The sequence below is a fragment of the Bos indicus genome, chromosome 5 (genome assembly GCF_029378745.1).
Source record: "Bos indicus isolate NIAB-ARS_2022 breed Sahiwal x Tharparkar chromosome 5, NIAB-ARS_B.indTharparkar_mat_pri_1.0, whole genome shotgun sequence".
In the NCBI taxonomy this organism is placed as follows: domain Eukaryota; kingdom Metazoa; phylum Chordata; class Mammalia; order Artiodactyla; family Bovidae; genus Bos; species Bos indicus.
The window spans coordinates 59,465,761-59,609,939 of NC_091764.1; the positions used below are offsets into that span (position 1 = coordinate 59,465,761).

The window sequence follows — 144,179 nt, forward strand, 5'->3', positions numbered from 1 at the left end:
TTAAAGGACAGAAGTTTTATGTTCAGAAAACCATAGGCTAGTGACCTCACTCAGAAACCTTCTCCTAAAGCAGGAGTGTCATTCTAAGCAAACTAGACCACTGTGCCTGCTTGTTTCACAAGATGAACACAGGTTTTACCTAGAAAGAAAGTTGTACCATGATAGTGGAGGCCTCCACAGCTCTCTCCACTTGAACTGACTCTATTTAGAAAAACATGTGTAGGCAATTCAAGCTTAAGGGAACTCCAAAACTTAAAAATATTTGGTATAAGCAATTAACAGGAGACTAGTGGTCCCATGAGAGTGAAAAGCTACCTGTAGACGAACCACAAGGCTATCTGGTGCACAGGGCCTTGCTCAGTAAGTTCAATTCAGTTTAGTTGCACTGTGCGATTCTTTGCAACCCCATGATCTGCAGCACACCAGGCCTCTCTGTCCATCACCAAACTCCCGGAGTCCACCCAAAACCATGTCCATTGAGTCAGTGACACCATTCAACCATCTCATCCTCTGTCATTCCCTTCTCCTCCTGCCTTCAATCCTTCCCAGAGTCAGGGTCTTTTCAAATGAGTCAGCTCTTTGCATCAGGGGGCCAAAGTATTGGAGTTTCAGCTTCAACATCAGTCCTTCCAATGAACACCCAAGACTGATCTCCTTTAGGATGGACTGGTGGATCTCCTTGCAGTCCAAGGGACTCTCAGAGTCTTCTCCAACACCACAGTTCAAAAGCATCAATTCTTTGGTGCTCAGCTTTCTTCATAGTCCAAATCTCACATCCATACATGACCACGGGAAAAACCATAGCTTTGACTAGAAGGACCTTTGGTGACAAAGTAATGTCTCTGCTTTTTAATATGCTGTCTAGGTTGGTCATAACTTTGCTTCCAAGGAGTAAGCCTCTTTTAATTTCATAGCTGCAATCACCATCTGCAGTGATTTTGGAGCCCAGATAAATAAACTCAGCCACTGTTTCCCAATCTATTTCTCATGAAGTGACAGGACCGGATGTCATAATCTTAGTTTTCTAAATGTTGAGCTTTTGGCCAATTTTTTCACTCTCCTCTTTCACTTTCATCATGAGGCTCTTTAGTTCTTCACTTTCTACCAGAAGGGTGGTGTCATGTGCATATCTGAGGTTATTGATATTTCTCCTGGCAAACCTGATTCCAGCTTGTGCTTCCTCCAGCCCAGCATTTGTCATGACGTATTCTGCATCAGTACAGTCAGTTCAGTTGCTCAGTCGTGTCCGACTCTTTGCAACCTCATGAATCGCAGCACGATAGGGCTCCCTGTTCATCTCCAACTCCCGGAGTTCACACAAACACATGTCCATCCAGTCAGTGATGCCATCCAGCCATCTCATCCTCTGTCCTCCCCTTCTTCTCCTGCCCCGAATCCCTCCCAGCACCAGAGTCTTTCCAGTGAGTCAGCTCTTTGCATGAGGTGGCCAAAGTACTGGAGTTTCAGCCTTAGCATCGTTCTTTCCAAAGAAATCCCAGGGCTGATCTCCTTCAGAAAGGACTGGCTGGATCTCCTTGCAGTCCAAGAGACTCTAAAGAGTCTTCTCTAACACCACAGTTGAAGTACTCTGCATATAAATAAATAAATAAATAAACCAGGTGACAACATACAGCCCTGTTGTACTCTTTTTCCTATTTGGAACCAGTCTGTTGTTCCATGTCCAGTTCTAACTGTTGCTTCCTGACCGGCATACAGATTTCTCAAGAGGCAGGTCAGGTGGTCTGGTATTCCCACCTCTTTCAGAATTTTCCACAGTTTATTGTGATCCACACAATCAAAGGCTTTGGCATAGTCAATAAAGCAGAAATAGATGTTTTTCTGGAACTCTCTTGATCTAACTATGTGCTGATGTTTGCAGTTGCACTCCCAACCTGCTTGTTTTCTGCCCTGAGGTGATTCAGCCCTCAGGTCTACAGGCTCTATGGTCAGACTGATGGCAAACTCTAAGAGGGTTTACACCAAAGGGGACCTTTCCAGACATCTGCTGATAGTCCTACCATCCATGTGGTGAGTCACTGCTGACTGATGCCTCCTCAGGACACCCTCCAACAAAAGCAGGTAGTTCGGTCAGTTTCTTGTGGAGTCACTGCTCCTTTCTTCTGAGTCTTGGTGCACAAGGTTTTGTTTGTTCCTTTAAACTGAAGTCTCTGTTTGCCCTACTCTTGTGGAAGTCTTGTAATCAAATCTTGCAGGCCTTCAAGGTCAGATTCCCTGGGGATTCCTAGTTCCTTTGTCAGGTCCCCAGGTTGGGAAGCCTGATGTGGGGTTCTGAACCTACACAACAGAAGGAGAACTTCTTTGGTATTATTGTTCTCTAGTTTGTGGGTCACTGACCAGTGGGTTTGGGGTTTGATTTTTTCATGATTGTGCCCCTCCTACTCTCTCACTGTGGCTTCTTCTTTGTCTTTGGATGTGGAGTATCTTTTTTTAGTAGGTTCCGGCATCCTCCTGGCAATGGTTGTTCAGCAACTTGTTGTGATTTTAGTGTTCTCACAGGAGGAAATGAATGCACATCCTTCTACTCTGCCATCATGAACGGGAAGCTGCCTATATCTTTTTGAATTATGGTTTTCTGTGGGGTGACTTTGAAGTAACATAGGTATTAGCAAGATCAGACTGTCATAGCTGCATCTGTGATTGCAAGGCATGAGAAGAGGTGGTATTAAAGTATCACAGAAGCCTGGCAATCTCTTCAAGACTGAGAACCATGATGAGGTTTGCCCACTAGGTGCTAGAACCAAAATAAGAAACAATCCAAGAAGCATACTGAAAGAGAAAGAAATACCTTCTCTTCTTACATCCTCACTTCTGCCTTTATACTGTAAAAGCAGCCATGGACAAAAGGTAAATGAATGAGGGCAAGATTTGCTCTAGAGGCTATAGTTGTATGATCACTACTCTAGAATATACAAAGATTCCACAACAAGTATTTTGGGAAATAAGAAACCATTTCTTCTAGGGCAAATTTGCATAATGCATTCTGTTACTTTCCTTATCTAATGAGTTTTTTATTTTGCCTTCATGATCTGAAACAGAACATGTTTTTCCTGGATGTACTGTTTTCATTTGGTCTTCCATTGTCCTCTTTTAGCACTTTAAGGATAGTATTCTATTGTCTTCAGTTTTGAATTTTTCTGACCAAAATCTATGCTTTACATTTTGCTTGATAATATATATATTTTTTTCCTTTTTGTTGCTTTTATAGTATTTTTCATCCATTTTCAGAAAATTTTTCCTCCTGTCCCATCATTCCATTTTCTTTCTGTTCCTTTTACTTGGGTTTTTGTGAATTTTCTTGTATCTCTGTGTTTAGAGTTGCTATCCACTTTCAAATAAAATTTGAGCATTATAGTTTCTACTATTTTTCTAATCAGCTCCTTTCTAATTACATTTGCAATATTTTCTCAGTTATCATTGAATGTATGTTAGGTGTTTTTATTTTGTTTTTGTTTTTCATTTTTAACTCTATGATTGTGTTTCATTTGTTCCAATTGCTTTGTATTCATGTTTCAATTTTTCTTGAATTGTTTCCTTTTTCTCAGGAATTATAGTCATTTGCTGCTTGTTGTACAGTATCTACATATGGTTGGTTCATTTAATTTCTACAAAGTTTAGATTTTGTCATAGAAGACAGATCTTATAGTAATTACTTGCTCACGAGTAGATGTAGAAGCATCTTAAGTTCTGTATTTTTCTATGTTATCTGAATTTTATATTTGTAGTATAAGCACACATTTCAGTGAGAATGTATTCTTCTTTGTATATTGAGGTGCATTAGTTGTTAATATTGTGGTTATGTCTTTTGAAGCTAAATTATTGATGGGGGTTGTGGCAAAGATGACAGAATACGACCTTACCTTGAGCCTACCTCCTCCCACAGATACACCAAAATTGCAACCACTTACAAAGCAGCTGTCTATATAAATAACCTAAGGACTGTCAGAAAAAATTTTCAAATCTAAAGACCTGAAGCAGGAGCAACAGTGAGGTGGATAGGAGAGACAGAGATACATTATAGTCAGGACTGACACCCCTGGGTGAGCAACTCACAAGTGGAAGGAGTATCATATGTAGACGTCCTTGCCAATGAACACACAGCTGTTCCACATCCCCACATTAGGCTTCTGAGTAAAGGAGGGCCTGCATAGGGAAGATAAGCCCTCAGAAAATCTAGCTTTGACAGCCTGCAAGCTTTCTATTCAGAAAAGCTGGAAGGCTGTAGGAAACAGAAACTTCACCCTTTAACTGTGCATACAAAATGTCACACACTCTAAGTCCCAGTACACAAGCAGTAATTTGAAAGAGGCATGGGTCAGACCCACCTGATCATCTTGGAGAGCCTCCTGGATAGGCTGAAGGCAACTGAGACTCCCTCTTGGAAAGGGAACACTGGAAGTAGCAATTTTGAGGAGCTCTTTCTACTGTGATGACATCAGCCTACCAAGTGTCATTTTGGAAACTTAAACCTATCAGTACTGGAGGACATACCCACCCACACTCAGTTCCCACAGGTCAGTTTCAGCCCAAACTCCATTGAGCTGTGCAGACAGCAAATCAGGGACCCATCGCCACCCCCAGGAGGCCAACACCAGCCTGACTGTCCCTTGGCTAAGCAGACAGCTGCATGAGGACCTGGCCCTACTCTCCAGTGGGCCAGTAGCAGCACTACCCACCACCCCTGGCTACTCAACCAATCATGAGGATGGGATCCCTTACCCTCCAGTGGGTTCAAAGCAAATGTACAACGCATAGCCACATAGCCAACTCGGCTGGAGTCCAACTCCACCTGCCAGCATGCCTAATATACTAACTCCTACCATTACAGAGGGGTACATGCATCCCATATGAGGGCAACACTGGGGCCTATGCCTCTGATGACCAAATGAGAGAATGCTCTTGGACCTCATTGGATGTTTCCTGCACAAAGTCACTTCTCCAAGAATGAAAACTATAACTGATGTACATAGGAAAATACATAGAGAACTGGGAAAAATAAGGAGACTTAAAAATCCATTCCAGATGATGAAATGAGACAAAACCTCAGAAAAAGAACGAAATGAAGAGGAGATAATCAGTCTACTTGATAGAGAGTTGAAGGTAATGATCTAAAAGTGCTCATGGAACTCAGAGAATGAATGAACACAATAAGGATTTCAGCAAAGTTAGAAACCATAAATAAAAATCAGACAGAGCTGAAGAATACAATGACTGAAATAAAATCCACACCAGAAAGAATTATCAGTAGATTAGATCAGAGGAATGGATCAGTGCTCTGAAAGACAGGTCATTGGTAATTACACATGATGACCATAAAAAAGAAAATTTTTTTAATTAAAATAATCTAAGAGACTTTGGGGATGACATCAAGTATGCCAACATTCACACTATAGAGATCACAGAAGGAAAAGAGATAAATGAACAGAAATGTTATATGAAGAAATAGTGGCTAAAAACGTCCCTACCTCAGGAAGGAAACAGACCCCTAGGTCCAGGAAGTATAGCAATTCAAGTTAGATTAACTCATAGATCCACATCAAGACACATTAACATTAAATTATCAACTATTTTTTTTTGTTTTTTTTTTCCAACTACAATTTTATTTTATTTTTAAACTTTACAAAATTGTATTAGTTTTGCCAAATATCAAAATGAATCCGCCACAGGTATACAGAATCTTAAAAGCAGCAAGACAACAACAAATAGTTACATTCAAAGAAACTTGCAGAAGACTATCAGATGACTTTTTTAGTAAAAATATGCAGGCCAGAAATGAGTAGCATGGGCATGATGCATTCAAAGTGATGAAAGGAAAAACCTGCAACTAAGAATACTCTGCCCAGCAACGTATTTATTCAGATTTGAAGAAGAGATAAAGATTTTTACAGACAAATAAAAGCTAAAATGGATAAGATTCATTATACTGACTTTATAAGCAATGGTAAAGGAACTTTAAGCAGAGAAAAAAAAAGACCACAACAAAAATGGGAAAATTATGAATGAGAAATATCATAGGTAAAAAAAAAAAATATATATATATATATATATATATATATATATATATGTAGTGGATCAACTATTTATAAAGTTATAAAAAGGTTAAAAGACAAAAGCAGTAAAAATATTTTATACTCACAATATGTGATAAGGTTACCCAAAGCAAAAAGATATAAAATATCGTGTCAAAACCATTAAAGGTAGGACATGGATTTAAAATGTAAGGCTGCTAGAATGCAAAACAATCCACCTGCCAATGAAGAACATACTGGAGATATAGTTTCAATCCCTGAGCTGGGAAGATCCCCTGGTGTGGGAAAAAGCAACATACTCCAGAATTCTTGTCTGGAAAATTCCATGGACAGAGGAACCTTGTGAGCTACAGCCCTTGGGTGGCAAAGACTTGAACACAACTGAGCGCTGAGTGCACATACATACACATTCAAACTTAAGAGATCATCCACTTAAACATATGTATAGAAAGAAAGAATGATAGATAGATAATGCTGAGTTGCTAAATTTTGTCTGACTCTTTGTAACCTCATGGACCTTAGCCTACCAAGCTCCTCTGTCCACGGGATTTTCCAGGCAGGAATACTGGAGTGAGTTTCCATTTCCTCCTCCAGGGGATCTTCCTGGCTCAAAGATTGAACTGATGTCCCCTGTGTCTCCTGTATTAGCAGGCAGATTCTTTACCCTCAGCCACCTGGGAAGTCAGAGAGATAGATGTTATATATATATATATATATATATATGTCATCTTCCTATATATTGTAACCTATATGCCATCTTCAAGTAGTCTTTATCCCCAGCATGCAAGGACATATACATATCAACAATTCAGTCAGTGTGGTCACCTCTTAACTAATTGAAAATAAATGTTATCTGATCATCTCAATAGATGCACAAAATCTTTTGCAAGATTAAACACCTATTAACAATAAAAATGCTGAACAATGAGAGCCTAGAGGGACTATATCTCAACATATTAAATATAACATATGCAGAAATTTCATCCAAAAACTGCAGAATATACGCTCTTTTCAAGTGGACACAGAAAATTCTTCAGGATAAATCACATGCTAGGCCACAAAGCAAGTGTCAGTAAATTTAGGAAGACTGAAATCATAACAAACATCTTTTCTGACCACAGAGATGAGACACTAGAAATCAAGTATAATAAAATAGCTGCAGAAAAGCTTCAGAGACAAAAACATGTGGAGATGAAATAATTTGCTATAAAATAAATGGTAGGTCATTGCAGAAATCAATGAAGAAATCAAAATAACCGGAGACAATTGAAAGTGAAAAACAATGATCCAAATTGTAGGAAGCAGCAAAAGAAGTTCTAAGACAGAAGATTATACTGGTATAATTCTACCTCTAGAAAGAAGAAAAATCTCAAAAAGCAATCTTATATATAAAACAACGTGAGAAAAGAATAAATTAAAACAATCAGACTACAAAGTGGGTACTAAGAAACAACAATGATCACAGAAGAAATAAATAAAATAGAGACTAAAAAAAAAGGAAAAACTAATGAAGCAAATATCTGATATTCAGAAAGATAACAAAATTGATAAGCTTTTAGCTAGAATCATCAGAAAAAAAGAGAGAGAGCCCAAATATATAAAATCATAAATAAAATGAAGTTACAACTAACACAACAGAAACACAAATTATAAAACATTACTAAGAAAAACTGTATGCCAATAAAATGGACAATTTAAAAGAAAAGGACAGATTCGTAGAAATGCATAATCTCCTAAGACTGAATAAAGAAATAGAAAATGTGAACAGACTGATTGTCAGTAAATAAGTTTAATCAGTAATAGTAGCATCCTAACAAACAGAATTCCAACGAACAAACAGCTTCACAGGTGAATACTACCAAACATTTCAAGGAGAGTTAACACCTATCCTTCTCAAACTATTCCAAAAATTTACAGTGTGGATATTTCTTTAAAAACTGGAAAACAGAACTGCCATATGACCCAGCAATCCCACTGCTGGGCATACACACCGAGGAAACCAGAATTGAAAGAGACACGTGTACCCTAATGTTCATCACAGCACTGTTTATAATAGTCAGGACATGGAAGCATCCTAGATGTCCATCAGCAGATGAATGGATAAGAAAGCTGTGCTACATAAATGGAGTATTACTCCCCCATTAAAAAGAATACATTTGAATCAGTTCTAAGGAGGTGGATGAAACTGGAGCCTATTATACAGAGTGAAGTAAGCCAGAAAGAAAAACACCAATACAGTATACTAATGCATATATATGGAATTTAGAAAGATGGTAATGATAACCCTGTATGCGAGACAGCAAAAGAGACACAGATGTATAGAACAGTCTTTTAGACTCTGTGGGAGAGGGAGGGGGTGGAATGATTTGGGAGAATGGCATTGAAACATGTATATTAATCATATATGAAATGAATCGCCAGTCCAGGTTCGATGCATGAGGCAGGGTGCTCGGGGCTGGTGCACTGGGATGACCCAAAGGGATGGGATGGGGAAGGATGCTGGAGGGGTGTTCAGGATGAGGAACACATGTACACCTGTGGTGGATTCATGTCAATATATGGCAAAAACCACTTCAATATTGTAAAGTAATTAGCCTCCAAAAAAAAAAGTAAATTTATATTCAAAAAAACAAACAAAAATTGAAGAGGAAGGAACAGCTTTCAAACTCATTCTATGAGGCCAACATCACCCTGATGACAAAACCAGACAGGACACCACAACCAAACAAAAGGCCAGCATCATGTTTAACATAAATGCAAAGTCCTCAACAAGATATTAACAAAAAATGTTTGAATGATATATTAAAAGTATCATACACCATCGTCAAGTGGGATGTATCTCCAGCATGCAAGTATGTGTCAGTACCAACAATTCAGTCAATGTCATCACCTCCTAGCTAATTAAAAATAAAAGCTATATGATCATCTCAGTAGATGCACAAAAGCTTTTAACAAGATTTAACATCCACTATGATGAAAATGATCAACAATAAGGGTCTAGAAGGACTATATCTCAACATAATAAAGGTTATATATTCCAAGCCCGCAACCAACCTCATACCTAACATTGAAAAGTTGAAAATGCTTCCTCTAAAATTAGAAATTAGACAAGGATGATAAAACAAAAGAAAAGAAAAAGAATCTGTAATAGAAAGAAAGAAAGAAAACTGTCAATATTTATAAAAAATATACTATATAGAGAAAATCATAAAGATGCCATCAAAAATCTGTTAGAAATAATATATGAATCAATAAAGTCGCAGGATAAAAAAAAATATATGCAGAAATCTGTATAGCATAGTGTTTCTATATACTAACAGTTTGTATATAGTACCAGAAAGAGAAAGTAATAAAAATTAAATTTACAATTGCATCAGAAAATAAAGTACCTACACTTAATACTCATTAAAGAGGTAAAAGATCTGAACTTGGAAAACTAGATGCTGATCAAAGAAATTGAAGACATTGCAAACAAATGGAAAGATATACCATGCTCATGGATTGGAAGAATTAATATTATTAAAATGACAATACTATGCAAGGCAATCTACAGATTCAATCCAATCTCTATTAAAATGCCAAAGGCATATTTGGACAGATCTGCAACAAATAATTCTAAAATTTGTATGGAAACACAAAAGATCCCAAATAGTCAAAACATTCTTATGAAAGATGGGCAAAACTGAAAGTATTGTGATCCTTTATTTCAAATTATACTACAATGCTAAGTAATCAAAACAGTATGGTACTGGCACAAAAATATACACATAGATCAGTGGAACAGAATAGAGAGTCCAGAAATAAGTCCAGAATTATACATCAATTAGTCTACAATAAAGGAGGAAGAATACACAATGGGGAAAGAGGCTCTTTAATATATGGTATTGAGAAACCTAGATAGATACATGCAAAAGAATCAAACTGGTGTACTTTCTCATACCATGTACAAAAGTAAACTCAAAATGGATAAAAACGTAAATGTAAGCTCTGAAACCACAAAACTCGTAGAGGAAAACACAGGCAGTAACCTCTTTGACATCAGTCTCAGCAATGTATATATTTTGAGGAGGAAGGATCTGTCCCTTCTGTCAAGGGAAACAGAAGCAAAAATAAACAAATGGGACTACATCAACCGAAAACCTTTGCAGATGAAGGAATCTTTGAACAAAATGAAAAGGCAAGCCAACTGCATAGAAGAAAATATTTGCAAACAATACATTTTATGAGGTTTATATTCAAAATATGCCAAAAAAAAACACATACAACTCAACTTCAAAAAAAAAAGTAAACAAACAAAAAAGAAGCAAAAAGCAATCTGATTAAAAGCAAGCAGAGGATCTGAATATCCATTTTTCACAAAGACATATGATTGTCAACAGGCCTTAATTAACCTTAATTAGTATTCTCCTTTTTAAAATATCTAAACTGCTTTATCTTCCTCTACTAGTTAAACTTTTACTAATACTGTATTATAATAAAAAAAAGACCTGGTGCCACTTCATTTTGCTGTTTATACACTTATAAAACCCAGATAAAATATAAAAATGCTTTTTTTTTTAATTAGACAGTTATTTTCTTAAAAATAAAATTAAATTACAAACATATTTAGGAAAAATGACATTCTTAGAAAATTAGGCTTGTTAAGTAGCATACTATGACTGTGACTTTAATGTAGTCTTTCAGTCACAATGTAGTTTTGAAAGAATTTTCAAATATAGAATCTGATCTTTAACTATTTTTACAAAGGATTTTTTTAAATGTATTGAATACTATCATACCTTCCATTATATTATCTAACTGTTTTGTATTTAAATATAGAAATATATAGAATTATCAACCATTATCTCACTTTGAATTTGTGATAGGGCATTTGCCATATCATAAAATATACCTACATTAAGAAGCATCAGTTCAGTTCAGTTCAGTCACTCAGTCGTATCCCACTCTGCAACCCCATGAATCGCAGCACAGCAGGCCTCCCTGTCCATCACCAACTCCCGGAGTTCACTCAGACTCACCTCCATTGAGTCAGTGATGCCATCCAGCCATCTCATCCTCTGTCATCCCCTTCTCCTCCTGCCCCCAATCCCTCCCAGCATCAGAGTCTTTTCCAATGAGTCAACTCTTTGCATGAGGTGGCCAAAGTATTGGAGTTTTAGCTTTAGCATCATTCGTTCAAAAGAAATCCCAGGGTTGAGGTTGATCTCCTTCAGAACGGACTGGTTGGATCTCCGTGCAGTCCAAGGGATTCTCAAGAGTCTTCTCCAACACCACAGTTCAAAAGTATCAATTCTTCGGCGCTCAGCCTTTTTCATAGTCCAACTCTTACATCCATACATGACCACAGGAAAACCATAGCCTTGACTAGACGGACTTTTGTTGGCAAAGTAATGTCTATGCTTTTCAATATGCTATCTAGGTTGGTCATAACTTACCTTTCAAGGAATAAGCTTCTTTTAATATAATGGCTGCACTCACCATCTGCAGTGATTTTGGAGCCCTAAAAATAAAGTCTGACACTGTTTCCACTGTTTCCCCATCTATTTCCCATGAAGTGATGAGACCAGATGCCATTATCTTCGTTTTCTGAATGTTGAGCTTTAAGCAAACTTTTTCACTCTCCACTTTCACCTTCATCAAGAGGCTTTTCAGTTCCTCTTCACTTTCTGCCATTAGGGTGGTGTCATCTGCATATCTGAGGTTACTGATATTTCTCCTGGCAATCTTGATTCCAGTTTGTGTTTCTTCCAGTCCAGCGTTTCTCATGATGTACTCTGAATATAAGTTAAATAAGCAGGGTGACAATATACAGCCTTGACGTACTCCTTTTCCTATTTGGAACCAGTCTGTTGTTCCATGTCCAGTTCTAACTGTTGCTTCCTGACCTGCATACAGATTTCTCAAGAGGCAAGTCAGGTGGTCTGGTATTCCCATCTCTTTCAGAATTTTCCACAGTTTATTGTGATCCCCACAGTCAAAGGCATTGGCATAGTCAATAAAGCAGAAATTGATGTTTTTCTGGAACTCTCTTGCTTTTTCCATGATCCAGCGGCTGCTGGCAATTTGATGTCTGGTTGGTCTGCCTTTGCTAAAATCAGCTTTGTTGGGAAGTGCAGTGCAAAATATCCTTGAAGGAGAAGGTCCTTGGGAAAATGGCAGAGGGCCAGAAGTACCCAGGCTTTGCAATAGCTGAAAAACATCTCCTGCTTTTAGCTATGCTTGGCGCCAAGATTTAATAATATTAAAGATGTTGCTTGAGAAAATGGGTCATGGGATAAACACCTGGGTCATTTAGAATGTGCTGTCCTTGAAATATCTTTTACTGATTATGTCTTAACCTCATACACGCTCTGCTAGCCATATACTCTAAGCTCTTTGTTCCTGCTTCTATAAAAAGGCTCGGCTGCAGAAATAAATTTGTCAGTCCTTGCAAGAGAGTGTCCAAGTGTTGTTCTTTCAGGTCTGTCATTTCCAAGTCGGGGAGAAAATCCCCACTAGTGGCGCCATGAACAGGGACATGAAAGGAAGCCTGAACAAAGCGACGAGCCCTGTAGAAAGAGGTAAGCAGGATGAGACAACATAGCAATAAGATTCCTTTCATTTCTATTATGCCTCATTTTCTGAAACAAAATAGTATTAATATTTCAAGAGATCAATTTAACGACTGCTATCATATTTTACTGGAACAATTCATGGTTCCCAGAAGAGGGGACACTCAATCTAGACATATAGAAAAAGGTTAAAAGTAATGATTTGTGAGCATATCGGCAAGGGTTACATGATCACTCATACGGGCTATCATAGAACAAATTGAAGGGCATAACGTTGATTTGGAAGTAAAGACTATGCAGTCCCTACATGAATATGAGCTTAAGGAACAAGATATGCAAGGTGCTTTGAAATATAAGAATGTTATGCTCAATCAGACACAATCCTTAGAAAAACAACTTATATATATATATATATACAGGATGTGTCAAAACTGAAGCCACTTAGAACGGAAGTTATTTCATTCAATGGACAGCCCAAATATGAGGTTTTTCCTTCTGCTCCACCTGTAACAGCAGTTGCTAACTTTGCTCATACTAATCATTTCACTCCTCCTCGGGAGATGCCTGCTTGTGCTTTTGCTTTCCCAATACAGTTTAATCAACCTGCCCAAGGCCAAAATACTTTGGCTAATCTAGATTTTGGCATGTTGTCTAGCTTTAAGAAAGCATGCATTCTGTATGGACCTACTTCTCCTTACTGTGTAGAATTCCTCAGAGGATGGGCTGATCATTGGATGCCGTATGATTTTTTTCAAATGGCAAAGATGGTTCAAAATCTTCAACAATTACTTTAATGGCAAATATGGATTAATGATGAGGCCCAACAAATGATGATTGACCAGCAATGTCGCGGTAACCCTTCCAATTTAACCTATGATATACTCACTGGAACAAGAGCCATGGCCTATATGATTGCACAATTAGCTAATATTACGCCTCAGATGTTACATTTCATTAAAAAAACTGCCTACAAGGCATGGCCAAGGTTGATAGCATGAACTCTGATGGTTCATTTGTTAAGATTATTCAAGGACATGAGGAGGAATATTCTCAATTTATAGGGAAATTAAAGGATGCAATCGAAAAATCTATTAAGGATGTGACTTTACAAAATGTTATTTTAAAACAACTTGCTTTTGAAAACTCTAATGAGGAATGTCAATCCGTGCTTAGACCAATTCGAGAGACTGGCCCTCTTATGGAATATTTGAAAGCTTATAAGGATATCGGATCTATGTCCCATAGAGCACAATTGGCGGCATTAGAAACCTTTAATGTACAGAAAGCTGCTAATGCCAAATGTTTTAACTGCGGGAAGGCCAACCATATGAAAAAACAATGCCACCTGCCAACACGGGGCCAAAAAAAATACTACTACTTCTAATAAGAAGATACCCCCAGGAGTATGTCCAAGATGTAAAAAGGGGTTCCATTGGCTGAATGAATGTCATTCTAAATTTGATAAGGATGGAAACACATTGACCCCCGATGCACAACAAAAACAACAGGGAAACTAATAAAGGGGTCATCCTCTAGCCCCGTTACAAAAGGGGGACCCAACATACGACGCTACAAGCAGCTACATCTAAGAGTGCTTGCATTGATATACCTAGTCCTTATGACATGAATTAATGAAATTATATAACCCCCACAAAATTCCCACTGGATATTATGGCCCAATTCCATCCGGGACGGTGGGACTAATTTTGGGACATAATAGCTGCACAATGAAAGGTTTAATGGTATTAACTGATGTTATGGATGAAGATTATAAAGGGGAAATACATGTTAATGTAAATGTTGTGAAAATGGGGAATATATATTTACAAAAAGGGGAATATTTTGCACAATTATTACTTTTACCATATGTCAAACCAATGAAAGCATCTGATAAAATTTGGCAGGGAGGCTTTGGTAATACCAACCTTACTGCTGCACTATCCACCTTGTTAAAGGAACATCAGAAACCCATGCTCACTTTACAAATACGGGGAAAAAATTTCACAGGCATGCTAGATACCAGAGCTAACATTTTAATCATTAGAGCGGAAAAATAACCCCTTGATTGAGGTAAAATTGTGGCTCCTTCTAGACTACTAGGAGTGGATAAAACTGATGTAATAAAAAAGAAATCAAGAAAATGGCAAATGTTGATAGATCTAAGAAATATTAGTACTACTATAATTCTTATGGGGCCATTACAACCTAAATTACCCTCCCCTTCCATGGTACCAAAAGGCTAATCTATAATTACTATTTTACAAGATTGCTTTTTTACTTAACTTTGCATTCTAAAGATAGAAAGCATTTTGCTTTTTCAGTTCCTTCTATAAATCACATGGCTCCTGTTAAAAGATTTCAATGGAAGGTTCTACCTCAGGGAATGATGAACTCTCCTACCATTTGCCAATATCTCATATCTGTTTTATTACAACCCATTAGAGATAAATATCCTACTGCTTTCATAATTCATTACATGGATGATATACTTCTCTCCATGGAATCTGAACTCTGTTTACAACAGTTATATAACGAAGTTACTATTACTCTTCAAAATCATGGCCTGCTTGTTGTGCCAGATAAAATTCAATTGAAAGCACCCTTTAATTATTTAAGACATGCTATGGAAGAATCTAAAATCAAACCTCAAAAATCTCAAATTTCTGTGCAGTCTCTGTGCACGCTGAATGATTTTCAAAAGTTGCTAGAAGATATTAATTGGCTACAGCCATCTGTTGGCATCCCCACCTATGCCTTACAAAATCTATTTAAAAATTTAAAGGGATCCCTTAACCCTAATAGCCCTAGGCAGCAAACAAAAGAGGCCAGAGAAGAGCTAGCTTTAATGGAGGAACACATTCAACAATCTTTCTCAACTTGGCTAGATCATGATCAACCAGATTCTTTACATATATTCCCCACTGAACATTCGCCCACTGCAATTATAGCTCAACACAGCCCAATAGAATGGGTATATTTATACACTAAACAGTCTAAAAAAATCATATCGTATATTGAGAAAATAGGGCAATTAATTGTGTCAGGGAGAAGCCACGTACAAACTTTGTCTGGATTTGGTCCATATGCAATACACGTCCCCTTGACAAAAAAAGGAATTGCAAATTGCCTTACAGTATAACCTGACCATGCAAATAGCATTAAATGATTTGCAAAATGTTATCTCATTTCATTTGACAAAAGGAAAATTATGGGACTTTCTACAATGTACAATTATAACTAATATCATTGCATCCCAGCCTATTTCCAATGCACCCACCTATTTCACTGATGGCAACAAGAAAGGCATAACAGGGATTGTCAGCCCTAATATCAAAGAGAAATTACCCACTACCTATTCTTCAGTACAGAGAATTGAATTGTATGCTTTATATGCTCTTTTGTCTCTTCAACCATTATCCTTCAACGTATATACTGATTCCAAATACCTTGCTTCCCTTTTTCCCGACTTTGTTACCGCCATTTTATACAATCTAGATGAAGAATTATATACTCTTTTTTCACAAACTCAAGCCTTAATTCACTCACATACAGAACCTTTCTTCATTGAACATATACGTGCTCATTCAGGTTTACCTGGCCCTCTGGTTGCAAGAAATGATGCCATTGACAGGCTCATAGCTCCCGTCTTTACATCTGCCAGTGACAAACATGCTAATCTTCATACCAATGCTAACAGATTGCACTCTAAATACCATATTCCTCTCACTGAAGCAAGGCATGTTATTAAAACCTGTGATGTCTGCACCCCTCTGCACTTACAAACTACGATTTCAGGAGTTAACCCCCAAGGCCAACAGCCTAATTCCCTTTGGCAGTCTGACTTCACTCAGTGCTCCCTAGGAAAGTTTTCTTTGCTTTTTGTCTCAATAGATACATTTTTCCAGCTTTACCTGGGCAATACCTGTCTCTTCAGAATCCAGCAAACACGCCATTTCCACACTCTTACTCACCTTCCCCCTTATGGGGATTCCCTCAGTCCTGAAAACAGACAATGGACCTGCATTTACCTCACACTCGTTTCATTCATTTTTATCTGAATGGAACATCACACACATTACAGGAAAAGCCTATAATCCCCAAAGTCAAGCCATTATTGAAAGAGCCCACCACACCCTAAAAACTCATTTATTAAAACAGAAAGGAGGAATTTAGAATAGGAGGTACACTTCTTATCCTATGAACCCTCAATTATTATTATCTTTAATTCTTTATTCCATAAATTTTTTAAACTTAACAAAAAATAATTCTGACACTCGTGTAGATAGACATTTTGCAGAAGACAGAAACAGCAAATTAGAAATCAATACACCAATATGGTATAAGCAATTCAATCAATGGTTGCCAGTAATCTTACGACTCCTAGGCAAGGGTTATGGTCTTGTCGTTGCAGATGGAGAAGAAATCTGGGTTTCGCTTCACCATGTCCGTTACCGAGAAGGACCCCAAGACCGGACTCCCTTGGCAAGTGATGAAGCTGATGCGAAGGGTCTCGTCAATGACCTTGAAGGAGCCAATGAAGAAACGCCATTGTCTGAATCCTTACCTGATGTGGGCTCAAGTGAAAAACATGACTCGTCAGGCTGAGCAAACACTGAAGAACACTGGAACTCCTATGACTCCAGATAAGCTGTTTTTTGCAATGTTAACTGTTCTTTCCTGTTCCTCTGGGGTAAGTGTGGAATATATTTATTGGACATATATACCTAATTCACCTTTGTTACCCATAGTGGATTGGGTTGACAAAGCCCCTATGGTATTCACCAACGATAGTCTGCAGTTCCCTGCCCCATGGTCAATGCAGGGGTCAATTCATGAAGAAGATGAAGGAAAAGAGATAAATGTTTCAGTTGGATTCAAGGCACTACCTATATGCTTCGGAGTTCACTCTTTGTGCATGACTATTTTCCCACAATGGTGGGCTTACTCTGTACACAATGTTTCTGCCTGCAGTATAGGAATGTTTGCAACAGCATCCTTCCTCTTAAATGGTTCTGAAAGACATTATCCTGGACAAATAGCTAACTATACAGACTCACTTTTCCAGCCTGCATAACTAATATGTGATGCTGTATCTTGGAGAAAGAAACGATCAATTCAACCACTATATTGGTCTAACTGCCGGGAACAGTTCAGGAAGGTTTCTATCAAACAACAAAATCAGTCCATATTCAAATTCACGGATTGGGGGCCCCATGGGTTATTTGTGAACTGCTCTGAGGAGCAAGAAAAAAAATCATAGCTGTTCCTGGTATCATAGAGTCAACACATGGGGATTCCATAAGACCAGTATTAGCTTTTGGACTGATAAGGATGTATTGTTAAACTGGTATAATGGAGGGTTATCTCCACCTCGGCCCAGAATTATAGTCCCTCTTATAGGACTTGAACAATGGCATATTTGGAAGATTCCTGCTGCACTGGAATGCTTTGCCAATGTACATGGGACTGTGAAGGCTTTAAAACTCCAAAACTATACCTTTATGTATAATAGTACAGGTTATATCCAATCCTGTGTGCACCTCCCGTACATGTTTATTGTAGGTAACTTTGATATACATCTTTCTGCTAAAATTGTTAACTGTACAGCTTGTGCTTTATATACATGTTTAAACCATACTATTTCTTACATAACGCCAACATCACTATAGTCAAGCAGAGGTCTAAACCATGGCTTCCTGTCAGTTTAACAGAGCCATGGACCGACTCTGTATTCCTTTCAGTTCTGCTCAGAAATGGTCTGAAAAGGTCAAAGCACATAATAGGGTGGATTATTGCTGGCATTCTTAGTCTAATATCCATTGTTACAGTAGGAACCCTGTCTGGTATGGCATTACACAATTCTATACAAAATCATGATTTTATCACTGCATGGCACAAAGACTCTCATGATCTTTGGACTCGACAAGCCCAAATAGATCAGCAATTACAAACACGAATTAATGAGTTACAAGCTGTGATAATCCACTTAGGAGATCAAATGCAGCAACTGACTTTCCAAACACATATACGTTGTCACTGGAATTTTACGTCTTTTTGTCTGACCAGCATGCCTTATAATAGCACTGAATATCCTTGGGATAAAGTTAAAGCACATTTTCAGGATCTCACAAACAACTCAAGTTTAGACATCAATCTGTTGAAACAACAAATTGCTAATTTTCAAGTTGAGGTACCTAAGGAGTTGTACAGCACTCAGTTTTATGATACTTTAACGAAAACCCTATCATCCCTAGACCCTAGAACTTGGTTTTCAGGAAGCAACATTTTTATATATGTATTAATCACCCTACTTTTTCTGTCATTGATTATAGGATACAGATGTCTCTACTCAAGACTCCATGCCTCTCACAATGGAGTCCAACTAGCAGCTGCCGTGCTTAAGCTAAAAACAAAAGGAGGATATGTTGGGAAGCACAGCACAAAATAGCCTTGACTGAGAAGGTCCTTGGGAAAATGGCGGAGGGCCAGAAGTACCCAGGCTTTGCCATAGCTGAAAAACATCTCCTGCTTTTAGCCATGCTCGGCACCAAGATTTAATAATACTAAAGATGTTGATTGAGAAAATGGGTCATGGGATAAACACCTGGGTCATTTAGAACATGCTGTCCTTGAAATATCTTCTACTGATTATGTCTTAACCCTGTACACGCTCTGCTGGCCATATACTCTAAGCTCTTTGTTCCTGCTTCTATAAAAAGGCTTGACTGCAGAAATAAATTTGTCAGTCCTGGCAAGAGACTGTCCAAGTTTTGTCCTTTCAGATTCATCATTTCCAAGTCCCGGGGAGAAAATCCCTACAAACTTGAACATCAGGAAATTCAGGGTTCATGTATTGCTGAAGCCTGGCTTGGAGAATTTTGAGCATTACTTTACTAGCAGGTGAGATGAGTGCAATTGTGCGGTAGTTTGAGCATTCTTTGGCATTGCCTTTCTTTGGAAATGGAATCAAAACTGACCTTTTCCAAAATTACAAATTGAAGTGGGATTTTTTTTTAAATCATAAGTATAATTTACTACATAACGTAAAACATTTACTTATCTAAACCTTTCCTCATATGCAAACTTTTAAATCTCTTTTCTATGCTTACCAATATGTATGTTGAGATTATACCATAAAGTTTTTCTTTGTCAGTAAAGAAAATAAAGTCCAGAAATATCCCAAAGGATAAACACAACTATAGAAGGAAAAGTTCCTTGTATTTGGACTATTACTACAGTGTACCTGAGGTTATTTCAGTCCTTATGGACAACAGCACTGGAGTCTACACTTATGTCTCCATAATTGACTTCACGATTACTCCTCTCCCAGTGGAATCCCTCATAGAGGATGAGTAAAAGCTCAATGCTAAAATACTCTTGAAAAAGGTATCAGAGATTTAAAAACAACTGAGGTAGTTAAAAACACCACTTTTGATTCACTAGCTCATGATCACAGATTATAGACAAAAGGTTGCTATGATCTTTAAATATCCATAGTTACCCAGTTATCCTTACTTTAAGACATATCAGGTACACTAGAATTCAGGAAACGGATTTTCTTTATGTATATCACTGAAGTTTACTTTCTCTGTCTAAAGGGTGAGATCTCTTGAATTGATGCAGCCTTGGTAGAAAGTTGTTCATTGCGGTATAAGGATTGGAATATTCACCAGCTTCTCTCTTTGCTTTTAAAGAGAGGGCCAAATAATTATGACATGTTTTAAAATTTAATGACTATTAATGCAAGTTAAACATTTGTAATGAAGCAATTAAAATTCATGTATTTGAGAGAATGACTTTGATATGAGAAAAGGAACATATGTTTAGAAGTAGAGTTAGAGAACTTTATCTACTCTTAGTGATTTTTGATTTTACTTAACATACCAGTATTGTCTAATCACATTTTTTCAAAGATGGCTCCAGTAACAATGGAAACTAAATATATTGAGGTAAAATAAAGTAAAAATATTTCAAATATTTTTAATACTGTCATGTAATGACACAAATACTGACTTAGCTATCATAATGGCTATAAACACTACCATAGAGATTCCATGCAATATGCTTATTTTACATAAGATGTAATACTCCTAATTTGGATAAGATAATTTTTAACAATAAGTATAGCAAGAATAGAAATTCCAAATGTGAATAATCTTAGACAATAAAATACACTAATTTCTTGCAGAAATCCTTGCCAATGTATGATTTAAATAAAATAACCATATAACTTCTTTCATTGTTTAATGGAATAACAATTCCTGAAGTTTAGTAATATCTAAATCCAAATTCATGCATCTTATTGATGTTAAAATTGTTTTGTATAACTTTTCTCATTAAGAAGTAAATAATGTATAGCTACATTTAAGAGCATATTGATGAATTGATGACTCAAAGTCACAATTTCATTTCTTTTGCCTTTTGCCTCTCAGCAGTTGTCTGCCATGGGTGACAGGGGAACAAGCAACTACTCAGAAGTGACTGACTTCATTCTTGTCGGCTTCAGGGTCTGCTCAGAACTTCACATTCTCCTCTTCCTGTTATTTCTGCTTATCTACACCATGATGCTTCTAGGAAATATTGGCATGATGGTCATTATTATGACTGACCCCCAGCTGAACACACCAATGTATTTTTCCCTAGGCAACCTCTCCTTCATTGATCTCTTCTATTCTTCTGTTATTGCACCCAAGGCTATGAGCAACTTCTGGTCTGAGAGCAAGTCCATCTCATTTACAGGCTGTATTAGCCAGTTCTTTCTCTTTGCTCTCTTCATTGTGACTAAAGGATTTATCCTGGCAATCATGGCTTATGACCGCTTCATTGCCATCTGCAACCCACTCCTCTACTCTGTCCAGATGTCAGCACATCTCTGTGTTCAGTTGGTGGCTGGTTCCTTTTTTTTTTGGCTGTATCAGCTCAGTTCTTCAAACCAGCATGACATTTACTTTATCCTTTTGTGCATCTCGAACCATTGACCATTTTTACTGTGATGACCGTCCACTTCAGAAGATTTCTTGTTCTGATCTCAATATTCATAAGTTGCTTTTTTTTTCTTGTGCAGCATTATCATTTTGCCTACCATAATTGTCACTATTGTGTCATACATATATATATACATATATATATACATATATATATATATGTATATATATATATTGTATCCACAGTTCTAAAAATACGCTCCACTGAGGGGTCAAAGAAAGACTTCTCCACTTGTAGCTCTCACCTAGGAGTTGTGAGTGTACTCTATGGTGTTGTATTTTTTATGTATCTCACTCCTGATACATTTCCTGAGCTCAGTAAAGTGGCTTCCTTATGTTTCCCCCTAGTCACTGCCATGTTGAATCCTTTGATTTACTTTTTGAGGAACAAAGATGTCAAGGAAGCTCTGAGAAAGAGCCTAGAGAAAAGTTACTTTAATTCTATTTTTACAGTGATGTAAATGAAAGTCCTGGGAATTATAACAACTTGGGGAAGCAACTGATTAAAAAGTTGTACCCATTGATCTTAGAAATATTTAATCATAAAGTTTTAATTTCTTAGAATTCCATGTATTTACAGCTGAAAAGTACATTTGGAATATGATTTGCTTGTTTGATTCAGAATGGAATGACTTTCTCTGTGCTTCATCTTCATTTTGCTTGCATTATGTATAACATGTGTTATGTGGATATAAATGTACTTGGTAGAGGTAGCAGAAGCTAATGTAATAAGCAAATGAAATATCATATTTACTGAAGAAATCTTTGTGAACTCTTAGTGAGAGAATCACTCTGCAGTGCACAGTCTGAAGGGTGACATGTAAGTAACTCTTAATTGCCCAGAGGCTAAATGAATTTATTTCATGGTTTCTCTGACATGAATAATTTTATCTCCCTATCATTTGAATATTAATTAATCTGATAAATTTTTTTGTATATCCTTTCTTTTTACAAGAAAACTGTAATAAAATAAACAAGCAAATTTTTTATTTTGTTGATGCTTACTCCTTGGAGGGAAAGTTATGACCAACCTAGATAGCATATTGAAAAGCAGAGACATTACTTTGCCAATAAAGGTCCGTCTAGTCAAGGCTATGGTTTTTCCTGTGGTCATGTATGGATGTGAGAGTTTGACTGTGAAGAAGGCTGAGCGCCGAAGAATTGGTGTTGGAGAAGACTCTTGAGAGTCCCTTGGACTGCAAAGAGATCCAATCAGTCCATTCTGAAGGAGATCAGCCCTGGGATTTCTTTGGAAGGAATGATGGGAAAGCTGAAAGTCCAGTACTCTGGCCACCTCATGCGAAGAGTTGACTCATTGGAAAAGACTCTGATGCTGGGAGGGATGGGGGGCAGGAGGAGAAGAGCATGACAGAGGGTGAAATGGCTGGAGGGCATCACTGACTCAGTGGACGTGAGTCTGAGTGAACTCCAGGAGTTAGTGATGGACAGGGAGGCCTGACGTGCTGCGATTCATGGGGTCCCAAAGAGTCGGACACGACTGAGCGACTGATCTGATCTGATGTGCCTTAGTGAGAATTATTTTATCAATCCAATATTTATTGAATTTTGACGTACTCTTTACCCTATAAAAATTCCTAGGCATAAGTAATGTCTCTACTTGAGGTCACAGTAATTGAGGGGAAAATATCTGACTAGAGAGTTAACATGCCATATGTTAAACCAAGTGAATACAAGCAAATATAGAAATACGTATAGAACGCAGTCTTTAGAGATGAGTGATCTAAATGATCAAGGAAAGATTAAAAACTTCCTGAAATTCAGTTTTTTATTTTAATGCACAAGAAAGGGAGCAAGAGAAACTTAGAAGGAAATTCATGGAACTCATACAGACCTATATAACAAGACAAGGAAGATTTCTTTAATTCTGCAGGCAGCAGGGAAGCACTGTGGATTGATAAAAGGATATATTGTGTTCAAATTTGTATTTTAGAAAAATTGCATTTTAACTTTGGGTAGCTAAATATTCATAGAAGAAAATAATCACAGAAAGCCTCTGATTATCCAAATGAGAGGTTATGATTGTTTTAATGACAGCAGTCTTACATGAGACAGTGAAGAGAGGGAATATCTTTAAAACCATGGATAAACTAAGCTGAATATTGGGGTGGTTAATAAAATGAGGTCTGGTGGAAGATAATAATTATTTCATGTTTAAAAATCTCTCACTGGGAAAATGTTGCCTCATAAAATAAGGAAGAAAATATGATTAACAATATTTAACCATTAAGAGTTAAGAAAATATTCTCAGAACTCAGACTGAGCTTTCAAATTCTGCTTTTGCCTATGTGTTCCAAGGTCAACTGTCTTGACTTTGCAGAAACTCTGGTTTCTCAGTTTAATATACCTAACTATCCTTATTTAATATTTTCCTGTTTAAAATATCCAATACTTTCTCTTCCTAAACTGATTAAGCTTTTACTAATACTGAATTATAATAAAAGAGAAGCTCTGGTCCCACATCATTTTTGCTATCTATACACTTTAAAAACTCAGATAAATTCTAAACATAATTTTTAAATTAAAAACTGGTTTTTAAAAATAATATTAAAATTAACTGATAAAAATATTTTAGAAAAATGACACTCTTATCAAGTTGGGCTTACTAAATAGAGTAGTATGTCTCTGATGTTGATGTAGTCTTTTAGTCACACTGCAGTTTTAAAGGAATTTTTAAATAGAGATCCTAATCTCATAAGTGTTTTTGCTAAAGATATAAAGTTAATTGTATGAATGCTATCTTTCCTTCAGTATATTTTTTAACTGTTTGGTTTTTAAATATAGGAAAACAGCATTAGCAACCATAATCTATCTTTGAATTTGTGATTTAGAGAGCATTTGTCATATCCTGAGGCATAGGTATATCAAGATATACAGGTAATCATTTGAAGTGAATTTTTATCTTTTTCCCTTGTTTTTGACTATTATTAGACTATTTGTTTGTACCTAAGGTTACTTCAGTCCTCATGGACAACAGCCCAAGAATCTTCACTTATGGCACCATAATTGACTTTACGATTACTCCTCTCCCAGTGGAATCCATCACGGAGGATGAGCAAAAATTCAATGGTGAAATATCCTGAGGAAGGTTTCACAGGCTTTAAATAACTAACATCATCTTAAACACGACTACCCATACTCGAGTTCATGATCATGGACTCTGGACGATGCAAGTTGCTATGGTCTTTAAATATCCATGTTTACCCAAGTATATTTATCTTAAAACACCTAAGGTGTAACAGAATTCAGGAAAGGGATTTCCCTTTATGTATATCAGTGAAGTTTACTTGCATTATCTAAACAGTGAGATCTCTTGAATCGATGGAGCCTTGGTGGAAAGTCATTCACTGCAGTGTAAGGATTGGAATATTCACTACCTTCTTTCTCTGCCTCAAAAAGAAGTTTAAATGACTGTGATATTTGTTAAATGAGTGTTAATGGAAATGAAATATTTATAATGAGGCAATAAAAATGTATATATTGGGAGAATGGCTTTGACCTGAGAAAAGGAAAATATTTGAAAATTCCATTAGAGAACTTTATCTTCACTTAGTGATTTTTGGATGTTATTAACTATGCCAATGTTGTCTATTTTATTGTATTTTCAAAGATGGCCTACATGAATAAAGAAAATGAAATATATTGAGCTAAAATAAGGTAAAAATATTTTCAATTTATTTACTACTGTCATGTAATGAATCAAACACTAACTTCGCTCTCATGAGGGCTATAAACACTATCATATACATTACATGAGATATATTCATTTTAGATAATGTGCATTCTACAATTTTAGATGAAGAAAGTCTCTAGCTATACATAGTTTAAGAATAGAAATTTAGAATGTGAGTGATTTTAGGCAATAAAATAGGCTAATTTCTTGCAGAAATCCCTGCCAGTTATGATTTAAATAAAATAACCAAAGAACATCTTTTCACTGCTTAATAGAATTACAGTATAAGAAGCCTACTGACTTCTACTTTAAATTCTTGCATCTTCCTGACATTAAAATTGTTTTGTATGCAATATCTTATTAAGCAGTAAATAATTTAATTCTACATTTAAGAAAGTATTAATAGCACTAGAATCAAAGCCACAGTTTCATTTATTTTGCCTTGTGCTTCTCAGCAGATTTCTGCCATGGGTGACAGGGTTGGCTTCAGGGTCCGCCCAGAGTTTCACATCCTCCTCTTCCTGCTTTTTCTACTTGTCTATGCCATGATCCTTCTAGGAAATATTGGCATGATGGTCATTATTATGACTGATCCCCGGCTGAACACACCAATGTATTTCTTCCTAGGCAACCTGTCTTTCGTTGATCTCTTCTATTCATCTGTTATTGCACCTAAGGCTATGATCAACATCTGGTCTGAGAGCAAGTCCATCTCCTATGCAGGCTGTGTGACACAGCTGTTTCTCTTTATCCTCTTCATTGTGACCGAGGGGTTTCTCCTGGCAGTCATGGCTTATGACCGCTTCATTGCCATCTGCAACCCACTCCTCTACTCTGTGCAGATGTCAGCACATCTCTGTGTTCAATTTGTGGCTGGTTCCTATTTTTTTGGCTGTATCAGCTCAGTTCTTCAGACCATCATGACATTTACTTTATCCTTTTGTGCTTCTCGGAACATTGACCATTTTTACTGTGATGAGCGTCCACTTCTGAGGATTTCTTGTTCTGATCTCTACATTCCTAATATGGTATCCTTTTTCCTATGCACCATTATCATTTTGCCTACCATAATTGTCATTACTGTGTCTTATATATATATTGTATCCACAGTTCTAAAAATACGCTCCACTGAGGGGCGAAAGAAAGTCTTCTCCACTTGCAGCTCTCACCTGGGAGTCGTGAGTGTACTGTATGGTGCCATCATCTTTATGTATGTCATCCCTGACAGATTTCCTGAGCTGAGTAAAGTGGCCTCCTTGTGTTACACCCTGGTCACTCCCATGTTGAATCCTTTGATTTACTCTCTGAGAAACAAAGATGTCAAAGAAGCTCTGAGGAAGATCCTGGGGAAAAAACTATTTTTATTTAATTCTATATTAACTGAAAATAGAGTTAAGTAAACGTAATATTCTGAAAGTGCTAAGCTTTATAATAACTTAGAGAATCACTGATTCAAATCTATTTTTAATATTTGTTTATTTTAATTGGAGGTTAATTACTTTACAATATTGTATTGGTTTTGCCATACATCAACATGAATCCGCGACAGGTATAAACGTATTCCCCATGCTGAACCCTCTCCGACCTCCCTCCTTGAACCATTCCGCTGCGTCCTCCCAGTGAACCAGCCCCAAGCATCCAGTATCATGCATCGAACCTGGACTGGTGATTCGTTTTATATATGATATTACACATGTTTCAGTGCCATTCTCCCAAATCATCCCACCATCTCCCTCTCCTACAGAGTCCAAAAGACTGTTCTCTACATCTGCGTCTCTTTTGCTGTCTCGCTTACAGGGTTATCATTACCATCTTTCTAAATTCTGTATACGATTCAAAACTTAAGAGACTTTATTTGTTTGAATCGCATATATGAAGAATATATACTTTGAAAGATGTATTTGGAACTAATCAGAATACATACATCAGGAAGATGGACTCTATTTTGTCTGGCTGTTGATTTTGGAATGGACTGACTTTCTCTGTACTTTCTTTTGAATAATGATAATGGTTTCCATGTAATTTGTTTTTAGGACATATATATACCAACTTCTGACACTTTGAGGCTATTGTTTGGGATGCATTGTTTATCTTCTGTCAGTATCATATGTTTTATATATATATATATATGTTTATATATATATGTTTATATATATATATGTTTATATATATATACACTTGGTGTATATATATATATATATATATACACTTGGTAAAGGTAACACAGTCTGATGTATTAAGAAAGACAGAACAAAATACCAGATTTACTAAAGAAATCTTTGTGAATGTCTAGTGAGAGAATCAGATACTCTGCAGTACACAGTCTCAAGTGTGAAACGTAAGTAACTCTTAATTTTCCAGAGGTTAACCAAGTGACACATTTATCTCATGTGTTCTCTGGCTTGAGTCATTATTATTTCTCCCCTTCATTTGAATATATACTAAGCTGATAAATTGTTTTTTAAAATTGTACCTGTTCACAAGGAAATTGTAATAAAAGTAAACAAGAGTAAAGATAATTCATATTTTGTTATATATGCCTTAGTGAGAATTCATTAGTCAAATTAATACTTACTTAATTTTTATATACTCTGTGCCCTATAAAAATTCCCAATTTTAAATGATTTCTGTACTTGAGCTCACATTAATTGATGGAAAAAACAGCTAAATGGATAGCTATTAATAAAATGTCATATGATAAACCCAGTGAATAAAGTGAGTGAAAGTTGCTCAATTATATCTGAATTTGCAACTCTATGGACAGTCCATGGAATTCTCTAGTCCAGGATACTGGAGTGGGTATCTCCTCCCTTCTCCAGGGGATCTTCCCAAACAAGGGATTGAACCCAGGTCTTCCACATTGCAGGCAGATTCATTACCAGCTAAGCCACAAGGGTAGAAATTATGAAGACAGAGCAGCTTCTATAGATGAGTGATATAAATGACCAGGGAAAAATTCATAAGTAAATTTGTAAACATAAATAAACCTCAGCAAAGATAAATAGAAAACTTTCTGTGCAAAGGCAATTAAATAATGATATGTTAAACTTCCAAAAATTTAATTCCTGATATTAATGTAAAAGAGAGGGAGTGAAATTTAAGACTTAAAAGGAAATTCATGGAAATTGTGTACATCTATATAAGAAGACAAGGAGGTTGACTTATTTTCTGCAGATCACAGGGAAGCAATAGGGATTTTTCTTTAAAGAATATATTGTGTTCAAACCGACATTTTAGAAAAATCATGTTGGTAACTTGTGGAAGATAAATATTCATAGAAGAAGATAATCACTGTCTTATGACAGTGGAGAGAGGGAATACCTTTAAAATTACAGATAAACTAAACTGAATATTAATTAATGGTTGATAAAGCTAAAACAAGGTAGAAGTGAGTAATGACTTCTAATGTTTGAGCATCTCTAACTGGGGAAATACCACCTAACAAAATGAGAAGAAAAGTATGAATAATAATAGTTAATCATTAAGAGTTAACAAAATAAAGTCAGATCAGACTGAGCTTTCTCATCCTGGTTTGCCTGTGTGCTTGATAGTCAACTGTCTTGACTTTACAGAAACTCTTATTTCTCAGTTTAATAAAAGAATACTAAGGTCCAGTGAGCAAAGAACCTGTGCCTGGGATTTAGGTGAGGTGAAACTGAAAAGAATTACGAATTTCTTGAAGGCTTGTTCCATTATAGGACTCAGCTCGTTGCATGAAAGATTCTGTATTTTACAAGCAAAAGGGTGCTAGTAAAACATGCCTAAATAAACTGAAGACCACATTTATCTAAAACACTATTACTACTTTAATCTCATCTTGTGGCATCCCATTACATTTATAATTATAGCTAATTGTAGAGTCATAACTAGCTAATTTTACTAAATGGGAGTGTTCATGGTATTTAATCCTCACTCAGCTGCTGCTACACTAACAACAATTATATTTAAAAATTTAGCCTCCTTTTAATGTTCCATTTTTAATATAGGAAATATCTAAATAAATTGTTAGTTAAAAATAACAAATATATCATTATTATGAATAAGCAAAACTAAATTTTCTATTTTATTGTGCAGCTTCCTATTCTTCCAGTGAAGATGAAATCTTTAAAAAAAAAAAATGTTTCTGAATTATTGCTCAAACATATAAATTCTTGGATCTGAAGAAGACCTGCACATTATTTTTTTAAACACTTTATTGAGGAATAATTGGTTTGAAATAAACAGTATGTATTTAAATTGAAGAACTCTGTGAGTTTTGTGGCCAATGAAATCACCACCACATCAAGATACAGAATATTTCCTTCATTTCCAAATGGTTGATTAGGCCTCTTTTCAAGCCATTCTTCCCTCCAAACCCATCTCCAGATAACCAGTGATCTGGATGGTATGTAATAGAATCATAGAGCATGTCATCTTTTCTCTCAGGCTTCTTCGCTGTGTAAAATGATTTTCAGATTTCTTCATTTTGTCATGTATAAGTAACCCATTCTTTTTATTGCTGAGTAATTTTCCACTTTCCATTGTACATATATACCAAATTTTGTTTATGCACTCTTAAATAAATGGGCAATTGATGTTTGATCAGCTTTTAGATATTGCGAATACAGCTGATATGTGTTCATATGTGTTTGCCTAGTTTGTTTTCCTTATCTTTGCTGATTTTTGAAGTTTGAGATTCTGAGATCTCATAATATATATGTTTGATTTGAAGAGACTACCAGGGAAATATCTGAAAATAAAGAACAAACAAAGAAATTATTTGCTGAACAAAATCTACTAAATCTCAGGAAGACTGAGAATCTATGACATTTGAGCCAGAACCCACTCCTTCCCTGCCATCTCTCGTCCCAACAGAGCTGAAAGTGCACTCAGGCAAGTACAGGCAGGGACATAGAGATGCCACTGCCCCTGGGTCACAGTCAAAGGCTACGATGTCCCCTTGATTGTTGTTGCTGCAAACATTACTTGTCCCCTCCAGCTCCACATTGAACAAGGTCTATTCAATGCAAGAGTAGCTAAAACATATGATGATCTCTACCCAGCCCCCATTCAAAAGCTCTACCCTAAGAATGCCAGGCCAAGAGTACTGGGCCCCAATTCCAGCTGCTCCCATTCTCTTAAAGGACAGAAGTTTTGTGTTCAGAACACCATAGGCTAGTGATCGCACTCAGAAAACTTCTTGTAAAGCAGGAGTGTCATTCTAAGCAAACTGGACCATTGTGCCTGCTTGTTGGTTTTACCTAGAAAGCAACTTGTACCATGATAGTGGAGGCCTCCACAGCTCTCTCCACTTGAACTGACTCTATTTAGAAAAACATGTGTAGGCAATTCAAGCTTATGGGAACTCCAAAACTTAATAAATATTTGGTATAAGCAATTAAGAGGAGACTAGTGGTCGCATGAGAGTAATAAGCTAACTGTAGACCAACCACAAGGCTATCTGGTGCACAGGGCCTTGCTAAGTAAGTTTGGTTCATTTAGTCACTCAGTCATATCTGACTCTTTGCAACCCCATGACCTGCAACACACCAGGCTTCTCTGTCCATCACCAACTCCCAGAGTCCACCCAAACCCATGTCCATTGAGTCGGTGGCACCATTCAACCATCTCATCCTCTGTCATCCCCTTCTCCTCCTGCCCCCACTCTTTCCCAGCATCAGGGTCTTTTCAAATAAGTCAGCTTTTCACATCAGGTAGCCAAAGTATTAGAGTTTCATCTTTATCATCAGTCCTTCCAATGAACACCCAGGACTGATCTCCTTTTGGATGGACTGGTTGGATCTCCTTGCAGTCCACGAGATTCTCAAGAGTCTTTTCCAACACCACAGTTCAAAAGCATCAATTCTTCACCACTCAGCTTTCTTTATAGTCCAAATCTCACATTCATACATGACGACTGGAAAAACCATAACTTTGACTACACAGACCATTCTTGACAAAGTAATGTCTCTGCTTTTTAATATGCTGTCTAGGTTGGTCATAACTTTCCTTCCAAGGACTAAGGGTCTTTTAATTTCATAGCTGCAATCACCATCTGCAGTGATTTTGGAGCCCAGAGAAATAGTCGGCCACTGTTTCCCCATCTATTTGTCATGAAGTGACGGGACCGGATGCCATAATCTTAGTTTTCTGAATGTTAAGCTTTTGGCCAACTTTTTCACTCTCCTCTTTCACTTTCATCAAGAGGCTCTTTAGTTCTTCACTTACTGCCAGAAGGGTGGTGTCATGTGCATATCTGAGGTTATTGATATTTCTCCCGGCAAACTTGATTTCAACTTGTGCTTCCTCCAGCCCAGCATTTCTCATGATATACTCTGCATCAGATCAGTTCAGTTCAGTTGCTCAGTCGTGTCCGATTCTTTGCGACCCCATGAACCGTGGCATTCCAGTCCTTCCTGTCCATCACCAACTCCCAGAGTTCACCCAAACCAACGTCCATCGAGTCAGTGATGCCATCCAGCCATCTCATCCTTTGTTATCCCCTTCTCCTCCTGCCCCCAATCCCACCCAGCATCAGAGTCTTTTCCAATGAGTCAACTCTTTGCATGAGGTGGCCAAAGTACTGGAGTTTCAGCCTTAGCATCATTCCTTCCAAAGAAATCCCAGGGCTGATCTCCTTCAGAATGGACTGGCTAGATCTCCATGCAGTCCAAGGGACTCTCAAGAGTCTTCTCCAACACCACAGTTCAAGTATTCTGCATATAAATAAATAAATTAATAAATCGGGTGACAACATACGGCTCTGATGTACTCCTTTTCCTATTTGGAACCAGTCTGTTGTTCCATGTCCAGTTCTAACTGTTGCTTCCTGACCTGCATACAGATTTCTCAAGAGGCGGGTGAGGTGGTCTGGTATTCCCATCTATTTCAGAATTTTCCACAGTTTATTGTGATCCACACAGTCAATGGCTTTGGCATAGTCAATAAAGCAGAAATAAATGTTTCTCTGGAACTCTCTTGAGCTAACTATGTGCTGATGGTTGCAGTTGCACTCCCAACCTGGTCATTTTCTGGCCTGAGGTGATCCAGCCCTCAGGTCTACAGGCTCTATGGTCAGATTGATGGCAAACTCTAAGAGGGTTTACACCAAAGGGGACCTTTCCAGACATCTGCTGACAGTCCCGCCGTCCCTGTGGTCAGTCCCTGCTGACTGACGCCTCCTCAGGACACCCTCCAACAAAAGCAGGTAGTTCGGTCAGTTTCCTGTGAAGTCACTGCTCCTTTCTTATAAGTCTTGGTGCACAAGGTTTTGTTTGTTCCTTTAAACAGAAGTCTCTGTTTGCCCTAGTCCTGTGTAATCTTGTAATCAACTCTTGCAGGCCTTCAAGGTCAGATTCCCTGGGGATTCCTAATCCCTTTGTCAGGTCCCCAGGTTGGAAGCCTGATGTGGGGTTTTGAACCTACACAACAGGAGAAGTTCTTTGGTATTATTGTTCTCCAGTTTGTGGGTCACTGACCAGTGAATTTGGGATTTGATTTTATAATGGTTGTGCCCCTCCTACTCTCTTACTGTGGCTTCTTTGTCTTTGGATGTGGAGTATCTGTTTTTAGTAGGTTCTGACATCCTCCTGGCAATGGTTGTTCAGCAACTTGTGATTTTAGTGTTCTCACAGGAGGAGATGAGTGCACATCCTTCTACTCTGCCATATTGAACTGGAAGCTGCCTATATCTTTTTGAATCATGGTTTTCTGTGGGGTGACTTTGAAGTAACGTAGGTATTAGCAAGATCAGACTGTCATAGCTGCATCTGTGATTGCAAGGCATGAGAAGAGGTGGTATTAAAGTATCACAGAAGCCTGGAAATCTCTTCAAGATTGAGAACCATGGTGAGGTTTGCCCACTAGATGCTAGAACCAAAATAAGAAACAATCCAAGAAGCATACTGAAAGAGAAAGAAATACCTTCTCTTCTTACATCCTGACTTCTACCTTTATACTGTTAAAGCAGCTATAGACAAAAGGTAAATGAATGAGTGTATGATTTGCTCTAGAGGCTATAGTTGTATGATCACTACTCTAGAATATACAAAGATTCCACAACAATTATCTTGGGAAATAAGAAACCATTTCTTCTAGTGCAAATTTGCATAATGCATTCTGTTAACTTCCTTTATCTAATGAGTTTTTATTTTGCCTTCATGTTCATTAAAACAGAACATGTTTTTCCTGGATATAGTGTTTTCATTTGGTCTTAAATTGTCCTATCTTTTACCACTTTAAAGATAGTATTCTATTGTCTTCTGTTTTAAATTTTTCTAACCAAAATCTATGCTTTAGTTTTTGCTTGATAATATATAATGTTTTTTTTTCTTTTTGTTGCTTTGACAGTATTTTTCATCCATTTTCAGAAATGTTTTCCTCCTGTGACTTCATTCCATTTTCTTTCTGTTCCTTTTACTTGGGTTTTTGTGAATTTTCTTGTATCTGCGTGTTTAGAGTTGCTATCCACTTTCAAAAGAAATTTTGACCATTATAGTTTCTAATATTTTCTAATCAGCTCCTTTCTAATTATATTTGTAATATTTTCTCAGTTATCACTGAAAGTCTGTTAGGTTTTTTTTTTTTTAATTTTTAACTCTATGATTGTGTTTGATTTGTTTCAATTGCTTTTTATTCATGTTTAAATTTTTCTTGAATTGTTTCCTTTTTCTCAGGAATTACAGTCATTTACTGCTTGTTGTACAGTATCTATGTATGGTTGGTTAATTTAATTTCTACAAAGTTTAGATTTTGTCATGGAAGCCAGATCTCATAGTAATTAATAGCTCATGAGTAGATGTGGAAGCATCTTAAGTTCTGTATTTTTTCAATGTTATCTGAATTTTATATTTGTAGTATAACACACATTTCAGTGAGAATGTATTCTTTGTATATTGAAGTGCATTCATTGTTAATATTGTGGTTATATCTTTTGAAGCTAAATTATTGATGGGGGTTGTGGCAAAGATGACAGAGTAGGAAGACCTTGAGCTTACCTCCTCCCACAGATACACCAAAATTGCAACCACTTACAAAGCAGCTATCTCTATATATATAACCTAAGTACTGTCAGAAATATTTCTCACATCTAAGGACCTGAAGTACGAAAAATAATGAGGTGGATAGGATAGGCAGAGAGACATTATAGTCAGGACTGACACCTCTGGGTGAGCAACTCACAAATGGAAGGAACATCATATGTAGACGTCCTTGCCAGTGAACACACAGCTGTTCAACATCCCCACATTAGGCTTCTGTGTCCAGGAGGGCTTGCACAGGGAAGATAAGCCCTCAGAAAATCTAGCTTTGATAGCCTGCAAGCTTTCTATTTGGAAAAGCTGGAAGGCTATAGGAAACAGAATCTTCACTCTTTAACCGTGCATACAAAATGTCACACACTCTAAGTCCCAGTACACAAGCACTAATTTGAAAGAGGCATGGGTCAGACCCACCTGATCATCTTGGAGAGCCTCCTGGATAGGCTGAAGGCAACTGAGACTCCCCGTTGGAAAGGGAATACTGGAAGTAGCCATTTAGAAGTACCAATTTTGAGGAGCTCTTTCTACTGTGATGACATCAGCCTACCAAGTGTCATTTTGGAAACTTAAACCTATCAGTATGGAGGACATACCCACCCATGCTCAGTTCGAGCAGGTCATTTCCAGCTCAAACTCCATTGAGCTGTGCAGACAGCAAATCAGGGACCCATCGCCACCCCCAGGAGGCCAACACCAGCCTGACTATCCCTTGGCTAAGCAGACAGCTGCATGAGGACCTGGCCCTACTCTCCCTTGGGCTACTAGCAGCACTACCTACCACCCCTGGCTACTCAACCAATCATGAGGATGGAATCCCTTACCCTCCAGGGGTTTCAAAGCAAATGTACAATGTATAGCCACATAGCCAACTCAGCTGGGGTCAAATCACACCTGCCAGCATGCCTAATATACTAACTCCTACCATTACAGAAGGGTACACATGTCCCATATGAGGGCTACACTATGGCCTATACCTCTGATGCCCAAATGAGAGAATGCTTCTTGACCTCATTGGATGTTTCCTACACAAAGTCACTTCTCCAAGATTGAAAACTGTAAGTGATGTACACAGGAAAATACATAGAGAACTGGGAAAAATAAGAAGACAGAGAAATACATTCCAGATGATGAAATAAGACAACACCTCCAAAAATGAACTAAACGGAGAGGAGATAATCAATCTACTCAATAGAGAGTTGAAGGTAATGATCTAAAAATGCTCATGGAACTCAGGAAGAGAATGAATGAACATAATAAGGATTTCAGCAAAGTTATAAACTATAAATAAAAATCAAACAGAGCTGAAGAATACAATAACTGAGATAAAATCCACACCAGAAGGAATTATCAGTAGATTAGATCAGAGGAATGGATCAGTGCTCTGAAAGACAGGTCATTGGTAATTACACATGATGACCATAAAAAAGAAAATAATTTTTTTAATTAAAATAATCTAAGACTTTGGGGATGACATCAAGTATGCCAACATTCACACTATAGAGATCGCAGAAGGAAAGAGAGAAATGAACAGAAAACTTATATGAAGAAATAATGGCTGAAAACATCCCTACCTCAGGAAGGAAACAGACCCCTAGGTCCAGGAAGTATAGCAATTCAAGTTAGATTAACACATAGATCCACATCAAGACACATTATCATTAAATTATCAACTATTAAAGATAATTAGAGAATCTTAAAAGCAGCAAGACAACAACAAATAGTTATATTCAAAGAAACTTGTATAAGACTATCAGATGACTTTTTAGTAGAAAATAGGCAGGCCAGAAATGAGTAGCATGGGCATGATGCATTCAAAGTGATGAAAGGAAAAACCTGCAACTAAGAATACTCTACCCAGCAATGTAATTATTCAGATTTGAAGAAGAGATAAAGATTTTTCTAGACAAATAAAAGCTAAAATGGTTAAGATTCATTATACTGACTTTATAAGCAATGGTAAAGGAACTTTAAGCAGGGGACAAATAGACCACAACAAAAATGGGAAAAATATGAATGAGAAATATCATTGGTAGAAAAAAATATATAAAGTAGTGGATCTACTATTTATAAAATTATAAGAAGCTTAAAAGACAAAAGTAGTAAAAATATTTTATAGTCAAAATATGTGATAAGGATAGCCAAAGCAAAAAGATATAAAATATTGTGTTAATATCATTTAAGGTAGGACATGGATTTAAAATGTTAGGCTGCTAGAATGCAAAAGAATCCACCTGCCAATGAAGAACATACTGGAGATATGGGTTCAGTCCCTGAGCTGGGAAGATCCTGTGGAGTGGGAAAAAGCAACATACTCCAGAATTCTTGTCTGGAAAATTCCATGGACAGAGGAACCTTGTGAGCTACAGCCCTTCGGTGGCAAAGACTTCAACACAACTGAGCGCTGAGCGCACATACATGCACATTCAAACCTAAGAGATCATCCACTTAATCATATGTATAGAAAGAAAGAATGATAGATAGATAGATAGATAATGCTCAGTTGCTAAATTTTGTCTGACTCTTTGTAACCCCATGGACTGTAGCCTACCAGGCTCCTCTCTCCACGAGATTTTCCAGGTAGAAATTCTGGAGTGAGTTGCCATTTCCTCCTCCAAGGGATCTTCCTGGCTCAAAGATTGAACCCATGTCCCCTGTGTCTCCTGCATTAGCAGGCAGATTCTTTACCTTGAGCCATCTGGGATGTCAGACAGATAGAATGTTGGGAGGCACAGTGCTAAATAGCCTTGAAGGAGAAAGTCCGTGGGAAAATGGCAAAGGGCCAGAAGTACCCAGGCATTTGTGTACTGATTGCTGAAGAACATTTCCTGCCTTTGGCTATGCTCGGTGCCTAGATTTAACAACAAACATTAAAGACGTTGCTTGAGAAAATGGGTCATGGATAAATACATGGGTCATTAAGAATGCACTGTTCGTTGAAGTATCTTTTACTGATTATATCCCAGCCTTGTACCTGTTCTGCTGGCTGTATGCTCTAAGCCCTTTGTTCCTTGGTCCTATAAAAAGGCTTGACTGCAGAAATAAACTTGTCAGTCCTTGCAGAGACTGTCCAAATGTTGTTCTTTCAGGTGCGCCGTTTCCAAGTCCCGGAGACATATCTCCAACAAGTGGCGCCGGAACAGGGACTTGACGGAAGACTGAACAAAGTGGCGAGCCCTGCAGAAAGAGGTAAGCAGGATGGGACAACATAGCAGTAAGATTCCTTTCATTTCTATAATGCATCACTTTCTGAAACAAAATGCTGTTAATGTTTCCAGAGATCAGTTGAATGACTGCTATCATATTTTACTGGAACATAATCCGTGGTTCCCTGAGGAGGGGACGCTCGATCTAGACATATGGAAAAGGGTTAAGAATAATGTTTTGTGAGCATATCGGCAAGGAGTCCGTATTCCCCCCCCAATGGTGGCTTACATGGTCACTCATATGGGCTGTCACAGAACAAATTGATGGACATAATGTTGATTCAGAAGTAGAAACTATTCGGTCTTTACATGAATATGAGCTTAAGGAACAAGATATGCAAGGTGCTTTGAAATATAAGAATGTTATGCTTAATCAGACACAATCCCTGGAAAAACAGCTTGGAGACATATGTATACAGAATGTGTCAAAACTGAAGCCACTTAGAACAGAGGTCATTTTATTCAATGGACAGCCCAAACCTAAGGTTTTTCCTTCTGCTCCATCTACAACAGCAGTTGCTAACTTTGCTCGTACTAATCATTTCACTCCTCCTCGGGAGATGCCTGCTTGTGGCTTTTGCTTTCCCAATACAGTTTGATCAGCCTGCCCAAGGCCAGAATGCTTGGGCTGGTCTAGATTTTGGTATGTTGTCCAGCTTTAAGAAAGCATGCACTCTGTAAGGACCTACTTCTCCTTACTGTGTAGAATTCCTCAGAGGATGGGCTGATCATTGGATGCCATAGGATTTTTTTCAAGTAGCAAAGATGGTTCTAAATCCTCAACAATTACTTCAGTGGCAAATGTGGAATGGTGATGAGGCCCAACAAATGATGATTGACCAGCAATGTCGTGGTAACCCTGCCAATTTAACCTATGATATACACACTGGAACTGGAGCCATGGCCGATATGACTGTGCAATTAGATAATATTACCCCTCAGATGTTGCATTTCTTTAGAGAAATTTCTTGCAGAGCATGGGCAAAGGTTGATAATGTTAACTCTGATGGTTCATTGTCAAGATTACCCAGGGACATGAGGAGGAATATGCCCAATTTATAGGAAAATTAAAGGATGCCATCGAAAAATCTATCAGAGATGAAACCTTACAAAATATTATTTTAAAACAACTTGCCTTTGAAAATGCTAATGAGGAATGTCGATCCGTACTTAGACCAATTTCAGAAACCAGTTCTCTTATGGAATATTTGAAAGCTTATAGAGATATCAGATCTATGTCCCATAGAGCAAAATTAGCGGCACTAGAAACTTTCAACGTGCAAAAGCCCGCCAGTGCTAAATGCTTTAACTGCGGGAAGGCCGGCCATATGAAAAAACAATGCCACATGCCAGTGCAAACACCAAAAAATAATCTTACTTGTAATAAAAAAAAAGGCTCCCGGGAGTTTGCCCAAAATGTAAAAGGGGATTCCATTGGTTGAATGAGTGTCGTTCCAAATTCAATAAGGATGGAAATGCATTCACACCAGAGGAACAACAAAAACAACAGGGAAAATAATAAAGGGGCTATCCTCTAGCCCCACTACGAAAGGAGGACCCAACATTATGACACTGCAAGCAGCTACCTCTAAGAGTGCTTGCATTGATATACCTAGTCCTTATGATATGGAATGGATAGAATTATACAATCCTCATAAAATCTCCACTGGATATTATGGTCTGATCCCACCCGGAACAGTTGGACTAATTTTGGGACGTAGCAGCTGTACAATGAAAGGTTTAGTAGTATTGACTGGAGTCATGGATGAAAATTATGAAGGAGAGATACATGTCATGGTGAATGTCGTAGAATTAAGAAATGTGTATCTACAAAAAGGGGAACGGTTTGCACAATTATTAGTTTTTCCATATGTCAAACCAATGAGGGCATCTGATAAAATTAGGCAGGGAGGTTTTGGTAGCACCAACCTTACTGCCACACTATCTACCTTATTAAAGGAACATCAAAAGCCTATGCTTACTCTAAAGATACGGGGGGCGGAGGGGGAATTTCACAGGTATGTTGGATACAGGGGCTGACATTTCCATTATTAGGACTGAAGAATGGCCCCTTGAATGGGGTAAGACTGTGGCTCCTTCCAGACTGTTAGGGGTAGGAGAGGCTGATGCTACATGAACTTTCATCAGTGCATCCTATTTACAAGCTTATGGTCCTGATCAAATTGTAGTTTACATCAAGCCATATATTACCAGTATCCCTATTAATTTGTGGGGAAGGGATTTTCTTGAACAAACGAAAGCCACAGTCTCTCTAAATGAGCCTTTTTGCTGGGGTCCATTGAATTAACACTGCTGCCTCTAGATTGGGAATCTGATGCCCCAGTATGGACACCTCAGTGGCCCCTGACTAAAGAAAAGTTGGCAGCTCTCACACAATTAGTAAATGAGCAATTACAGAAAAATCATACAGAGCCTTCATTTTCCCCATGGAATTCTCCTGTTTTTGTAATAAAAAAGAAATCAGGAAAATGGCAAACGCTGATAGATTTAAGAAATGTTAATAATACTATGATTCCTATGGGGCCTTTACAACCTGGATTGCCCTCCCCTTCCATGGTGCCAAAAGGATGGCCTGTAATTATTATTGATTTACAAAACTGCTTTTTTACTATACCTAAGCATCCTAAAGATAGAAAACGTTTTGCTTCTTCAGTTCCCTCGATAAATCGCATGGCTCCTGTTAAAAGATTTCAATGGAAGGTTTTACCTCAGGGGATGAGGAACTCTGCTACCATTTGCCAATATCTCATATCTGCTTTATTACAACCCAGTAGAGATAAATATCCTACTGCCTTCATAATTCATTATATGGATGACATACTACTTTCCATGGAATCTGAACTTTGTTTACAACAGTTATATGACAAAGTCACCTCCACTCTTCAAAATCATGGCCTACTTGTTGCGCCAGATAAAATTCAATTGAAAGCACCCTTTAATTACCTAGGACATGTTATGGAAGAGTCTAAGATAAAACCTCAAAAAACTCAAATCTCTGTGCATTCTCTACGCACATTAAACGATTTTCAAAAATTGATAGGAGATATTAATTGGCTTCAGTCATCTATTGGCATTCCCACCTATGCATTACAAAATTTATTTAAAATTTTAGAGGGACATCCTGACCTTAATAGTCCTAGACAGCTAACAAAAAAAGCGAAAGAAGAATTAAAATTTGTTGAAAGACACATTCAACAGTCTTTCTCAACTCGGCTGGACCATACCCAACCGATCTATTTATATATATTCCCCACCAAACATTCACCTACTGCAATCATAGCTCAAAACAGCCCGATAGAATGGGTATATCTACATACTAAGCAGTCAAAGAAAATCGTATCAAACATTGAGAAAATAGGACAGCTAATTGTATCAGGAAGGAACCATGTACAAACCTTAACTGGATTTGATCCATATGCAATACATGTCCTTTGACAAAAAAGGAATTACAAATTGCCTTACAGTATAACATGACCATGCAAATAGCATTAAGTGGGTTTCAGAACCTTATCTCATTCCATTTGCTGAAAGGAAAATTATGGGACTTCCTACAATTTACTAAATTTATAGTAACTAATATCATTGCCTCCCAGCCTATTTCAAATGCATTTACCTATTTCATTGACGGCAACAAGAAAGGCATAGCTGGGATTGTCAGCCCTGATATCAAAGAGAAATTACCCACTACCTATTCTTCAATACAAAGAGTTGAATTGTATGCTTTATATGCTCTTTTGTTTCTTCAACCATCATCCTCAATATTTATACTGATTCCAAATACCTTGCTTCCCTTTTCCCCGATTTTGTTACCGCCTTTTTATACAACCTAGATGAAGAATTATATATTCTCTTTTCAAAGACTCAAGCCTTAATTCGATCACGTACGGAACCTTTCTTCATTGCACATATACATGCTTATTCAGGTTTACCTGGGCCCCTGGCAGCAGGGAATGATGCTGTTGATAAGTTCATAGCTCCTGTCTTTACATCTGCTATGGACGAACACACTAATGTTCATACCAATGCTAAAAGTTTGCACTCTAAATACCATATTCCTCTCACTGAAGCAAGACATATCATTAAATCCTGTGATGTCTGCACTCCTCTGCACTTATGTACCACAGTTTCAGGAGTTAATCCTCCTGGGCAACAGCTGAACTCCCTTTGGCAATCTGACTTCACTCATTGCTCCTTCAGAAAGTTTTCTTTGCTTTTTGTCTCCGTGGATACATTTTCAGGTTTTATATGGGCAGTGCCTGTCTCTTCAGAATCCAGCAAACACACCATTTCCCCACTTTTACTAAGCTTCCCTGTTATGGGAATACCTTCAGTCTTAAAAACAGATAATGGGCCTGCATTTATCTCTCACTCATTTCGTTCATTTCTAATGGAATGGAATATAACACACATCACGGGGATACCCTACAATCCCCAGGGTCAAGCAATTATCGAAAGAACCCATTGTACTCTTAAAACTCATTTGTTAAAACAGAAAGGGGGAATATGGAAGAGGAGATACACTTCTTATCCTATGAACCCTCAATAGTTATTATCTTTAACTCTTTATTCCTTAAATTTTTTTAATTTACTAAAAGATAGTTCTGATACTCGTGAAGACAGACATTTTGCAGAGGAAAACACTAAGAAACTGTTAGAAGCCAACACACCAATATGGTATAAGCAGTTTAATCAATGGTTGCCAGGAATCTTATGACTCCTAGGCAGACGTTACAGTCTCGTCGTTGCAGATGGAGAAGAAATCTAGGTTCCACTTCGCCATGTCCATTACCAAGAAGGACCCCAAGACCAGACTCCCCAGACAGGTGACGCAGCTGACGTGAAGGGTCTCATCAATGACCATAGAGAAGCCGAAGAGAAAACGTCAATGTCTGAACCCCTACCATAGGACGTGAGCAATGGTATGTGTGGAAGATTCCTGCTGCATTGGAGTGCTTTGCCAATGTGTATGGGACTGGGAAAGCCTTAAAAACCTCAAAACTATACCTTTTTATACAATAGTACAGGTTATGTCCAATCTTGTGTGCACCTCCCGTACATGTTTATTGTAGGTAACTTCGATATAGATCTTTCTGCTAAGATTGTTAACTGTACAGCATGCACCTTGTATATGTGTTTAAACCATACTATTTCATATCATTAGGTCAACATTGCAATAGTCAAGCAAAGATCTGATTTGTGGCTTCCTGTTAACCTAACAGAACCATGGACCAACTCTGTATTTCTCTAAGTTTTGCTCAAATATGGCTTAAGGAGGCACATAAAAGGATGGATTATTGCTGGCATTCTTAGTCTACTATCTATTGTTACAGTAGGAACCCTATCTGGTATGTCACTACACAATTCTACACAGATGTCTCTACTCAAGACTCTGTGCCTCCTACGATGGAGTCCAACTAACAGCTGTCATGCTTAAACTAAAAACAAAAGGAGGATAAGTTGGGAGGCACAGTGCTAAATAGCCTTGAAGGAGAAAGTCCGTGGGAAAATGGCAAAGGGCCAGAAGTACCCAGGCATTTGTGTACTGATTGCTGAAGAACATTTCCTGCCTTTGGCTATGCTCAGCGCCTAGATTTAACAACAAACATTAAAGACGTTTCTTGAGACAATGGGTCATGGATAAATACATGGGTCGTTAAGAATGCGCTGTTCCTTGAAGTATCTTTTACTGATTATATCCTAGCCTTGTATGTGTTCTGCTGGCTGTATGCTCTAAGCTCTTTGTTCCTTGCTCCTATAAAAAGGCTTGACTGCAGAAATAAACTTGTCAGTCCTTGCAGAGACTATCCAAGTGTTGTTCTTTCAGGTTCACCATTTCCAAGTCTTAGAGACATATCTCCAACATACATGTTGAGATATATATATATATATATGTGTATATATATATATATATATATGTCATCTTCCTATATAGAGTAACCTATATATGCCATCTTCAAGTAGTCTTTATCCCCAGCATGTAAGGACATATAAATATCAACAATTCAGCCAATGTGGTCACCTCTTAACTAATTGAAAATAAATGTTATCAGATCATCTAAATAAATGCACAAAAAATTTGCAAGATTAAGTGAGTGAGTGAGTGAAGTTGCTCAGTCATGTCCGACTCTTTGCAACCCCATGGACTGTAGCCCCCCAGGCTCCTCCGTCCATGGGATTCTCCAGGCAAGAATACTGGAGTGGGTTGCCATTTCCTTCTCCAGGGGATCGTCCCAACCCAGGGATCAAACCCAGGTCTCCTGCATTGCAGGCAGACGCTTTACCATTTGCAAGATTAAACATCCATTAATAATAAAAATGCTGAACAATGAGAGTCTAGAGGGATTATATCTCAACATATTAAAGATAACATATGCAGAAGTTTCATCCAAAAACTGCAGAATATACACTCTTTTCAAGTGGACATAGAAAATTCTTCAGGATATATCACATGCTAGGCCACAATCAAGTCTCAGTAAATTTAGGAAGACTGAAATCATAATAAACATCTTTTCTGACCACAGAGATGAGCGACTAGAAATCAAGTATAATAAAATAGCTGCAGAAAACCTTCAGAGACAAAATCATGTGGGAATGAAATAATTTTCTATAAAACAAATGGTGGGTCATTGCAGAAATCAATGAAGAAATTGAAATAACTGGAAACAATTGAAAATGAAAGACAATGATCCAAATTGTGGGAAGGAGCAAAAGAAGTTCTAAGAGAGAAGGTTATACTCGTATAATTCTACCTCTAGAAAGAAGAAAAATCTCAAATAAGCAATCTTATATATAAAACAACTTGAGAAAAGAATAAATTAAAAGACAATCAAAAAAAAAAAAAGACAATCAGACTACAAAGTGGGTAGTAAGCAAAAGCATGATCATAGAAGAAATAAATAAAATAGAGACTAAAAAAAATGGAAAAGACTAATGAGGCAAATATCTGATATTTACAAAGATAACAAAATTGATAAGCTTTTAGCTAGACTCATCAGAAAAAAAGAGAGAGAACCCAAATCTATAAAATCATAAATAAAAGTGAAGTTACAACCAGCACAACAGAAACACAAATTATAAAACAATACTGAGAAAAACTGTATGCCAATAAAATGGACAATTTAAAAGAAAAGGACAGATTCCTAGAAATGCATAATCCCCTAAGACTGAATCAAGAAGAAACAGAAAGTGTGAACAGACTGATTGCCAGTAAATACATTTAATCAGTAATAGTAGCCTCCCAACAAACAGAATTCCAACAATCAGCTTCACAGGTGAATACTACCAAACATTTCAAGGAGAGTTAACACCTATCTTTATCAAACTATTCCTAAAATTCACAGAGTGTAGCTTTCTTGAAAAACTGGAAAATACAACTGCCACATGACCCAGAAATCCCACTACTGAGCATACACACTGAGGAAACCAGAATTGAAAGAGACACGTATACCCCAATGTTCATCACAGCACTGTTTATAATAGCCAGGACATGGAAGCAACCTAGATGTCCATCAGCAGATGAATAGATTAAAAAAGCTGTGGTACATATACACAAATGGAGTATTACTCAGCCATTAAAAAGAATACATTTGAATCAGTTCTAATGAGGTGGATGAAACTGAGCCTATTATAGAGTGAAGTAAGCCAGAAAGAAAAACACCAATACAGTATACTAACGCATATATATGGAATTTAGAAAGATGGTAATGATAACCCTGTATGCGAGACAGCAAAAGAGACACAGATGTATCGAACAGTCTTTAGGACTCTGTGGGAGAGGGCGAGGGTGGGATGATTTGGGAGAATGGCATTCAAACATGTATATTTATCATATATGAAATGAATCACCAGTCCAGGTTCGATGCATGAGGCACGGTGCTCGGGGCTGGCGCACTGGGATGACCCAGAGGGATGGGATGGGGAGGGAGGTGGGAGTGGGGTTCAGGATGGGGAACACATGTACACCAATGGTGGATTCATGTCAATGTATGGCAAAACCAGTACAATATTGTAAGGTAATTAGCCTCCAATTAAACTAAATAAAGTTATACTCAAAAAACCAAACAAAAATTGAAGAGGAAGGAACAGCTTTCAAACTCATTCTATGTGGCCAACATCACCCTGATGACAAAACCAGACAGGACACCACGACCAAACAAAAGGCCAGCATCATGTTTAATATAAATGCAAAGTCCTCAACAAGATATTAACAAAAAATTTTTGAACAATATATTAAAAGTATCATACACCATCTTCAAGTGGGGTATATCCCCAGCATGCAAGTATGTGTCAGTACCAACAATTCAGTCAATGTCATCACCTCCTAGCTAATTAAAAATAAAAGCTATATGATCATCTCAGTAGATGCACAAAAGCTTTTAACAAGATTTAACATTCATTATGACTAAAATGATCAACAACGAGGGTCTAAAAGGACTATATCTCAACATAATAAAGGTCATATATTCCAAGCCCCCAGCCAACCTCATACCTAACATTGAAAAGCTGAAAATGCTTCCTCTAAAATTAGAAATTAGACAAGGATGATAAAACAAAGGAAAAAGAATCTGAATTGGAAAGAAAGAAAGAAAACTGTCAATGTTTACAAAAAAATATACTATATAGAGAAACTGATATAGATGCCATCAAAAATCTATTAGAAATAATATATGAATCAATAAAGTTGCACGATAAAAAAATTATATGCAGAAATCTGTGTAGCATAGTGTTTCTATATACTAAGAGCGAACTACTAGAAAGAGAAAGTAATAAAAATTCAAATTAAATTGCATTCAGAAAATAAAGTACCTACACTTAAATCTCATTAAAGAGGTAAAAGATCTGAACTTGGAAGACTAGAAGATGCTGATCAAAGAAATTGAAGACATCGCAAACAAATGGAAAGATATGCCATGCTCATGGATTGGAAGAATTAATATTATTAAAATGACAATACTAGGCAAGGCAATCTACAGATTCAATCCAATCTCTATTAAAATGCCAATGGCATATTTGGACAGAACTGCAACAAGTAATGCTAAAATTTGTATGGAAACACAAAAGATCCCAAGTAGCTGAAACATTCTTGTGAAAGATGGGTAAAACTGAAAGTATTGTGATCCTTTATTTCAAATTATACTACAATGCTAAGTAATCAAAACACTATGGTACTGGCACAAAAATATACACATAGATCAGTGGAACAGAATAGAGAGTCCAGAAGTAAGTCCAGGATTATACATCAATTAATCTACAATAAAGGAGGAAGAATACACAATGAGGAAAGACAGGCTCTTCAATGTATGGTGTTGAGAAACCTAGATAGATACATACAAAAGAATCAAACTGGTGTACTTTCTCATACCATGTACAAAAGTAAACTCAAAATGGATAAAAATGTAAATGTAAACTCTGAAACCACAAAACTCTTAGATGAAAATATAGGCAGTAAACTCTTTGACATCAGTCTCGGCAATGTATATATTTTGAGGAGGAAGGATCTGTCTCTTCTGGCAAGGGAAACAGAAGCAAAAATAAACAAATGGGACTACATCAACCGAAAACCTTTGCAGATGAAGGAATCTTTGAACAAAAATGAAAAGGCAGCCGACTGAGTAGGGGAAAATATTTGCAAACAATATATCTTATAAAGGTTAATATTCAAAATATGCCAAAAAAATACCACATACAACTCAACTTCAAAAACAAAAGTAAACAAACAAAAAAGAAGCAAAAAGCAATCTGATTAAAAGCAAGCAGTGGATCTTAATATCCGTTTTTCACAAAGATGTATGATTGTCAACAGGCCTTAACTAACCTTAATTAGTATTCTCCTTTTTAAAATATCTAAACTACTTTCTGTTCCTCTACTGGTTAAACTTTTACTAATACTGTATTATAATAAAAAGAAGACCTGGTTCCACATCATTTTGCTGTCTATACACTTATAAAACCCAGATAAAATCTAAAAATGCTTTTTTTTTAACTTTAGACAGTTATTTTCTAAAAATAAAATTAAATTATAAACATATTTAGGAAAAATGGCATTCTTAGAAAATTAGGCTTGTTAAGAAGTATACTATGACTCTGACTTTAATGTAGTCTTTCAGTCACCATGTAGTTTTGAAAGAATTTTCAAATATAGATCCTGATCTTAAACTATTTTTACAAAGGATTTTTTAAATGTATTGAATACTATCATATCTTCCAATATATTCTCTAACTGTTTTGTATTTAAATATAGGAATACATAGAATTATCACCCAATATCTCACTTTGAATTTGTGATTTAGTGGGCATTTGTCATATCATGAAATATACCTACATTAAGAAGCATAGATAATTACAAATTGAAGTGTGATTTTTTTTTAATCATAACTATAATTTACTACATAACTTAAAATATTTACTTATATAAAACTTTCCTCATATGCAAACTTTTAAATCTCTTTTCTATACTTACTGATATGTACGTTGAGATAATACCGTAAAGTTTTTCTTTGTCAGTAAAGAAACTAAAGTCCAGAAATATTTCCCAAAGGATATACACAACTATAGAAGGAAAAGTTCCTTGTATGTGGACTATTACTACACTGTACCTGAGGTTATTTCAGTGCTTATGGACAACAGCACTGAAGTCTACACTTATGTCTCCATAATTGACTTCATGATTACCCCTCTCTCAGTGGAATCCCTCATAGAGGATGAGTAAAAGCTCAATGCTAAAATACTCTTGAAAAAGATATCAGAGATTTAAAAATAACTGAGGCCATTAAAAACACCACTTTTGATTCACTAGCTCATGATCACAGATCATAGACACAAGATTGCTATGATCTTTAAATATCCATAGTTACCCAGTTATCCTTACTTTAAGACATATCAGGTACACTAGAATTCAGGAAAGGGATTTTCTTTATGTATATCACTGAAATTTACTTTCTCAGTCTAAAGTGTGAGATCTCTTGAATTGATGCAGCCTTGGTAGAAATTTGTTCATTGCGGTATAAGGACTGGAATATTCACCAGCTTCTCTCTTTGCTTTTAAAGAGAGGGCCAAATAATTACGACATTTTTAAAAATTTAATGACTATTAATGCAAGTTCAACATTTGTAATGAGGCAATTAAAATTCATGTATTTGGGAGAATGACTTTGATATGAGAAAAGGAACGTATGTTTAGAAGCAGAGTTAGAAAACTTTATCTACTTAGTGTTTTTTGATTTTACTTAACATACCAGTATTGTCTAATCACATTTTTTCAAAGATGGCTCCAATTAACAATGGAAACTAAATATATTGAGGTAAAATAAAATAAACATATTTCAAATATTTTTAATACTGTCATGTAATGACACAAATACTGACTTAGCTATCATAATGGCTATAAACACTACCATAGAGATTCCATGCAATATGCTTATTTTAGATAAGATGTAATACTCCTAATTTGGATAAGATAATTTTTAACAATAAATATAGCAAGAATAGAAATTCAGAATGTGAATAATCTTAGACAATAAAATATGCTAATTTCTTGCAGAAATCCTTGCCAATGTATGATTTAAATAAAATAACCATATAACTTCTTTCATTGTCTAATAGAATAACAATTCCTGAAGTTTAGTAATATCTAAATCCAAATGCATGAATCTTATTGATGTTAAAGTAGTTTTGTATACCTTTTCTCATTAAGAAGTAAATAATGTATAGCTACATATAAGAGCATATTAACGAATTGATGACTCAGTCGCAATTTCATTTCTTTTGCCTTTTGCCTTTCACCTCTCAGCATTTGTCTGCCATGGGTGACAGGGGAACAAGCAACTACTCAGAAGCGACTGACTTCATTCTTGTCGGCTTCAGGGTCCGCTCAGAACTTCACATTCTCCTCTTCCTGCTATTTCTGCTTATCTACACCATGATCCTTCTAGGAAATGTTGGCATGATGGTCATTATTATGACTGACCCCCGGCTGAACACACCAATGTATTTTTTCCTTGGAAACCTCTCCCTCATTGATCTCTTCTATTCTTCTGTTATTGCACCCAAGGCTATGAGCAACTTCTGGTCTGAGAGCAAGTCCATCTCATTTGCAGGCTATATTAGCCAGTTCTTTCTCTTTGCTCTCTTCATTGTGACTGAAGGATTTCTCCTAGCAGTCATGGCTTATGACCACTTCATTGCCATCTGCAACCCACTCCTCTACACTGTCCAGATGTCAACACATCTCTGTGTTCAGTTGGTGGCTGGTTCCTATTTTTTTGGCTGCATCAGCTCAGTTCTTCAAACCAGCATGACATTTACTTAATCTTTTGTGCATCTCGAACCATTGACCATTTTTACTGTGATGACCATCCACTTCAGAAGATTTCTTGTTCTGATCTCTATACTCATAAGTTGGTTTCTTTTTTCTTGTACAGCATTATCATTTTGCCTACCATAATTGTCATTATTGTGTCATATATATATATATATATATATATATATATATATATTGTATCCACAGTTGTAAAATATGCTCCACTGAGGTGCAAAAGAAAGCCTTCTCCACTTGCAGCTCTCACCTAAGAGTCGTGAGTGTACTCTGTGGTGTTGTATTTTTTATGTATCTCACTCCTGATACATTTCCTGAGCTCAGTAAAGTGGTTTCCTTATGTTACACCCTAGTCACTCCTATGTTGAACCCTTTGATTTACTCTCTGAGGAACAAAGATGTCAAAGAAGCTCTGAGAAAGAGCCTAGAGAAAAGATACTTAATTCTACTTTTACAGTGATGTAAATGAAAGTCCTGGGAATTATAACAACTTGGGGAAGCAACTGACTAAAAAGTTGTACCCATTGATCTTAGAAATATTTAATCATAAAGTTTTCATTTATTAGAATTCCATGTACTTACAGCTAAAAAGTACATGGACTATGGTTTGCCTGTTTTGATTCAAGACTGGAATGACTTTCTCTATGCTTCATCTTCAATTTTCTTGCATTAGTAACATGTTTTATGTGGATATAAATGTACTTGGTAGAGGTAGCACAAGGTAATGTAATAAGCAAATGAAATATTATATTTACTGAAGAAATCTTTGTGAACTATTTGTGAGAGAATCTCTCTGCAGTGCACAGTCTGAGGGATGACATGTAAGTAACTCTTAATTGCCCAGAGGCTAATGAATTTATTTCATGGTTTCTCTGACATGTTATTATATCTCCACATCATTTGAATATTGATTAATCTGATAAATTAGTTTTTATATCCTTCCTTTTTACAAGAAAACAGTAATAAAATAAATGAGTAAATTTAATATTTTGCTATATGTGCCTTAGTGAGAATTCTTTTATCAATCCAATATTTATTGAATTTTGATGGACTCTTTGCCCTATAAAAATTCCTAGGCATAAGTAATTTCTCTACTTGAGGTCACAGTAATTGAGGGGAAAATATCTGACTAGAGAGCTAACATGCCATATGTTAAACCAAGTGAATACAAGCAAATATAGAAATATGTATAGAGTGCAGTCTTTAAAGATGAGTCATCTAAATGATCAAGGAAAATTTCAAAGTTTCCTGAAATTTAGGTCTTGATTTAAATGCACAAGAGAGGGAATAAGAGAAACCTAGAAGGCAATTCATGGAACTCATACAAACCTATATAACAAGACAAGGAAAATTTCTTTTATTCTGCAGGCAGCAGGAAGCACTGTGGATTTTTAAAAGGATATATTGTGTTCAAACTTGTATTTTAGAAAAATTGCATTTTAACTTTCTGTAGCTAAATATTCATGGAAGAAGAGAATCACAAAAAGCCTCTGATTATCCAAATGAGAGGTTATGATTGTTTTAATGACAGCAGTCTTACATGAGACAGTGAAGAGAGGGAATATCTTTAAAACCATGGATAAACTAAGTTGAATATTGGGGTGGTTAATAAAATGAGGTCTCGTGGAAGTGAAAATTATTTCAATGTTTAAGAATCTCTCACTGGGAAAATGCGGCCTCATAAAATAAAGAAGAAATTACGATTAATAATATTTAACCATTAAGAGTTTGGAGAAGGAAATGGCAATCCTCTCCAGTGCTATTGCCTGAATGAGCCCATGGACAGAGGAGCCTGGTGGGTTACAGTCCATGGGGTCGCAAAGAGTCAGACACGACTGAGCGACTTCACTTCACTTCACTTCAACCATTAAGAGTTAAGAAAATACTATCAGAAATCAGATTGAGCTTTCAAATTCTGCTTTTGCCTATGTGTTCCAAGGTCAACAGTCTTGACTTTGCAGAAACTCTTGTTTCTCAGTTTAATATAACTAACTAAACATATGAGGTACCATTTCACGCCAGTCAGAATGGCTATGATCCAAAAGTCTACAAGTAATAAATGCTGGAGAGGATGTGGAGAAAAGGGAACCCTCTTACACTGTTGGTGGGAATACAAACTAGTACAGCCACTATGGAGAAAAGCGTGGAGATTCCTCAAAAAAACTGGAAATAGAACTGCCTTATGATCCAGCAATCCCACTGCTGGGCATACACACTGAGGAAACCAGAATTGAAAGAGACACGTGTACCCCAATGTTCATCACAGCACTGTTTATAATAGCCAGGACATGGAAGCAACCTAGATGTCCATCAGCAGATGAATGGATAAGAAAGCTATGGTACATATACACAATGGAGTATTACTCAGCCATTAAAACGAATATATTTGAATCAGTTCTAATGAGGTGGATGAAACTGGAGCCTATTATACAAAGTAAGCCAGAAAGAAAAACACCAATACAGTATACTAACGCATATATATGGAATTTAGAAAGATGGTAATGATAAACCTGTATACAAGACAGCAAAAGAGACACTGATGTATAGAACAGTCTTTTGGACTCTGTGGGAGAGGGAGAGGGTGAGATTATTTGGGAGAATGGCATTGAAATATGTATAATGTTATATATGAAATGAGTCGCCAGTCCAGGTTTGATGCACAATACTGGATGCTTGGGGCTGGTGCACTGGGACGACCCAGCAGGATGGTATGGGGAGGGAGGAGGGAGGAGGGTTCAGGATGGGGAACACATGTATGCATGTGGCTGATTCATTTCGATATATGGCAGAACCAATACAATATTTTAAAGTTTAAAAATAAAATTAAAAAAAAAGAAAAAATAATAATAAAATATCCAATTGACCTTCTCTTCCTAAACTGATGAAGCTCTTACTAATACTGAATTACAAAAAAAGAGAAGCTCTGGCCCCACATCATTTTTGCTATCTATACACTTTAAAAACCCAGATAAATTCTAAACATAATTTTTAATTTAAAAACTGGTTTTTAAAAAATAATATTAAAATTAACTGATAAAAATATTTTAGAAAAATGACATTCTTATCAAGTTGGGCTTACTAAATAGAGTAGTATGTCTCTGATGTTAATGTAGTCTCAGTCACACTGCAGTTTTAAAGGAATTTTTAAATAGAGATCCTAATCTCATAAGCATTTTTGCTAAAGATATAAAGTTACTTGTATGAATGTTATCTTTCCCTTCAGTATATTTTTTAACTGTTTGGTATTTAAATATAGGAGAACAACATTAGCAACCATAATCTGTCTTTGAATTTGTGATTTAGACAGCATTTGTCATATCCTGAAACATAGCTATATCAAGATATATAGGTAATAATTTCAAGTGAATTTTTCTCTTTTCCCCTTGTTTTTGACTATTATTAGACTATTTGTTTGTACCTAAGGTTACTTCAGTCCTCGTGGACAACAGCCCAAGAGTCTTCACTTATGGCACCATAATTGACATTACGATTACTCCTCTCCCAATGGAATCCATCACAGAAGATGAGCAAAAATTCAATGCTGAAATATCCTGAGGAAGGTTTCACAGGCATTAAACAACTAACACCATCATAAACACCACTACCCATACTCAAGTTCATGATCATGGACTCTGGACGATGCAAGTTACTATGGTCTTTAAATATCCATGGTTACCCAAGTATATTTATCTTAAAACACCTAAGGTGTAACAGAATTCAGGAAAGGGATTTCCATTTATGTATATCAGTGAAGTTTACTTACATTATCTAAACCGTGAGATGTCTTGAATTGATGGAGCCTTGGTAGAAAGTCATTCACTGCAGTGTAAGGATTGGAATATTCACTACCTTCTTTCTCTGCCTCAAAAAGAAGTTTAAATGACTGTGATATTTTTTAAATGACTGTTAATGGAAATGAAATATTTTTAAAGAGGCAATAAAAATGTATATATTGGGAGAATGGCTTTGACCTGAGAAAAGGAAAATATTTGAAAATTCCATTAGAGAACTTTATCTTCACTTAGTGAATTTTGGATGTTTTCAATTATGCCAATAATGTCTATTTTATTCTATTTTCAAAGTTGGCCTACATAAATAAGGAAAATGAAACATATTGAGCTAAATAAGGTAAAAGTATTTTCAATTTATTTACTACTGTCATGTAATGAATCAAACACTAACTTCGTTCTCATGAGGGCTGTAAACACTATCATATAACTATCATATAGATTACATTGGAGAAGGAAATGGCAACCCACTCCAGTGTTCTTGCCTGAAGAATCCCATGGATGGGGGAGCCTGGTAGGAGGCCGTCTATGGGATCACACAGAGTCAGACATGACTGAAGTGACTTAGCAGCAGTAGCATAGATTACATGAGATACTTTTATTTTAGATAATGTGCAGACTACAATTTTAGATGAAGAAAGCATCTAGCTATAAACATTTTAAGGATAGAAATTTAGAATGTAAGTGATTTTAGGCAATAAAATAGGCTAATTTCTTGCAGAAACCCCTGCCAATTATGATTTAACTAAAATAACCAAAGAACATTTTTTCACTGCTTAATAGAATTACAGTTTAAGAAGCCTAATGACATCTACTTCAAATTCCAGCATATTCCTGACATTAAAATTGTTTTGTATGCAATATCTTATTAAGCAGTAAGTAATTTAATTCTACATTTAAGAAAGTATTAATAGCACTAGAGTCAAAGCCACAGTTTCATTTATTTTGCCTTGTGCCTCTCAGCAGATTTCTGCCATGGGTGACAGGGAAACAAGCAACCACTCAGAAGTGACTGACTTCATTCTTGTCGGCTTCAAGGTCCACCCAGAGTTCCACATCCTCCTCTTCCTGTTTTTTCTGCTTGTCTATGCCATGATCCTTCTAGGGAATGTTGGCATGATGGTCATTATTATAACTGATCCCCGGCTGAACACACCAATGTATTTCTTCCTAGGCAACCTGTCCTTCGTTGATCTCTTCTATTCATCTGTTATTGCACCCAAGGCTATGAGCAACTTCTGGTCTGAGAGCAAGTCCATCTCCTATGCAGGCTGTGTGACCCAGCTGTTTCTCTTTGACCTCTTCATTGTTTCCGAGGGATTTCTCCTGGCAGTCATGGCTTATGATCGCTTCATTGCCATCTGCAACCCACTCCTCTATTCTGTCCAAATGTCAACACATCTCTGTGTTCAATTTGTGGCTGGTTCCTATTTTTTTGGCTGTATCAGCTCAGTTCTTCAGACCATCATGACATTTACTTTATCCTTTTGTGCTTCTCGGAACATTGACCATTTTTACTGTGATGAGCGTCCACTTCTGAGGATTTCTTGTTCTGATCTCTACATTCCTAATATGGTATCCTTTTTCCTATGCACCATTATCATTTTGCCTACCATAATTGTCATTATTGTGTCTTATATATATATTGTATCCACAGTTCTAAAAATACGCTCCACTGAGGGGCGAAAGAAAGTCTTCTCCACTTGCAGCTCTCACCTGGGAGTCGTGAGTGTACTGTATGGTGCCATCATCTTTATGTATGTCATCCCTGACAGATTTCCTGAACTGAGTAAAGTGGCCTCCTTGTGTTACACCCTGGTCACTCCCATGTTGAATCCTTTGATTTACTCTCTGAGAAACAAAGATGTCAAAGAAGCTCTGAGGAAGATCCTGGGGAAAAACCTATTTTTATTTATTTCTATATTAACTGAAAATAGAATTAAGTAAATGTAATATTCTGAAAGTGCTGAGCTTTATAATAACTTAGAGAAGCACTGATTCAAATCTTGAGACTTCATTTGTTTGAATCCCATATATTAAGAATATATACTTTGGAAGATGTATTTGGACCTAATCAGAATACATACATCAGGAAGATGGACTCTATTTTGTCTGGCTGTTGATTTGGAATGGAATGACTTTCTCTGTACTTCCTTTTGGATAATGATAATGGTTTCCATGTAATTTGTTTTTAAGACATATATATTCCAACTTCTGACTCTTTGAGGCTGTTGTTTGGAATATATTTTTTATCTGGAATCAGTATCATATGTTATGTGTGTATATATATATATATATATATATATATATGTACACACACACTTGGTAGAGGTAACACAGTCTGATGTATTAAGAAAGATAGAACAAAATACCAGATTTACTAAAGAAATCTTTGTGAATATCTACTGAGAGAATCAGATACTCAGCAGTACACAGTCTCAAGTGTGAAATGTAAGTAACTCTTAATTGTCCAGAGGCTAACCAAGTGGCACATTTATCTCATGGTTTCTTGGCTGAATCATTATTATTTCTCCCCTTCATTTGAATAAACTGATAAACTGATAAATAAAACTGATAAATTGTTTTTTAAAATTATACCTTTTCACAAGGAAACTGTAATACAAATAAACAACAGTAAATATAATTCATATTTTGTTATATATGCCTTAGTGAGTATTCATTCATCAAATTAACACTTATTGAAGTTTTATATACACTGTGCCCTATAAAAATTCTCAATTTTAAATGATTTCTGTACTTGAGCTCAAACTAATTGATGGAAAAAATAGCTAAATAGAAAGCTATTAATAACATGTCATATGGTAAACCCAGTAAATAAAGTGAGTGAAAGTTGCTCAGTCATGTCCAAATCTTTGCAACTCTATGGGCAGTCCATGGAATTCTCTAGGCCAGGATACTGGAGTGGGTAGCCCTTTCCTTCTCCACGGGATCTTCCCAACCCAGGGATTGAAACCAGGTCTTCCACATTGTAGGCAGATTCTTTACCACCTGAGCCACAAGGCTAGAAATTACAAAGACAGAGCAGCTTCTACAGATGAGTAATATAAATTATCAGGGAAAACTTCATAAGTACATTTGTAAACATAAATGAACTTGAGCAAGGTGAAATAGAAAAGTTTCTGGGCAAAGGCAATTAAATAATGATATGTTAAACTTCCAAAAATTTAATTCCTGATATTAATGTAAAAGAGAGGGAGTGAGATTTAAGACTTAAAAGGAAATTCGTGGAAATTGTGCACATCTATATAAGAAGACAAGGAGGTTGGCTTATTTTCTGCAGACCACAGGGAAGCACTAGGGATTTTTCTTTAAAGAATATATTGTATTCAAATTGACATTTTAGAAAAATCACGTGGGTAACTTGTGGTAGATAAATATTCATAGAAGAAGATAATCACTGTCTGATGACAGTGGAGAGAGGGAATACCTTTAAAATTACAGATAAACTAAACTGAATATTAATTAATGGTGATAAAGTTAAAAAAAGCTAGAAGTGAGTAATAACTTCTAATGTTTGAGCATCTCTGGGGAAATACCGCCTAAAAAAATGAGAAGAAAAGTATGAGTAATAACAGTTAGTCATTAAGAATTAATAAAATAAAGTCAGGTCAGACTGAGCTTTCTCATCCTGGTTTGCCTATGTGCTTGATAGTCAACTGTCTTGACTTTACAGAAACTCTTATTTCTCAGTTGAATAAAAGAATACTAAGGTCCAGTGAGCAAAGAACCTGTGCCTGGGATTTAGGTGAGGTGAAACTAAAAAGAATTATGAATTTCCTGAAGGCTTGTTCCATTATAGGACTCAGCGTGTTGCATGAAAGATTCTGTATTTACAAGCAAAAGAGTGATAGTAAAACATGCCTAAATAAATTGAAGACCACATTTATCTAAAACATTATTACTACTTTAATCTCATCTTGTGGCATCCCAGTACATTTATAATTATAGCTGATTGTAGAGTCATAACTAGCTAATTTTACTAAATGGGAGTGTTCATGGTATTTACTCCTCTCTAAGCTGCTGCTACACTAACAACAATAATATTTAAAAATTTAGCCTCTTTTTAATATTCCATTTTGAATATAAGAAATATCTAAATAAATTGTTTGTTAAAATAATAAATATATAATTATTATGAATAAGCAAAACTAAACTTTCCATTTTATTGTGTGGCTTCCTATTTTTCAGGTAAAGATGAAATTTTTAAAAAAAAAAATATGTTTCTTTTTTTATTTTATTTTATTTTTAAACTTTACAATATTGTATTAGTTTTGCCAATCAATGCTCAAAAATATAAATTCTTGGATCTAAAGAAGACCTGCACATTATTTTTTTAAACACTTTATTGAGGAATAATTGGTTTGAAATATACAGTATGTATTTAAAGTGAACAACTCTGTGAGTTTTGTGGCCAATGAAATCACCACCACATCAAGATACAGAATATTTCCTTCATTTCCAAATGGTTGATTAGGCCTCTTTTCAGACCATTCTTCCCTCCAAACCCATCTCCAGATAACCAGTGATCTGGAAGGTATGTATAGAATCATACACCATGTCATCTTTTCTCTCAGGCTTCCTGACTGTGTAAAATGATTTTGAGATTTCTTCATTTTATTATGTATAAATAACCCATTCTTTTTATTGCTGAGTAATTTTCCATTGTACATATATTCCAAATTTTGTTTATGCACTCTTAAACAAATGGGCAATTAATGTTTGATCAGCTTTTAGATATTGCGAATACAGCTGATATGTGTTCATATGTGTTTGCCTAGTTTGTTTTCCTTATTTTGCTGATTTTTGAAGCTTGAGATTCTGAGATCTCATAATAAATACATTTGATTTTAAGAGACTACCATGGAATTATCTGAAAATAAAGAACAAACAAAAAAATATTTACTAAACAAAATCCACTAAATCTCAGTAAGACTGAGAATCTATGACATTTGAGCAAGAACCCACTTCTTCCCTGCCCTCTCTCGTCCCAGCAGAGCTGAAAGTGCACTCAGGCAAGTACAGGCAGGGACATAGAGATCCCTCTGACCCTGGGTCACAGCCAAAGGCTACCATGTGTCCTTGATTGTTGTTGTTGCAAACATTACTTGTCCCCTCCAGCTCCACATTGAACAAGGTCTATTCAATGCAAGGGTAGCTAAACATATGATGATCTCTACCCAGCCCCCATTCAAAAGCTCTACCCTAAGAATGCCAGGCCAAGAGTACTGGGCCCCAGTTCCACTGCTTCCATTCTCTTAAAGGACAGAAGTTTTATGCTAAGAACACCATAGGCTAGTGGCCTCACTAAGAAACCTTCTCCTAAAGCAGGAGTGTCATTCTAAGCAAACTGGACCAGTGTGCCTGCTTGTTTCAGAACAGATGAATGCAGGTTTTACCTAGAAAGAAAGTTGTACCATGATAGTGGAGGCCTCCACAGCTCTCTCCACTTGGACTGACTTTATTTAGAAAAACGTGTAGGCAATTCAAGCTTAAGTGAACTCCAAAACTTAAAAATATTTGATACAAGCAATTAAGAAGAGACTAGTGGTCCCATGAGAGTGAAAAGCTACCTGTAGACCAACCACAAAGCTATCTGGTGCACAGGGCCTTACTCAGTAAGTTCAGTTCAGTTTAGTTGCACTGTGTGATTCTTTGCAACCCCATGACCTGCAGCACACCAGGCCTCTCTGTCCATCACCAAACTCCCGGAGTCCACCCAAAACCATGTCCATTGAGGCGGTGACACCATTCAATCATCTCATCCTCTGACATTCCCTTCTCCTCCTGCCTTCAGTCCTTCCCAGAATCAGGGTCTTTTCAAATGAGTCAGCTCTTTGCATCAGGGGGCCAAAGTATTGGAGTTTCAGCTTCAACATCAGTCCTTCCAATGAACACCCAAGACTGATCTCCTTTAGGATGGACTGGTGGATCTCCTTGCAGTCCAAGAGACTCTCAAGAGTCTTCTCCAATACCACAGTTCAAAAGTATCAATTCTTCGGTGCTCAGCTTTCTTCATAGTCCAAATCTCACATCCATACATGACCACTGGAAAAAACATAGCTTTGACTAGAAGGACCTTTGGTGACAAAGTAATGTCTCTGCTTTTTAATATGCTGTCTAGGTTGGTCATAACTTTGCTTCCAAGGAGTAAGCCTCTTTTAATTTCATAGCTGCAATCACCATCTGCAGTGATTTTGGAGCCCAGAGAAATAAACTCAGCCACTGTTTCCCAATCTATTTGTCATGAAGTGACAGGACCAGATGCCGTAATCTTAGTTTTCTGAATGTTGAGCTTTTGGCCAATTTTTTCACTCTCCTCTTTCACTTTCATCATGAGGCTCGTTAGTTCTTCACTTTCTGCCAGAAGGGTGGAGTCATGTCTATATCTAAGGTTATTTATATTTCTCCTGGCAATCCTGATTCCAGCTTGTGCTTCCTCCAGCCCAGCATATGTCATGACGTACTCTGCATCAGTACAGTCAGTTCACTTTCAGTCGTGTCCAACTCTTTGCGACCCCATAAATAGCAGCACGATAGGGGTCCCTGTTCATCTCCAACTCACGGAGTTCACTCAAACACACGTCCATCGAGTCAGTGATGCCATCCAGCCATCTCATCCTCTGTCCTCCCCTTCTTCTCCTGCCCCCAATCCCTCCCAGCACCAGAGTCTTTCCAGTGAGTCAGTTCTTAGCATGAGGTGGCCAAAGTACTGGAGTTTCAGCCTTAGCATCATTATTTCCAAAGAAATCCCAGAGCTGATCTCCTTCAGAATGGACTGGTTGGATCTCCTTGCAGTCTAAGAGACTCTCAAGAGTCTTCTCTAACACCACAGTTGAAGTACTCTGCATATAAATAAATAAATAAATAAACCAGGTGACAACATACAGCCCTGATGTACTCCTTTTCCTATTGGAACCAGTCTGTTGTTCCATGTCCAGTTCTAACTGTTGCTTCCTGACCTGCATACAGATTTCTCAAGAGGCAGGTCAGGTGGTCTGGTATTTCCACCTCTTTCAGAATTTTCCACAGTTTATTGTGATCCACACAGTCAAAGGCTTTGGCATAGTCAATAAAGCAGAAATAGATGTTTTTCTGGAACACTCTTGATCTAACTATGTGCTGATGGTTGCAGTTGCACTCCCAACCTGCTTGTTTTCTGCCCTGAGGTGATCCAGCCCTCAGGTCTACAGGCTCTATGGTCAGATTAATGGAAAACTCTAAGAGGGTTTACACCAAAGGGGACCTTTCCAGACATCTGCTGCCAGTCCCACCATCCAGGTGGTGAGTCCCTGCTGACTCACGCCTCCTCAGGATACCCTCCAACAAAAGCAGGTAGTTCAGTCAGTTTCCTGTGGAGTCACTGCTCCTTTCTTCTGAGCCTTGGTGCACAAGGTTTTGTTTGTTCGATTAATCTGAATTCTCTGTTTGCCCTAGTCTTGTGGAAGTTTTGTAACCAAATCTTGCAGGCCTTCAAGGTCAGATTCCCTGGGGATTCCTAGTCCCTTTGTCAGGTCCCCAGGTTGGGAAGCCTGATGTGGGGTTCTGAACCTACACAACAGAAGGAGAACTTCTTTGGTATTATTGTTCTCCAGTTTGTGGGTCACTGACCCAGTAGGTTTGGGATTTGATTTTATCATGATTGTGCCCCTCCTGCTGTCTCACTGTGGCTTCTTCTTTGTCTTTGGATGTGGAGTATCTTTTTTTAGTGGGTTCCAGCATCCTCCTGGCAATGGTTGTTCAGCAACTTGTTGTGATTTTAGGGTTCTCACAGGAGGAGATGAGTGCACATCCTTCTACTCTGTCATCTTGAACTGGAAGCTGCCTAAATCTTTTTGAATTATGGTTTTCTGTGGGGTGACTTTGAAGTAACATAGGTATTAGCAAGATCAGACTGTCATAGCTGCATCTGTGATTGCAAGGCATGAGAAGAGGTGGTATTAAAGTATCACAGAAGCCTGGCAATCTCTTCAAGACTGAGAACCATGGTGAGGTTTGCCCACTAGATGCTAGAACCAAAATAAGAAACAATCCAAGAAGCATACTGAAAGAGAAAGAAATACCTTCTCTTCTTACATCCTCACTTCTGCCCTTATACTGTTAAAGCAGCCATGGACAAAAGGTAAATGAATGAGTGTATGATTTGCTCTAGAGGCTATAGTTGTTTGATCACTACTCTAGAATATACAAAGACTCCACAACAAGTATGTTGGGAAATAAGAAACCATTTCTTTCAGTGCAAATTTGGCATAATGCATTCTGTTACTTTCCTTATGTAATGAGTTTTTTATTTTGCCTTCATGTTCTGAAAACAGAACATGTTTTTCCTGGATATACTGTTTTCATTTGGTCTTCCATTGTCCCGTCTTTTAGCACTTTAAGGATAGTATTCTATTGTCTTCAGTTTTGAATTTATCTGACCAAAATCTATGCTTTACATTTTGCTTGATAATATATATATTTTTTTCTTTTTGTTGCTTTGATACTATTTTTCATCCATTTTCAGAAATTTTATCCTCCTGTCCCTTTATTCCATTTTCTTTCTGTTCCTTTTACTTGGGTTTTTGTGAATTTTCTTGTATCTCTGTGTTTAGAGTTGCTACCCACTTTCCAATAAAATTTGACCATTATAGTTTCTACTATTTTTCTAATCAGCTCCTTTCTAATTACTTTTGTAATATTTTCTCAGTTATCATTGAATGTCTGTTAGGTGTTTTTATTTTGTTTGTTTGTTTTTTTTAACTCTATGATTGTGTTTGATTTGTTTCAATTGCTTTGTATTCATGTTTAAATTTTTCTTGAATTGTTTCCTTTTTCTCATGAATTACAGTCATTTGCTGCTTGTTGTACAGTATCTACATACGGTTGGTTCATTTAATTTCTACAAAGTTTAGATTTTCTCATGGAAGACAGATCTTATAGTAATTACTTGCTCATGAGTAGATGAGGAAGCATCTTAAGTTCTGTATTTTTCAATGTTACCTGAATTTTATATTTGTAGTATAAGCACATATTTCAGTGAGAATGTATTCTTCTTTGTATATTGAAGTGCATTAGTTGTTAATATTGTGGTTATGTCTTTTGAAGCTAAATTATTGATGGGAGTTGTGGCAAAGATGACAGAATAGGACCTTACCTTGAGCTTACCTCCTCCCACAGACACACCAAAGTTGCAACCACTTACAAAGCAGATATCTATATAAATAACATAAGGACTGTCAAAAAAATTTTTCACATCTAAAGACCTGAAGCAGGAACAACAGTGAGGTGGATAGGAGAGGCAGAGACACAATATAGTCAGGACTGACACCTCTGGGTTAGCAACTCACAAATGGAAGGAGTATCATATGTAGACATCCTTCCCAATGAACACACAGCTGTTCAACATCCCCACATTAGGCTTCTGAGTAAAGGAGGGCCTGCATAGGGAAGATAAGCCCTCAGAAAATCTAGCTTTGACAGCCTGCAAGCTTTCTATTCAGAACTGCTGGAAGGCTGTACGAAACAGAAACTTCACTCTTTAACTATGCATACAAAATGTCACACACTCTAAGTCCCAGTACACAAGCACTAATTTGAAAGAGGCATGGGTCAGACCCACCTGATCATCTTGGAGAGCCTCCTGGATAGGCTGAAGGCAACTGAGACTCCCCCTTGGAAAGGGAACACTGGAAGTAGCCATTTGGAAGTACCAATTTTGAGGAGCTCTTTCTACTGTGATGACATCAGCCTACCAAGTGTCTTTTTGGAAACTTAAACCTATCAGTATGGAGGACATACCCACCCATGCTCATTTGCAGCAGGTCATTTCCAGCCCAAACTCCATTGAGATGTGCAGACAGCAAATCAGGGACCCATTGCCACTCCCAGGAGGCCAACACCAGCCTGACTGTCCCTTGGCTAAGCAGACAGCTGCATGAGGACCTGGCCCTACTCTCCAGTGGGCCAGTAGCAGCACTATCCACCACCCCTGGCTACTCAACCAATCATGAGGATGGGATCCCTTACCCTCCAGTGGGTTCAAAGCAAATGTACAACGCATAGCCACATAGCCAACTCGGCTGGAGTCCAACTCCACCTGCCAGCATGCCTAATATACTAACTACTATCATTACAGAAGGGTACATGCATCCCATATTAGGGCAACACTGGGGCCTATGCCTCTGATGACCAAATGAGAGAATGATTCTGGACCTCTTTGGATGTTTCCTACACAAAGTCACTTCTCCAAGATTGAAAACTATAACTGATGTACATAGGAAAATACATAGAGAACTGGGCAAAATAAGGAGACATAAAAATCCACCCCAGATGATGAAATAAGACAAAACCTCAGAAAAAGAACTAAACGGAGAGGAGATAATCAATCTACTCAATAGAGAGTTGAAGGTAATGATCTAAAAATGCTCATGGAACTCAGAAAGAGAATGAATAAAAACAATAAGGATTTCAGAAAAGTTAGAAACTATAAGTGAAAATCAAACAGAACTGAAGAATACAATAGCTGAAATAAAATCCACACCAGAGGAATTATCAGTAGATTAGATCAGAGTAATGGATCAGTGCTCTGAAAGACAGGTCACTGGTAATTACACATGATGACCATAAAAAAGAAAATTTTTTTATTTAAAATAATCTAAGAGACTTTGGGGATGACATCAAGTATGCCAACATTCACACTATAGAGATAACAGAAGGAAAAGAGATAAATGAACAGAAAAGTTATATGAAGAAATAGTGGCTAAAAACCTCCCTACCTCAGGAAGGAAACAGACCCCTAGGTCCAGGAAGTATAGCAATTCAAGTTAGATTAACTCATAGATCCACATCAAGACACATTATCATTAAAGTATCAACTATTAAAGATAATGAGAGAATGTTAAAAGCAGCAAGACAACAACAAATAGTTACAGTCAAAGAAACTTGCAGAAGACTATCAGATGACTTTTTTAGTAGAAAATATGCAGGCTAGAAATGAGTAGCAAGGGTGATGCATTCAAAGTGATGAAAGGAAAAACCTGCAACTAATACTCTACCCAGCAATGTAATTATTCAGATTTCAAGAAGAGATAAAGATTTTTCCAGGCAAATAAAAGCTAAAATGGTTAAGAAGTATTATATTGGCTTTATAAGCAATGGTAAAGGAACTTTAAGAAGGGGGAAAAAAGACCACAACAAAAATGGGAAAAATATGAATGAGAAATATCATTGGTAAAAAAAAAAAAAATATATATATATATATATATATGTAGTGGATCAATGATTTATAAAGTTATAAGAAGGTTAAAAGACAAAAGCAGTAAAAATATTTTATACTCACAATATGTGATAAGGATAGCCAAAGCAAAAAGATATGAAATATGGTGTCAAAACCATTAAAGGTAGGACATGGATTTAAAATGTAAGGCTGCTAGAATGCAAAAGAATCCACCTGCCAATGAAGAACATACTGGAGATTTGTTTTCAGTCCCTGAGCTGGGAAGATCCCGTGGAGTGGGAAAAAGCAACATACTCCAGAATTCTTGTCTGGAAAATTCCATGGACAGAGGAACCTCGTGAGCTACAGCCCTTGGGTGTCAAAGACTTGAACACAACTGAGCGCTGAGCACACATACATGCACATTCAAACTTAAGAGATCATCCACTTAAACATATGTATAGAAAGAAAGAATGATAGATAGATAATGCTCAGTTGCTAAATTTTGTCTGACTCTTTGTAACCCCATGCACTGTAGCCTACCAAGCTCCTCTGTTCATGAGATTTTCCAGGCAGGAATACTGGAGTGAGTTGCCATTTCCTCCTCCAAAGGATCTTCCTGGCAAAAAGACTGAACCCATGTCCCCTGTGTTCAATGTCTCCTGAATCAGCAGGCAGATTCTTTACCCTTAGCCATCTGGGAAGTCAGAGAGATAGATGTTGATATCTATCTATCTATCTATATATATATATATATATATATATATATATATATATATGTCATCATTCTATATATTGTAACCTATATATGCCATCTTCAAGCAGTCTTTATCCCCAGCATGTAAGGACATATACATATTAACAATTCAGTCAATGTGGTCACCTCTTAACTAATTGAAAATAAATGTTATCTGATCATCTCAATAGATGCACAAAATCTTTTGCAAGGTTAAACATCCATTCATGATAAAAATGCTGAAAAATGAGAGTCTAGAGGGACTATATCTCAAGATATTAAATATAACATATGCAGAAATTTCATCCAAAAACTGCAGAATATACACTCTTTTCAAGTGGACACAGAAAATTCTTCAGGATAAATCACATACTAGGCCACAAAGCAAGTCTCAGTAAAATTAGGAAGACTGAAATCATAACAAACATCTTTTCTGACCACAGAGATGTGATACTAGAAATCAAGTATAATAAAATAGCTGCAGAAAAGCTTGAGAGACAAAAACATGTGGAGATGAAATAATTTGCTGTAAAATAAATGGGAGGTCATTGCAAAAATCAATGAAGAAATCAAAATAACTGGAGACAATTGAAAGTGAAAAACAATGATCCAAATTGTAGGAAGCAGCAAAAGAAGTTCTAAGAGAGAAGATTTATACTGGCATAATTCTACCTCTAGAAAGAAGAAAAATCTCAAATAAGCAATTTATATATAAAACAACTTGAGAAAAGAATAAATTAAAAGACAATGAGACTACAAAGTGAGTACTAAGAAAGAACAATGATCATAGAGGAAATAAATAAGAGACTAAAAAAAATGGAAAACTAAAAAGCAAATATCTGATGTTCAGAAAAATAAGAAAATTGATAAGCTTTTAGCTAGACTCATCAGAAAAAAAGAGAGAGAACCCAAATCTATAAAATCATAAATAAAAGTGAAGTTACAACCAACACAACAGAAACACAAATTATAAAACATTACTGAGAAAAACTGTACGCCAATAAAATGGACAATTTAAAAGAAAAGGACAGATTCCTAGAAATGCATAATCTCCTAAGACTGAATAAAGAAGAAATATAAAACATGAACAGACTGATTGCCAGTAAATAAATTTAATCAGTAATAGTAGTCTCCCAACAAACAGAATTCCAACGAACAAACAGCTTCACAGGTGAATACTACCAAACATTTCAAGGAGAGTTAACACCTATCCTTCTCAAACTATTCCAAAAATTAACAGTATGGAGATTTCTTTTAAAAACTGGAAAATAGAACTGTCATATGACCCAGCAATCCCACTACTGGGCAACACACCGAGGAAACCAGAATTGAAAGAGACACGTGTACCCCAATATTCATCACAGCACTGTTTATAATAGTCAGGACATGGAAGCATCCTAGATGTCCATCAGCAGACGAATGGGTAAGAAAGCTGTGCTACATAAATTGAGTATTACTCAGCCATTAAAAAGAATACATTTGAATCAGTACTAACGAGGTGGATGAAACTGGAGCCCATTATACAGAGTGAAGTAAGCCAGAAAGAAAAACACCAATACAGTATACTAATGCATATATATGGAATTTAGAAAGATGGCCATGATAACCCTGTATGTGAGACAGCAAAAGAGATACAGTTGTATAGAACAGTCTTTTGGACTCTGTGGGAGAGGGAGGGGCTGGAATTATTTGGGAGAGTGCCATTGAAACATGTATATTTATCATATATGAAATGAATCGCCAGTCAGGTTCGATGCATGAGACAGGGTGCTCGGGGCTGATGCACTGGGATGACCCAAAGGGATGGGATGGGAAGGATGTTGGAGGGGTGTTCAGGATGGGGAACACATGTACACCCGTGGTGGATTCATGTCAATGTATGGCAAAACCACTTCAATATTGTAAAGTAATTAGCCTCCAAATAAAATAAATAAATTTATATTCAAAAAAACAAACGAAAATTGAAGAGGAAGGAACAGCTTTTAAACTCATTCTATGAGGCCAACATCACCCTGATGACAAAACCAGACAGGACACCACAAGCAAACAAAAGGCTAGCATCATGTTTAACATAAATGCAAAGTCCTCAACAAGATATTAACAAAAATTTTTTGAACAATATATTAAAAGTATCATACACCATAGTCAAGTGGGATATATCCCCAGCGTGCAAGTATGTGTCAGTACCAACAACTCAGTCAATGTCATCACCTCCTAGCTAATTAAAAATAAAAGCTATATGATCATCTCAGTAGATGCACAAAAGCTTTAACAAGATTTAACATCCACTATGATGAAAATGATCAACAATAAGGGTCTAGAAGGACTATATCTCAACATAATAAAGGTCATATATTAAAAGCCCACAGCCAACCTTATACCAAACATTGAAAAGTTGAAAATGCTTCCTCTAAAATTAGAAATTAGACAAGGATGATAAAACAGAAGAAAAGAAAAAGAATCTGTAATGGAAAGAAAGAAAGAAAACTGTCAATGTTTATAAAAAATGTACTACATAGAGAAAATCATAAAGATGGCATCAAAAATCTATTAGAAATAATACATGAATCCATAAAGTTGCTGGATAAAAAAAATTATATGCAGAAATCTGTATAGCATAGTGTTTCTATATACTAGCAGTTTCTATAACTACCAGAAAGAGAAAGTAATAAAAATTCAATTTACAATTGCATCAGAAAATAAAGTACTACACTTAAATCTCGTTAAAGAGGTAAAAGATCTGAACTCAGAAAACTAGAAGATCTGATCAAAGAAATTGAAGACATTGCAAACATTTGAAAAGATATACCATGCTCATGGATTGGAAGAATTAATATTATTAAAATGACAGTACTATGCAAGGCAATCTACAGATTCAATCCAATCTCTATTAAAATACCAAAGGCATATTTGGACAGAACTGCAACAAATAATTCTAAAATTTGTATGGAAGCACAAATGATCCCAAATAGTCAAAACATTCTTATGAAAGATGGGCAAAACTGAAAGTATTGTGATCCTTTATTTCAAATTACACTACAATGCTAAGTAATCAAAACACTATGGTACTGGCACAAAAATATACACATAGATCAGTGGAACAGAATAGAGAGTCCAGAAGTAAGTCCAGGATTATACATCAATTAATCTACAATAAAGGAGGAAGAATACACAATGGGGAAAGTGGCTCTTCAATATATGGTGTTCAGTAACCTAGATAGATACATACAAAAGAATCAAACTGGTGTACTTTCTCATACCCTGTACAAAAGTAAACTCAAAATGGATAAAAATATAAATGTAAGCTCTGAAACCACAAAACTCTTAGAGGAAAACACAGGCAGTAAACACTTTGACATCAGTCTCAGCAATGTATATATTTTGAGGAGGAAGGATCTGTCTCTTCTGGCAAGGGAAACAGAAGCAAAAATAAACAAATGGGACTACATCAACCGAAAACCTTTGCAGATGAAGGACTCTTTGAACAAAATGAAAAGGCAAGCCGACTGCACAGAAGAAAATATTTGCAAACAATACATTTTATAAGAGGTTTATATTCAAAATATGCCAAAAAAACCACATACAATTCAAGTTCAAAAACAAAAATAAACAAACAAACAAAAAGAAGCAAAAAGCAATCAGATTAAAAGCAGGCAGAGGATCTGAATATCCATTTTTCGCAAAGACATATGATTGTCAACAGGCCTTAATTAACCTTAATTAGTATTCTCCTTTTTAAAATATCTAAACTGCTTTCTCTTCCTCTACTGGCTAAACTTTTACTAATACTGGATTATAATTAAAGAAGACCTGGTCCCACATCATTTTGCTGTTTATACACTTATAAAACCCAGTAAAGTACAAAAATGCTTTTTTTAAAATTTAGACAGTTATTTTCTAAAAATAAAATTCAAATACAAACATATTTAGGAAAAATGGCATTCTTAGAAAATTAGGCTTGTTAAGTAGCATACTATGACTGTGACTTTAATGTAGTCTTTCAGTCACCATGTAGTTTTGAAAGGATTTTCAAATACAGATTCTGATCTTAAACTATTTTTACAAAGGATTTTTTTTAATGTATTGAGTACTATCATACCTTCCATTATATTATCTAACTGTTTTGTATTTAAATATAGAAATATATAGAATTATCAACCATTATCTCACTTTGAATTTGTGATAGTGGGCATTTGCCATATCATGAAATATACCTACATTAAGAAGCATCAGTTCAGTTCAGTTCAGTCACTCAGTTGTATCCGACTCTGTGACCCCATGAATCGCAGCACTCCAGTCCTCACTGTCCATCACCAACTCCCAGTGTTCACTCAGACTCACGTCCATTGAGTCAGTGATGCCATCCAGCCATCTCATGCTCTGTCGTCCCCTTCTCCTCCTGCCCCCAATCCCTCCCAGCATCAGAGTCTTTTCCAATGAGTCAACTCTTTGCATGAGGTGGCCAAAGTATTGGAGTTTCAGCTTTAGCATCATTCATTCAGAAGAAATCCCAGGGTTGATCTCCTTCAGAATGGACTGGTTGGATCTCCTTGCAGTCCAAGGGACTCTCAAGAGTCTTCTCCAACACCACAGTTCAAAAGCATCCATTCTTCGGCGCTCAGCCTTCTTCACAGTCCAACTCTCACATCCATACATGACCACAGGAAAACCATAGCCTTGACTAGATGGACTTTTGTTGGCAAAGTAATGTCTCTGCTTTTGAATATGCTATCTAGGTTGGTCATAACTTTCCTTTCAAGGAGTAAGTGTCTTTTACTATCATGGCTGCAGTCAGCATCTGCAGTGATTTTGGAGCCCCAAAAAATAAAGTCTGACACTGTTTCCCCATCTATTTCCCATGAAGTGATGGGACCAGATGCCATGATCTTCGTTTTCCAAATGTTGAGCTTTAAGCAAACTTTTTCACTCTCCACTTTCACCTTCATCAAGAGGCTTTTCAGTTCCTCTTCACTTTCTGCCATTAGGGTGGTGTCATCTGCATATCTGAGGTTACTGATATTTCTCCTGGAAATCTTGATTCCAGCTTGTGTTTCTTCCAGTCCAGGTTTCTTATGATGTACTCTGCATATAAGTTAAATAAGCAGGGTGACAATATACAGCCTTGACGTACTCCTTTTCCTATTTGGAACCAGTCTGTTGTTCCATGTCCAGTTCTAACTGTTGCTTCCTGACCTGCATACAGATTTCTCAAGAGGCAGGTCAGGTGGTCTGGTATTCCCATCTCTTTCAGAATTTTCCACAGTTTATTGTGATCCCCACAGTCAAAGGCATTGGCATAGTCAATAAAGCAGAAATAGATGTTTTTCTGGAACTCTCTTACTTTTTCCATGATCCAGCGGCTGTTGGCAATTTGATGTCTGGTTCGTCTGCCTTTTCTAAAACCAGCTTTGTTGGGAAGTGCAGCACAAAATATCCTTGCAGGAGAAGGTCTTTGGGAAAATGGCAGGGGGCCAGAAGTACCCAGGCTTTGCGGTAGCTGAAAAACATCTCCTGCTTTTAGCTATGCTCGGCGCCAAGATTTAATAATATTAAAGATGTTGCTTGAGAAAATGGGTCATGGGATAAACACCTGGGTCTTTTAGAATGCGCTGTCCTTGAAATATCTTTTACTGATTATGTCTTAACCCCATACGCGCTCTGCTGGCCATATACTCTAAGCTCTTTGTTCCTGCTTCTATAAAAAGGCTCAACTGCAGAAATAAATTTGTCAGTCCTTGCAAGAGAGTGTCCGAGTGTTGTTCTTTCATGTCTGTCATTTCCAAGTCGGGGAGAAAATCCCCACTAGTGGCGCCATGAACAGGGACATGAAAGGAAGCCTGAACAAAGCGACGAGCCCTGTAGAAAGAGGTAAGCAGGATGGGACAACATAGCAATAAGATTCCTTTCATTTCTATTATGCATCACTTTCTGAAATAAAATAGTATTAATATTTCAAGAGATCAATTGAACGACTGCTATCATATTTTGCTGGAACAATTCATGGTTCCCAGAAGAGGGGACACTCAATCTAGACATATAGAAAAGGGTTAAAAGCAATGTTTTGTGAGCATATCGGCAAGGGTTACATGGTCACTCATACGGGCTATCATAGAACAAATTGAAGGGCATAACGTTGATTTGGAAGTAAAGACTATTCAGTCCCTACATGAATATGAGCTTAAGGAACAAGATATGCAGGTGCTTTGAAATGTAAGAATGTTATGTTCAATCAGATACAATCCTTAGAAAAACAGCTTAGAGACATATATATACAGGATGTGTCAAAACTGAGGCCACTTAGAACGGAGGTCATTTCATTCAACGGACAGCCCAAATCTGAGGTTTTTCCTTCTGCTCCACCTGTAACAGCAGTTGCTAACTTTGCTCATACTAATCATTTTACTCCTCCTCGGGAGATGCCTGCTTGTGCTTTTACTTTCCCAATACAGTTTAATCAATCTGCCCAAGGCCAAAATACTTGGGCTAATCTAGATTTTGGCATGTTGTCTAACTTTAAGAAAGCATGCATTCTGTATGGACCCACTTCTCCTTACTGTGTAGAATTCCTCAGAGAATGGGCTGATCATTGGATGCCATATGATTTTTTTCAAATAGCAAAGATGGTTCAAAATCTTCAACAATTACTTTAATGGCAAATATGGGTTAATGATGAGGCCCAACAAATGATGATTGACCAGCAATGTCGTGGTAACCCTTCCAATTTAACCTATGATATACTCACTGGAACAAGAGCCATGGCCTATATGATTGCACAATTAGCTAATATTACCCCTCAGATGTTACATTTCATTAAAGAAACTGCCTACAAGGCATGGGCAAAGGTTGATAGTGCAAACTCTGATGGTTCATTTGTTAAGATTATTCAAGGAAATGAGGAGGAATATTCTCAATTTATAGGGAAATTAAAAGATGCAATCGAAAAATCTATTAAGGATGTGACTTTACAAAATATTATTTTCAAACAACTTGCTTTTGAAAATGCTAATGAGGAATGTCAATCCGTGCTTAGACCAATTCGAGAGACTGGCTCTCTTATGGAATATTTGAAAGCTTATAAGGATATTGGATCTTTGTCCCATAGAGCAAAATTGGCGGCATTAGAAACCTTTAATGTACAGAAAGCTGCTAATGCCAAATGTTTTAACTGCGGGAAGGCCAACCATATGAAAAAACAATGCCACCTGCCAACACAGGCCAAAAAAAATAATACTACTTCTAATAAGAAGAGATCCCCAGGAGGATGTCCAAGATGTAAAAAGGGGTTCCATTGGCTGAATGAATGTCATTCTAAATTTGATAAGGATGGAAACACATTGACCCCCGATGCACAACAAAAACAACAGGGAAACTAATAAAGGGGCCATCCTCTAGCCCCATTACAAAAGGAGGACCCAACGTATGATGCTACAAGCAGCTACATCTAAGAGTGCTTGCATTGATATACCTAGTCCTTATGACATGAATTAATGGAATCATATAACCCCCACAAAATTCCCACCGGATATTATGGCCCAATTCCATCTGGGATGGTGGGACTAATTTTGGGACATAAGCTGCACAATGAAAGGTTTAATGGTATTAACTGATGTTATGGATGAAGATTATAAAGGGGAAATACATGTTATGGTAAATATTGTGAAAATGGGGAATATACATTTACAAAAAGGGGAACATTTTGCACAATTATTACTTTTACCATATGTCAAACCAATGAAAGCATCTGATAAAATTTGGCAGGGAGGCTTTGGTAATACCAACCTTACTGCTGCACTATCCACCTTGTTAAAGGAACATCAGAAACCCATGCTCACTTTACGCATAAGGGGAAAAAATTTCACAGGCATGCTAGATACCAGAGCTAACATTTCAATCATTAGAGTGGAAAAATAACCCCTTGATTGGGGTAAAATTGTGGCTCCTTCTAGACTACTAGGAGTGGATAAAACTGATGTAATAAAAAAGAAATCAAGAAAATGGCAAATGTTGATAGATCTAAGAAATATTAATAATACTATAATTCCTATGGGGCCATTACAACCTAGATTACCCTCCCCTTCCATGGTACCAAAAGGCTAATCTATAATTATTATTTTACAAGATTGCTTTTTTACTATACCTTAGCATCCTAAAGATAGAAAACATTTTGCTTTTTCAGTTCCTTCTATAAATCACATGGCTCCTGTTAAAAGATTTCAATGGAAGGTTCTACCTCAGGGAATGATGAACTCTCCTACCATTTGCCAATATCTCATATGTGTTTTATTACAACCCATTAGAGATAAATATCCTACTGTTTTCATAATTCATTACATGGATGATATACTTCTCTCCCTAGGATCTGAATACAGTTTACAACAGTTATATAACAAAGTTACTATTACTCTTCAAAATCATGGCCTGCTTGTTGCACCAGATAAAATTCAATTGAAAGCGCCTTTTAATTATTTAGGACATGTTATGGAAGAATCTAAAATCAAACCTCAAAAATCTCAAATTTCTGTGCAGTCTCTACGCACGCTGAATGATTTTCAAAAGTTGCTAGGAGATATTAATTGGCTACAGCCATCTGTTGGCATCCCCACCTATGCCTTACAAAATCTATTTAAAATTTTAAAGGGATCCCTTAACCCTAATAGCCCTAGGCAGCAAACAAAAGAGGCCAGAGAAGAGCTAGCCTTAATGGAGGAACGCATTCAACAATCTTTCCCAACTCGGCTAGATCATGATCAACCGGTTTCTTTATATATATTCCCCACTAAACATTCACCCACTGCAATTACAGCTCAAAACAGCCCAATAGAATGGATATATTTATACACTAAACAGTCTAAAAATATCGTATCGTATATTGAGAAAATAGGGCAATTAATTGTGTCAGGGAGAAGCCATGTACAAACTTTGTCTGGATTTGATCCATATACAATACACGTCCCCTTGACAAAAAAAGGAATTGCAAATTGCCTTACAGTATAACCTGACCATGCAAATAGCATTAAATGATTTGCAAAATGTTATCTCATTTCATTTGCCAAAAGGAAAATTATGGGACTTTCTACAATGTACTAAATTCATTATAACTAATATCTTTGCATCCCAGCCTATTTCCAATGCACCCACCTATTTCATTGATGGCAACAAGAAAGGCATAACAGGGATTGTTGGCCCTAATATCAAAGAGAAATTACCCACTACCTGTTCTTCAGTACAAAGAATTGAATTGTATGTTTTATATGCTCTTTTATCTCTTCAACCATTATCCTTCAACATATATACTGATTCCAAATACCTTGCTTCCCTTTTCCCCGACTTTGTTACCGCCTTTTTATACAATCTAGATGAAGAATTATATACTCTTTTTTCACAAACTCAAGCCTTAATTCACTCACATACAGAACCTTTCTTCATTGAACATATACGTGCTCATTCAGGTTTACCTGGCCCTCTGGTTGCAAGAAATGATGCCATTGACAGGCTCATAGCTCCCGTCTTTACGTCTGCCAGTGACAAACATGCTAATCTTCATACCAATGCTAACAGATTGCACTCTAAATACCATATTCCTCTCACTGAAGCAAGGCATGTTATTAAAACCTGTGATGTCTGCGCCCCTCTGCACTTACAAACTACGATTTCAGGAGTTAACCCCCAAGGCCAACAGCCTAATTCCCTTTGGCAGTCTGACTTCACTCAGTGCTCCCTAGGAAATTTCCTTTGCTTCTTGTCTCAATAGATGCATTTTTCCAGCTTTATCTGGGCAATACCTGTCTCTTCAGAATCCAGCAAACACGCCATTTCCACACTCTTACTCACCTTCCCCATTATGGAGATTCCTTCAGTCCTCAAAACAGACAACGGACCTGCATTTACCTCGCACTCGTTTCATTCATTTTTATCGGAATGGAACATCACACACATTACAGGAATACCCTATAATCCCCAAAGAGCCCACCACACTCTAAAAACTCATTTATTAAAACAGAAAGGGGGAATCTAGAATAGGAGGTACACTTCTTATCCTATAAACCCTCAATTATTATTATCTTTAATTCTTTATTCCCTAAATTTTTTAAACTTAACAAAAAATAATTCTGACACTCGTGCAGCTAGACATTTTGCAGAAGACAGAAACAGCAAATTAGAAATCAATACACCAGTATAGTATAAGCAATTCAATCAATGGCTGCCAGGAATCTTACGACTCCTAGGCAAGGGTTATGGCCTTGTCGTTGCAGATGGAGAAGAAATCTGGGTTTCCCTTCGCCATGTCCATTACCAAGAAGGACCCCAAGACCAGACTCCCTTGGCAAGTGATGAAGCTGACGCGAAGGGTCTCGTCAATGACCTTGAAGGAGCCAGTGAAGAAACGCCATTGTCTGAATCCTTACCTGATGTGGGCTCAAGTGAAAAACATGACTCGTCAGGCTGAGCAAACACTGAAGAACACTGGAACTCCTATGACTCCAGATAAGCTCTTTCTGGCAATGTTAACTGTTCTTTCCTGTTCCTCTGGGGTAAGTGTGGAATATATTTATTGGACATATATACCTAATCCACCTTTGTTATCCATAGTGGATTGGGTTGACAAAGCCCCTATGGTATTCACCAATGATAGTCTGCACTTCCCTGCCCCATGGTCAACGCAGGGGTCAATCCATGAAGAAGATGAAGGAAAAGAGATAAATGTTTCAATTGGATTCAAGACACTACCTATATGCCTTGGAGTTCACTCTTTGTGCATGACTATATTCACACAATGGTGGGCTTACTCTGTGCACAATGTTTCTGCCTACAGTATAGGAATCTTTGCAACTGCATCCTTCCTCTTAAATGGTTCTGAAAGACATTATCCTGGACAAATAGCTAACTATACTGACTCACTTTTCCAGCCTGCAGAACTAATATGTGATGCTGTATCTTGGAGAAAGAAACAATCAGTTCAACCACTATATTGGTCTAACTGCTGGGAACAGTTCAAGAAGGTTTCTATCAAACAACAAAATCAGTTCATATTCAAATTCATGGATTGGGGGCCCCATGGGTTATTTGTGAATTGCTCTGAGGAGCAAGAAAAAAATCATAGCTATTCGTGGTATCATAGAGTCAACACGTGGGGATTCTGTAAGTCCAATATTGGCTTTTGAACTGATAAGGATGTATTGTTAAACTGGTATAATGGAGGGTTATCTCCACCTCGGCCCAGAATTATAGTCCCTCTTATAGGACCTGAACAATGGCATATTTGGAAGATTCCTGCTGCACTGGAATGCTTTGCCAATGTACATGGGACTGTGAAGGCTTTAAAACCCCAAAACTATAACTTTATGTATAATAGTACAGATTATATCCAATCCTGTGTGCACCTCCCGTACATGTTTATTGTAGGTAACTTTGATATAGATCTTTCTGCTAAAATTGTTAACTGTACAGCTTGTGCTTTATATACATGTTTAAACCATACTATTTCTTACCACAATGCCAACGTCACTATAGTCAAGCAGAGGTCTAAACTATGGCTTCCTGTCAATTTAACAGAGCCATGGACCGACTCTGTATTCCTTTCAGTTCTGCTCAGAAATGGTCTGAAAAGGTCAAAGCACATAATAGGGTGGATTATTGCTGGCATTCTTAGTCTAATATCCATTGTTACAGTAGGAACCCTGTCTGGTATGGCATTACACAATTCTATACAAAATCATGATTTTATCACTGCATGGCACAAAGACTCTCATGATCTTTGGACTCGACAAGCCCAAATAGATCAGCAATTACAAACACGAATTAATGAGTTACAAGCTGTGATAATCCACTTAGGAGATCAAATGCAGCAACTGACTTTCCAAACACATATACGTTGTCACTGGAATTTTACGTCTTCTTGTCTGACTAACATGCCTTATAATAGCACTGAATATCCTTGGGACAAAGTTAAAGCACATTTTCAGGATCTCACAAACAACTCAAGTTTAGACATCAATCTGTTGAAACAACAAATTGCTAATTTTCAAGTTGAGGTACCTAAGGAGTTGTACAGCACTCAATTTTACGATACTTTAACTAAAACCCTATCGTCCCTAGACCCTAGAACTTGGTTTTCAGGAAGCAACATTTTTATATATGTATTAATCACCCTACTTTTTCTGTCATTGATTATAGGATATAGATGTCTCTACTCAAGACTCCATGCCTCTCACAATGGAGTCCAACTAGCAGCTACTGTGCTTAAGCTAAAAACAAAAGGAGGATATGTTGGGAAGCACAGTGCAAAATAGCCTTGAATGAGAAGGTCCTTGGGAAAATGGTGGAGGGCCAAAAGTACCCAGGCTTTGTCATAGCTGAAAAACATTTCCTGCTTTTAGCCATGCTTGGCGCCAAGATTTAATAATACTAAAGATGTTGCTTGAGAAAATGGGTCATGGGATAAACACCTGGGTCATTTAGAACATGTTGTCCTTGAAATATCTTTTACTGATTATGTCTTAACCCCGTACACGCTCTGCTGGCCATATACTCTAAGCTCTTTGTTCCTGCTTCTATAAAAAGGCTTGACTGCAGAAATAAATTTGTCAGTCCTTGCAAGAGACTGTCCAAATTTTGTCCTTTCAGATTCATCATTTCCAAGTCCCGGGGAGAAAATCCCTACAAGCTTGAACATCAGGAAGTTCAGGGTTCACGTATTGCTGAATCCTGGCTTGGAGAATTTTGAGCATTACTTTACTAGCAGGTGAGATGAGTGCAATTGTGCGGTAGTTTGAGCATTCTTTGGCATTGCCTTCCTTTGGAATTGGAATCAAAACTGACCTTTTCCAAAATTACAAATTGAAGTGGGATTTTTTTTTAATCATAAGTATAATTTACTACATAACTTAAAATATTTACTTATCTAAACCTTTCCTCATATGCAAACTTTTAAATCTCCTTTCTATGCTTACCGATATGAATGTTGAGATAATACCATAAAGTTTTTCTTTGTCAGTAAAGAAAATAAAGTCCAGAAATATTTCCCAAAGGATATACACAACTATAGAAGGAAAAGTTCCTTGTATTTGGACTATTACTACACTGTACCTGAGGTTATTTCAGTCCTTATAGACAACAGCACTGGAGTCTACACTTATGTCTCCATAATTGACTTCACGATTACTCCTCTCCCAGTGGAGTCCATCATAGAGGATGAGTAAAAGCTCAATGCTAAAATACTCTTGAAAAAGATATCAGAGATTTAAAAATAACTGAGGCCGTTAAAAACACCACTTTTGATTCACTAGCTCATGATCACAGATTATAGACAAAAGGTTGCTATGATCTTTATCAATAGTTACCCAGTTATCCTTACTTTAAGACATATCAGGTACACTAGAATTCAGGAAAGGGATTTTCTTTATGTATATCACTGAAGTTTCCTATCTCTGTCTAAAGGGTGAGATCCCTTGAATTGATGTTTCCTTGGTAGAAAGTTGTTCGTTGCGGTATAAGGATTGGAATATTCACCAGCTTCTTTCTTTGCTTTTAAAGAGAGGGCCAAGTAATTATGACATGTTTTAAAATTTAATGACTATTAATGCAAGTTCAACATTTGTAATGAAGCAATTAAAATTCATGTATTTGAGAGAATGACTTTGATATGAGAAAAGGAACGTATGTTTAGAAGTAGAGTTAGAGAACTTTATCTACTCTTAGTGTTTTTTGATTTTACTTAACATAACAGTATTGTCTAATCACATTGTTTTCAAAGATGGCTCCAATAACAATGGAAACTAAATATATTGAGGTAAAATAAAGTAAAAATATTTCAAATATTTTTAATACTGTCATGTAATGACACAAATACTGACACCTATCATAATGCCTATAAACACTACCATAGAGATTCCATGCAATATGCTTATTTTAGATAAGATGTTATACTCCTAGTTTGGATAAGATAATTTTTAACAATAAATATAGCAAGAATAGAAATTCAGAATGTGAATAATCTTAGACAATAAAATACGCTAATTTCTTGCAGAAATCCTTGCCAATGTATGATTTAAATAAAATAACCAAATAGCTTCTTTCATTGTCTAATGGAATAACAATTCCTGAAGTTTAGTAATATCTAAATCCAAATTCATGGATCTTATTGACATTAAAATTGTTTTGTATACCTTTTCTCATTAAGAAGTAAATAATGTATAGCTACATTTAAGAGTGTATTGATGAATTGATGACTCAAAGTCGCAATTTCATTTCTTTTGCCTTTTGCCTTTCAACATTTGTCTGCCATGGGTGACAGGGGAACAAGCAACTACTCAGAAGTGACTGACTTCATTCTTGTTGGCTTCAGGGTCCGCCTGGAAATACACATTCTCCTCTTCCTGCTATTTCTGCGTATCTACCCCAGGATCCTTCTAGGAAATGTTGACATGATGGTCATTACTATGACTGACCCCCAGCTGAACATACCAATGTATTTTTTCCTAGGCAAACTCTCCTTCATTGATCTCTTCTATTATTCTGTTATTGCACCCAAGGCTATGAGCAACTTCTGGTCTGAGAGCAAGTGCATCTCATTTGCAGGCTGTATTAGCCAGTTTTTTCTCTTTGCTCTCTTCATTGTGACTGAAGGATTTATCCTGGCAGTCCTGGCTTATGACCACTTCATTGCCATCTGCAACCCACTCCTCTACTCTGTCCAGATGACAACACAAATCTGTGTTCAGTTGGTGGCTGGTTCCTATTTTTTTGGCTGAATCAGCTCAGTTCTTCAAACCAGCATGACACTTACTTTATCCTTCTGGGCATCTCGAACCATTGACCATTTTTACTGTGATGACCATCCACTTCAGAAGATTTCTTGTTCTGATCTCTATATTCATAAGTTGGTTTCTTTTTTCTTGTGCAGCATTATCATTTTGCCTACCATAATTGTCACTATTGTGTCTTATATATATATACACAAATATTGTATCCACAGTTCTAAAAATACGCTCCACTGAGGGGTGAAAGAAAGACTTCACCCCTTGCAGCTCTCACCTAGGAGTTGTGAGTGTACTCTATGGTGTTGTATTTTTTATGTATCTCACTCCTGATACATTTCCTGAGCTCAGTAAAGTGGCTTCCTTATGTTACACCCTAGTCACTCCTATGTTGAACCCTTTGATTTACTCTCTGAGGAACAAAGATGTCAAAGAAGCTCTGAGAAAGAGCCTAGAGAAAAGATACTTTAATTCTATTTTTACAGTAATGTAAATGAAAGTCTTGGGAATTATAACAACTTGGGGAAGCAACTGATTAAAAAGTTGTACCCATTGATCTTAGAAATATTTAATCATAAAGTTTTAATTTATTAGAATTCCATGTATTTACAGCTGAAAAGTACATTTGGAATATGATTTGCCTTTTTGATTCAAAATGGAATGACTTTCTCTGTGCTTCATCTTCATTTTGCTTGCATTAGTAACGTGTTATGTGGATATACATGTACTTGGTAGAGGTAGCAGAAGCTAATGTAATAAGCAAATGAAATATCATATTTACTGGAGAAATCTTTGTGAACTCTTAGTGAGAGAATCACTCTGCAGTGCACAGCCTGAAGGGTGACATGTAAGTAACTCTTAATTGCCCAGAGGCTAAATGAATTTATTTCATGGTTTCTCTGACATGAATAATTATATCTCCCCATCATTTGATTAATAATCTGATAAATTATTTTTGGATGTCCTTCCTTTTTACAAGAAAACTGTAATAAAATAAACAAGTAAACTTTATATTTTGTTGATGCTTACTCCTTGGCAGGAAAGTTATGACCAACCTAGATAGCATATTCAAAAGCAGAGACATTACTTTGCCAACAAAGGTTCATCTAGTCAAAGCTATGGTTTTTCCTGTGGTCATGTATGGATGTGAGAGTTGGACTGTGAAGAAGGCTGAGTGCCAAAGAATTGAAGCTTTTGAACAGTGGTGTTGAAGAAGACTCTTGAGACTCCCTTGGACTGCAAAGAGATCCAACCAGTCCATTCTGAAAGAGATCAGCCCTGGGATTTCTTTGGAAGGAATGATGCAAAAGCTGAAACTCCAGTACTTTGGCCACCTCATGCAAAGAGTTGACTCATTGGAAAAGACTCTGATGCTGGGAGGCATGGGGGGCAGGAGGAGAAGAGGATGACAGAGGGTGAAATGGCTGGATGGCATCACTGACTCAGTGGACATGAGTCTGAGTGAACTCCGGGAGTTGGTGATGGACAGGGAGGCCTGGTGTGCTGCGATTCATGGGGTCCCAAAGAGTTGGACATGACTGAGTAACTGATCTGATCTGATGTGCCTTAGTGAGAATTATTTTATCAATCCAATATTTATTGAATTTTGATGTACTCTTTGCCCTATAAAAATTCCTAGGCATAAGTAATTTCTCTACTTGAGGTCACAGTAATTGAGGGGAAAATATCTGACTAGAGATCTAACATGCCATATGTTAAACCAAGTGAATACAAGCAAATATAGAAATACGTATAGAACGCAGTCTTTAGAGATGAGTGATCTAAATGATCAAGGAAAGTTTAAAATCTTCCTGAAATTTAGTTTTTTATTTTAATTCACAAAAAATGGAGCAAGAGAAACTTAGAAGGAAATTCATGGAACTCATACAGACCTATATAACAAGACAAGGAAGATTTCTTTTATTCTGCAGGCAGCAGGGAAGCACTGTGGATTGATAAAAGGATATATTGTGTTCAAATTTGTATTTTAGAAAAATTGCATTTTAACTTTGGGTAGCTAAATATTCATGGAAGAAGAGAATCACAGAAAGCCTCTGATTATCCAAATGAGAGGTTATCATTATTTTAATGACAGCAATCTTACATGAGTCGGTGAAAAGAGGGAATATCTTTTAAACCATTGATAAACTAAGCTGAATATTGGGGTGGTTAATAAAATGAGGTCTGGTGGAAGATAATAATTATTTCAATGTTTAAGAATCTCTCACTGGGAAAATGCTGCCTCATAAAATAAGGAAGAAAATATGATTAACAATATTTAACCATTAAGAGTTAAGAAAATATTCTCAGAACTCAGACTGAGCTTTCAAATTCTGCTTTTGCCTATGTGTTCCAAGGTCAACTGTCTTGACTTCGCAGAAACTTGGTTTCTCAGTTTAATATACCTAACTATCGTTATTTAATATTTTCCTGTTTAAAATATCCAACCTACTTTCTCTTCCTAAACTGATTAAGCTTTTACTAATACTGAATTATAATAAAAGAGGAGCTCTGGTCCCACATCATTTTTGCTATCTATATACTTTAAAAACACAGATAAATTCTAAACATAATTTTTTAAATAAAATCTGGTTTTTAAAAATAATATTAAAATTAACTGATAAAAATATTTTAGAAAAATGACATTCTTATCAAGTTGGGCTTACTAAATAGAGTAGTATGTCTCTGGTGTTAATGTAGTCTTTTAGTCACACTGCTGTTTTAAAGGAATTTTTAAATAGGGATCCTAATCTCATAAGTATTTTTACTAAAGATATAAAGTTAATTGTATGAATGCTATCTTTCCTTCAGCATATTTTTTAACGGTTTGGTATTTAAATATATGAGAACAGCATTAGCAACCATCATCTGTCTTTGAATTTGTGATTTAGAGAGCATTTGTCATACCCTGAGGCATTTGTCATATCCTGAAACATAGGTATATCAAGATATACAGGTAATAATTTGAAGTGAATTTTTCTCTTTTCCCCTTGTTTTTGACTATTATTAGACTATTTGTTTGTATCTAAGGTTACTTCAGTCCTCATGGACAACAGCCCAAGAGTCTTCACTTATGGCACCATAATTGACTTTACGATTACTCCTCTCCCAGTGGAATCCATCACAGAGGATGAGCAAAAATTCAATGCTGAAATATCCTGAGGAAGGTTTCACAGGCTTTAAATAACTAACATCATCTTAAACACCACTACCCATACTCGAGTTCATGATCATGGACTCTGGACGATGCAAGTTGCTATGGTCTTTAAATATCCATGGTTACCCAAGTATATTTGTCTTAAAACACCTAAGGTGTAACAGAATTCAGGAAAGGGATTTCCCTTTATGTATATCAGTGAAGTTTACTTACATTATCTAAACAGTGAGATCACTTGAATCGATGGAGCCTTGGTAGAAAGTCATTCACTGCAGTGTAAGGGTGGGAATATTCACTACCTTCTTTCTCTGCCTCAAAAAGAAGTTTAAATGACTGTGATATTTGTTAAATGAGTGTTAATGGAAATGAAATATTTATAATGAGGCAATAAAAATGTATATATTGGGAGAATGGCTTTGACCTGAGAAAAGGAAAATATTTGAAAATTCCATTAGAGAACTTTATCTTCACTTAGTGATTTTTGGATGTTATTAACTATGCCAATGTTGTCTATTTTATTGTATTTTCAAAGATGGCCTACATGAATAAGGAAAATGAAATATATTGAGCTAAAATAAGGTAAAAATATTTTCAATTTATTTACTACTGTCATGTAATGAATCAAACACTAACTTCGCTCTCATGAGGGCTATAAACACTATCTTATTACATGAGATATGTCTATTTTAGAAAATGTTCATTCTACAATTTTAGATGAAGAAAGCACGTAGCTATAAATATTTTAAGAATAGAAATTTAGAATGTGAGTGATTTTAGGCAATAAAATAGGCTAATTTCTTGCAGAAATCCCTGCCAGTTATGATTTAAATAAAATAACCAAAGAACATTTTTTCACTGCTTAATAGAATTACAGTTTAAGAAGCCTAATGACATCTACTTTAAATTCTTGTATCTTCCTGACATTAAAATTGTTTTGTATGCAATATCTTATTAAGCAGTAAATAATTTAATTCTCCATTTAAGAAAGTATTAATAGCACTAGAATCAAAGCCAAGTTTCATTTATTTTGCTTTGTGCCTCTCAGCAGATTTCTGCCATGGGTGACAGGGAAACAAGCAACCACTCAGAAGTGACTGAGTTCACTCTTGTCGGCTTCAGGGTCCTCCCAGAGTTCCACATCCTCCTCTTCCTGCTTTTTCTGCTTGTCTATGCCATGATCCTTCTAGGAAATATTGGCATGATGGTCATTATTATGACTGATCCACGGCTGAACACACCGATGTATTTCTTCCTAGGCAACCTGTCCTTCGTTGATCTCTTCTATTCATCTGTTATTGCACCTAAGGCTATGATCAACTTCTGGTCTGAGAGCAAGTCCATCTCCTATGCAGGCTGTGTGACACAGCTGTTTCTCTTTGACCTCTTCATTGTGACCGAGGGGTTTCTCCTGGCAGTCATGGCTTATGACCGCTTCATTGCCATCTGCAACCCACTCCTCTACTCTGTCCAAATGTCAACACATCTCTGTGTTCAGTTTGTGGCTGGTTCCTATTTTTTTGGCTGTATCAGCTCAGTTATTGAGACCATCATGACATTTACTTTATCCTTTTGTGCTTCTCGGAACATTGATCATTTTTACTGTGATGAGCGTCCACTTCTGAGGATTTCTTGTTCTGATCTCTATATTCCTAATATGATATCCTTTTTCCTATGCACCATTATCATTTTGCCTACCATAATTGTCATTACTGTGTCTTATATATATATTGTATCCACAGTTCTAAAAATACGCTCCACTGAGGGGCGAAAGAAAGTCTTCTCCACTTGCAGCTCTCACCTGGGAGTCGTGAGTGTACTGTATGGTGCCATCATCTTTATGTATGTCATCCCTGACAGATTTCCTGAGCTGAGTAAAGTGGCCTCCTTGTGTTACACCCTGGTCACTCCCATGTTGAATCCTTTGATTTACTCTCTGAGAAACCAAGATGTCAAAGAAGCCCTGAAGAAGATTCTGGGGAAAAAACTATTTTTATTTAATTCTATATTAACTGAAAATAGAGCTAAGTAAATGTAATGTTCTGAAACTGCTGAGCTTTATAATAACTTAGAGAATCACTGATTCAAGTCTATTTTTAATATTTATTTATTTTAATTGGAGGTTAATTACTTTACAATAGTGTATTGGTTTTGCCATACATCAACATGAATCCACCACAGGTATACACGTATTCCTCATGTTGAACCCTCTCCCACCTCCCTCCTCGTACCATTCCTCTGGGTCCTCCCAGTGAACCAGCCCCAAGCATCCAGTACCATGCATCGAACCTGGACTGGTGATTCGTTTTATATATGATATTACACATGTTTCAGTGCCATTCTCCCAAATCATCACATCATCTCCCTCTCCTACAGAGTCCAAAAGACTGTTCTCTACATCTGTGTCTCTTTTGCTGTCTCGCTTACAGGGTTATCGTTACCATCTTTATAAATTCCGTATGCGATTCAAATCTTAAGAGACTTTATTTGTTTGAATCGCATATATGAAGAATATATACTTTGAAAGATGTATTTGGACCTAATCAGAATACATACATCAGGAAGATGGACTCTATTTTGTCTGGCTGTTGATTTTGGAATGGACTGACTTTCTCTGTACTTCCTTTTGGATAATGATAATGGTTTCCATGTAATTTGTTTTTAAGACATATATATACCAACTTCTGACACTTTGAGGCTGTTGTTTGGGATGTATTGTTTATCTTCTGTCAGTACCATATGTTATATATATATACTTGGTAAATGTAACACAGTCTGATATATTAAGAAAGACAGAACAAAATACCAGATTTACTAAAGAAATCTTTGTGAATATCTAGTGAGAGAATCAGATACTCTGCCGTACACAGTCTCAACTGTGAAATGTAAGTAACTCTTAATTGTCCAGAGGCTAACCAAGTGACCCATTTATCTCATGTTTTCTCTGGCTTGAATCATTATTATTTCTCCCCTTCATTTGAATATATACTAAGCTGATTAATTGTTTTTTTAAAATTGTACCTTTTCACAAGGAAATTGTAATAAGGGTAAACAAGAGTAAAGATAATTCATATTTTGTTATATATACCTTAGTAATAATCATTCGTCAAATTAATACTTATTGAATTTTTATATACTCTGTGCCCTATAAAAATTCCCAATTTTAAATGATTTCTGTACTTGAGCTCACATTAATTGATGGAAAAAATAGCTAAATGGATAGTTATTAATAACATGTCATATGGTAAACCCAGTGAATAAAGTGAGTGAAAGTTGCTCAGTCGTGCCCGACTTTTGCAACTCTATGGGCAGTCTATGGAATTTTATAGTCCAGGATACTGGAATGGGTATCCCCTCCCTTCTCCAGGGGATCTTCCCAACCCATGGATTGAACCCAAGTCTTCCACATTGCAGGCAGATTCATTACCAGCTAAGCCACAAGGGTAGAAATTACAAAGACAGAGCAGCTTCTATAGATGAGTGATATAAATGATCAGGGAAAACTTCATAAGTACATTTGTAAACATAAATAAACTTCAGCAAACATAAATAGAAAACTTTCTGTGCAAAGGCAATTAAATAATGATATGTTAAGCTTCCAAAAATTTAATTCCTGATGTTAATGTAAAAGAGAGGGATTGAAATTTAAGACTTAAAAGGAAATTCATGGAAATTGTGTACATCTATATAAGAAGACAAGGAGGTTGACTTATTTTCTGCAGACCACAGGGAAGCACTAGGGATTTTTCTTCAAAGAATATATTGTGTTCAAATGGACATTTTAGAAAAATCACATTTGTAACTTGTGGAAGATAAATATTCATAGAAGAAGATAATCACTGTCTTATGACAGTGGAGAGAGGGAATACCTTTAAAATTATAGATAAACTAAACTGAATATTAATTAATGGTTGATAAAGTTAAAACAAGGTAGAAGTGAGTAATGACTTCTAATGTTTGAGCATCTCTAACTGGGGAAATACCACCTAACAAAATGAGAAGAAAAGTATGAGTAATAACACTTAATCATTAAGAGTTAACAAAATAAAGTCAGGTCAGACTGAGCTTTCTCATCCTGGTTTGCCTATGTGCTTGATAGTCAACTGTCTTGACTTTACAGAAACTCTTATTTCTCAGTTGAATAAAAGAATACTAATGTCCAGTGAGCAAAGAACCTGTGCCTGGGATTTAGGTGAGGTGAAACTGAAAAGAATTACGAATTTCTTGAAGGCTTGTTCCATTATAGGACTCAGCTCGTTGCATGGAAGTTTCTGTATTTTACAAGCAAAAGAGTGCTAGTAAAACATGCCTAAATAAACTGAAGACCACATTTATCTAAAACACTATTACTACTTTAATCTCATCTTGTGGCATCCCATTACATTTATAATTATAGCTAATTGTAGAGCCATAACTAGCTAATTTTACTAAATGGGAGTGTTCATGGTATTTAATCCTCACTCAGCTGCTGCTACACTAACAACAATTATATTTAAAAATTTAGCTTCCTTAATTAATATTCCATTTTTAATATAAGAAATATCTAAATAAATTGTTAGTTTAAAATAACAAATATATCATTATTATGAATAAGCAAAACTAAATTTTCTATTTTATTGTGCAGCTCCTTTTCTTCTGGTGAAGATGAAATCTTTAAAAAAAAAAAAAAAAGATGTTTCTGAATCATTGCTCAAAAATATACATTCTTGGATCTAAAGAAGACCTACACGTTATTTTTTTAAACACTTTATTGAGGAATAATTGGTTTGAAATAAACAGTATGTGTTTAAATTGAAGAACTCTGTGAGTTTTGTGGCCAATGAAATCACCACCGCATCAAGATACAGAATATTTCCTTCATTTCCAAATGGTTGATTAGGCCTCGTTTCAAGCCATTCTTCCCTCCAAACCCATCTCCAGATAACCAGTGATCTGGATGGTACGTAATAGAATCATACAGCATGTCATTTTTTCTCTCAGGGTTCTTCGCTGTGTAAAATGATTTTCAGATTTCTTCATTTTGTCATGTATAAGTAACCCATTCTTTTTATTGCTGAGTAATTTTCCATTTTCCATTTTACATATATACCAAATTTTGTTTATGCACTCTTAAATAAGTGGGCAATTGATGTTTGATCAGCTTTTAGATATTGTGAATACAGCTGATATGCGCTCATATGTGTTTGCCTAGTTTGTTTTCCTTCTTTGCTGATTCTTGAAGCTTGAGATTTTGAGATTTCATAATACATATGTTTGATTTGAAGAGACTACCAGGGAAATATCTAAAAATAAAGAACAAACAAAAAAATATTTACTGAACAAAACCTACTAAATCTCAGGAAAACTGAGAATCTATGACATTTAAGCCAGAACCCACTCCTTCCCTGCCCTCTCTCGTCCCAGCAGAGCTGAAAGTGCATTCAGGCAAGTACAGGCAGGGACATAGAGATGCCTCTGCCCCTGGGTCACAGTCAAAGGCTACGATGATCCCTTGATTGTTGTTGCTCCAAACATTACTTGTCCCCTCCAGCTCCACATTGAACAAAGTCTATTCAATGCAAGGGTAGCTAAAACATATGATGATCTCTACCCAGCCCCCATTCAAAAGCTCTACCCTTAGAATGCCAGGCCAAGAGTACTGGGCTCCAATTCCAGCTGCTCCCATTCTCTTAAAGGACAGAAGTTTTGTGCTCAGAACACCATAGGCTAGTGACCTCACTCAGAAACCTTCTCCTAAGGCAGGAGTGTCATTCTAAGCAAACTGGACCACTGTGCGTGCTTGTTGGTTTTACCTAGAAAGCAAGTTGTACCATGATAATGGAGGCCTCCACAGCTCTCTCCACTTGAACTGACTCTATTTAGAAAAACATGTGTAGGCAATTCAGGCTTAAGTGAACTCCAAAACTTAATAAATATTTGGTATAAGCAATTAAGAGGAGACTAGTGGTCCCATGAGAGTGATAAGCTAACTGTAGACCAACCACAAGGCTATCTGGTGCACAGGGCCTTGCTAAGTAAGTTTGGTTCATTTAGTCACTCAGTCGTGTCTGACTCTTTGCAATCCCATGACCAGCAACACACCAGGCCTCTCTGTCCATCACCAACTCCCAGAGTCCACCCAAACCCATGTCCATTGAGTTGGTGGCACCATTCAACCATCTCATCCTCTGTCATCCCCTTCTCCTCCTGCCCTCACTCTTTCCTAGCATCAGGGTCTTTTCAAATGAGTCAGCTTTTCACATTAGGTAGCCAAAGTATTGGAGTTTCAGCTTTATCATCAGTCCTTCCAATGAACACCCAGGACTGATCTCCTTTTGGATGGACTGGTTGGATCTCCTTGCAGTCCATGAGACTCTCAAGAGTCTTTTCCAACACCACAGTTCAAAAGCATCAATTCTTCACCACTCAGCTTTCTTTATAGTCCAACTCTCACATCCATACATGACCACTGGAAAAACCATAGCTTTGACTACACGGACCTTTCTTGACAAAGTAATGTCTCTGCTTTTTAACGTGCTGTCTAGGTTGGTCATAACTTTCCTTCCAAGGAGTAAGCCTCTTTTAATTTCATAGCTGCAATCACCATCTGCAGTGATTTTGGAGCCCAGAGAATTAAAGTCAACCACTGTTTCCCCATCTATTTGGCATGAAGTGACGGGACTGGATGCCATAATCTTAGTTTTCTGAATGTTGAGCTTTTGGCCAATTTTTTCACTCTCCTCTTTCACTTTCATGAAGAGGCTCTTTAGTTCTTCACTTTCTGTCATAAGGGTGGTGTCATGTGCATATCTGAGGTTATTGATATTTCTCCCGGCATTCTTGATTCCAGCTTGTGCTTCCTCCAGCCCAGTATTTCTCATGATGTATTCTGCATCAGTTCAGTTCAGTTCAGTTCAGTTGCTCAGTCGTGTCCGACTCGTTGTGACCCAATGAACCATGGCATGCCAGTCCTCCCTGTCCATCACCAACTCCTGCAGTTCACCCAAACTCACATTCATCGAGTCAGTGATGCCATCCAGCCATCTCATCCTCTGTCGTCCCTTGCTCCACCTGCCCCCAATCCCTCCCAGCATCAGAGTCTTTTCCAATGAGTCAAATCTTCGCATGAGGGGGCCAAAGGACTGGAGTTTCAGCCTTAGCATCATTCCTTCCAAAGAAATCCCAAGGGTGATCTCCTTCAGAATGGACTGGCTGTATCTTCTTGCAGTTCAAGAGACTCTCAAGAGTTTTCTCCAACACCACAGTTCAAGTACTCTGCATATAAATAAATAAATAAATAAACCGGGTGACAACATACAGCCCTGACATACTCCTTTTCCTTTTTGGAACCAGTCTGTTGTTCCATGTCCAGTTCTAACTGTTGCTTCCTGACCTGCATACAGATTTCTCAAGAGGCAGGTCAGGTGGTCTGGTATTCCCATCTCTTTCAGAATTTTCCACAGTTTATTGTGATCCCCACAGTCAACGGCTTTGGCATAGTCAATAAAGCAGAAATAGATGTTTTTCGGGAACTCTCTTGATCTATGTGCTGATGGTTGCAGTTGCACTCCCAGCCTGCTCATTTTCTGGCCTGAGGCGATCCAGCCCTCAGGTCTACAGGCTCTATGGTCAGATTGATGGCAAACTCTAAGAGTGTTTACACCAAAGAGGACCTTTCCAGACATCTGCTGCCAGTCCCGCCGTCCCTGTGGTGAGTCCCTGCTGACTCACACCTCCTCAGGACACCCTCCAACAAAACCAGGCAGTTTGGTCAGTTTCCTGTGGAGTCACTGTTCCTTTCTTCTGAGTCTTGGTGCACAGGTTTTGTTTGTTCCTTTAAACTGAAGTCTCTGTTTGCCCTAGGCCTGTGGAAGTCTTGTAATCAACTCTTGCAGGCCTTAAAGGTCAGATTCCCTGGGGATTCCTAGTCCTTTTGTCAGGTCCCCAGGTTGGGAAGCCTGATGTGGGATTCTGAACGTACACAACAGAAGGAGAACTTCTTTGGTATTATTGTTCTCCAGTCTGTGGGTCACTGACCCAGTAGGTTTGGGATTTGATTTTATCATGATTGTGCCCCTCCTACTGTCTCACTGTGCCTTCTTCTTTGTCTTTGGATGTGGAGTATCCTTTTTAGTAGGTTCCGGCATCCTCCTGGCAATGGTTGTTCAGCAATTGTTGTGATTTTAGTGTTCTCACAGGAGGAGATGAGTGCACATCCTTCTACTCTGCCATCTTGAACTGGAAACTGCCTATATCTTTTTGAATTATGGTTTTCTGTGGGGTGACTTTGAAGTAACCTAGGTTTCAGCAAGATCAGAACTTCAGGGGCATATGTGATTGCAAGGCATGAGAAGAGGTGGTATTAAAGTATCACAGAAGCCTGGCAATCTCTTCAAGACTGAGAACCATGGTGAGGTTTGCCCACTAGATGCTAGAACCAAAATAAGAAACAATCCAAGAAGCATACTGAAAGAGAAAGAAATACCTTCTCTTCTTACATCCTCACTTCTGCCTTTATATTGTTAAAGCAGCCATAGAAAAAAGGTAAATGAATGAGGGCAAGATTTGCTCTAGAGGCCATATTTGTATGATCACTACTCTAGAATATACAAGGATTCCACAACAAGTATGTTGGGAAATAAGAAACCATTTCTTCTAGTGCAAATTTGGCATAATGCATTCTGTTAATTTCCTTTATCTAATGAGTTTTTTATTTTGCATTCATGTTCAGAAAAACAGAACATGTTTTTCCTAGATATAGTGTTTTCATTTGGTCTTCCATTGTCCTGTCTTTTAGCACTTTAAGGATAGTATTCTATTGTCTTCTGTTTTGAATTTTTCTGACCAAAATCTATGCTTTACTTTTTGCTTGATAATATATAATGTTTTTTTTTTTCCTTCTTGTTGCTTTGACAACATTTTCAGAAATGTTATCCTCCTGTGCCTTCATTCCATTTTCTTTCTGTTCCTTTTACTTGGGTTTTTGTGAAGTTTCTTGTATCTGTGTGTTTAGAATTGCTATCCACTTTCAACAGAAAATTTGATCATTATAGTTTCTAATATTTTTCTAATCAGCTCCTTTCTAATTATATTTGCAAATTTTCTCAGTTATCACTGAATGTCAGTTGGGGTTTTTTTTTTTTTTTTCCATTTTTAACTCTATGATTGTGTTTGATTTGTTTCAATTGCTTTGTATTCATGTTTAAATTTTTCTTGAATTGTTTCCTTTTTCTCAGGTATTAGAGTCATTTGCTGCTTGTTGTACAGTATCTAAATATGGTTGGTTCATTTAATTTCTACAAAGTTTAGATTTTGTCATGGAAGACAGAACTTATAGTAATTACTTGCTCACGAGTACATGTGGAAGCATCTTAAGTTCTGTATTTTTTCAATGTTATCTGAATTTTATATTTGTAGTATAAGCACATATTTCCATGAGAATGTATTCTTCTTTGTATATTGAAGTGCATTAGTTGTTAATATTGTGCTTATATCTTTTGAAGCTAAATTATTGATGGGGCTTGTGGCAAAGATGACAGAGTAGGAAGACCTTGAGCTTACCTCCTCCCACAGACACACCAAAATTGCAACCACTTACAAAGCAGCTATCTATATATATATCCTAAGGACTGTCAGAAGAATTTTCCACATCTAAAGACCTGAATCAGGAACAACAGTGAGGTGGATAGGAGAGGCAGAGACACATTATATAGTTAGGACTGACACCTCTGGGTTAGCAACCCACAAATGGAAGGAGTATCATATGTAGACGTTCTTGCCAATGAACACACAGCTGTTCAACGTCCCCACATTAGGCTTCTGAGTCCAGGAGGGCTTGCACAGGGAAGACAAGCCCTCAGAAAATCTAGCTTTGACAGCCTGAAAGCTTTCTATTTGGAAGAGCTGGAAGGCTGTAGGAAACAGAAACTTCACCCTTTAACTGTGCATACAAAATATCATACACTCTAAGTCCCAGTACACAAGCACTAATTTGAAAGAAGCTTAGGTCAGACCCACCTGCGGATCTTGGAGAGCCTCCTGAATAGGATGAAGGCAACTGAGACTCCCCCTTGGAAAGGGAACACTGGAAGTAGCCATTTGGAAGTAGCCATTTTGAGGCGCTCTTTCTACTGTGATGACATCAGCCTACCAAGTGTCATTTTGCAAACTTAAACCTATCAGTACTGGAGGACGTACCCACCCATGCTCAGTTGCAGCAGGTCAGTTTCAGCCCAAACTCCATTGAGCTGTGCAGACAGCAAATCAGGGACCCATCGCCACTCCCAGGAGGCCAACACCAGCCTGACTATCCCTTGGCTAAGCAGACAGCTGCATGAGGACCTGGCCCTACTCTCCAGTGGCCCAGTAGCAGCACTACCCACCACCCCTGGCTACTCAACCAATCATGAGGATGGGATCCCTTACCATCCAGTGGGTTCAAAGCAAATGTACAAGGCGTAGCTACATAGCCAACTCAGCTGAGGTCCAACCCCACATGCCAGCATGCCTAATATAATAACTCCTACCACTACAGAAGGGTACATGCATCCCATATAAGGGCAGCACTGGGGCCTATACCTCTGTTGACCAAATGAGAGAATGCTTCTGGACCTCATTGGATGTTTTCTACACAAAGTCACTTCTCCAAGATTGAAAACTATAACTGATGTACACAGGAAAATACATAGAGAACTGGGAAAAGTAAGGAGACAGAGAAATACATTCCAGATGATGAAATAAAACAAAACCTAAGAAAAAGAACTAAACAGAGAGGAGATAATAAATCTACTCCATAGAGAGTGAAGATAATGATCTAAAAGTGCTCATGGAACTCAGAAAGAGGTTGAATAAAAACAATAAGGACTTCAGCAAAGTTAGAAACTATAAGTAAAAATCAAACAGAACTGAAGAATACAATAGCTGAAATAAAATCCACACCAGAGGAATTATCAGTAGATTAGATCAGAGGAATGGATCAGTGCTCTGAAAGACAGGTCATTGGTAATTACACATGATGACCATAAAAAAGAAGAAAAGAATTTTTTTTTAATTAAAATAATCTGAGACTTTTGGGATGATATCAAGTATGCCAACATTCACACTATAGAGATCGCAGAAGCAAAGAGAGAAATGAACAGAAAACTTATATGAAGAAATAATGGCTGAAAACATCCCTACCTCAGGAAGGAAACAGACCCCTAGGTCCAGGAAGTGTAGAAATTCAAGTTAGATTAACTCATAGATCCACATGAAGACACATTAACATTAAATTATCAACTATTAAAGATAATGGGAGAATCTTAAAAGCAGCAAGACAACAAGTAGTTACATTCAAAGAAACTTGTATAAGACTATCAGATGACTTTTTAGTAGAAAATAGGCAGGCCAGAAATGAGTAGCATGGGCATGATGCATTCAAAGTGATGAAAGGAAAAACCTGCAACTAAGAATACTCTACCCAGCAATGTAATTACTCAGATTTGGAGAAGAGATAAAGGTTTTTCCATACAAATAAAAACTAAAATGTTTAAGAATCACTATATTGGCTTTATAAGCAATGGTAAGGAACTTTAAGCAGAGAAAAAAAAGACCACAACAAAAATGGGAAAATTATGAATGAGAAATATCATTGGTGAAAAAAAAACAAGTAAAACATATAAAGTAGTAGATCAACCATTTATAAAGTTATCAGAAGGCTAAAAGACAAAAGTAGTAAAAATATTTTATACTCACAATATGTGGTAAAGATAGCCAAGGCAAAAATGTATAAAATATGGTGTCAAAACCATTAAAGGTGGGACATGGATTTAAAATGTAAGGCTGCTAGAATGCAAAAGATTCCACCTGCCGATACAGAACGTACTGGAGATATGGGTTCAATCCCTGAGCTGGGAAGATCCCCTGGTGTGGGAAAAAGCAACATACTCCAGAATTCTTGTCTGGAAAATTCCATGGACAGAGGAACCTTGTGAGCTACAGCCCTTGGGTGGCAAAGACTTGAACACAACTGAGTGCTGAGCGCACATACATGCACAATCAAACTTAAGAGATCATCCACTTAAACATACGTATAGAAAGAAAGAATGATAAATAGATAGATAGAAAATGCTCAGTTGCTAAATTTTGTCTGACTCTTTGTAACCCCATGGACTGTAGCCTACCAGGCTCCTCTGTCCATGGGATTTTCCAGGCAGGAATACTGGAGTGAGTTGCCGTTTCCTCCTCCAGGGGATATTCCTGCTCTTCCTGGACTAGATTGAACCCATTTCCCCTGTGTCTGCTGCATTGGCAGGCAGATTCTTTACCTTGAGCCATCTGGGAAGTCAGAAAGATAGATGTTGTTATATATCTCAGATCAGTGACCCAGTCCTGTCCGACTCTTTGCGACCCCATGAATCACAGCACGCCAGGCCTCCCTGTCCCTCACCAACTCCCGGAGTTCACCCAGACTCACGTCCATCGAGTCAGTGATGCCATCCAGCCATCACATCCTCTGTCGTCCCCTTCTCCTCCTGCCCCCATCCCTCCCAGCATCAGAGTCTTTTCCAATGAGTCAACTCTTCGCATGAGGTGGCCAAAGTACTGGAGTTTAAGCTTGCGCATCATTCCTTCCAAAGAAATCCCAAGGGCTGATCTCCTTCAGAATGGACTGGTTGGATCTCCTTGCAGTCCAAGGGACTCTCAAGAGTGTTCTCCAACACCACAGTTCAAAAGCATCAATTCTTCAGGGCTCAGCCTTCTTCACAGTCCAACTCTCACATCCATACATGACCACAAGAAAAACCATAGCCTTGACTAGACGAACCTTTGTTGGCAAAGTAATGCCTCTGTTTTTGAATATGCTATCCAGGTTGGTCATAACTTTCCTTCCAAGGAGTAAGCGTCTTTTAAAATTTTGGCTGCAGTCACCATCTGTAGTGATTTTGGAGCCCAGTAAAATAAAGTCTCACACTGTTTCCACTGTTTCCCCATCTATTTCCCATGGAGTGGGGCGACCGGATGCCATGATCTTCGTTTTCTGAATGTTGAGCTTTAAGCCAACTTTTTCACTCTCCTCTTTCACTTTCATCAAGAAGCTTTTTAGTTCCTCTTCACTTTCTGCCATAAGGGTGGTGTCATCTGCATATCTGAGGTTACTGATATTTCTCCTGGCAATCTTGATTCCAGCTTGTGTTTCTTCCAGTCAGTGTTTCTCATGATGTACTCTGCATATAAGTTAAATAAGCAGGGTGACAATATACAGCCTTGATGAACTCCTTTTCCTATTTGGAACCAGTCTGTTGTTCCATGTCCGGTTCTAACTGTTGTTTCCTGACCTGCGTACAAATTTCTCAAGAGGCAGATCAGGTGGTCTGGTATTCCCATCTCTTTCAGAATTTTCCACAGTTTATTGTGATCCACACAGTCAAAGGCTTTGGCATAGTCAATAAAGCAGAAATAGATGTTTTTCTGGAACTCTCTTGCTTTTTCTATGATACAGCAGATGTTGGCAATTTGATCTCTGGTTCCTCTGCCTTTTCTAAAACCAGCTTGAACATCAGGAAGTTCATGGTTCACATATTGCTGAAGCCTGGCCTGGAGAATTTTGAGCATTACTTTACTAGCGTGTGAGATGAGTGCAATTGTGCGGTAGTTTGAGCATTCTTTGGCATTGCCTTTCTTTGGGATTGGAATGAAAACTGACCTTTTCCAGTCCTGTGGCCACTGCTGAGTTTTCCAAATTTGCTAGCATATTGAGTGCAGCACTTTCACAGCATCATCTTTCAGGATTTGGAATAGCTCAACTGGAATTCCATTACCTCCACTAGCTTTGTTCATAGTGATGCTTTCTAAGGCCCACTTGACTTCACATTCCAGGATATCTGGCTCTAGGTCAGTGATCACACCATCATGATTATCTGGGTTGTGAAGATCTTTTTGTACAGTTCTTCTGTGTATTCTTGCCATCTCTTCTTAATATCTTCTGCTTCTGTTAGGTCCATACCATTTCTGTCATTTATCGAGCTCATCTTTGCATGAAATATTCCTTTGGTATCTCTGATTTTCTTGAAGAGATCCCTAGTCTTTCCTATTCTGTTGTTTTCCTCTATTTCTTTGCATTGATCGCTGAAGAAGGCTTTCTTATCTCTTCTTGCTATTCTTTGGAACTCTGCATTCAGATATTTATATCTTTCCTTTTCTCCTTTGCTTTTCACTTCTCTTCTTTCCCAGCTATTTGTAAGGCCTCCCCAGGCAGCCATTTGCTTTTCTGCATTCCTTTTCTATGGGAATGATCTTGATCCCTGTCTCCTGTACAATGTCACGAACCTCATTCCATAGTTCATCAGGCACTCTGTCTATCAGATCTAGCCCTTAAATCTATTTCTCACTTCCACTGTATAATCATAAGGAATTTGATTTAGGTCATACCTGAATGGTCTAGTGGTTTCCCATACTTTCTTCAATTTAAGTCTGAATTTGGCAATAAGGAGTTCATGGTCTGAGCCACAGTCAGCTCCTGCTCTCGTTTTTGCTGACTGTTTAGAGCTTCTCCATCTTTGGCTGCAAAGAAAATAATCAATCTCATTTCGTTGTTGACTACCTGGTGATGTCCATGTATAGAGTCTTCTCTTATGTTGTTGGATATATGTCATCTTCCTATATATTGTAACCTATATATGCCATCTTCAAGTAATCTTTATCCCCAGAACATTAGGACATATAAATATCAACAATTCAGTCAATGTGGTCACCTCTTAACTAAGTGAAAATAAACATTATCTGATCATCTCAATAGATGCACAAAAACTTTTGCAAGATTAAACACCTATTAACAATAAAAATGCTGAACAATGAGAGTCTAAAGGGACTATATCTCAACATACTAAATATAACATATGCAGAAATTTCATCCAAAAACTGCAGAATATACAATCTTTTCAAGTGGACACAGAAAATTCTTCAGGATAAATCACATGCTAGGCCACAAAGCAAGTCTCAGTAAATTTAGGAAGACTAAAATCATAATAAACATCTTTTTTGACCACAGAGATATGAGACTAGAAATCAAGTATAATAAAATAGCTGCAGAAAACCTTCAGAGACAAAATCACGTGGAGATGAAATAATTTGCTATAAAATAAATGGTAGGTCATTGCAGAAATCAATAAAAAAAATCAAAATAACTGGAGACAATTGAAAATGAAAAACAATGATCCAAATTGTGGGAAGCAGCAAAAGTTCTAAGAGAGAAGATTATACTGGTATAATTCTACCTCTAGAAAGAAGAAAAATCTCACATAAGCAAACTTATACATAAAGGAACTTGAAAAAAGAAGAAATTAAAAGACAATCAGACTACAAAGTGGGTAGTAAGAAAGAAAAATGATCATAGAAGAAATAAATAAAATAGAGACTTAAAAAAAAGGAAAAGACTGATGAAGCAAATATCTGATATTTAAAAAGATAACAACATTCATAAGCTTTTAGCTAGACTCATCAGAAAAAAAGAGAGAGAACCCAAATCTATGAAATCATAAATAAAAGTGAAGTTACAACCAACACCACAGAAACACAAATTATAAAATATTACTGAGAAAAATTGTATGCCAATAAAATGGACAATTTAAAAGAAAAGGACAGATTCCTAGAAATGCATAATCTCCTAAGACTGAATCAAGAAGAAATAGAAAATGTGAACAGACTGATTGCCAGTAAATAAATTTAATCAGTAATAGAAGCCTCCCAACAAACAGAATTCCAACAAACAAACAGCTTCACAGGTGAATACTACCAAACATTTCAAGGAGAGTTAACACCTATCCTTCTCAAACTATTCCAAAAATTAACAGTGTGGAGATTCCTTAAAAAACTGGAAAATAGAACTGTCATATGACAGAGAAATCCCACTGCTGGGCATAGACACGAAGGAAACCAGAATTGAAAGAGACATGTACCCCAATGTTCATCACAGTACTGTTTATAATAGCCAGGACATGAAAGCAACCTAGATGTTCATCAGCAGATGAATAGGTAAGAAAGCTGTGGTACACAAATGGAGTATCACTCAGCCATTAAAAAGAATACATTTGAATCAGTTCTAACGAGGTGGATGAAACTGGAGCCTATTATACAGAGTGAAGTAAGCCAGAAAGGAAAACACCTATACAGTATATATGGAATATATATGCATATATATGGAATTTAGAAAGATGGTAACGATAACCCTGTATGTGAGACAGCAAAAGAGACACAGATGTGTAGAACAGTCTTCTGGACTCTGTGGGAGAGAGCGAGGGTGGGATGATTTGGGAGAATGGCATTCAAACATGTATATTTATCATACATGAAATGAATTGCCAGTCCAGGTTCAATGCATGATACAGGGTGCTCAGGGCTGGTGCACTGGGATGACCCAGACGAATGGGATGGGGAGGAAGGTGGGAGGAGAGTTCAGGATGGGGAACACATGTATACCTATCCTGGATTCATGTCAATGTATGGCAAAAACCACTACAATTTTGTAAAGTAATTAGCCTCCAATTAAAATAAATAAATTTATATAGAAAAACAAAAATTGAAGAGGAAGGAACAGCTTTCAAACTCATTCTATGAGGCCAACATCACCCTGATGATAAAACCAGACAGGACACAACAACCAAACAAAAGGCCAGCATCATGTTTAACATAAATCAAAGTCCTCAACAAGATATTAACAAAAATTTTTTGAACAATATATTAAAAGTATCATACACCATCGTCAAGTGGGATATATCCCCAGCATGCAAGTATGTGTCAGTACCAACAATTCAGTCAATGTCATCACCTCCTAGCTAATTAAAAATAAAAGCTATATGATCATCTCAGTAAATGCACAAAAGCTTTTAACAAGATTTAACATCCATTATGACTAAAATGATCAACAATAAGGGTCTAGAAGGACTATATCTCAACATAATAAAGGTCGTATATTACAAGGCCCCAGCCAACCTCATACCTAACATTGAAAAACTGAAAATGCTTCCTCTAAAATTAGAAATTAGACAAGGATGATAAAACAAAAGAAAAGAAAAAGAATCTGAATTGGAAAGAAAGAAAGAAAACTGTCAATGTTTACAAAAAAATATACTATATAGAGAAACTGATAAAGATGCCATCAAAAATCTATTAGAAATAATATTTGAATCAATAAAGTTGCAGGATAAAAAAATTATATGCAGAAATCTGTGTAGCATAGTGTTTCTATATCCTAGCAGTGAACTACCAGAAAGAGAAAGTAATAAAAATTCAATTTACAGTTGCATCAGAAAATAAAGTACCTACACTTAAAACTCATTAAAGAGGTAAAAGATCTGAACTTGAAAAACTAGAAGATGCTGATCAAAGAAATTGAAGACATCACAAACAAATGGAAAGATATGCCATGCTCATGGATTGGAAGAATTAATATTATTAAAATGACAATACTACACAAGGCAATCTACAAATTCAATCTAATCTCTATTAAAATACCAATGGCATATTTGGACAGAACTGCAAAAAGTAATTCTATAATTTGTATGGAAACACAAAGATCCCAAATAGCTGAAACATTCTTGTTAAAGGTGGGCAAAACTGAAAGTATTGTGATCCTTTATTTCAAATTATACTACAATGCTAAGTAATCAAAACACTATGGTCCTGGCACAAAGATCTATACACATAGATCAGTGGAACAGAATAGAGAGTCCAGAAGTAAGTCCAGGTTCATACATGAATTAATCTACAATAAAGGAAGAAGAATACACAATGGGGAAAGACAGGCTCTTCAATATATGGTGCTGAGAAACCTAGATAAATACATGCAAAAGAATCAAACTGGTGTACTTTCTCATACCATGTACAAAAGTAAACTCAAAATGGATAAAAATGTAAATGTAAGCTCTGAAACCACAAAACTCTTAGAGGAAAACACAGGCAGTAAACTCTTTGACATCAGTCTCAGCAATGTATATATTTGAGGAGGAAGGATCTGTCTCTTCTGGCAAGTGAAACAGAAGCAAAAATAAACAAATGGGACAACATCAACCAAAAACCTTTGCAGATGAAGGAATCTTTGAACAAAATGAAAAGGCAGCCGACTGCATAGGAGAAAATATTTGCAAACAATACATTTTATAAGAGGTTAGTATTCAAAATACGCCAAAAAATACCACATACAACTCAACTTCAAAAACAAAACTAAACAAACAAACAAAAAAGAAGCAAAAAGCAATCAGATTAAAAGCAGGCAGAGGATCTGAATATCCATTTTTCGCAAAGACATATGATTGTCAACAGGCCTTAACTAACCTTAATTAGTGTTCTCCTTTTTAAAATATCTAAACTGCTTTCTCTTCCTCTACTGGTTAAACTTTTGCTAATACTGTATTATAATAAAAAGAAGACCGGGTCCCACATCATTTTGCTGTCTATACAGTTATAAAACCCAGATAAAATCTAAAAATGTTTTTTTTTCTTTAGACAGTTATTTTCTAAGAATAAAATTAAATTATAAACATATTTAGGAAAAATGGCATTCTTAGAAAATTAGGCTTGTTAAGTAGCATACTATGACTGTGACTTTAATGTAGTCTTTCAGTCACCATGTAGTTTTGAAAGAATTTTCAAATATAGATCCTGATCTTAAACTATTTTTACAAAGGATTTTTTTAAATGTATTGAATACTATCATATCTTCCAATATATTCTCTAACTGTTTTTTATTTAAATATAAGAATACAAAGAATTATCAACCGTTATCTCACTTTTGTGATTTAGTGGGCATTTGTCATATCATGAAATACACCTACATTAAGAAGCATAGATAATTACAAACTGAAGTGGGATTTTTTTCTTTTTAAAATCGTAAGTATAATTTACTACATAACTTAAAATATTTATTTATCTAAAACTTTCCTCATATGCAAACTTTTAAATCTCTTTTCTATGCTTACCGATATGTATGTTGAGATAATACCATAAAGTTTTTCTTTGTCAGTAAAGAAAATAAAGTCCAGAAATATTTCCCAAAGGACATACACAACTATAGAAGGAAAAGTTCCTTGTATGTGGACTATTACTACACTGTACCTGAGGTTATTTCAGTCCTTATGGACAACAGCACTGGAGTCTACACTTATGTCTCCATAATTGACTTCACGATTACTCCTCTCCCAGTGGAATCCATCATAGAGGATGAGTAAAAGCTCAATGCTAAAATACTTTTGAAAAAGGTATTTGAAAAAGATTTAAAAATAACTGAGGCCACTAAAAACACCATTTTTGATTCACTAGCTCATGATCACAGACTCTGGGTGATACAAGGTTGCTATGATCTTTAAATATCCATAGTTACCCAGTTATCCTTACTTTAAGACATATCAGGTACACTAGAATTCAGGAAACGGATTTTCTTTATGTATATCACTGAAGTTTACTTTCTCTGTCTAAAGGGTTAGATTCATGCAGCCTTGGTAGAAAGTTGTTCATTGTGGTATAAGGATTGGAATATTCACCAACTTCTCTCTTTGCTTTTAAAGAGAGGGCCAAGTAATTACCACATTTTTTAAAATTTAATGACTATTAATGCAAGTTCAACATTTGTAATGAAGCAATTTAAATTCATGTATTTGGGAGAATGACTTTGATATGAGAAAAGGAACGTATGTTTAGAAGTATAGTTAGAGAACTTTATCTACTTTTAGTGATTTTTTATTTTACTTAACATACCAATATTGTCTAATCACATTGTTTTCAAAGATGGCTCCAATAACAATGGAAACTAAATATATTGAGGTAAAATAAAGTAAAAATATTTCAAATATTTTTAATACTGTCATGTAATGACACAAATACTGACTTAGCTATCATAATGCCTATAAACACTACCATAGAGATTCCATGCAATATGCTTATTTTAGATAAGATGTAATACTCCTAGTTTGGATAAGATAATTTTTAACAATAAATATAGCAAGAATAGAAATTCAGAATGTGAGTAATTTTAGACAATAAAATACACCAATTTCTTATAGAAATCCTTGCCAATGTATGATTTAAATAAAATAACCAAATAACTTCTTTCATTGTTTAATAGAATAACAATTCCTGAAGTTTAGTAATATCTAAATCCAAATTCATGCATCTTATTGACATTAAAATTGTTTTGTATACCTTTTCTCATTAAGAAGTAAATGATGTATAGCTACATTTAAGAGTGTATTGATGAATTGATGACTCAAAGTCGCAGTTTCATTTCTTTTGCCTTCTGCCTCTCAGCAGTTGTCTGCCATGGGTGACAGGGGAACAAGCAACTACTCAGAAGCGACTGACTTCATTCTTGTCAGCTTCAGGGTCCACCCAGAACTTCACATTCTCCTCTTCCTGCTATCTCTGCTTATCTACACCATGATCTTTCTAGGAAATATTGGCATGATGGTCATTATTATGACTGACCCCAGGCTGAACACACAAATGTATTTTTTCCTAGGCAACCTCTCCTTCATTGATCTCTTCTATTTTTCTCTTATTGCACCCAAGGCTATGATCAACTTCTGGTCCGAGAGCAAGTCCATCTCATTTGCAGGCTGTATTAGCCAGTTCTTTCTCTTTGCTCTCTTCATTGTGACTAAAGGATTTATCCTGGCAATCATGGCTTATGACCGCTTCATTGTCATATGCAGCCCATTCCTCTACACTGTCCAGATGTCAACACATCTCTGTGTTCAGTGGGTGGCTGGTTCCTATTTTTTTGGCTGCATTAGCTCAGTTCTTCAAACTAGCATAACATTTACTTTATCCTTTTGTGCATCTCGAACCATTGACCATTTTGTGATGACCGTCCACTTCACAAGATTTCTTATTCTGATCTCTATTTTCAAAAGTTGGTTTCTTTTTTCTTATGCAGCATTATCATTAATTGTCATTATTGTGTCATATATATATATTGTATCCACAGTTCTAAAAATATGCTCCACTGAGGGGCGAAAGAAAGCCTTCTCCACTTGCAGCTCTCACCTAGGAGTCCTGAGTGTACTCTATGGTGCTGTACTTTTTATGTATCTCACTCCTGATACATTTCTTGAGCTCAGTAAAGTGGCTTCCTTATGTTACACCCTAGTCACTCCTATGTTGAACCCTTTGATTTACTCTCTGAGGAACAAAGATGTCAAAGAAGCTCTGAGAAAGAGCCTAGAGAAAAGATACTTTAATTCTATTTTTACAGTGATGTAAATGAAAGTCCTGGGAATTATAACAACTTGGGGAAGCAACTGATTAAAAAGTTGTACCCATTGATCTTAGAAATATTTAATCATAAAGTTTTCATTTATTAGAATTCCATGTACTTACAGCTGAAAAGTACATTTGGACTCTGGTTTGCCTGTTTTGATTCAAGACTGGAATGACTTTCTCTATGCTTCCTCTTCAATTTTCTTGCATTAGTAACATGTTTTATGTGGATATAAATGTACTTGGTAGAGGTAACACAATCTAAGGTAATAAGCAAATGAAATATCATATTTACTGAAGAAATCTTTGTGAGCTATTAGTGAGATAATCACTCTGCAGTGCACAGTCTGAAGGGTGACATGTAAGTAACTCTTAATTGCCCAGAGGCTAAATGAATTTATTTCATGGTTTCTCTGATGTGAATAATTATATCTCCACATCATTTGAATATTGATTAATCTGATAAATTATTTTTGGATGTCCTTCCTTCTTACAAGAAAACTGTGATAAAATAAATGAGTAAATTTAGTATTCTGTTATATGTGCCTTAGTGAGAATTCTTTTATCAATCCAATATTTATTGAATTTTGATGTACTCTTTGCCCTATAAAAATTCCTAGGCATAAGTAATTTCTCTACTTGAGGTCACAGTAATTGAGGGGAAAATATCTGACTAGAGAGCTAACATGCCATATGTTAAACCCAGTCATAAAAGCAAATATAGAAATACATATAGAGTGCAGTCTTTAAAGATGAGTGACCTAAATAATCAAAGAAAACTTCAAAACTTCCTGAAATTTAGTTCTTGATTTAAATGCACAAGAGAGGGAATAAGAGAAACTTAGAAAGAAATTCATGGAACTCATACAGACCTATATAACAAGACAAGGAAGATTTCTTTTATTCTGCAGGCAGCAGGGAAGCACTGTGGATTTCTAAAAGGATATATTGTGTTCAAATTTGTATTATAGAAAAATTTCATTTTAACTTTGGGTAGCTAAATATTCGTAGAAGAAGAGAATCACAGAAAGCCTCTGATTATCCAAATGAGAGGTTATGATTGTTTTAATGACAGCAGTCTTACATGAGACAGTGAAGAGTGGGAATATCTTTAAAACCATGGATAAACTAAGCTGAATATTGGGATGGTTAATAAAATGAGGCCTGGTGGAAGTGAATAATTATTTCAGTGTTTAAGAACCTCTCACTGGGAAAATGCTGCCTCATAAAATAAGGAAGAAAATATGATTAATAATATTTAATCATTAAGAATTAAGAAAATATTCTCAGAACTCAGACTGAGCTTTCAAATTCTGCTTTTGCCTATGTGTTCCAAGGTCAACTGTCTTGACTTTGCAGAAACTCTTGTTTCTCAGTTTAATATAAAATTACTAATGTCTAATGGGCAAAGATCCTGTGCCTGGGATTTAGATGAGAAGAAACTGAAAATAATTAGGAATTTTCTACATTGAAGTTTTGTTCCATCATAGGACTCAAAGTGTTTCATGAAAGATTTTTCATTTTACACGTGAAAAAATGCTGTTTAATATATGCCTAAGATTCAGAAAACTACAATCAGGGCATCTGGTCCCATCACTTCATGGCAAATAGATGGGGAAACAGTGGAAATATTTTCAGACTTTATTTTGGGGGGCTCCAAAATCACTGCAGATGATGATTGCAACCATGAAATTAAAAGAAGACGCTTACTCCTTGGAAGGAAATTTATGACCAACCTAGACAGCATATTAAAAAGCAGAGACATTACTTTGCCAACAAAGATCTGTCTAGTCAAGGCCATAGTTTTTCCAGTAGTCTTGTATGGATGTGAGAGTTGGACTATAAACAAAGCAGAACGCCAAAGAATTGATGCTTTTGAACTGTGGTGTTGGAGAAGACTCTTGAGAGTCCCTTGGACTGCAAGGAGATCCAACCAGTCCATGCTAAAGTAGATCAGTCCTGGGTGTTCATTGAAGGACTGATGTTGAAGCTGAAACTCCAATATTTTGGCCACCTGATGAGAAGGGCTGACTTATTTGAGAAGACCCTGATTCTGGGAAAGAGTGAGGGCAGGAGGAGAAGGGGATGACAGAGGATGAGATCGTTGGATGGCATCACCGACTCGATGGACATGAGTTTGGGAAGGCTCCAGGAGTTGGTGATGGACAGGGAGGCCTAGCGTGCTGTGGTTCATGGGGTCGCAAAAGTCAGACACGACTGAGTGACTGAATTGAACTGAACTAAGTAACGTAAAGGGTACATTTGTCTAAACATTCTTACTTCTTTAAAATCATCTTGTGATGTCCGATTACATTTATAATTATAGCTGACTGCAGTGTCGTAACTAGTAAGATTTTCTTAATTTAAACAATAATGCTGATAATATTGAATCTTCATTCATCTGCTGCTATACTAACAGCAGTTATATTCAAAAGCTTCAGCCTACTTTTATTTTTTAATATAAATTTATTTATTTTAATTGGAGGCTAATTACTTTACAATATTGTATTGGTTTTGCCATATATCAACATGAATCCACCATGGGTGTATATGTGTTCCCCATCCTGAACCCCCCTCCCATTTCCCTCCCCATCCCATCCCTCTGGGTCATCACAGTGCACCAGCCCCGAGCACCCTGTATCATGCATCGAATCTGGACTGTTGTTTCATTTCACATATGATATTATACAGGTTTCAATGCCATTCTCCCAAATCATCCCACACTCGCCCTCTCCCACAGAGTCCAAAAGACTGTTCTATACATCTGTATCTCTTTTGTTGTCTCGCATACAGGGTTATCGTTACCATCTTTCTACATTCCATATATATGTGTTAGTATACTGTACTGGTATTTTTCTTTCTGGCTTACTTCACTCTGTATAATAGGCTCCAGTTTCATCCACCTCATTAGAACTGATTCAAATGTATTCTTTTGAATGGCTGAGTAATACTCCATTGTGTATATGTACCACAGCTTTCTTATCCATTCATCTGCTGATGGACATCTAGGTTGCTTCCATGTCCTGGCTATTATAAACAGTGCTGCAATGAATATTGGGGTACACGTGTCTCTTTTGATTCTGGTTTCCTCAGGTTGTATGCCCAGCAGTAGGATTGCTGGGTCATATGGAAGTTCTTTCTTTGGGATTGGAATGAAAACTGACCTTTTCCAGTCCTGTGGCCACTGCTGAGTTTTCCAAATTTGCTGGCATATTGAGTGCAGCACTTTCACAGCATCATCTTTCAGGATTTGGAATAACTCAACTGGAATTCCAACACCTTTACTAGCCTTGTTTGTAGTGATGCTTTCTAAGGCCCACTTGACTTCACATTCCAGGATGTCTGGCTCTAGGTCAGTGATCACACCATCGTGATTATCTGGGTCGTGAAGATCGCCACCTCATGCAAAGAGTTGACTCATTGGAAAAGACTCTGATGCTGGGAGGGATTGGGGACAGGAGGAGAAGGGGACAACAGAGGATGAGATGGCTGGATGGCATCACTGATTCGACGGACATGAGTCTGAGTGAACTCCAGCAGTTGGTGATGGACAGGGAGGCCTGGCGTGCTGTGGTTCATGGGGTCACAAAGAGTCGGACACGACTGAGTGACTGATCTAATATGATCTAATGGAAGTTCTATTTCCAGTTTTTAAGGAATCTCCACACTGTTCTCCATAATGGCTATACTAGTTTGCATTCCCACCAACAGTGTAAGAGGGTTCCCTTTTCTCCATACCCTCTCCAGCATTTATTGCTGGTAGACTTTTGGATAGCAGCCATTCTGACTGGCGTGAAATGATACTTATTGTGGTTTTGATTTGCATTTCTCTGATAATGAGTGATGTTGAGCGTCTTTTCACTCTGATAATGAGTGATGTTGAGCGTCTTTTCATGTGTTTGTTAGCCATCTGTATGTCTTCTTTGGAGAAATGTCTGTTTAGTTCTTTGGCCCATTTTTTGATTGGGTCATTTATTTTTCTGGAATTGAGCTGCAGGAGTTGCTTGTATATTTTTGAGATTAATTCTTTGTCAGTTACTTCATCTGCTATTATTTTCTCCCATTCTGAATGCTGTCTTTTCACCTTGCTTATAGTTTCTTTTGTTGTGCAGAAGCTTTTGATTTTAATTAGGTCCCATTTGTTTATTTTTGCTTTTATTTCCAATGTTCTGGGAGGTGGGTCATAGAGGATCCTGCTGTGATGTATGTCGGAGAGTGTTTTGCCTATGCTCTCCTCTAGGAGTTTTATAGTTTCTGGTCTTACGTTTAGATCTTTAATCCATTTTGAGTTTATTTTTGTGTATGGTGTTAGAAAGTGTTCTAGTTTCATTCTTTCACAAGTGGTTGACCAGTTTTCCCAGCACCACTTGTTAAAGAGATTGTCTTTTCTCCATTGTATATTTTTGCCTCCTTTGTCAAAGATAAGGTATCCATATGTGCATGGATTTATCTTTGGGCCTTCTATTTTGTTCCATTGATCTATATTTCTGTCTTTGTGCCAGTACCATACTGTCTTGATGACTGTGGCTTTGTAGTAGAGCCTGAAGTCAGGCAGGCTGATTCCTCCTGTTCCATTCTTCTTTCTCAAGATTGCTTTGGCTATTCATGGTTTTTTGTATTTCCATACAAATTGTGAAATTATTTGTTCTAGCTCTGTGAAAAATACTGTTGGTAGCTTGATAGGAATTGCATTGAATCTAAAGATTGCTTTGGGTTGTATACTCATTTTCACTCTATTGATTCTTCCAATCCATGAACATGGTATATTTCTCCATCTATTAGTGTCCTTCTTGATTTCTTTCACCAGTGTTTTATGGTTTTCTATATATAGGTCTTTAGTTTCTTTAGGTAGATATATTCCTAAGTATTTTACTCTTTTTGTTGCAATGGTGAATGGAATTGTTTCCTTAATTTCTCTTTCTATTTTCTCACTATTAGTGTATAGGAATGCAAGGGATTTCTGTGTGTTGATTTTATATCCTGCAACTTTACTATAGTCATTGAGTACTCTAATAATTTTCTGGTGGAGTCTTTAGGGTTTTCTATGTAGAGGATCATGTCATCTGCAAATAGTGAGAGTTTTACTTCTTCTTTTCCAATTTGGATTCCTTTTATTTATTTTTCTGCTCTGATTGCTGTGCCCAAAACTTCCAAAACTATGTTGAATAGTAGTGGTGAAAGTGCGCACCCTTGTCTTGTTCCTGACTTTAGGGGAAATGCTTTCAATTTTTCACCATTTAGGATAATGTTTGCTGTGGGTTTGTCATATATAGCTTTTATTATATTGAGGTTTGTTCCTTCTATTCCTGCTTTCTGGAGAGTTTTTATCATAAATGGATGTTGAATTTTGTCAAAGGCTTTCTCTGCATCTATTGAGATAATCATGTGGCTTTTATTTTTCAATTTATTAATGTGGTGTATTACATTGATTGATTTGCAGATATTGAAGAATCCTTGCATCCCTGGGATAAAGCCTACTTGGTCATGATGTATGATCTTTTTAATGTGTTGTTGGATTCTGTTTGCTAGAATTTTATTAAGGATTTTTGCATCTATGTTCATCAGTGATATTGGCCTGTAGTTTTCTTTTTTTGTGGCATCTTTGTCAGGTTTTGGTATTAGAGTGATGGTGGCCTCATAGAATGAGTTTGGAAGTTTCCCTTCCTAATCAATTTTCTGGAAGAGTTTGAGTAGGATAGGTGTTAGCTCTTCTCTAAATTTTTGGTAGAATTCAGCTGTGAAGCCTGTCTGGACCTGGGCTTTTGTTTGCTGGAAGATTTCTGATTACAGTTTCAATTTCCGTGCTCATGATGGGTCTGTTAAGATTTTCTATTTCTTCCTGGTTCAGTTTTGAAAAGTTGTGTTTTTCTAAGAATATGTCCATTTCTTCCAAGTTGTCCATTTTATTGGCATATAATTGCTGATAGTAGTCTCTTATGATCCTTTGTATTTCTGTGTTGTCTGTTGTGATCTCTCCATTTTCATTTCTAATTTTATTGATTTGATTTTTCTCCCTTTGTTTCTTGATGAGTCTGGCTAATGGTTTGTCCATTTTATTTATCCTCTCAAAGAACCAGTTTTGGCTTTGTTGATTTTTGCTATGGTCTCTTTTGTTTCTTTTGCATTTATTTCTGCCCTAATTTTTAAGATTTCTTTCCTTCTACTAACCCTGGGGTTCTTCATTTCTTCCTTTTATAGTTGCTTTAGGTGTAGAGTTAGGTTATTTATTTGACTTTTTCTTGTTTCTTGAAGTATGCCTGTATTGCTATGAACATTCCCCTTAGCACTGCTTTCACAGTGTCCCACAGGATTTGGGTTGTTGTGTTTTCATTTTCATTCATTTCTATGCATATTTTGATTTCTTCTGTGATTTTGGTTTTTCAGCAGTGTGTCGTTCAGCCTCCATATGTTGGAATTTTTTATAGTTTTTCTCCTGTTATTGAGGTCTAATCTAACTGCATAGTGGTCAGAAAAGATGCTTGGAATGATTTCAGTTTTTTTGTATTTAACCAAGGCTAGATTTATGGCCCGGGATGTGATCTATCCTGGAGAAGGTTCCTTGTCTGCTTGAGAAAAAGGTGAAATTCATTGTTTTGGGGTGAAAAGTCCTATAAATATCAATTAGGTCTAACTGGTCTATTGTATCATTTAAAGTTTGTGTTTCCTTGTTAATTTTCTGTTTAGTTGATCTATCCGTAGGTGTGAGTGGGGTATTAAAGTCTCCCACTATTATTGTGTTATTGTTAATTTCCCCTTTCATACTTGTTAACACTTGTCTTACATATTGCAGTGCTCTTATGTTGGGTGCATATATATTTATAATTGTTATATCTTCTTCTTGGATTGATCCTTTGATCATTATATAGTGTCCTTCTTTGTCTCTTTTCACAGCCTTTGTTTTAAAGTCTATTTTCTCTGATATGAGTATTTCTACTCCTGATTTCTTTTGGTCTCCATTTGCGTGGAATATCTTTTTCCAGCCCTTCACTTTCAGTCTGTTTGTGTCCCTCGTTTTGAGGTGGGTCTCTTGTAGACAACATATATAGGTATCTTGTTTTTGTATCCATTCAGCCAGTCTTTGTCTTTTGCTTGGGGCATTCAGCCCATTTACATTTAAGGTAATTATTAATAAGTATGATCCCATTGCCATTTACTTTATTCTTTTGGGTTCAAGTTTATACACCCTTTCCGTGTTTCCTGTCTAGAGATGATACTTTAGCATTTATTGGAGAGCTGGTTTGGTGGTGCTGAATTCTCTCAGCTTTTGCTTGTCTGTAAAGCTTTTGATTTCTCCCTCATATTTGAAAGAGATCCTTGCTGGGTACAGTAATCTGAGCTGTAGGTTATTTTCTTTCATCACTAAGTATGTCCTGCCATTCACTCCTGGCCTGAAGAGTTTCTATTGAAAGATCAGCTGTTATCCTTATGGGAATCCCCTTGTGGGTTATTTGTTGTTTTTCCCTTGCTGATTTTAGTATTTTCTTTGTGTTTGATCTTTGTTAATTTGATTAGTATGTGTCTTGGGGTGTTTTGCCTTGGGTTTATCCTGTTTGGGACTCTCAGGGTTTCTTGGACTTAGGTGATAATTTCCTTCCCCATTTTAGGGAATTTTTCAACTTTTATCTCCTCAAGTGTTTTCTCATGGTCTTTCTTTTTGTCTTCTTCTTCTGGGACTCCTATGATTCGAATGTTGGGGCGTTTAACATTGTCCCAGAGGTCTCTGAGATTTTCCTCATTTCTTTTAATTCATTTCTTTTTTCCTCTCTGTTTCATTTATTTCTACCATTCTATCTTCCACCTCACTTATCCTATCTTCTGCCTCCATTATTCTACTGTTGGTTCCCTGCAGAGTGTTTTCTATCTCATTTATTACACTATTCATTATATATTGATTTTTTATTTCTTCTAGGTCCTTGTTAAACCTTTCTTGCATCTTCTCAATCCTTGTCTCCAGGCTATTTATATGTAACTCCATTTTGTTTTCAAGATTTTGGATCATTTTCACTATCATTATTCAGAATTCTTTATCAGGTAGATTCCCTATCTCTTCCTCTTTTGTTTGGTTTGGTGGGCATTTATCCTGTTCCTTTACTTGCTGGGTATTTCTCTGCCTCTTCATCTTGTTTATATTGCTGTGTTTGGGGTGGCCTTTCCGTATTCTGGCAGTTTGTGGAGTTCTCTTTTTTGTGGAGTTTCCTCACTGTGGGTGCAGTTGGATGGGTGGCTTGTCAAGGTTTCCTGATTAGGGAAGCTTGTGTTGGTGTTCTGGTAGGTGGAGCTGGATTTCTTCTCTATGAAGTGTGCAGTACTGACTTTTGAGATGTCAGTGCGTTTGGAGTGACTTTGGGCAGCCTGTATATTGAAGCTCAGGGCTATGTTCCTGTGTTGCTGGAGAATTTACGTGGTATCTTGCTCTGGAACTTGTTGGCCCTTGGGTGGTGCTTGGTTTAAGTGTAGGTATGGAGGCATTTGATGAGCTCCTATTGATTAATGTTCCCTGGAGTCAGGAGTTCTCTGGTGTTCTCAGGATTTGGACTTAAGCCTCCTGCCTCTGGTTTTCAGTCTTATTCTTACAATAACCTCAAGACTTCTCCATCTGTCACTGCCAAGGTGGTTCCCTCTGTTTGTTTTAGCTTCTTGTGTTTGCTGGCCTCTTCAGCATTTAATTTCCACCCTGACACAAAGAGGCGGTGGTGGACACTTTTTTAGGCTCGCTTGTTCAGTTGTGCTGTGGGGAGGGAGGAACACTGCAAACAAATAACATTGGTGTGTGCTCACAGTGTCTCGGCCACACTGGGTTTGCCCCGGCTCATGGCATGTGTGCTTTCCCTGTCTACACTGCTTAGGCTCTAGATTGGTCTGCCGGGAACTGTCTGAGGCTAGCCCTGGGTTGTATGCACTTCCCAGGTCTAAGCCACTCAGGTTCAGGTACTCGGGTACTCCTCAAAGGCACAGACTGCATTGGGCCTGCGTTTTGTGCCCTTCCCAGGTCTGTATAGCTCAGGTGACCAGGTGTTTGGCGAGTGCAGTTGCTGTAACTTATCACCTCCCCCATCCCTACCACTCGGTTTTCTGGGTGTACAACCAGCACACCTTCTCAGGTGGATGTCTACTATCCAGAATCCCAAGAAATCTTGGTTAGCAACGAAGCCTGCTTGCAGTTTGGTAGATGATGCCTCTCTGGGGCCGCGATTGCCCCCTTCCGGCTCTGGCTGCCCTCGCCTGCCTGTCTCTGGTGGGCCATGGGCCAGTCCGCAGCTAACTAGCTCTGCTCAGTCCTTTGTTCTGTGAGCAGGCCTGGCAGTGTCTTAGGTTAGGGCTTTTCACGTGGTAGCTATCCCACAGTCTGGTTTGCTAGCCCAAGCTAGTTCCCTCAGATTGCCCTCGGGACATTCAGGCCGAGTCCTTACTCTAAGCAATACAGCCCGGGCCTCCCTTCCCAGCCCCTACTTGCTAATGGTGGGTGCTGGCATCTGTGCTGCTTCTCCGCTGGGAGTTACTGTTGGGCATGTAATCTGTGGGTTTTAATTATTTATTTATTTTTCCTCACATTTATGTTGCCCTCTGAGGTTCCAAGGCTCGCCACAGACTTGCCAGTGAGAGTGTTTCCTGGTGTTTGGAAACCTCTTTTTTAAGACTCCCTTCCCAGGACGGATCTCTGTCCCTACCTCTTTTGTCTGTCTTTTTATCTTTTATATTTTTTCCTATCTCCTTTCAAAGACAATGGGCTGCTTTTCTGGGTGCCTGATGTCCTCTGTCAGCATTCAGAAGTTGTTTTATAGAATTTACTCAGTGTTCAAATGTTCCTTTGATGAATTTGCAGGAGAGAAAGTAGTCTCCCCATCCTATTCCTCCACCATCTTAGGACCGCCCCCCCCCCAGCCTACTTTTAATATTCAGAATGTCATAAATAATAAATATATAATTAATACATAGTAATAATAAATTTTCAAATTTCGTGCATAACTTTCTATTTTACAGGTGAAAATAAAAACTTCTTTTAAAAACAAAGTATTTCTGAGTCTTTACAATGCAAATACTTGGGTCTAAAAAAAATCTAATCATTATTTTTTAAAGCACTTTATTGAGAAATAATTGGTGTGAAATAAGCATTATGCATTCAAAGCGCACAATTCCATGAGTTTTGGCATTGATGAAAATGCCACCACATCAAAATAGAGAATATTACCATATTTTCCAAAAGATGATTATGCCTCCCTTCAGTCCACTCTTCACTCTAAACCCATCTCCAGATAACCAATGATCTGAATGATATATACTAGAATCATACAGCATGTGCTCTTTCTTCTCAGGCTTCTTCACTGAGTAGAATGACTTTGAGATTTATTTATTTTGTCATGTATAAGTAATTTATTCTTTCTATTGCTGGGTACTTTCCATTTTCCATTGTACACATATATGAAAATTTGTTTATACACTCTTAAGTAAATGGGCAGTTGATGTGAGTTCAGTTTTTAGATATTAAGAATAAAGCTGGTATAGGTTTTGATATATATTTGCCTATATTTTTTTCTTTATCCTTGAAAATTTTTGAGGCTTAAGATCCTGAGATCTTATAATAAATATATGTTCAACTTGAAGGGCCTACCAGGGAAATATCTAGGAATAAGAAAACAACAAACGAAAAATATTTAGACAGCAAAACCTAAATCTCAGGAAGAATAGCAAGAATCTATGATATTTGAACCAGCACCCTCACCCTCCCTGCCCTTTCTTATCCCAGCAGAGGTGAAAGTGCACTCAGGCAGGTGCAGGCAGGAACATAGAGATCCCTCTGCTCCTGGATCCCAGTCAAAGGTTACCATGTCTTCTTGATTGTAGTTGCTGCAAACATCCCCTCCAGCTCCACATTAAAGAAGATCTATTTAAAGCAAGAGTAGCTAAAATGTCTGGTTATATCTACCCAGCCCCCATTCATAGGGCAAAAGCTCTACCCAGAGCATGCCAGGCCAGGAGTACGAGGCTCCAATTGTAGCATCTCCAGTTCTCTAAAAGGATAGAATTCTATGCTTAGAATACTATAGGCTACTGAGCTCTCAGAAACCTGCTCCTCAAGCAAGAATATAATTCTGAGCAAACTGGGCCACTGTTCCTGCTCCTGTTCCAGAACAGATGAACACAGGTTTAACCTAGAATGAAAGGTGTACCATCATAACAGAGGGCTCCACAGCTCTCTTCAAGTGAACTGACTCTATGTGGGAAAAAAATGTGTGGGAAATTTCAATTGAAGTGAACTCCAAAGCTTAATGAATACATGATGATAAGCAATTAAGAGGAGACTGATGGTTCCATGAGAGCAAAGTCTACCTATAGACCAACTAGAAGGTTACTAAAAATAACCAAGGAAGGAAACAGTAAGAAACACATTTCAGAGGTTGGAACAAACCTCAAACACTGTCCTTTGCAGTCATGGTGCTGCCACAGCCAGTCAGGCAAGCTCCCTGCACCGCCCCCCGCCCCCCAACTCCTACACTATAGTTTCAGAGACCTACTGCAGATGGTTATGACACACAGTCCACACAAGTGACACCCCTTGTTTCTTTTGGCCTGGGGGGATGGCACTTCTAGACCCCACACGTCATCTCCTACACAAGGCAATGCTGTTAAGACTAGAGGAGGTAGATGCTTCACTGATAAATAGAAACAAATACAGAGAGTCAATCAAAACAAGGAAACAGAAGAATATGTTCCAAATTAAAGAACAAGATAAAACCTCAGAAACAAGACCTTAATGAACAGAAATAAGTAATCTATCTGATAAAGATTTCAAAGTAACAGTCATAAAAGTACTAACAGAACTCAGGAAAAGATAGGATGAACACAGTGAGAACTTCAGCAAAGAGACAAAAACTATAAGTACCAAATTGTGGTCACAGAACTGAAGAATACAGTAGCTTAACTGGGAAACACACTGGAGTGATTCAGTGACACCCTGTATAGGAAGAAAATCAGATCAGTGACTTGTGTAGATAAAAATTCAAGTAACAGTCAAGTTAAGAAGAAAAAAGGGAATCTTATTTGAGCCAAACTAAAGGTTATAATCTAAGAAATAGATGCTTAGAAATCTATGACAACTGTTCCACCTGTTAGAAGTTGAAAACACAGTCATGTACATTTTCAAGACAAAGGATTGCAAAACAAATGAAATACTGATATTTGCATAAAGTTCACCAAAGCTACATTGTCCAGGTAAGAATGTGCAAATCAAACGTCAAGTCACAATAATTCCTACAGCATTGGGAAGGAACACTGTTCTTTTAAGGACTTATATTACTGGCATCAGAAGAGTGATATTTATGGTGAATCAGGCTTTCCCATCTTTGAGGAACTCCAGTTAGTGTGTAGTACAGACACCTCTCTGTGGGAGGAGGCAAAATAGACACAGAGAATTTTATGTTTAATTTTCCTTGTCCTGCCTTTAAATATGAATTTTATTTCATCACCTGGAATGCAAGGGCAGAAAAATATCATCCAAATGAGCAGCAAAAGACAAACAAAAATCATTTTTAAAAAAGAATTTTAATTTTGAAAAGTGAAGATAACTACTTTCAGGGTAGCAATGAAGATGCAGACATAGAGAACAAACTTGTGGAAACAACGGTGGAAGGAGAGGGTGGGATGAGTTGAGAGAGTAGCATTGAAACATATACGTTACCACATGTAAAATTAGATAACCAGTGGAAATTTGCTGTATGATGCAGGGAGCTCAAATCTGGTGCTCTGTGACGATCTAGAAGGGTGGGTTGGGATGGAAGGTGGGAAGTGGGAGGTGGGAGGGAGGCGCAAGAGGGAGGGGACATACATATACCTATGGCTGATTCATGTTGATATATGGCAGAAACCAACACAATATTATAAAGCGGTTATCCTCCAATTAAAAATAACTTTAAATTTTAAAATTACATAACCAATAAAAAGGAAATAATGATTTTTTTAAGTGAAGATAATTTTAGGGACCTATGAAGAACATCAAGCAGGATAACACACATACTAGAGGTCCCAGACGGAAAAACATGAGAGAACGGGGAAAAAACTCTTTAAAGAAATAATGGCTGAAAATTTCCTGAATCAGGGAAAGGAAACAGACATCCAGGTGCTGGAAGCACAGAGTTCCAAGAAAGTTAAATGCAAAGAAATTCATACCAAACACATTATAATTAAAATGTCAAAAACTAAAGATAAAGATAGGATCTTAAAAGTAGCAAGAAACAAGCAACTTGTTACATACAAGGGTGCCCTCATAAGATTACCAAGATTTTTTTCAGAGAAACTTTGCAGGACAGAAGGGAATGATATATTCAGAGGCCTGAAAGAAAGAAAAAGAATTCCAAGCAAGAATAGTCTGCCTGGCAAGGTTATTTTATAGAATTGAAGGAGAGATTAAGAGATTTTTAGACCAGCAAAAGTTAAAGACGTTCATCACCACTAAATTGAACCTACAAAAACCGTTAAAGTGACTCTTTCAGCTTGATTTCCAAAATATACAAACAGTTCATACCACTCAATAAGAGCAACAGGAAAAAAAAAAAAAAAAAGCAATTAAAAAAAATGAGGAGATGACCTAAATAGACATTTATCCAAAGAAGACACAGTTGGCCAATAGACCCGTGAAAAGATACTCATCACTCCTAATTATTAGAAAAATACTAATCAAAACTATGATGAGGTACCACTTCATAATGAGCAGAATGGCCATCATTAAAAAGTCTACAAATAACAAATGCTGAAAATGGTTTGGAGAAAAGGGAACCCTCCTACACTGTTGGTGGGAATGTAAATTGGTGCAGTCTTTATGCAAAACAGTACTGAGATTCCACAAGAAACTAAAAATAGAGCTACCATATGATCCAACAATCTCTCTCCTGAGCATATATCTGCAGAAAACTCTTACTTTAGAAGATACATGCACACTATGTTCATATCAGCACTATTTACAATAGCCAAGAGGTGGAAGCAATCTAAACGTCCATTGACCGATGAATGGATGATGTGGTACATATATACAATACAATATTAGGAATATTACTCAGCATAAACAGTGAAATAATAAAAAAGGAGAAAAAATCCATCTTTTAATGATGTTAAGACAAGCTTGCCTGATTCAAGATGGTGGAGCAGAACCATGTGCGCTCATCTCCTCCTGCAAGAGCACAAAAATCACAGCTAGCTGTTGAACAAGCATCGATAGGAGGATAGTGAAACCCTCACAAAAGGATACCCTAAGTCCAAAGACAAAGAAGAAGCCACATCAAGATGGTATAGTGGCACAATCATGATAAAGTCAAATCCCATACCCACCGGGTGGGTGACCCACAAATTGGAGACCAATAATGGCAAAGAGGTTCTCCCAGTGTTGTGAAGGTTCTGAGCCCCACATCAGGCTTCCCAGACTGGGGATCCAGCAAATGGACTGGGAATCCTCAGGTAATCTGACCTTGAAGGCCAGTGGGATTTGATTACAGGACTTTCACAGGACTAGGGGAAACAGAGACTCCACTCTTGGAGGGCACAAAATCTTGTGTGCACCAAGACCCAAGGGGACCCACAGGAGACTGAAACAGACCTACCTGCTAGTGTTTGAGGGTCTTCTGTGGAGGCATGTGTCAGCAGTGGCTCACTGCAGGGATGGGGGCACTGGAAGCAGCAGTCTTGGAAGATGCCCCTTGGCTTAAGTCCTCTTGGAGGTCACCATTAACCCTACTATAGATCCCATAGACCCCATGCCAAACAACTAGCAGGGAGGGACGGCAACCCCACCATCAGCAGATAATTGGATTAAAGCTTTATTAAGCAAGGCCCTGCTCATCAGAGTGAGACTCAGTTTTTCCCATCCTGTCCCTCCCATCAGGAAGCTTACACAAACCACTTAGCCTCATCAACCAGAGGGCAGACAGAAGAAGCAAGAAGAACCCCAGTGGCTAGAGTGAAAATCACACTGCAGAAAATTAATCAGGATGAAAAAGCAGAGAATTATGTCCCAGATGAAGGGACAAGATAAAAGTCTAGAAAAACAACTAAATGAAGTGGAGATTAGTTTGATAGTGAAGATGATCCAGAATCTCAGAAACGAATGGAGAAGATGTAAGAAATGTTTATCCAAGACCTAGGAGAACTAAAAAACAAGTAAACAGAGATGAACAATACACTAAAAGAAATAAATTGCAGAATAACTGATGCATAAGAATGGATAAGTGACCTTAAGTACAGAATGGTAGAAATCACTGCTGCAGAACAGACTATAGAAAAATGAATTAAAAAAAAAAAAATGAAGACAGCCTATGAGACATTTGGTACAACATTAAAATCACCAATATTTCCATTATAGGGGTCCCAGAAGGAGAAGAGAGAGAAAAAGGACCTGAGAAAATATTTGAAGTGGTAATAGCTGAAAACTTCCCTAACACAGAAAAGGAAATAGTCAACCAAGTCCAGAAAGTGCAGAGATTCCCAGGCAGGATAAACCCAAGGAGGAACACACTGAGACACATAGTAATCAAACTAACAAAAATCAAAGATAAAAGTAAGATATTAAAAACAACAGGGGAAAAAAGACAAATTACGTACAAGGGAACCCCCATAAGTTTATTGAGAAATTCTAATTTCTCAACAGAAACTCTACAAGCCAGACGAGAATGGCATGATATATTTAAAGCGATAAAAGGGAAGAATCTACAACCAAGTATACTCCACCAAGCAAGCCTGTCATTTAGATTTGATGAAGAAATCAAAAACTTTCCAGATAAGCAAAAGTTAAGAGAATTCAGCACCACCAAACCAGCTTTACAACAAATGCTAAAGGAACTTTTCTAGGCAGGAAACACAAGAGAAGGAAAAGACCTACCTTCAGAAATAAACCCAAAACAAGAAAATGGTAATACATTATGACAATTGTCCTAAATGTAAATGGATTAAATGAACCAACCAAAAGACATAGACTGACTGGATGGATGAAAATGTGTGTCACTTTTTAAGTCCAGATGCATATCAAAATTATCTTGGAATTTTTTTTTTAATTCAAATGCCTAGGTGTTGCTTTTTTTCTCCAAAGTTCCAGATGCATTTCTAATGAGCAGCCATATTTTAAAACAACTAGACTATATGATGATATATTACTTTTATCTAGTTTGTTTCACTTTTTCTACTTCATATTCAATATTCTCATTTCATTTAGTTTATGCTTTCCAATTTTTCCATCTCTTCTTTTTTCTGATGTTCTCTCTCAAGTTATCAAGTGTAGTAGAAAGCTTTTGTATACATTTATATATATACATATACATATATATATACATATTTTTAGAAAACTTATGAATTTTTGCCTAGCTAAAAATTTTATGACATTTTGATTCCACTTGTTTGACAACATGAATAGAATGCATTTCATATTCACTCAAAACTTCAATGTAGTTCCATGTATTTTGTTATCTAGTATTATTGCTGAAACATTAGACAGTTTGTTATCTTAGTGATTTTTAAAAAATATTTGAATGAGGTTTGAAACTTCTAATCCAATTCTAATCCAATCCAATATAAAGAAACACTATGTTGTTCAAAAAAAAAAATCACAGGAAATTAACATGTGATACAATCTTATTAACTAAAGTCCAGACGTTGTTGAAATTACAAAAAAAGACAAGCTTGAGTACAAAATGTGCCATGATTAATATGATACTAATCAAACAAAACTTTGTCTTGATGTTTAATATATATGTGTGCATATGTGCTAAAAATCGCCTCAGTGGTGTCCAACTCTTTGTGACCCTATGGACTATAGCTTACCAGGCTTCTCTGTCACGGGACTCTCCAGGCAAAAATACTAGAGTGTGTTGCTATGTCCTCCTCCAGGGAATCTTCCTGACCCACGGATCAAAACTGTGTCTCCTGGGACTCCTGCATTGCAGGCAGAGTTTTTACTGCTGAGCCACCGGGAAAGCCCCCTGAATATATACACAATTCTAAATATAACTGAATAAGGAAGATGCATGAAAATATATCTCAAGATTAGACAAATTCAGATATAATTGGAAAGTATTTTCCATTTGCATTCATATATTTTTGGAACAGCAAATGAGATCTTATAGAACTCATTTTTGATGAAGGAAAGAACAAAAGGAAGGGAGAATAAATAGGACTGACAATGCCAGAAACAACTTCATCTCAGGAGACAGGGAGGTGTTGGGGACTTTGCACATTGCTAGTTATTTCCAGTCAGTCTCCCCTGCTCAGTATTATAGGGATGGAAACCAAGTAATTAAAAAATACTCTGATTTATTAACTGTTATTCTGAAAGTTCCTTTCTATCATAGCACCTAGAATCTTGGTCCTTGATTTAGTCAGACTTGATAACAACCACCAGATGGCAGCAACTGCAGCTGCATCAAGTGTTTTGCTTTTTGAGCCAGGACCCTCCAGGAATCCTAAGCAGTTCTGCACATCCTTGCCTGAGTCATATCATTGACTTCACAATAATTAGACATTTACTTTTAGAGAAAAAGTATTTTGGAATTATTTCTTTCATGTTAAAGTAGAATCTTAAACCATTAGAAAAGTGATTCTGCAGTATAAAACAAGAATAAAATATTATAACAAAGTTGATTATATCCCAGAAATACAGAGTTGGTTTCATATTAGAAAATCAACTAATGTAGCTCACACTCATAGAAAACATGGAGGAAATCATTATCTCAATAGAGTTATAAGAAACACTTGATAATGTCATGTTGTGTGTTAGTTGCTCAGTCATGTCTGACTTTTTGCGAACCCATGGATTGTAGCCTGCCAGGCTCCTCTGTCCATGGGGGATTCTCCAGGCAGGAATACTGGAGTGGGTTGCCGTGTCCTCCTCCATGGGTTCTTCCTGACCCAGGAATCAAACCAGGATCTCCTGCATTGCAGGCAGATTCTTTACCAGATGATCTACAAGGGAAGTTCTGATAATGCAGAAGAGGCAAAATTTTACTCTGTCCTCTAGGGTCTTGGCTGAGCCTGATAAGAGGCAAAATTTTATTTCTATCCTCTAGGGTCTTGGCTGGGCCTGGTAAGTATATTTACATGAGACAGAAAAATAGGAGAAAAGCATACAAATTTACTTAGTATATTTAACATGACACAGGAGCATTTATAAAAGCATGAAGACCCAAAGTGACAAAACCTAAATGCTTTATACTAAGCTGAACAAAAAAAGTCAATTGTGGAGAACTAGTAAATTGTGTGGGGAGGATAAAGGAAGTTAAAAATTATTGTAACAAAGTCTGTGTTGTACAGAATTCTCTCAGTCTCAATTCTCCATCCTTGATCATAAGATGTCATAAGGGTTTATCTCCTGCTTCCAGGAAGAAAAAGAGGAGTCGCAGAGGCCTTCTTGCACCTTCTCATTTTGTTAAAATACCTTTGGTTGAGAATGAGATGTGAAAGGATGAGAATCAATGTGGCATTTCATATGCTGATGTAGGAAAATAAATTGGCTAAACCTATTTGGATATGATTTGTTGTTATCCTCTGAAGTTGAGAAATATCCTATGATTGAGTATATTCAATTATAACAAGTAGTTTCATCAAATGCTCTTTATATTTTTAACAAAATATTTCCTTTTGCATTCATATTTTAATGTATAGTAATTATCTTTCCTGATTTGCATATTTTTGAATCTCCATTTGTGAGTTTTAAAAAGTCACAGCTGTAAAAAGCTATATAAAAATTTTTAAATTAACATTTTAATAATACATACCAGATTTTGTTGTTGTTCAGTTGCCCAGTCATGTCTGGCTCTTTGCAATCCCATGGACTGCAACACACCAGGCCACCTTGTCCCTCACCATCTACCAAACCTTGCCTAAGTTCTATACTGCATCAGTGACGCCATCCAGCCATCTCATCCTGACACCCTCTTCTCCTTCTGCCCTCAATCTTTCCCAGCCTCAGGCACTTTTCCAGTGACTCAGCTATTTGCATCAGATAACCAAAATACTGGAGTTTCAGCTTCAGCATCAGTCCTTCCAATGAGTTTTCAGTTTATTTCCCTTTAGATTAACTGATTTGATCTCCTTGCTGCCTAAGGGACTCTCAGGAGTCTTCTCCAGCACCATAGTTCAAAGGCATCAATTCTTCAGTGCTCTGCCTTCTTTATGGTCCCACTCTTACAACCATATGTGACCACTGGGAAGACCACAGCTTTGACTATACGGACCTTTGTCGGCAGAATAATGTCTGTGCTTTTCAACACACTGTCTTGGTTTGTCATAGCTTTCCTGCCAAGAAGCAAACATCTGATTTAATGGCTGCAGTCACCATCCACCGTGATTTTAGAGCCTAAGAAAAGGAAATCTGTCACTACTTCCACCTTTTCTCCCTCTATTTGTCATGAGATAATGGGGCCAGATGCCATGATCTTAGTTTTTTAATATTTAGTTTTAAGTCAGCTTTTTCACTCTCCTCCTTCACCCTCATCAAGAGGCTCTTTAGTTCTTCCCATACCAGATAAAACTTCTTAAATAAATCAAGTACCATATCAGTATTAAATAAAGTAGATTTGAGTCTAATGAGATTATAAATATGCATCTATATATGCAAGAAATGCATCTATATTAATAAAATAAGTAACTAAATGGCATATATAATACAATAAAGCAAAAATTATTGCAATGGATAAAATAACCAATGAAATGCTCATGCAATATTTTAAAACAGTTTATGATATATCAAGAAAGCAAATGTTAATGACATATGAATAAAATTAATATATTTTAGTTAACAAATATCTTCACAACGTGAAAACTTATAAAGGACAAACCTTTCTCTGAGGCACTGCCACATAATATTTATCTCTATGGGCTGTAGGATCAGAAAGTTCAGTGTCCAGCCCTGGCCTTGGTTGTTTCCGACTCTGCGATCCCATGGACTGTAGCCTACCAGACTCCTCCGTCCACGGGATTTTCCAGGCAAGAGTACTGGAGTGGGGTGCCATTTCCTTCTCCATTGTTACTGGCAATGTGAAATTAAACACGTTACATAACTCTTCTAAGATACAGTCTCTATACACATATTAATTTATATTAATAAATATAATAACATTATATATATATATATAATGTTACCTTCACCATAAATCTGACTGGGTAGTGAAGAAAGTATATGTGTACTTTATATAGTAACTGCAGTAACTGCAATACATAGAAAGCATTTTTCATTAATATCAACTCTGAGAGAATGCTCATGGAAGCTTTCCAAAACTTGACCCTTTTCCAGGCAAGCCTCAAATCTAATACATAATTTTAAAAATCTAAGTATTGAGTGAAAGTTTAGCAAGATAATAATTTTAAAGTGAAAGTTGCTCAGTCGTGTCTGACTCTTTGCAACCCCATTGACTATACAGTCCATGGAATTCTCCAAACCAGAATACTGGAGTGGGTAGCCTTTCCCTTCTCCAAGGGATCTTCCAAACCCGAGGATAGAACCCAGGTCTCCCGCACTGTGGGCAGATTCTGTACCAGCTAAACCACAAGGGAAGCCCAAGAATATTGGAGTAGATAGCCTATCCCTTCTCCAGTGGATCTTCCCAACCCAGGAATCAAACTGGGTTCTGCTGCATTGCAGGTGGATTCTTTACCATCTGAGCTATCAGGGAAGTTAATAATTTTAAAAGTTCTTTGAATCCTTGAATTATCCATTAGGCACACAAGGTGATGAAGATTCTTGCCATAATAGCAACTAATGTATGAAATATATAGTAATATGTTTACTGAAAAACCTGTGGCTCTCAAATATAAAAATTTCACACTACTAAAACTTATAGAAAAGATGATGCCACAAATCAACAAAGCAAGCATATAGATACAGAGAACTGATTAGTAGTTATCTGAGGGGAACAGGTCAACAGAGAAGATGAAATGAATAAAGTGGATAAACTGTAAGGTTATGGATGGAAACTAAATTTTTGGTGTGAGCATGCTGTAGTATGGCTTCCCAGGTGGCACAGTGGTAAAGAATCCGCCTGCCAGTGCAGGAGACATAGGAGATGGGGGTTGGATCCCTTAGTCAGGAAGATCCCCTGGAAGAGGAAATTCCAGTATTCTTGCCTGAAACATTCCATGGACAGAGGACCTTGGCAGGCTACAATCCAAAGGGTCACAAATAGCTGGACACGATTGAGCACACATGCACATGCATGTGCATACACGCACACACACACACACACACACACACATGCTGTAGTATATAGAAGTGGAAATGTAATGCTGTATTTATGAAACCTATATAATAATATGTTACAAACCAATGTAGCCACAATACAAAGCAAATTTAAAATAGATGATGATGATAATGGTATTAATAATAATTAAAGCTACTATTAATTGAAAACTTTCTTATGCCAAAAGCCTGATTATAGTATATTTTGAGCTTCCCTGGTGGTTTAAATGATAAAGAATCTGCCTGCAAGGCAGGAGACCTAAGAGACATGGGTTTGATCCCTAAGTCGGAAAATCTCCTAGAGAAGGGAATGGCTACCTACTCCAGTATTCTTGCCTGGAGAAGTCATTGGCCAGAGGAGCCTGGCTGGCTACAGTTCATGGGGTGGCATAGAGTCAGACAGGACTGAGTGACTAACTCTTTCACTTTGCTTACATCTATCGAATGAAGTAGCTAAACTGATAGAGTTCATTCAACCTTAAAACCATTCAAGAACGTCTCAAAATCTATGCTTAGTAGTAGTGCAGGGCCTCAAAGCTAGGTTGTCTGATATCAAAGCAGTACTCTTACTGTGTTCTTACAAATGAGGGTTGTAAACAAATCAATGATTTCCTAAATGCAACTCTGCTGCTAAGTCACTTCAGTCGTGTCCGACTGTGTGTGACCCCATAGACGGCAGCCCACTAGGCTCCTATGTCCCTGGGATTCTCCAGGCAAGGATACTGGAGTGGGTTGCCATTTCCTTCTCCAATGAATGAAAGTGAAAAGTGAAAGTGAATATGGTCAGTCTTGCCCAACTCTTAGCGACCCCATGGACTGGAGCCTACAAGGCTCTTCCGTCCATGGGATTTTCCAGGCAAGAGTACTGGAGTGGGGTGCCATTGCCTTCTCCAAAATGCAACTCTGCTAAAGTGCAAATAAGAATTATTTTTAATGCAAAACAATTCTGAAGTTCACTAAAATAGTAATACTAGCTGAAAAATTTTTGGAAAAGATGTAGCTGTTTCAGGCATTAAATCTTATTTTTCAATAAGCATGTGATACCAGCAGAAAGAGACAGCAAATCAATGAAAGAAACAAAAAGCTTGAAATATATCTAGTATGTATAAAATGTACTATTAATACATGGTCATACAATAAGTTCCATAAACTAAAAGAAATTAGAATTTATTAGGAATTTTATATATATCTTGGGCCCTATTGGCTAATATTTTACCAGAATACCAGTAATTTCTTGATCCTGCTTGGCTGTGCACCCTATCATGATTTATCTGTAAAGCTTATTTGCTGGAAGTACGGTAGTAAGTTAGAAGCAAATTATTTAATTGGTGGGAACTGATTATCAGGTTGAACTAAAGTATTTGGGGAAACCGTGGGATCTTGGAAGACATTCCCTTTCTGCCTACGTTCCATTATTGTACTAGGTAAGGGGGAAAAAACAACCTTGCCACTATGAAATTGAATATAACTCATGTGTGAGAGGAAGAGAAATTAAAGAACTTCTGGTCTGACCCGATGTGGGTATCAGAACAGTGACAAACCACACATATACAGTTTTAAAACAAGTGATCCACACCCATTAATACTTTCCTAAAAAAAATTTATGAATCTAAATTTAGATTCCTAAATTCTAATTTAGTATTCACATATCTTTAAAGAAAAGAAATAAAACAAGAAAAAGTAGGGCAAAAACTATCCTTTCCTCTCTATATTTTTTAAGTGTTAGAAAAAAAATGGTTAGTTGATAGAAAAATTTTGAGTAAAAACTTTAGTTCACATCATATAGAAAAAGTATTTTATATTTACCAATATTTTAAAATAATATATAAGAGACTTCCCTGGAAGTCACAGCTAAGATTCTGTGCTTCAAATGTAGGGGGTGTGGGTTCGATCACAGATTGGGAATGATGATCCTACAAGCCTCGCACCATGGCCAAAATTAAAATAAAATATTGATAATAAATTTAAAAACTGACATTAGAAAATATTTTATTTTCAGTGTATAAATATATATAATTTAAAAGAGAAAAGACTGATAAAAAGAATTGTACTGCTCTACACCAAAATGTTGATTAAAATGTTGAAATAGAAACCCAGAATATTATTTACACACATAATAAAAGGAGAACCATCAAATTTATTCTAGTTCCCAGACTGGCTCCATATCAATACCTCCATTCAGAAATGGTTGTTTTTAGGTTGCAAGATAACATTTAAAAAAAAAAACCCACATGCTTTGAAAGATATATTTGCATAATTAAAATTTTGGACCTATATTAGTATAGAGTTTTAGGTACACCAAGTTGCTTAATATCAATTTTCTCATTTGAAAATAGTGAATAAAAATGATTATTGCATATAGAACCTGTTCTTTATGTATCAGCTTTTATTATCATAAGATATATCATTTTATATTAAGAAGAAAATGGGGCAAAAAATTAGTAGAATATTGACATATTTCCATCTGAAGAATTGTCCTCAAATATTATATTATGGGCCTCTGTTTTATAAGAATAGTAACTCTTTGGAAAACTCTTTGGGAATGGTAACTCTTTGGGAAATAGATGGGGACTCTGTGGGAGAGGGAGAGGGTGGGAAGATTTGGGAGAATGGCATTGAAACATGTGAAATGTCATGTATGAAACGAGATGCCAGTCCAGGTTCAATGCACGATGCTGGATGCTTGGGGCTGGTGCACTGGGACGACCCAGAGGGATGGTATGGGGAGGGAGGAGGGAGGAGGGTTCAGGATGGGGAACACATGTATACTAATTAAATAAAAATTAAATTAAAAAAAAAAAAGGGAAATAGATGGGGAAGCAGTGTCAGACTTTATTTTTGGGGGCTCCAAAATCACTGCAGATATATCATTCTACTTTTTTTTCTTTTCTTTTTTTTTTTTTTTTAATATAAATTTATTTTAATTGGAGGTTATTACTTTACAATATTGTATTGGTTTTGCCATGCATCAACATGAATCCGCCACAGGTATACACGTGTTCCCCATCCTGAACCACCCCCCCTCCTCTCTCCCTGTACCATCCCTCTTGGTCGTCCCAGTGCACAGCCCCAAGCATCCTGTATCATACATCAAACCTGGACTGGCTATTCATTTCATATATGATATTATACATACATTAAGAAGAAAATGGGGCAAAAAAATTAGTAGAATGTTGACATATTTCCATCTGAAGAATTTTCCTCAAATATTATATTACGGACCTCTGTTTTATAGGAATAGTAACTCTTTGGAAAACTCTTTGGGAGTAGTAACTCTTTGGGAAATAGATGGGGAAACAGTGGAAACAGTGTCAGACTTTATTCTGGGGGGCTCCAAAATCACTGCAGATTGTGACTGCAGCCATGAAATTAAAAGATGCTTACTCCTTGGAAGGAAAGTTATGACCAACCTAGATAGCATATTCAAAAGCAGAGACATTACTTTGCCAACTAAGGTCCGTCTAGTCAAGGCTATGGTTTTTCCCGTGGTCATGTATGGATGTGAGAGTTGGACTGTGAAGAAGGCTGAGCACCGAAGAATTGATGCTTTTGAACTGTGGGGCTGGAGAAGACTCTTGAGAATCCCTTGGACTGCAAGGAGATCCAACCAGTCCATTCTGAAGGAGATCAGCCCTGGGATTTCTTTGGAAGGAATGATGCGAAAGCTGAAACTCCAGTACTTTGGCCACTTCATGCAAAGAGTTGACTCATTGGAAAAGATTCTGATGCTGGGAGGGACTGGGGGCAGGAGGAGAAGGGGACGACAGAGGATGAGATGGCTGGATGGCATCACTGACTCGATGGACGTGAGTCTGAGTGAACTCTGGGAGTTGGTGATGGACAGGGAGGCCTGGCGTGCTGCGATTCATGGGGTCGCAAAGAGTCGGACACGACTGAGCGACTGAACTGAACTGAACTGAACTCTTTGGATGATACTCCTCAGAATACAAATATGGAAATTTGGAGAAGGATATACCTCATATCAAAAGTATTCTATGTAACTAACCATTACTATTCCATTACTAATACACAGTGGGGCTGTTATCTTGTCCAAAGAAATATCAGTTCACTTGCTTTGAATTAAAGAATAATTATTTTATCTACAGAAACTATGATATAATATTATTCACACTGATATAATATTATTTTAATGAGTAAGAGAAGCTCTTAATATTGAATTCCTAATCAAAGTAACATTGAAATAAAAATATTGTCACATCACAAGTTGAGAACATACAATGTTTTCATACATTTTAAGGAAATAAAATAATGATCTATATATCTGTATCTGTTAGACATATTATATTATAAAACTTAGAAAAATATTTGTTGTCATATATATAACTATCTTTGGTATAGTAATTTTATAAAAACAAGAATAACTAAGACAATTAGAAAACACAGTTTGTCCATTATATATTATAAAGGCATTACAAATATCAGTGAGAGAATCATTTACTGTGTAATATTATTTTCACAGCATCTTTCACATCTCTATTTCTCAGACTGTATATTAGAGGATTTAACATTGGTATTATAAGGGTGTAGAGCACAGCTACAACCTTGTTCTTCTCTGGTGAGGAGATGGCTCCAGGTTGAGCATACATGAAGAATACAGTCCCGTAGAATAAGCTAACCACTGCTATACGGGAGCCACAGGTGGAGAAAGTCCTACTCCTGCCATGAGTTGAAGGCATCTTTAGGACAGTAGAGAGGATATATGCATAGGAAACCAGAATGATAGTTGTGGTGGTGATGATGAGAGCAGAAAGAATAAACAGTACAACCTTGTTCACAAAGGTGTCCACACAGGAGATCTTGATCAGGGCTGGGACATCACAGAAAAAGTGGTCCAATCTGTTTTCTCCACAGAAACGCAAACTAAAGGTGAAACTTGTTTGGACTACATCATTAATGCAGCCACAGACATAGGATCCAGTTACCAATTGAACACAGAGTTTTGGGGACATTTGCACAGGATACAGGAGCGGGGAGCAAATGGCTGAGAATCTATCAAATGCCATGACAGCCAGAAGAAAGCCCTCAGTGGTGACAAACAGAGCAAAGAAAAAAAATTGGACAGCACAGCCTTTGTAAGAAATTTTCTTTTCATTAGACAAGAAGTTAGCTAAAGTTTTGGGAGCAATGACTGTGGAGTAGCAGAGATCTAAATAGGACAAGTTTCTGAGGAAGAAATACATAGGCATTTGAAGTCTGGAGTTCATCTTAATGACAACTATCATGCTGATATTTCCCACCAGAGTGACCACATAGACCAACAGGCATGCTAGAAACAGGAGGATCTGTAGCTTTGGAGGGGTTCTAAATCCCAGCAAAATAAACTCAGTCACCTCTGAGAAGTTCCTATTAAGCTTACTCTTCATAGCTGAGATAAAGGTAGAGCTGGAGAGATAGTAACATGAAAGAAATGAACAATCAGAATACATGTTGTAGTAAAAATAAGAAGGAACCAGCATGGGATAAAATCATTTCATACCATATTGTTCCCAATATTTAACAAATCATCAATGAAAAAAAAAGATAACTATTTTTAAAAAAGTCTTCCTAGTGAAGAGTTAAATCTGACTGGTTATCCTTTTTCAGATATGCTTATTTACAAATATTATGGATTTGCTCTCCAAATGTGCTTTGGCAAAGTGGAGATTCTAAGAAAATGTTTGGAAATAGCCCTTTCCCCCTGGGTTTATTATCAGTTTGCTGGTGTTGAAAGCTGCCTCCTTTAATGAATGGTGTTTCCCACTTAAGATTTTACCTGGAGTAAAATCTGTTTAATTTATAATCTCATTTTATTGTTAATGATTAGTTTATCTACTTTAGAAAAATAATATGTAAATATTGTACCTGTCTTTCTATCTTTAGAAGAAACACTTCTGACAAAAGCATGATCCTTTTTTAAAATTTTTTAAATTAATTCATTTATTATAATTGGAGACTAATTACTTTACAATGTTGTGGTGGTTTTTGCCACACATTGACATGAATCAGCCATCAGTATACATGTGTTCCTCTGTCCCAAACTCCACTCCCACCTCCCTCCCCATTCCTTCCTTCTGGGTTGTCCCAGTGCGCCGGTTTTGAGTGCCCTGTTTCACACATCGAACTTGGACTGGTCATCTATTTCATATATAGTAATATACGTTTTTCAATGCCATTCTCTCAAATAACCCCACCCTTGCCTTCTCCCACAGAGTGCAAAAGTCTGTTCTCTATATCTGTGCCTCTTTTGCTGTCTCATATATAGGGTCATCATTACCGTCTTTATAAAGTCCATATATACGTGTTAACATACTGTATTGGTTTTTTTCTTTCTGACTTACTTCACACTGTATAATAGGCTCCAGTTTCATCCATCTCATTAGAACTGACTCAAATGCATTTTTACACATTTACATCATATCCTTGTTTCTCCATTATTTTTGTGCCTATGGTGACATACACTCTTAATAGCACAGTTTGCTGAAAACAGAATGATTCTTGCTTATATTTCCTGAAGACAATGAAATCAGACTTTATTGTTTTCCTTCCACCCTTCTTTCCTTCCTATTTTTCTTCCTTTGTTTCTTCTCTCTTTTGCTTATTTTGAATTTTTCAGATTAGAATGCAAGTGAAGAATTCTAAAGATCTTTGACATATTTTTCTGTCTTTTCAGAAGCAGAAAAAATTTAATTACAAATACAAAGATCTGTTCATATGCAGCATGGAAGGCACATAGAACAATTTAGAGATAGCCACAAAAGAAAAACTATGTATTTAAACAAGCTTGTACTATATTTATTTAGATTTATGCTATTTTGACTATAAAATGTCCTCAGATAAAATACACTGAGAGGTAAAAAAAGAAAGTAGCTTTTCTTCTAATTTTATGAATGTTATTTATTGAACAAATAACATATTCAAGAGATTTATTTAGAGTCATGAGGTTGAGGAGCATAGTGACTTGTTATTCAATAATCATAAAATACTAAAGAAAACTGACAATAAATTTAAAACCTCACATACTATAAAAATGATACATTAAAAAACTCATGTACCATAGAAATATCTTTTATAATAAAAATTTATAACTTTATATACATAAAATAATTACAGTAAATAAATAAAATCACATATGATCTAAATTAGGAAATGTCTCCTAAAATTTTTTATATTTTTTGTTGCCAGAACTATGATTTTATTCCTGTGACATTATTCTCAGACTAGTTAGAATTGTGAAAGTATATTAAAATCAATTCGGCACAGTTAGAGTATCTACTTTTTTGAAAATTTTAAAGGTTATTAAGAGTGTTGACTGATCGATTTTAGAAGGCAGAGGAATGGTTAAAAAAGAGAGAGAGAAAGAAAACCTTTGTCAAGACTGTCAACTACAAAATGCTTACTTTCCTTAAAATTCATATATAAAGTTTCTTAATTCAACAAAAAAGTTATCTAAATGGGAAAAGTGTTGAGAACAACTTACGTATAAAATAGATTCACAAGAATGGATACTACTTCTCATCTTAGTATATCCTCTATGATAAGTACTGTATTGTACATTTATGAAGAAACAAAAGTATGAAAAGAAACAAAAGTATGAAAAGAAACAAATCTTTGTTTAACAGGAAGTTTTTCTGCGATGTAGGTTGCATTTCAACCCTGTTAAGATCATGTCTCAAATTGCTAAGGTGAACAGGTGCTAACACAAATTGTGGTTTATCTCTCTGTCTCATTTACTATACTTTTCATTGATTAAATCAAAAAATATACTAGAAATGGGTCCTGAAAGAAATTCTTTCATGGGAAGGGAAATCTTGATGGTGAGCATTCCCTCTGCAAGGTATTCTTTGGGGATTAAGACCTTTCTCACCTATGATGTATTTTCTATTGATGTAATGAAAAAAGAAAAATGAGAGAAAAAATATTAATTAGTAAGTTCACAAGACCATTAGAGAGTTAGATACTCTCTCTAGAGGACATAAGGACTAGAGTTATACTTACAAAACTTAATAATTTTAAAAAACACATTTGGATAATAAATATTTGATTCTTCTTTTATTTCATGATTTACACAGAAGGGTATTCATAATTTTTCATTTGAATGGGTTACAACCATTTAGAAATTAATTTCTTATCTCTACTGTAAATACATCATGTTTTTATTAATACACAGAATAATCTAAACAGTCCATGGAAGAGCTGAAGGGAAAGGTGGGGCTGATTTTGAAGTAACATAGGTATTAGCAAGATCAGGAGATTATAGATCCACCTATGATTTCAAGGCACTAAAAGAGGAGATGTTAAAGGATCTCAGAAGCCTGGAAATCTCTTCAAGACTGAGAACCATGGTGGGGTTTGAACAATAGGCGATAGAACAGGAAAAGAGAAACAATCCAATTGAAAGAGAAACATATGTCTTGTATTCCTGTATCCTCAGTTCTGCCTTTATAGTGTGAAACCAACCATAGACAATAGGTAAATGAACAAATGCAAACATTTGGCCTAGAGGCTATAGTTGGATGACTGTAGAATATATAAAGATTCCTCAATGAATATGTTGGAAAAGAAGAAATCTTACATAAAATATTTTTAAGACTTCACAGTTATGTTCTGTACATTTGAAAATGTTCCTTAAGATTCTTGTTTCTTCTAATAATATTTCCCTTTAGCTAGAAAAGATACTTATGCATCCTTTATTGTGCTCATGTTGCATGAAATGTTCCTTTGATATCTCCGATTTTCTGAGATCTCTATTCTTTCCCATTCTGTTGTTTTCCTCTATTTCTATACATGCATAAAGTGTATATATGGAATATATATATATACACACACACATACACATTCTCCAAACAGCAGAACACATTTTTTCAAGTGTACAGAGAACATTCTTCAGGATAGATCACATGCTAGACTACAAAGTAGGTCTCAGTAAATTTTAGAAGGTTGAAATCATATCAAGCATTTTTACTGACTACAATAGTATATGACTAGAAATCAATTATAAGAAAAAGCTACAAAAACATAAGGATGTGAAGATGAAACAGTACACTATTAAATAACCAATAGGTCAGTGCAGAAATCAACAAGGAAGTCATAATTAAATGGAGACTAATGAAAATGAAAAGCAATGATCCAAATAATGGGAAGCAACAAAAGAGATCACAAGAAGGAAGTTATACTGGTACAATCCTACCTCAGGAAAGAAGAAAATCTCAAATAAACACTCTAATGTTATTCCTAAAGGAAGTTAGAGATAATAAAGATTAAATGAAAAGAAAAACCAACTACTACATGTGAGTAGAAGGAAAGAAATAATAAAGATCAGAGCAGAAACAAGTAAAATAGCAAATAACAAACAATAGAACAGACCAATGAAACAAAGTTCTGTTTCTTTGAGAAAATAAAGAAAATTGATCAACATTTAACCAAAATTGTCAGAAAAAAAGAGAACCCAAGTATGTATAATCAGAAATAAAAGAGAAGTCACAAACAACACCACCAAAATACAAATAATTATAAAATATTACTAAGAAAAAGTAAAGGCTAATAAAATGCAAAAAGTAAAAGAAAAGGAGAAATTACTAAAAATGTATAACTTCCCAAGACTGAATCAAGAAGAAATAGAAAATATGAACATATTGATTACCAGTCGTGATTATCTGGGTCATGAAGATCTTTTTTGTATAGTTCTTCTGTGTATTCTTGCCACCTCTTCTTAATATCTTCTGTTAATATCTTAACAGAACCTTAAGATATAAGGTTCTGTTAGGTTCTGTTAGGTCCCTAACATTTCTGTCCTTTATTGAGCCCATCTTTGCATCAAATTTTTCCTTGGTATCTCTAATTTTCTTGAAGAGATCTCTAGTCTTCCCCATTCTATTGTTTTCCTCTCTTTGCATTGATTGCTGAGGAAGGCTCTCTTATCTCTCCTTGCTATTCTTTGGAACTCTGCATTCAAATGGGTATATCTTTCCTTTTCTCCTTTGCTTTTCACTTCCCTTCTTTTCACAGCTATTTGTAAGGCCTCCTCAGACAGCCATTTGGCTTTTTTGCATTTCTTTTTCTTGTGAATGGTCTTGATTCTTGTCTCTTGTACAATGTCACATACCTCCATCCATGGTTCATCAGGCAATCTGTCTATCAGATCTGACCCTTAAATCTATTTCTCAGCTCCACTGTATAGTCATAAGGGATTTGATTTAGGTTATACCTGAATGGTCTAGTTGTTTTCTCCACTTTCTTCAATTTTAGTCTGAATTTGGCAATAAGGAGTTCATGATCAAAGCCATAGTCATCTTCTGGTCTTGTTTTTGCTGACTGTATAGAGCTTCTCCATCTTTGGCTGCAAAGAATATAATCAATCTGATTTTGGTGTTGACCATCTGGTGACGTCCATGTGTACAGTCTTCTCTTGTGTTGTTGGAAGAGGGTGTTTGCTATGACCAGTGTGTTCTCTTGGCAGAACTCTATTAGCCTTTGCTCTGCTTCATTCTGTACTCCAAGGCCAAATCTGCCTGTTACTCCAGGTGTTTCTTGACTTCCCACTTTTGCATTCCAGTCCCCTATAATGAAAAGGACATCTTTTGGGGGTATTAGTTCTAGAAGGTCTTAAAGGTCTTCATAGAACTGTTCAACATCAGCTTCTTTAGCATTACTGGTCGGGGCATAGACTTGGATTACCGTGATATTGAATGGTTTGCCTTGGAAACAAACAGAGATCATTCTGTCATTTTTGAGATTGCATCCAAGTACTGCATTTAGGACTCTTTTGTTGACTATAATGGCTACTCCATTTCTTCTAAGGGATTCCTGCCCACAGTAGTATATATCATGGTCATCTGGGTTAAATTCACCCATTCTAGTTCATCTTAGTTCACTGATTCCTAGAATGTCGATGTTCACTCTTGTCATCTCCTGTTTGACCACTTCCAATTTGCCTTGATTCATGAACCTAACAGACTGGTTCCAAATAGGAAAAAGAGTACGTCAAGGCTATATATTGTCAACCTGCTTATTTAACATATATGCAGAGTACATCGTGAGAAACGCTGGGCTGGAGGAAGCGCAAGCTGGAAACAAGAGTGACAGGAGAAATATCAATAACCTCAGATATGCAGATGACACCACCCTTATGGCAGAAAGTGAATAACTAAAGAGCCTCTTGACGAAAGTGAAAGAAGAGAGTGAAAACGTTGGCTTAAATCTCAACATTCAGAAAACTAAGATCATGGCATCTGGTCCCATCACTTCATGGGAAATAGATGGGGAAACAGTGGAAACAGTGAGAGACTTTATTTTTCTGGGCTCCAAAATCACTGCAGATGGTGATTGCAGCCATGAAATTAAAAGACACTTACTCCTTGGAAGGAAAATTATGACCAAACTAGACAGCATATTAAAAAGCAGAGACATTACTTTGCCAACAAAGGTCCGTCTAGTCAAGGCTATGGTTTTTCCAGTGGTCATGTATGGATGTGGGAGTTGGACTATAAAGAAAGCTGAGGGCTGAAGAATTGATGCTTTTGCACTGTGGTGTTGGAGAAGATTCTTGAGAGTCCTTTGGACTGCAAGGAGTTCCAACCAGTCCATCCTAAAGGAGATCAGTCCTGGGTGTTCATTGGAAGGACTGATGTTGAAGTTGAAACTCCAATACTTTGGTCACCTCATGCGAAGAGCTAAGTCATTTGAAAAGACCCTGATGCTGTGAAAGATTGAGGGCAGGAGGAGAAGGTGATGACAGAGGATGACATGGTTTGATGGCATCACCAGCCCAATGGACATGGGTTTGGGTGGACTCCGGGAGTTGGTGATGGACAGGGAGGCCTGGCATGCTGCTGCTAATGGGTTTGCAAAGAGTCGGACACGACTGAGCGACTGAACTGAACTGAATGAAATTGAATCAGTAATAGTAACTACCCAACAAACAGCCAGCCCAGACAGCTTTCCAAGAATACTGCCAAACATTTAAGAAGACTTAACACCTATCCTTCTCAAACTATTACAAAAAATTGAAGAGGAAAGAACAACTTCCAAAGTAATTCTATGAGGCCAACACCCTGATGAAAAAACCAGACATAACACGAATAAAACAAAAGTACAAGCCAACATCACTGTTAAGTATAGATGAAAAAATTTTCAACAACTTATTAGCAAAAAAAAAAAAAAATTCAACAATACATGAATAGGATCATATACCATCTTCAAGTGAGATTTATCCCTGGGATGAAGGGATGGGTCAAAATCAACAATTCAGTCCGTATGTTCACCTCATTAACTAATTGAAAATGAAAGTTATATGATCATCTCAGTAGATCCATGAGAAGCTTTGAATAGGATTCAACATCCATTTAGATTTGAATGATCAACATGAGTGAAAAGCTGAAAAAATTTCCTCTAAATTAGGAATAAAATAAAGATGATCAGACAAGAAAAAGAATTCAAATTGGAAAGAATAAAATAAAACTATCAGTATTTTTAAATGTTATGATACTATGTATAGAAAATCCTAGAAGATGCCACCAAAAATACTATTAGAACTAATAAGTGAATTCATCAAAGTTACAGAATAAAAATTAACATACATAAACATATAGTGCTTTTGTACACTAAGAACAAACTATCAGGAAGAGAAACTAAGGAAAATTCAATTTATATTTGGTTCAAAAAGAACTAAGTACCTAAGTTTTAATCTAACTAATGAGATAAAAAGGGTGAAGGCAATGGCACCCCACTCCAGTACTCTTGCCTGGAAAATCCCATGGATGAAGGAGCCTGGAAGGCTGCAGTCCATGGGGTCGCTGAGGGTCGGACACGACTGAGCGACTTCACTTCCACTTTTCACTTTAATGCATTGGAGAAGGAAATGGCAACCCACTCCAGTACTCTTGCCTGGAGAATCCCAGGGACAGGGGAGCCTGGTGGGCTGCTGTCTATGGGGTCGCACAGAGTCGGACACAACTGAAGTGACTTAGCAGCAATGAGATGAAAGATCTGGACATGGAAACCTGTAAGATACTGATGAAAGAAATTGAAGACAACAAAAGAAACAAATATCTGTCATGCTCCTGAATTGTAAGAATTAATATTGTACAAATAGCCATACTACCCAAGGCAATCTACAGACTTAGTGTGATCCCTATCAAATTACCAATGACATATTTAAACAAAATGACAGCAAGTAATTCTAAAATTTATATGGGAACAAAAGCTCCCAGATAGCTGAACCAATCTTGAGAAAGAAGGACAAAACTGGAAATATCATGATCCTGTATTTCATACTATATTACAAAGCAAAGTAACCAAAATAGTATGGTACTGGCACAAAAACAAACATATAGATCAATGGAACAGAATAGGAAGCCCAGAAGTAAATCCAGGTTTATGCATCAATAAATAACAATAACAGAGAAAAAAGTACACAATAGAGAGAAGACAGACTCTTTAACAAATGGTGTTGATAAATCTGGATAGCCATATGCAAAAGAATCATACAAAAGGGTTTACTTTCTCATACCATATACAAAAATAAACTCAAGATGGATTCAGAACTCAAATGTAAGATCTGAAATCATAAAACTCTTAGAAGAAAGCATACACAATACACTCTTGATATCACTCTTAGCAGTATTTTTTTGGATCAATCTCCTCTAACAAGGGTAACAAAAGTAAAAATAAATCAATTTTTTTGTTAATTCATCTGTTGTGTTAATCAGCTCTTGAATTTTTCCAACATCCATATCTTGAAACACCTTACTCACTTCACCAGCTTTTTTTGCCCTGTCTTCAATGCCTTTCATGATTTTCTTGATTGGCTTTATTGTAAGTCATGTGAAGTCATACAACATTTGGATACAGTCTCTCCAGCAGGAATTTACTGTTTCAGACTTGACAGCTTTCACAGCTTTTTCTATAACAATGATGGCATCTTCAATGGTATAATCCTTTCAGACTTTCATGTTCTCTCTCTATCACAGTTCTCTTCCATATCATTGACAATATTTTCCAGAGTATTGTGTGTAATGAGCCTTAAAGATCCATATGCCCCCTGGTGTAGAGGCTGAAATAGAGATGTTGTGTTCAGGGGGAAAGTAGACACCTTTGGTTTTTAACTCATGGGGATCCAGGTGGCCAGGGACACTATTAAATATCAAAAATAAATAAATAAATTTAAGACATACCCCTTCAGCAAGGTGCTTCCTAATGTAGGGATAAAGCCTTAGTGGAACCAATTCAGAAAAGAAAAGAGTACTTGTCTAGTCCTTCTTGCTGTACAACCAAAATTTGGCAGCTGCCATTTATTGTTTCCCTTTAAATCTTGGAGGTTAGTAGTTTTATAGGTAAGGACAGTTTTGAACATAAACCTGAACACATTTGCACAAAACAATAAGGTGAGCCTATCCATTCCTGGCTTAAATCCTGGTGCTTATTTCCCTTCCTCACTAATAAATATCCTTTGTGATAGTTTTTTCCCAGAAAATGGCACTTTCATCTGCATTAAAACCTGGTTCAGACAGATATCCTCTCTCCTCAATGATTTTCTAAATGGCATTTGGGAACTTATCTGCCTCTTGATCAGCAGAACATGCTTCCTGTGTTATCTTGACACTTTTTAAGCCAAAACTCTTTCTAAAATTATGAAACCATCCTTTTCTGACATCAGATTTTCCAGTTTTAGATCCTTCACCTTCCTTTTGCTTTACATTGTCATGTAATTACTTTCTCTCAAATTGTATTAGAATCTATAGATATGTCTTTCTTATAGCAATCCTGCACACAATAAAAGCTGCATTTTTAATACAAGATAAAAGTATTTCACAAAAGTTCAAAGTTTTCATGCCTATTGGAATAGCTACAGCAAGCTACATCTTCTCAAATTTCTTTTTTTTTTTTAATTAATAGTCCTTACACAGGATTAATACATCTTAAAATGATGGGCAACCATAGCTACAGACCTCAATCAGTTGAATGTACCAAGAAGTTCAACTTTTCCTTCCAAGGTCATGACTATTCTCTGCTTCTTAGGAGAACTTCCAGCATCACTAGTGGCATTTTGTAGGAGTCCTATAGTGTTTATATTTAAGGAATTGCACTAACCAGGATGAAAAATATATAAGAAGTGGGAGAGATCACTTTTTATTGTGGTATCCAGTTTATTGGAGAGACTAGAAGCTCACATGGAGTGTCAGGTGGAGCCTTATGTGTATACTCACAGGACTTGAGCTCACTACAACAGTCACAGGGAGGTAGCTACAAAATTATGACAGTAGCACAGTATGTACTACAATCAATTTCCTATAATTATGATTTAATATTGCATTCTTCTGTTTTTACATTTCTCTCAGTTGGAAACGGTTTCAGGTATGGTCTGTCAGTATTTGTGTGCATTTGTTTTGGTAAATTTTAACTTTTTATAATAAATGTGTGTATGTTTTATGACAATAAATGACGGAATAGAGTAGTACTTACATACAGTTTATGCATTCATGACACATCTAGCTTTTATTAAATTTTTAAAATATTTCTAGGCTATATGGTTCATCTGCAAGTTTTTTCAAGTATTCAAAAACTTCTAATACATTTATTGAAAACAATTTGTGTATAAGACAACCTGTATATTTCAAACCAGTGTGTTCAAGGGTCCAGTCTATAGTCATACACTATAATAATGGGGTTAGGAATTGAACATATGAGTTTTGAAAAACATAATTCAGTCCATACCACTTTTCTTTCTGTTTCTTGTCTATTGCATTAGCTAAGACTTACAGTTGGATTGTTGAAAGATTTTTGTAATGGGGACTTCCTAGCCTTGCTGCTAATTTTATCAAGAAAGCTTTGGCTCGCTCACCATAAATATGATCTTAACTTTAGATTTTTGGTAGATGTTACTTTTCAAGGAAATTCTCCTCCATTCCTAACCTGCTAAGAGATTTATTTTTATGTTTGTATCATCACCACACATATCATTCAGGTTCAAAATGATGAGACACACCTTCTTTGCTGCATCCCTCTCATACTAATCAGCTTCTATGTTCTGTGTATTTTACTTATAATTTTTAAATAAGCCTTTTAAAAATTACATTGTCATACTTAAAGCCCCATCAATACCATAAACTGATAAAGCAGTTTTGCTAACCCCAATCTTACGTCCTTCAAATATATTTTCCATGCAACCATAGGAAGACTTTCCTTGATGACCATAGCTCACTCTCAGGCATTCCACTTTACAATCTTCATGCTTACTGTTTACATACATCAAACAATAAAATAAAATCTCTAGATTTTAATTACCTGTCCAGTGATCTGATTCCAGCATTAAACTGTAAATTCCCTAAAGTTTATTCATACCTAAGCCTGCTACAAGATCAAATATGTTAGACAGAGATTGAATAAAATTAATGGAATAAATGAAGATACAGAGCCATAGTAAGTAAATTTTGGATCATATTTTATTTTGACAACTGCCTGACTTCTATTCTTTTAATAAATATTTCTTAAATAATTAATACAGGAAAAACTATGAAGGTTCATTTAAGGAAATGATTGCTCAAAAAGATTTGTATATCTCTATCTCCCACTTTGTTTTTTATATTAAGATCCATGAGCAAGAAGGTCCTCAGAGCACTCCCCTATGCCTGACACACTCAATATACAATTTCTCAAGTTCATGCATATGATGAAAATTACTTATTGTTGGTTTCATCTTGTTTTTACTTGCTCTTGATAGAACAGGTACAAAATAGTTGATTCAAGTGAAAATTCAACAATGATTGTTAAAAAAAATTAGTAAACAGAAACCTGAATTAAATAGAGTTGAAAGCCAAAGTGGGGGGCTTTCACACCTACAACAGAACAGAGCCTTATGAGAAGGACAAACAGTCCTCTTCTTTCCTGTCAAGGATTCAGCCAATGAAAAGCCAAGGACTCTTTTCACTATAGCACCTATCAAAACTTAAAAAAATACACAACATGAGGCTCATTAGTCAAATATTATTTGGGATAAAATGAAGATTATAGTCTGGGAGACAGCACCTCAGGTAGCTCTGAGTAACTGCTCCAAAGATGGTCAGTATATGTATGTGATTTTGTTGAAGGGGGAGTACATGCAATCAAGCACAAATTTTTTGCAGAAGTTTTCTGCTAGTCACAAGGAACATTTGTCATCATGAAGGATTTTAGTGCCTTTCTAGATATTAGGAGATACAAGAACTGGGCTTATCAAATTGGCTCCTGAAAATATCTATCTGAAGACCTGTCCTGCCAGTTTTTCCCAGAGCACAGAATGTCTCATTTCTGCACTCTACCCTAACTCCTTTCAGAGGTTGTTGAAAATCAGCAGCTATACCAGCATATGATTTAATCCTTATAGAGGTAGATGGCAATTGGTAGTTGACATGGTCAGTCTTTCTTTCCTCATCTTTAAGAGTTTTCTTTCCCATGTCATTCAGGAACTTACATGTGTCTGACCTTGGCTGCAGACCTTGAACTGCAACTCTGTGCTTCTCTTCCATGTTTGCTGGAGAAATATCTGGCAGTCTACTTGTTTCAGGTCATTTCAGTGGTTCCCTCAGGGACCAGAGAAGACTCCCAACAGCTCTAGAGCAGGTGAACAAACAAGTGTGGTACCCTCATTTGAGCCCATTGTTGCATAGTGTTTTTCTCTATGCAATACCAACCCTGGGTATTGCAGATGTTTTTCTCCTGGAACTGAGCTTGCACCTTCTTTGCCTTTGAAGCCCTCCCGGCTTTATTTGAGGTCTATTTAAAGTTTCTGACATTCTTGTTAAGGTGTTGTTCTTTAGGCTAGTACTCATTTGACACTTTGGTGTGATTTGAGATCAGACTGTTCAATGGAAACTGATTAGCCTTCAGCCTGTTCCCTGCAGAACTGAGGCAGCTTCTCCTAAGGTGGCTAGCCTTCAACTCGTTCATTCAGGAACAGGGCTTGTTTTCTGAGATGATGCTGGGATTTTCAGGCTTCGATCTATTCCTTTGGAAGGGCTACAAGAAGATTACTCTTCTTACCTGGCAAAGACTGAGCCATTAAAAAGCCATAGACAGTTCACTAGAACGTTCCCAAATTCCTCTTCCTTCTATAAAACTGTTCTCCTTCCCTTGGCATGCAGAGAGTTGCATGTGGCTCGCCATGATTACATACCACAAATTGCAATTATCTGCTGATCCCAAATAAACCCATTTTTGCTGGAGAAATTACTGGCAATCTGCTTGTTTCAACACCATTTAACATACCAGAGAAACTAGTGATTAAATTGAGAAATAATTTACTTTAAAAGTAAGATG

At 36.8% G+C, this 144,179-nt stretch overlaps 5 protein-coding genes and 4 pseudogenes across 5 annotated transcripts; 8 read left to right on the forward strand and 1 right to left on the reverse strand.

The window, feature by feature from the left end:
• Positions 1 to 20,990: 20,990 nt before the first annotated feature.
• LOC139183143 (olfactory receptor 9K2-like) lies at positions 20,991 to 22,554 on the forward strand (annotated as a pseudogene).
• Positions 22,555 to 24,410: 1,856 nt separating this feature from the next.
• Positions 24,411 to 27,072, forward strand: LOC109558484 (olfactory receptor 9K2-like). Its single transcript, XM_019959874.2, has one exon. It carries the CDS (start codon positions 25,741 to 25,743, stop codon positions 26,671 to 26,673), a length of 933 nt encoding a protein of 310 aa, XP_019815433.2. The 5' UTR covers positions 24,411 to 25,740; the 3' UTR covers positions 26,674 to 27,072.
• A 10,294-nt stretch (positions 27,073 to 37,366) lies between these two features.
• On the forward strand, positions 37,367 to 53,257 carry LOC139183144 (olfactory receptor 9K2-like; annotated as a pseudogene).
• Positions 53,258 to 54,590: 1,333 nt separating this feature from the next.
• LOC109558486 (olfactory receptor 9K2-like) lies at positions 54,591 to 70,405 on the forward strand. The gene has a single exon (XM_070789544.1). It carries the CDS (start codon positions 54,591 to 54,593, stop codon positions 55,560 to 55,562), a length of 972 nt encoding a protein of 323 aa, XP_070645645.1. The 3' UTR covers positions 55,563 to 70,405.
• Positions 70,406 to 75,801: 5,396 nt separating this feature from the next.
• LOC139183146 (endogenous retrovirus group K member 25 Env polyprotein-like) lies at positions 75,802 to 78,192 on the forward strand. Its single transcript, XM_070789545.1, has one exon. The coding sequence runs from the start codon at positions 75,802 to 75,804 to the stop codon at positions 76,726 to 76,728; it is 927 nt and encodes a 308-aa protein (XP_070645646.1). The 3' UTR covers positions 76,729 to 78,192.
• A 1,656-nt stretch (positions 78,193 to 79,848) lies between these two features.
• On the forward strand, positions 79,849 to 80,815 carry LOC139183145 (olfactory receptor 9K2-like; annotated as a pseudogene).
• A 3,721-nt stretch (positions 80,816 to 84,536) lies between these two features.
• On the forward strand, positions 84,537 to 92,025 carry LOC109558780 (olfactory receptor 9K2-like). The gene has a single exon (XM_070789542.1). It carries the CDS (start codon positions 84,537 to 84,539, stop codon positions 85,506 to 85,508), a length of 972 nt encoding a protein of 323 aa, XP_070645643.1. The 3' UTR covers positions 85,509 to 92,025.
• Positions 92,026 to 102,148: 10,123 nt separating this feature from the next.
• LOC139183147 (olfactory receptor 9K2-like) lies at positions 102,149 to 106,761 on the forward strand (annotated as a pseudogene).
• Positions 106,762 to 130,339: 23,578 nt separating this feature from the next.
• Positions 130,340 to 131,272, reverse strand: LOC109558491 (olfactory receptor 9S13-like). Its single transcript, XM_019959877.2, has one exon. It carries the CDS (start codon positions 131,270 to 131,272, stop codon positions 130,340 to 130,342), a length of 933 nt encoding a protein of 310 aa, XP_019815436.2.
• Positions 131,273 to 144,179: the final 12,907 nt, after the last annotated feature.

Bases quoted from the DNA above. Each gene is read 5' to 3' on its own strand.
- LOC109558484 (XM_019959874.2), top strand. From the start codon at position 25,741: ATGGGTGACAGGGTTGGCTTCAGGGTCCGCCCAGAGTTTCACATCCTC.
- LOC109558486 (XM_070789544.1), top strand. From the start codon at position 54,591: ATGGGTGACAGGGAAACAAGCAACCACTCAGAAGTGACTGACTTCATT.
- LOC139183146 (XM_070789545.1), top strand. From the start codon at position 75,802: ATGGCCTTGTCGTTGCAGATGGAGAAGAAATCTGGGTTTCCCTTCGCC.
- LOC109558780 (XM_070789542.1), top strand. From the start codon at position 84,537: ATGGGTGACAGGGAAACAAGCAACCACTCAGAAGTGACTGAGTTCACT.
- LOC109558491 (XM_019959877.2), bottom strand. From the start codon at position 131,272: ATGAAGAGTAAGCTTAATAGGAACTTCTCAGAGGTGACTGAGTTTATT.